Source organism: Caretta caretta, chromosome 8 (assembly GCF_965140235.1).
Source record: "Caretta caretta isolate rCarCar2 chromosome 8, rCarCar1.hap1, whole genome shotgun sequence".
NCBI lineage: Eukaryota > Metazoa > Chordata > Testudines > Cheloniidae > Caretta > Caretta caretta.
In genome coordinates this window covers 22,251,074-22,359,202 of record NC_134213.1, presented here as the reverse complement: position 1 = coordinate 22,359,202, position 108,129 = coordinate 22,251,074, and the positions used below count along the sequence as shown (strand labels likewise).

Below are 108,129 nucleotides of genomic sequence, written 5' to 3'. Positions count from 1 at the left end.
AGCCTTTGTTTAAGCTTGTTAGTATATGCATTGTGCTGTTAAAGCCATATAAAGAAAGAATGTCCTCTCTAGCTGTGTTCTGCTCCTTTAAGGAGCAGAGCGCAGCCCCACCCCACCACTGGAAGGGGGTGGGGCCTAGCCCCATGTCTTTCTGGTAGCCCGTACCCCCTAAAAATCTCTTGCCAGTGCTGCATACTAGAGCGTACAACCCTGCTTGCAGTCCTGATCAGGAATCAATGACCACGGTATCTAAACCCAACGCAGAGAATCAAAGCAAATAATATAATAATTCCAGAAAGGAACTCAATAAAGGGAACTCTGTACTCTGTGAGGCAGACAGCTGTGGAGGGTGGGGGTATGGGTCTAAAAATAGCCTTGCTCTGAACATTGTTGAGAAACTCAGTGAAGAAAATTGTTGGCCTAGGTGCAAAGACTGGTGGAGAAATGTCTCCTGCACAAAATTGCCATCACAGCTGGCAAGGACAAACTGAAGTGTCCTTTCACCCCAGGTGGTGGTCCCTCCTGGTCAGTATTCAGGCACATAGAGGGGGAGCTTGTCCTGATGCTGCCTGGGTTGTATTTGCTCTGGGGCTAAGTGGAGGATTTGCCAAAATGGGTTATGCTCCCCAGCCTGTATTTAGGAACTTACATAAGCGGCCTGCTATTGGAAGGTGCTGAGCATCCCACAGCTTCCAGTGAAGCCAAATGGTAGTTGCTGGGTGCTCAGCACCTCTGAAAGCAGATCACTTCTTTAGGTGTCTAAATATAGATTTAGGAGTCCAACATAGGTCCCTACTTTGGAAAGTCTCCAGAGCTGTCACCATGACACTGTTCACCAGCCCTGAAATTCATTTAAAGCCCCACTCTACAGGAACTCTTTGAAGATCTTGGTCTGAAAAGCGCCAGAGCAATGCAGCTTTCATCCTTTTAATCTATCAGATCCTGAAGCTAGAAAGGGGAGACCTGTGCATTGTAAGCACTGCTCATAGGAAGACATGGAACAGGGTTCTGTGCATCAAGGGTGAGATTGATTTGATGGTGATATTTACCTTACTGTGGCAATAATAATATGAGAATAACCCTTCCATTAGCTAGCACCTTCCATCCACAGCTCTTTACAAACGCTAATGAACAGAGGCTCACAACAGCCTTTTGAGGAGAGGAAAAAAAAAAAAATCAAACAGCATCTCTCAGGCCATGTTCTTTTGATCTCTGCAAGCAGCAGCTCTCAAATGGCAAGAAAAGCTTTGCAGTTCAGTGGAGAGGAGCAGATACTCAGGCCAGAGGTGACAGATGCATATATCACTCTAACTGAAGAGGCTCACCTTTCAAAGTGACCTGAGCTGCAGCTTTTCCTTCACAATTATTTGTCTGGAATTGGGTGTTCCAGTCTGGGGCCATCTCTGGGTCAAAATCCCCAAATCCTTACTCCAGGAAAACTCCCACTGAGCAATGTCAAGGGATTGGACCTCTCATGGACATCCAGGGGAGTGGCACATGCTCAGCACCTCTCAAGATGTGGCCTATCAGGAGTTGAGCCAGAGTGAGAACAGGGTAAACACAAAGTACAGTGCGAGTGAGGGCTCCTATGAACCGCTGATGTCTCAGACCAGTTGCCTGAACACTGACCTGCAGGGACTGGATGGAGTATGGATGAAAGGGCACTTAAATTAATCCTTGTCCTAGAGATAGGCAAGGGCCCAGCTGACACTACGGCACAAGTCTGCACAGCTCTGGGGTGGGTGCACTTTTTGCTATCCCCCCCCTTCAGGACAGCCTGTTATCCTCCAATTGGTCCTAGACAAAACAAGCAGCTGGTTCTCAGTCTGTAATCCTCATTGCCTAAGCCAACGGTCTCCAAAGTGGGGTGCGCACAAGACGATCAATTGGGGGGCGCAGCAGGAGGGGCGCCGCCAGAGCAAAAGGGCGGCATGGCAGGAGGAGCACCGCCCGAGGGGGGAAAAAAAAAAAAAAAAAAGAGGGCGGGGGGCAGCCCTGAGTCCTCCGGCCCGTGGAGGAGCAGGGGCAGCCGCACAGCCAGCGGCCAGAAAGAAGCTGCACTTTCCCCCTCAAAGCCGGCCGGAGAGAAGCGCCGCTTTGAAGGGGAAAGCGCCGCTTCTCTCCGGCCTCTGGCTGCGTGGCTGCCCCTGCTCCTCCCGAGTCCTCGGGCCCGTGCTCTCAGGGCCACAATCTGAAAGGGGCTTTAGAGCTTCAGGCCAGGGCCCCCTTAGCCCAGGGCCCTGAAGCCCCTACGGTCTGGGTGGCCCTGCCTGCTGTGGGGGTGGGGAGCTCCCAGAATCGTGGCCATGGGGGTGGTGCTGCGCTGGGCAGAGCCCCCTGCACCAAACAGTAGCTGCCTCAGGTAAGTGCTCTGCACCTCCTGCCTGCCCCCCTGAGCCTCCTCCCGCACCCCCACCCTGAACGCCCTCCCACACCCTAACTCCCTTCCAGACCCCGCACCCCCACCCTGAGCGCCCGCTGTATCACAAAGTGTTAAACCAAGATTTTCAAAAATAATAACGCATATCCAATCACATTGCTCTCACTAAAAATAATAATAAATTTTTTTAGTGAGAGCAAAAAGGTTTTGTGTACCGTTAATAAAATAAAAATTTTAAAAATATTGTTTATTTCATCTTTATCTCATCGTTTTTTAATTTCTATTTTTTGTGTATGTTTTATAATTTACACAATATATTAGTACATGTACATAATTTATACATAAATAAATATACATAAATTGGGGGTGCTCAATAGTTTTTTACTGATAGGGGTGCGCAATCAAAAAAGTTTGGAGACCACTGGCCTAAGCGTAGTCTGTAGAATACAAACCACTTACAGCCTGGTTGCTTTTGTTTTCCTCTATGGTACCAAAGACATTTACAGCAAAAAGCCTGAGATTTCCTTGCCTCCTCTAAAGTGCCACAAGCACAGGAAATGTATTTAAGGCTTGACTCTGCGCTGGCAGCTAGCTTCCTCTTTGGAGACAGAAGTAGGCTGGGTAAGCAGAAAGTCAAAGCAGTTCAGTGGTGCAATAGGAGAACCCTGTGACTCTAGCTGCCCTGGGAATCCACAGGCTGGCAGGGAAGTGTGAGACATAAACTGATGTTTTCTGGACTCACAACTGATTATAAAACACTCAACCCAATCATATAGATTGAAAACACACTGGGCCAGATTCTTACTTTTTGTAAAGGGATAAAACTCCACTGAGTCAATGGAGCTGTGCCCATTTACACCAACAGTGCATCTGGCCTAGCATCTTGAACCAACAACTTGTATCTAAGCTGTTGCCACAGAAATACAGATATGCTGGGCATGAGCTAGAGGACATGCATGTGGCACAGGAAACGAGCACTGGCTCCATTCTGCATTATCTACAGATGCACCGTAAAGAGCCGGCTAGCTCATTACTGGGCTTCATTACCATAGTCCAACATCCAGCTAGCGGAGGGATCCATAATCATTAAAACAGGTGCCAGAAGTGGGTGGCAGCAACCTAGGAGCAGGCTGAGAAGGGAAAAGCTGGACAGCAGTTAGTCTAGGAGTTGGGGCTCTGGAGGGCCGGAAAGCTGAGCCACCATTAACCCAGTTGCAACAGGAAGACATGGTACTGCAACCCCCAGGTAGAAGGCCAATGCGAAGGGGTCACACTGACTCCTGGATACCTGTATGCCCATGTGCTGGACTGCCCCTCTGGGCTAAACTGGGAACGGGGATTTATCTTGTAACCATTAAAATAAGCATGCCCAGGGTGCAGCAGTTATTTCTGGCAGTACTAGGAAAGGAATCAATCTTCAGTTGTATAAAGTGTGCAAGGGTTTTGGGGAACCCACTAAGAGTTAGAGCCTGAAGCCCTTGTGTTTGGAGTGCCTACACACCTTGCCTCTGAGCTTGTGGTACACCCAGCACACGACTAACACTCAGGGTAGAGTGGTACTCACAGCTGTAGCCTGCTGCGGACTCGGTTGAGGCCTTGGTCCTTTTCCTGAGACGGACAGGAGAGGGCAGCATATTGAATCACCAAGGCTGTGCAACTGGGCCCCATGGAATTCCCTCCCTTCTGAAGGTACAGATATTTCGGTCGGCCAGTTACCTCCCGAGTTCTATCCCCTTTGGATTTTACATTTGTCACTGGCTTTTTTGCCTTGAGAAGCTACTTATGGGGCCAAAGTGACATTGGATCTGGTCTCACAATCTTCCTAGCATCCAGGAGCAGTTAATGTGCAAAGCCAAGAGCTCCCATTACAACAGCCGCAGGAATGCCCCCTGAGGCACTGCTCTAATAATCCAGAGATCTGCATTCTAGCCCTTGTTCTGCTAGAAACTCGCTGTGTGACCTTGGACAAGTCTCTCTGTGCCCCACTGTGACAGGGGGCTCTACTTGCTTCCTAGTCATTCTGTGGGTTAGCTCGGTCAAGCCAACACCCTTTCCAGCAATTATACCCTGTCAATTTCTCCTCTGCAGCCTGTCTTTCACTACAGCACTGCAGCATCCTCTTCATCACTCAGCCCTCCGACCATGTCACTATTGTACTTACCCCTTGTGGGATGTATATGGAGGAAATGTATCAAGGTTCCTGCTCTGCAGTAGCCTCAGGCAGTCTTCCACTTCACTGCCTCACAGTGCCACTCCCGCAGAGACTGGTAGGGGAACCCAGGCCCACCCTCTACTTTGGGTTCCAGCTCAGGGGCCCTCTACACAGCAGCCAAGATCCATTTCCTGCACCTTACTGCCTTTCCCTGAGCGGTTTCCAAACCGTCTGGCCCTCCCCACACCTCTGTGTTTGCCAGTCTCTTCCCTCCCTCCCCCGGGAGTAACTTTAGGCAACTCATCTCTGCAGCATGCTCTTCCCCCCCACAATCACTCCTCCCTTTTGCCAGGGAGTGATCACAAACTTCTCCCTGCTCCCCTTTTTGCTTCCAATTTCCTGTCCTTTGTATAAACCTCACCTGTCCCTCACAGGTGAGTTTCTCTCTAACTAGCTGCCTCCAGCCTAAAGCTTCCTCATTTGCAGCCTAATTAGCTGATTGGCCCACCTGGTCCTACTCAGCTCTTGCAGGGGCAGTGTGGGGAGCACACCCCACCACACTCATACTGCCACCAACCCCAAGGGTTCAAAAATCACAAGATTAGCTTAAAAATCATGTGATTTCAAAACCCAATACATTTGGGGTTCTTTTTATTTGGCTTCTGGTGTTTGCACTTTTAAGGGTCACATTTTCCAACTTTTCTCTGCAACCACTAGGGCTAGAAATTAATTTAGAAAAAGCTGAGATTCTCATGCAATGCAGTAGCAACACTCCATTGAATTTCCTTATTCATACATACCCCACAGGGCTGTTATGAGGTTTGACTCACAAATATTTGTAAAGTCCTTTTGAGATCCTCAGATGGAAGGCACAGGGTGAAATTCACCCCTTTGTGAAGGACTTAAGTGCAGTATACCCCTTGTGCTGTCTGTCTGCCTCAGGTGAATTACACTGTGGAGAGATTTCAGAGTAGCAGCCGTGTTATTCTGTATCCGCAAGAAGAACATGAGTCCTTGTGGCACCTCAGAGACTAACAAATTTATTAGAACATAAGCTTTTGTGGGCTACAGCCCACTTCATCAGATGCATAGAATGAACATATAGTAAGAAGATATATATATATATATATATATATATATATATATATATATATATATATACATACAGAAATTATGGCCTTTCTGCACACTTACCCATTGTGCACATTCCTGAATGTTGTAAACAGGCCCTATTGGGTGCTCACATACGCACTGCACTGTCCTTTGAAAATTTGGCCCTTTAATTTTTAATTCTTCAGTAGGATGTGACTTAAAGCAACTTGTTAGGATATAGATATTCAGGCCTGTCTGCAAAGGCCTGTGCTTTAAGAATTTAGGTGTATTCTTATCACTTGGCTAGTTCCAGAGGTATAAAAGAAAGAATCAAAACCACTGTCTGCCAGTGTAAGGGCCTTCTCTTACTGTGACAGTTTGTGGCCCTGTGCTTAGGCTCAGGCCTTTGGCTAAGCAGCAGAGGCAGCCATAAGCTGGGAAGCGAACAGTCACATCCTCACATTCCAAACTAGTCACATTGAAATAAAGTGCTATTGGGCTGTTAGGCACTATCAGGACAGGATTGTATTCCTATCACCTCCAGAGAAAGGGAAGTGCCTACAAAATGTAAAAGGAAACTTAGTTTGATAGCATCCTATCTGGCAAGAACTCACTTATCAATAGCTGGGATGTGAAATCCTCACTTCTGTGTTGTCTTGTCATTGTAGTTCCCACTTTGCTATTGTTTGTCTGTATAATCTCTGTCTGGTTCTGTGATTGTTCCTGTCTGCTGTATAATTAATTTTGCTGGGTGTAAACTAATTAAGGTGGTGGGATATAATTGGTTACATAATCATGTTACAATATGTTAGGATTGGTTAGTTAAATTTCAGGAAAATGATTGGTTAAGGTATAGCTAAGCAGAACTCAAGTTTTACTATATAATCTGTAGTCAATGAGGAAGTGACTGGGTGTGGGAAATGGGAGCAGGGAATGGGGGTAAGAAAATTGGAATCATGTTTTGCTAAAGGGGGAAATGGGAACAGGGAATGGGAGTAAGGAAGTTGGAATCATGTTTGGCTAAGGGTAGGAATGGGAACAGGGACACAGGTGTAAGGCTCTGTGGTGTCAGAGCTGGGAAGGAGGATACTAAGGAAGGAAACTGCAATCATGCTTGCTGGAAGTTCACCCCAATAAACATCGAATTGTTTGCACCTTTGGACTTTGGATATTGTTGCTCTCTGTTCATGCGAGAAGGACCAGGGAAGTAAGTGGGTGAAGGAATAAGCCCCCTAACACAACTAACTCCAGCTCTTCTGAAAACAGAGACCTCAATATTTTATTAATAGTGATATGCAACATGAGGATTTTTCTCTTCCGCATTTGGAGACTTTTCCTGATTATACAAGAGCACTAATTTCACTTTCAGCTTTCTCCTCACTACGACTCTTCTTGGTTTTGAACTAAGGAGCGATCAGGAGTTAGAGAGATGTTGTTCCTGCAGCTTTTCTCTGCCTTGATTTTCTACAGCCAAGTCCAAGGAGTGACTCCTTACTCACTGCAGAACTGTATGGTCCATGAACAGTGGAGCAAAATGATAAAGGTGCTGTGCTATCATCAGAACTTGCCTCGAGTCCCAAGTCATCTTCCCTGGAATGTAAACAACTTAGATCTGTCTGAGAATCAGATTGCAAGCCTGAGGCAGAGCGACTTCAGCAAACTGAGTCTGTTGCAAGTCTTGAATGTTTCTCAGAACCAAATTCATCTAATTGAAGAAGGCACTTTTACTCACACAAGCAGCCTAAAGATCTTGAACCTCACTTCAAACCAGCTGAGAGTTCTTTCCAGCTCTATGTTTGATGGGCTGGGGAACCTTACAGTCTTGCTACTTAGGGAAAATAATATTGACAGGATTGAGGCATCTGCCTTTGCCCACCTGATGAAGTTAAAGGTAATTGATTTATCATCAAACAAGTTACATTCTCTGAATGCTTTGGATGTTGTGTTTAAGGTAAAATCTTTGGAAGAGCTGCACATAAGAGAGAACAATATAACAAATTTCACTACCAAAGATATTGTTAATGTGCCCATGTGGCTTCGTGAACTGGATGCATCCCATAACCCAGTCTCTTTCATTGATGTTGCAACTGATGCTTTGTATAGACTTCTTTCACTGGATTTATCTTTCTCTGGCACCCATAACCACATTACATGGATTATACAAGACCCTTGTTTCCTGAAAGGGTTAAAGAGATTATATTTAGGAGGAATATTTATGACACCACTAGACATTGGCTGTGGTCCAAAAACTGAATTGCTCTTTGCTAGAGGAGATCCACCTAAATGAGTTGAACTTGACTGATTCTGACAATATCATAGAAAAAGTATGCCTCTGGCACCGAAATGTCAAGACTCTTCACTTACAAGGCAATAAATTTGAAAGCATTAAAGGAATTGTCTTTGAAAACTGCACTCATTTATGGCATTTGGATCTGACACACAGCAGGTTTAAAGTGGTGCTGTGTATATCTTTTCAGCCCCTGAATTCTTTACAGAGTCTTTCCCTGGCAAACAATGAGTTCGCTGCAGTACCAAATGCAACTTCGAATATAACGTCTCTGAAAAGTCTGGATCTCGGCTTTAACCAAATTAGGAAAATTGTCCCAAATGACTTTGCCAATCTAAAGAACCTGGAGCACCTCAATCTAACTGGAAACAGAATCACTAAGATCAGCTCAGATTTGTTTTCGGATCTACACAATTTGTTGGAATTAAATATCGGAATGAACCTCCTTTTGGAAATCTCACAACCTTTTTCAGATAGTTTAGGGAAGCTGGAAAAAATGGAACTAACAGGAAATAAGATGAGCTCCATCAAGAAAGAAACTTTTAGGAATCTGACTTCTCTGCAGTTTCTCAGCCTGCTGGACAACCAAATTAGCACAATAGAACCCGGAGCCTTTGAAGGTCTGAGCCACCTTCAGACACTGCTTCTTGCCACAAATAAGATCACCAAGCAAACCTTCCAGAAAGGCATCTTCCAGGGAGTAAACTCATTGGTTGATCTTCAGCTTTTTGAAAATTACATCCCCTATGAGACATCTGGAGAACTTGACAACCCTCCCTTCATTCTCCTGAAGTCCTTAAAATACCTCTCTGAACAGCCAACATCGGAATGGGCTTCTGAATTTCCCATCTAACTTCTTGCAAGGGTTGGAATCAATAGTGAGAATCCATGCTGGCAACTTGCCCGTCACTAATTTGGATCCAGCCACCTTTAGTTACACCCCTATGCTTGAAGAACTGGATTTGAGCAACAATCCTATCAGTCCCATTAGCCCAGCTCTGTTCCAGCCTGTACCGAAGCTGAGAGAGCTACATCTCAATAAAATAGGGCTGCAGTCCCTTGATTTTGTTCTCCAAGTAAACTTTTCTAAGCTAGTCATACTCAGAGTGTCTGGAAACAAACTAAATGTAATTGAACTTAAGCGCATAAGGGCTTTATCTTACCTTACTTTTTTGGATCTTAGACAAAATCCTTTCACTTGTTCTTGTGATAACCAAATGTTCCTCAATTGGTCTCTTCATGACTTAAAAACTCAGATGATCTATTTCTACCAGTACACCTGTGCTTTCCCACTTGCCAATAAGGGAAGGAAACTGTGGGCCTTTCACACCTCCTCCTGCACAGTCGACCATGAGTTTATTCTGTTTGTTACGAATACAACCACAATTATTTTACTGATGATAGCCTGCATCTTTTTTCCCTGGAGGTGGCAGGGGATTTATGCTTACCACCTGCTCCTTGCCAATATTCATGACAAGAGCTACTAAAGGATGAGGCAACATAAAAAATACGAGTATGACGCTTTTGTCTCCTACAACACGCATGACCAGGAGTGGGTGATTAATGAGCTCCTTCCCACACTGGAAGACAAATACCACTGGAGGCTATGTCTGCACCACCGTGACTTTGAACCAGGGAAGTGCATCCTGAAGAACATTGTGGAGAACATCTATGCCAGCAGGAAGACCATTTGTGTCATAACCCACCATTACCTGGAAAGTGAGTGGTGCTCTAAGGAGATGCAGGTGGCCAGCTTTCGCCTCTTTGATGAACACATGGATGCCCTCGTCCTAATTTTCGTGGAACACATCCCCAGTGATAGTCTATCACCCTACCACAGAATGAGAAAGCTGGTGAAAAAGAAAACATACCTCACGTGGCCCCGGGAGGAGAAGGAGATTCCGCTGTTTTGGCATAAACTCAACATGGCCTTGAAGACAAGTTAGGGGAAAGAGGATGAAGATCCTATTTTGTCTTCTGGTCTCCATCTGGAATGATCCCAAACACAGTGGCCTGCAGTGACTCTCTCTGTCTGCTTATGACATTTCTGATGGGCCCATCTCTGCGATTTCTAGATATCAGCCTGGAAATTGAAGACATTTGTGTCCAGTATTTGAAAATATCTGGCTTCCCCTCACTGAAGGGGACTATGACAGTGGCACTTGCATTACAAAGAGATCAGTCCTAAAACCACCTGCACATTGCCAAGCCATGGTTGAGGCTTATAGACTGGGCTAGTGACCGTATGTGAGTGAAGCTTGTTTGATACTATGTGTTCTTGTACCTGTTCTGTGGCTAAACAGAAGCCTTGAGTCTGCGGGCCATCAAGCTTAATTTGATGAAATTTGTTAATTGGGTTTTAATGTGCTTTAAAAATGTAAGAGAGAAAGAAAAAGAAAGAAAGAAAGAAAGAAGAGCTCAGTAGCAAAGCTAAGTAATTGTGAACCAAAGAGAGCAAACCTGGGGTAGAAAAGAATGATGGAAACAACCTTTGCAAACCCAAAATGAAAACTTAACAAAATTATGAATGCCTTCCTGTCTGCAGCTGTTTGGCACAGTGAACATCTGACCTTTATTGTGAAACTATTTTAAAACAATATGCAAATCACCTTTAAGAAAAGGTAAGGTGCAAACTTTCATTTTCAAACTCCCTGAAATTATGTAAATCCAGCTTCGAGGCAATTAAAGAGAACAACTGCATTGAGAAAAAGCTCTACTATGAACTTTTAATTATCTTTACATTTGTTAAAGTCTAATGTTTAGATTAATTTCTACATTTCATTTTTTAATGTTTAAGAACTTTAAATGTTTAGGTTAATTTCTAGATTTCATCTTTAGAACAAGAGATTGATTACCAGTGTCAATCTGGACAGGGAGCAGATATCCACACTAAGTCCTGTTCTATACACTGTTTATACTGGTAGAACCATGTTGGCTGGTTTGTAATTTTTAATGAAATAATTATACTGGTACAACCCCGAGAGTGGATGCAGTTATAACAGTGTAAAAGTGCTTGTACCACTATTGCTTATTGTGCTTCCCATTCAGGAATACCAGGATATATATACAAGGATATACCAATATAGCACTGTTTTATAGATATATGGCTGTGTCCACATTAGAGGGATTGTACCGCTTTAGTTACAGTGGTGTCATTAAAATGGTACAACTTTTGTGTGTACATAAGACCTAAGGCTTAAATGCAGGAAAGCATTTAAGCACATGCTTAACTTTAAGCAAGTGTTCAGATACTATGGTGATTAGCGAGATCAGAGAACCAATATAGAATAGAAGCATGTGAGTAGTCCCACTGAACTAAAGCTGGATTTTTCAACAAAACGGTTTCCTTGGAAAATGCCAATTTGTTTGTTGAACTTGAAATATTTCACAAAAACATGAACCACACACGGGCAGGGCTCTATCAGAAATCCACCAGCTCTGGGGCCTGCAGCTCTGAGCAGTCTCACTATGCGGACTGCCCTATGGCTTCAAGGTCTCTGCTCCGGACCCAAGAGCCTGAAAGGCTTTGGGGGCTCTCAAGGCTTCCAGGCTCCCAGCCACAGAACTGGAAGACTGAGCGCCCCGGCTCCTCAGCAGCCTGATGGGGAGTCAGGATCCTAGAAGTTCTGGGAACCACAGTTGAGCCAGAAGCTCAGGCTCAATTTCACTTAGAAGTTTTTTAAACAACATGTTTTGATTATTTCAAACTGATTTTTTTTTCCAGATTTTCCCTTTTGCAGGGAATTTCGAAATTCTATTTACATTTCTAAACAGAACTTTATTTTTTATTTTGGAATTTCCCACAGAATGAAAATTCCGACTTTCAACCAGCTCTAGTCTTAATGGCTTTGCTAGATTGGGCCCTTACTTCCTACTCGGGCATAAGCAAATGGATTGAGAGGGATTCTCTGTTGTTACAAGAAGACACCCTGTGATAAATGAAGGGGTAGGGTAGCTCCCTTTTATGGACACCCACCCAGCCAGTAGCTATAAAATCCCTCACAGTAGCTATTCTCTAATTGCTCTACCTGTAAAGGGTTAAAGAGTCTCTCTATTATGCATAGGTAAAAGGAAGTGAGTGGGCACCTGGCCAAAAGAGTCAATGGGAAGGCTAGAACTTTTTAAAATTGAAACAAGACTCCCCTTTGTCTCTCTGTTATTGTTCTCCTGGGGAGAGGCAAACAAAACAGAGCTCTGCTGTAAGAGTTTGGGCCAGGTATGAAAAAACCATCAGTATCATACCTAGAAACTACTCATTTAAAACCCGAGATATGTAAGTAGATCAGGAAATGTCTAGGAAGACGCAATTAGGTTTATTCCTTGTGTTTCTTTATGGCTTGTGGACTCCTCTATGCTAAACCCAGGTCCTTTTGTTTTGCTTGTAACCTTTAAACTGGACCTCAAGAAAGCTATTCTAGATGCTTAATCCTTGTAGTTTTTTTTTTTAAATCTAGCAAATGCCTAAATTCCCAGGTGTATTGTTTTTATTAATAAAATTTACTTTTTTAAAAAACAGAATTTTTTTTTGTGTCTTAAGAGGTTTGTGCACATGTTGTTTAATTATCTGGTGACCACAGCTGATTTCTTCTTCTTTTTTTTTCTCTTTCTCAGCCCTTCCCAGCAGGGGTGTGTGTGTGTGAAAGGGCTTGAGGGTACCCCACAGGAAGGAATTCCCAAGTGTGCCTTCCTGAGTTCTCAAAGGGGTTCTGCACTTGGGTGATGGCAGTATCTACGAGTCCAAGGTCAGAGAAAAGCTGTAACCTTGGGAGTTTAATACAAGCCTGGAGTGGCCACTATTAATTGTTGGAATCCTTGCAGGCCTCCACCTTCTGCACTCGAAGCGCCAGAGTGGGGAATTAGCCTTGACACACCTAGACAGACAGTGTGAGTTAACTGGATGGTTTTGGTAGTCTAATTTGGTGATATACAGTAGTGTAGTCTTTGTGGATATCCTCGCTATAGCTCAGCATTTAAGAATCACTACAGGATGTTTTAAATGAGCACATTCTGTTGCATTTTGCTGAGCATATTTAGTAGCTGCTGTCTTAATTTTTTAGTATATGTTAGAAGGGAATTTTTTAATAAAACAAGGTGGATGATACAGTGTTTATGAAAAGATGAACGAATAACACTCTGGGTCACATCCACCACTGCAGTGACTTCCGTGGAGCTGTTCCCATACTCTGATACTTGGCTCTTGGCCTTAGTGATCTGTTGTGACAGTGAGCTCCACAGATTACTATGGGTTGTGTAAAACGATTTTCTTGTATTAGTTTTAAGTTTGCTGCCTTTTCCTTCCATTGAACATCACTTTGTTTTTATATTGAGAGGGCAACAAATTTGCCTTCTCTATTCCAGTCCTTATTTTGATGCTCCCTGTTCTTTGTTTCCTCTCAAAAATAGTCCCAGAGTTGTCAATTTATTTTCTTACGGAAGCCTCTCCAGGCATCTAGTTACTACTCCCTGCCTCTGAACCCGCTCTATTTCTGCCATATCTTTTTTAAGATGGGCTGATCAGAACTAACACGCTATTCCAGCCAGGGGAAGGTGTACCCTGGATTTATCCAATAGCATTAGAATATCTCTAGCAGTATTTCCTGTCCCCTTCCTTATGCACCCTGACACTTTCTTTTTTACTGCCATTTCACACTGGCAGAGGCTTTCATTGAGCTCTCCAGACCTTTTTCCTGGTTAGAATTAGGGTCTGATTCTTCCACCTTTACTCATGCTGAATGGCTCCTCACACCATGAATAGGATCACTAGAAACCGCCATCACAGTGGCACCAGTTGACACCTTTGCTGACAGTCTCAGCAGACAGCCCAGTGACTGAATGGGCCACAGATACTTAACTCCCCTTACTCTAGCAAGGATCTGTTGTATTAATCTCCAGGTCAGGGTTGGGGCACATGGATCAGAAGCAGAATTTGGCCCATTGAATGTAACAGCCACTGTATGGGGGCGATTGCTGAACTTTACATCCTGTCAATAACTTCAGCAGCCCTATATTCTGGGTGTCTGAGCCCTGCTAGTGGCTATCAGAGCAATAATGCTACCTCTGGTTATGTCCCGGTGTCTTGCCCTTGGCTGATGTGTGTCTGATTTGGCCCCTAGCAGCGCAAGATTCTTGTCTACAGCAGCAGCCCAAAAAGCTGTGAGCAGCTCTAAAAATAGACCAGTAAATGGCCTACTCTCTGCTGTAAAAAGCCCCCAGCTGAAGGTCATAGAAAAGCTACAGACCTGGCCACCCTGCTCAGAAGGGCGCCCTTGGAAGTTGTGCCCTTGTCTCAATGACATGCTCTGGACATAACAGCATGGGCAGTTGGGAAAGCACTGAGATGCTGAGGCAGAATGGGTGTCCTGAAATGAATATCCCAGTGAGTCTGCAAAACCATTCATCCAGATCTAATCTGATGCATAAATATTGTAGCAGTGCCAATAACACAGTGCCGTCTCTAATGCAGAAGCACGTAGATGTTAGCCATGTTACTGTTCTTGTATTAACAACCTTTCCTAACTGCATCAAATAGGCTCTACGGCCCATGATTGGGTCTCTGCAACCTGATATTTAACCCACCAGTCAGATGGAGAGGCAGTGTTATTTAATAACTAGATCAAGGTACTTGAAGTCTGGTGATCTGAGATTTATACCCAACTTTGCCAATGACTTCCTGTGTGACTTTGGGCAAATCACATAAGGCTTAGGCTCCCTTTGTGCCTTTGAAAATCTTTCCCCTCAAATGCTGGGGCCCACAGGTTCTGTGAAATGAGGTACTTTTCTACTTCATAAAGTTGTTGTAGAGTTAAATTCATGAAAAGTCATAATGTGATTGGAGATCCTCAAATGGCAGGAGCAATACAAGGACAAAAGGGCAGATCCTGATCTCATTTACATCAGTGTAAACCTTGAGTAATTCACTGGACTTGCATCAGGTTTACGCTGACATACCTGAGATCAGATTCTGTCTCAAAGTCTTTGTAATCGTTATGCTATTGGTGAAGTGCTCCACCCTAGCTCTGATGTTAAAACAGTAGTCTAGCAAAATTGAATCTAGACTCTCCTCTCTGACACTGGGTCCCAGCCCCTATTGCCAACAGCAGCAAGAGTGAATCCCAGTAGGGGGCTCAGAAGTTAAACACCCCATTATCAGCACTCACAGGCCACCCATGAGGAGATGTGCTTGACACTCTGACCTTTCAGATCACTGCATGGTGTAGCTTGTCAATGAAAGGCTTCCCCCCTAATGCTGTTTGGCAAGAGCAGGGGATATCCCTGCTGCCCAGAAGGAGGATCTGTTCCCTCTCTCTCTCTGACTTCACAGTGACAGATTCACCAGCACTACTGCAAGTATGCTGCTAGATCTGTACTGTATAGAACAGCTGTTTCATTATGGTGTGCACAGCCCCCCTCCCTACCCTGGGATCAAATTAAAAGCTTTGAGGACATTCAGTTGCATAGAAAGAACAACTGAAGTGTGAGCAGTGCTGGGATCAAGGTGATATTGAGCTAATTGTATGAGAATGGTTCTCAACAAAGCAGGAAGTTCAGTGTATCTAATGGAGAGAGAAGAAAGGGGATTTATTCCTTTTGCTTTATCTGGTGATACAGATGTAAACATCTCTTCCTTGCTTCATTGCCCCTCACAAAACAATGAAATACAGGAGACTTAGAGCATCTCAGAGCTTTAAACAGAGAAAATATTAAAGGGCTGAGGCTAAAAAGTGTGGTGTATTGAAAAGTGTGTTAAAATTATAAATTTTTACATTCTCAGTAGTTTACCTTACCGGTGCTGCTTGCTGGCAAGGGTACTCTGTAGGGAAGCGTGCAGTAGTAGCCAGTCTGCAAAGATCCAGCCTAGAGCAAGGTGGGGTGACTTGCAGAAGGTGGGGTGACTGCTTAAATTGCAGAAAGAGAAGTTTAGGTTGGACATTAGGAAAAACTTCCTGTCAGGGTAGTTGAGCACTGGAATAAATTGCCTAGGAAGGTTGTGGAATCTCCATCCCTGGAGGTTTTTAAGACCAGGTTGGACAAACACCTGTCAGGGATGGTCTAGATAATACTTAGTCCTGCCTTGAGTGCAGGCGATTGGACTAGAAGACCTCTCGAGGTCCCTTCCAGTCCTACACTTCTAGGGTTCCATCCGATTGATTTGTCTCAGGCAATTTTTTTATCGTATTTTGTTGATGAGGGTGTGTAGGCTGATAGTTTCCAGTTTTATGTTTGAATTAAGCAATTACTTTTTTTCTCTCAGTTTTTTGCAAAACCACCTTTGAAGCTGGGAATGCAGGCTTCTTTTGCTGATCAGACTTGTCCATCTTCCTCTGACACACAGTACAAATCACCTTGCAACTCACATTTACAATGCCGCTAATGCTCCCTGTGGTTTCAAAAAGAAATCCAAAGCCAGAAGTTTTCATCAATTCATTTTCTTTCTGATACTGACAGGCTGTGCAAATGTTATTAACATTTGTGTAACTCGCGATTTTTCTCAAAGTTGCAGAGTGAGAACATGGATGTAGAGGCTGTGGCTGCATTTCTGAAAGGCCTGGATGGATTTTTGATTCATAGCTCTGTAAACTAAAGACCAGACTCCACAGTATAGGCCATGTTGAGGGGTGAAAGTGAGCTGGTATGGGCCGATACGGCGTACCGTTAAGATGCCGGTACCAGCCCATACACAGCCCATCTTAAAGCGCTGCTGTGGCAGTGCCTTAACGTTGCTGCCCCTTCCCCGATCCGTCGGGGCCCTTCCGGAAGGGACCCTAGCGGCAGGGCTGCCGATGGGGGAGGCAAAAAGGGCAACGACGTTAAAGCGCTGCTTGCCCCTTTTGCCCCCCCGGGCGACCGACGGGGGCTGTCAAGTTTCCTTCCCCACTCTGAACTCTAGGGTACAGATGTGGGGACCTGTATGAAAGACCCCCTAAGCTTATTCTTACCAGCTTAGGTTAAAAGCTGCCACCACCAAAGTGTTACACAAAGAATAACAGGGGAAGTGCCCACTTGGAAACATCTCCCCCCAAAAATATCCCCCTCAAGCACTTCAACCCCTTTCCTAGAGAAGGCTTGATAAAAATCCTCACCAATTTGCATAGGTGAACACAGACCCAAACCCTTGGATCTTAAGAACAATGAAAAAACAATCAGGTTCCTAAAAGAAGAATTTTAATAGAAGAAAAAGTAAAAGAATCACCTCTGTAAAATCAGGATGGTAAATACCTTACAGGGTAATCAGATTCAAAACATAGAGAATCCCTCTAGGCAAAACCTTAAGTTACAAAAAGACAAAAACAGGAATATACATTCCATTCAGCACAACTTATTTTATCAGCCATTTAAACAAAACAGAATCTAACGCATACCTAACTAGATTGCTTCCTAACTCTTTACAGGAGTTCTGACCTGCATTCCTGCTCTGATCCCGGCAAAAGCATCACACAGACAGAGAGAGCCTTTGTTTCCCCCCCGCACCTCCAGCTTTGAAAGTAACTTGTATCCTCATTGGTCATTTTGATCAGGTGCCAGCGAGGTTATCCTAGCTTCTTAATCCTTTACAGCTGAAAGGGTTTTTCCTCTGGCCAGGAGGAATTTAAAGGTGTTTACCCTTCTCTTTATATTTATGACAGGGGGGCAAAAGGGCAGCTGCCCCAGGGCTGGCAATTTAAAAGGGCTCGGAGCTCCCGGGCATGGCTGCTGCTACTGCAGCAGCGGCCGGATATCTAGGCCCTTTTAAATCACTACCGGAGCCCCGGCCAGCGGGGTCCAGGCAGAGTAGATGGGCTGGCTGGGGGAGGCTGACCTGCAGCCCTGCCCCTTTTGCCAGAGGCCCCACCCCTTCCGGGGGCCGGAGCCGGCCCCCGTACTGGTAAGAATTTATGATTACTTTCACCCCTGGCCATGTTTAGCCATGGAAAAGCTGGAAAGAGACTATTTCTCCTATTGGGCATGACAGCTGGAAAGATGCATTTTCAAGAGTGTTCATCTTCCTCTGAGGTATCGGATATTGGTCACTACTAGAGGTAGGATTCCAGAGTAGATGGATCTATGGGTCTAATCCAGTATGGCAGAAGGTAGGGTACCATACTAGATGTACCTGTGGATCTGATCTTACATGGCAAGGGGCAGAATACCAGCTTAGGCCTCTGAGTCTGATACATTGTGCCAGAGCTGGATACAGGACTGTATGGACCTGTGGATCTGATCTGATATGGGTAAGGCGTGGGATACCTGAATGGATAGCTCTATGTCCTTACTAATCCCATTCACTTAATGTGTTGAACTCCTGCCCATCCAGAAATTAATTTCTCTTTCTTGTTCTTGAGAAAAATATTACCTTCTTGCTATTGCAGAAAGATACATACACAAGTACAGCTCATAAACTGCCACGACCCAAATCTGAAAACTGGCATTTAAAATGTGGACAGAACAGTAGTAGAAACAGGAAATGAGCTGAGGTCATTTCAGTATCATACATCTAGACTTGGAAGAATTATATATTTTTAAAAATAATTTTGATGGCTAATATTGATTTTTTAAGCATTTTTTCCAATTTGTATCAATTTAAATCTTCAGTTGTGCAAAATTATGGGATTTAAACATTTTTTTATTATTATCAATTTCCATTTTCACAGCTGTAGGAAAGTTGGGGGGAATCAGAAAGTAATTGTTTAAGACAGTAGACATTGAGATTTAAAAGGTTAAAGCTTTGTAACTGTTAAAAACCAACTGTCAGAATCACATGTGAAAATACACAATATAAATATCCGTAAATCAAATTCTAATAAGTTCTCAGGCAGCATTTTTCTTCCTTTGCCTATTTGTACATTTCAGTTGTTATCTATGGAAATATTTTTGCGTGTGTGTGTGTGTGTGTGTGTGTGTGTGTGTGTGCGCGCGCGCGCGCGCAGAGAAATTGACATTCCCTGATAAAAGTTGAATCCTTCCAAGCCTACATACATTCTGCGATGTTCCTTGAGCCTCATGCACGAGTGACATGGTGGAATTGTCCCTGTGATCTTGTGTGCACATGTGCATGGAAAGCGTATGTGTGTGCATGTGTATGTTTAAATAGTGGGCAATGCATATGTTTGTGTGTGTATGGAATCAAAAGGAGATGACTGTATTGATGTTAATGCCTTTGCTAACTAGAAGCATAGACAGATAAACAGATCTATTTTCTTTCTGTCCAGACAGCCAAAACTCCCATTCAGGTTTCATCATATCCCATCTTCGCTATTGTGGCCTCCCTAAGACCCATATCACAGTACAAATTGCAGCTGTTAAGATCATCTTCTTTGTTTTGACCAAGTCCCTTTGAATCTCCTCACTGGCTCCCTTGGTTTCATGGCATCAAGTTTAACCTTCTTGTCCTCACCTTCAAGGCCTTTCAGAGCTCTACTCACCAAATGTATCTGCTCTTGTCTCTTCTTGCATGACTCTTCCTCCATTCCAGCATGTTCGTCAGCTTCTCGCACACATCTCTGTGCCTTCTTCCTGGCTGCCCTCTATGCCCAGAACATCCTTCCTGAACTGATCCTCTTTCAAATCTTTCAAAACCTCTCTCTGCTGTGATGCCTGTAAGAAGTTAGCTTGAGGGACAGATGGGGATAACTGGCATTTACCTTATATATTTAAAATTATCAAGAGAAAAAATAACAAATGTCTATATGTATATTATAAATTGTGTATGTTTCATCATATCCCCCTATCCAAGTATGATACTTGTCTTCTTAGATTGTAAGCTCTTCAGGGCAGACACAGTGGTCTTCATGGGATTCCAATCCTGATTGGAGTCTCTGGGTGCCACTGTAATATAAATATTCAGGGGTGCTGGAACAATTTTTATAGTGAGGGTGCTGAGAGCCATTGAACCAAACTGTAAACTCTATGTATAATGGAAACCACTTCAACCAGGGGCTGTGGCAGCGCCCCTCAGTACCCAAGTTCCAGCACCTATGTAAGTGTTAGTTTTAAACAGTAATAATAACAGTAACTTTTCAGCCATCAGATGGCAGCATTGCACAATTTTGCAGATCTAGAGCAGAGAGGTCAGTAGCACTCAGATACACCCATATATGGTCTATTTATCAGACAACCTGTTTTTCCAGCTCTTCCAAATAAATGTGACTCAAGCCAAACAACTTCCCAACTGCTCAAATCCCTTCAAGAGCAGCTATTAAAAATCCTGTAGAGCTTTAAGTGCTTCTCAGTCCTCCTGAGCTGTTTGCAGATCATGATCAACAGTAACAGCACTGGCAATAGGGGACACAAAGCTCCTTATTTAGAAATGAGTTGAGGGAGTTGTTCTGAGACATCTCAAGTGCCCTTGAAAGTCCAGTTCCCTCCTCCTGTGATATGTATCCGTACTCCTTGGTACAAGATCAATATTCACTTTCAGTGAGAGACCAGTGCAGATATTCTTACTTATGCAAAGAATCAATTACAGAATTTACATGGGAATGAGTTTTGGGTTGACTTTAACTTTGGGTATTTCTTACTGATTCTAAAGTATGTGGATTAGTCCAGAATGTGATCAGTGTTGGTTAAGATCAGTTTTATTTTCATTGCAGGGAGAGATGGGACCAAAGCAAAACTCAGATCCAAATACCCTGAAGCACAAGAAAGTTTGGAGGTGAACTTTGCAGTTCAGGATCATTGCTAACTGCAAGCTTCATCCCCTACTTGGACTTCTCATTCCTCTTGGTTTCCTGCTTTGCAGCCACCTTATAGATAACAAGGGGAGACCAAATGAATTTAGGCAAGTCTCAGAGTTATCACATAGTCACAGCCAATACTTAGGGCTTGTTGACAGAGTGTTCTTCTACCACAATAACTAAACCAATATACAACTCCTAGTGTGATTGCAGATATATCAGGGGAATAAGCTTTACCGGTATAAGCACCTTTATACTGGTATAATTGCATACACACTAGGGGTTGTACCACTTTAACCATATCAGTATAAAGTCACAGTCCTAATCAAAGTGGTTAAATCGATACATAAACTGTGTGTAGACAAGGCCTTAAATTAGGCTCCTTATCATTCATAAGCATGTGGTTAGCAACCCCACCAGCTGAGCTGAAAGGGAGCTTCTGTGGCTGATCCAGTTAGCAAGAGACATGCCATGTTGGCATCTAATGTATGCTGCTCTTATAATTTGGCTGCATTTCTCTAGGTACTTTCTCAACAGGGCTGGAGGCCTAAATCTTCTCCCAAATTTAGTCTTGCGCGATGGAGCCCATCCTGACAGTGAGTAATAATGAGTCACAAGGAATTCTCAGTTTCATGCTCTTGCAAAAGAATAATGCAGAGAATGGATCGAGAGGACAAAGAAGGAAAGAACATTTAAAAAGGCAGAAAGAAACAGCAGACCCAGAATATATCTGGCTGACACAAAGCAGCTGGTTAAAGAACTCCCGGCAGAAATTTGCAAGGCATCTCCAGGAATTAGTGCTACACACTTTACAATCCAAAAAGACTCGTAGCTGAACCAAGGTTACGAGGTAAATCAAATCATGTCAGACCTACCAAAGAAGGATGATAAAACAGAGGTTGTGTATGCACAAAAGCACAAGACAGCTCCACTCCATTCTTAATTCACCCCTATTGTGCTTCTGGGCCTGAGATACTGCAGCAAGAATCTCAGAATAGCAGGGGGACCTTAGGTGCCACATGTTACTCTGAATTTATTTTTCTATACAATGAAGTCAAGCACTTAACATTAATGTACCAAAGGTTTTCGGATTTGATTTGCGATCTGATAAGTTGTCAGCAGAGCTTGGATACAATCCACTTTGGGCAATACTCAGAGCTGATGTAAAAGGTGATGTGAATTACAGGTCATGTGTGTACTGGTTAGAAAGATGGTGTAATTGACACACTGAAGATCAAGAAGGGGGTATGTAGCAGGAAAATTGACTAAGAGGATGGGTACAAAAATCAGATCTATGAATACTCCATTTAAGCATAATGTAACATTACTGCTGCTTTCCTCAATGTGACCACAAAGCATTAATTATTATTTATAATGCACCTAAGTCAGGTACCTGCTCCAAAGAGGTTCTAGAGGAGATCCATCCACTTATAAAAAGGGCCAAATGTAAGCTGTTGCAACTCCTTTGACTTCAGTGGGAGTGGACCCATTTACACCTGGTCTGACTTTTAGGCCCTTTATATCTTCAAAGTATTCTTCACCTAGGGTCCTCTCAGCCACTTTACAAAGAGCCAACCAACCAGCAATATTTAGCAGATTGGTTTGTGAAATGGACAAAAAGAAGCTGTGCACGTGCAGCCAACTTCTCAGAAGTGGCCACTGATTTTGGATACCTCTGGTTTTGGGTGCCCAAGTGTTGCAATGCCAGCTTTCATGACATTGGTTTTTCTTCTAAAGCCCCAGCACCCAGAGTCACGTGATTAATTGAAGATCTCAGCTTACATTTAAAAAATTGTCTCTATCCTTCATGTCTGCAGAGCCAACTTGAAAATATTAACCTTAGAGGCTCAAAAAACAGATGCCAAACAAAAAAGAACTCAAAATTTAGACTTTTTAAAATCTCATCATTTTTAAGCCAAGCTCGTGATTTTTCTGTGGCTTGACTCATGATTTTTGAATACTCAGCATGAGGAATACTGCCAGCTAGAGACATTGTGGCCCCAATTTTCCAGTGCTGAGTGCTGAGTACCAATTGAGAAGCTCCCCCTAACTGCACTGAATGCTGTAACAGATGCTGAAGATCTCTGAAAATCAGGCTCCAGCTGTCACCAAAAACGGAAGCACCCATAATCAGATGGCCCCCTCTGAGAGTGACTGATTTCTAAGACTACTAGCCCAGGACCATGGCTCTGCTTTCCCCCAAACAAGGCTGGCTGCCAGAAACAGGCTGCAAAGCCCCACGTGCCCCTGCCTGGCCCCATTCCCACAAAGTTGGCCACGTCAAGTGACAGAGACCCCTTGTGATTTTGAAAGGCCACTGGCCCTTTAAGGCTGAAGGGGGGGGGACAGGTGAGGGAGGACGGGCAAGCATGCACCCTTTCCTTTTCACCCTTCCGCCTGGTTTCCGAATAGGGTTGTGCGCATGTGCACTTGCGGAAACTGACGCTGCGTGAAGAGCCGAGCTGCTCACTGAATTTGAGTCAACGCCGTCTACGCATGCGCGCTGGCTCAACGTCCTCGCCTGCCCTCTTAGCTTGCACTTGCGCGTTTTGTGTCCTGTCGAACATGCGCAGTAGCTGCCCCGCCCCGTTCCCAGAGTGCCCTGCGCGGTGAAGAAGCGGCGGCCGCAGAGTGGAGGCATTTTGTGTCCGTGATAGCAGCCGCGCGATATACAAGATGGCGGCGGCTGCTGAGTGAAGTACCAGCGGTGGCGGCCGGGATCCGGCGGTGCCAGCTGCGCTCGGACACCCAGAGCCTCCCGGTGCCACTCCCGTATCTCTGGAGCGGGCAGAGAGTGTAGTGGCGCCCGGCCGGGGAGTAGGGCAGAGCCGCGGAGGAGGACGCCCGCCGCAGGGGCCCGGCCTAAGCTGAGCGGCGGGGACCAGATTCCTCCTCCGCTGCCGCCTCCTCCCAGGCGGCGTAGAGCCTCCCCAGGCCCGTTGTTCCAGCGTAGGGCCCCCACCTCACTTCCCCTCAGCGCCGGGAGGGCCGCGAGCCGCCCCTCACCATGGCGAGCAGCAGCGGCTCCAAGGCCGAGTTCATCGTCGGGGGTAAATACAAGCTGGTGCGGAAGATCGGGTCGGGCTCGTTCGGGGACATCTATCTGGCCATCAACATCACCAACGGGGAGGTAAGGGCGCCACGTAGCCCCGCAGGGAGCCCCGGGACTCATCCCTTGAGGGAGTCCCCGCCCCAGTGACCCTCCTCGAGCCGGGGTCTTGTCAGCACAGGGAGCCCAGGCCCCTGTGGTTGGCTTCACCAAGAGATTGGGCGACCCGCGTACCCGCTGCGGTGGTTAGGCCGCTACCAGAGAGAGAGGCTGGCCGGCCCTTCACAGGAGAAATTTACCGGATGATAGCACATCGATTCGGGGGATCTCCACTTACCCTGGGGATGGGTGGTAGAGTTAGGAACCTCCCCCCGAAAAAAAAATGGGGGTATGTACCTTGCCATCAGCAGCGCAGGGGGCCATCTTCCCTTCCCCCAGTCATCTTTTCTGCTTGGAGGGGGCACACACTTACCTGGCACTCAACATATGGTGAGACACACAGAAGGACACCCCCCTCACACACCCCACTCTTCGGTTTTCTTCTTTTTTCTCTCTCCATCCCACATTTTTCTGAGCCACGAAGAAACAATTCCCATCTCGATTAGTCGTATGGATCTGAAGACTAAACATTTCTAGTCCAATTTCCCTTTCAGGATGGATATTTATGCACAGATCAGCACCGTGTGGATTTTATTTGCAGAGCCTGCTGCTTCTCCATATTATGGATATTGAGCTAGTGTTGTGAGCACTAGAAAATTTTCCCATATTCCCAAAATTTACTGCAGCAGAGCTCTGAGTGGGAGTGGAGTGCTGTGTCCTCCTAAACCCCTGTACTTGGTGGATGCTCTGATCCCTGTTCCCTCTCACTGCAGGAAGTGGCTGTGAAGTTGGAGTCTCAGAAGGCCAGGCATCCCCAGTTGCTGTACGAGAGCAAATTGTACAAGATTCTGCAAGGGGGAGTTGGCATCCCACACATAAGGTAAGAGTCAAACAAGCTGTGGGACACCAGTATGGGCTCTTGTCCAGTGCGTCAGTTTGTGATGGGGCTCCATGGTTACAGAAGCGGTGAGTGTTTTTACTCAGGATTGATTTAGGAGGTGGAAAAGTGTGTATCCGGTAGAATTAGCAGGATCTCTCCAACCCAGCCTTCCCCATTCCCCCTTACTGCCCTGTAGATTTCAGCCCTTTATGCAGCAATCCCTGAGAAGGGGGAATTCCTGAAGGATTTGTGTTTGGGAGTGTAGGCTGGCTTCCGGGGAGGCAGCATTGGAAATGGCTGCTCTCTTTTGTTGTGTTTTTGTTCCAACATGTCTTCCTTCTCTGCTTAGAAAATGGCGGATGGACGTGACTAACCCTTCCCCCATCTTCTGTTGGGACACGGGACATGCTCTGGCATGTACCTCTCCCTTCCATCACATTTGTGTGTCTGGAAGGCTCAGGCCTGCAGAGAACCTCCAGGGGGAATGAAATGGCAGCCCCTTTCTGTTGCCCACAACAGATGCGTCACTGAGCCCTCTAGAGATACAGTGCCAAGATTATTCCTCCCCCTTCCATTTGCTTGTTATGCGGTCTCGGTGTTTCATGCTAGTTGTGAAAACATGTTTTAATACATCAGGGGAGGCTTAGTCAGAACTATTTTTAAATTTTCTTAGTAGTGAAGCATACTTGAGAATTGGATTAATTTACTAAGACTGGTAGGTCAGCCAGGTGAGCAAGAATAAAGCAAAAGCTGGTGGGTTCCCCTTACTTCAGTATAGAGATGAATGGAAATGTAACTATCTTTATACAAAAACTTTTTATAAAAAGTTGTCACTTTTCAAGAGCCTTCATTAGAAGCTTATTGCATTTAAAATTCTGTGAATTGTGTTTAACATCTGTTGTGTGGTGAGTGTGAAGAAAATCAAAGCTATGTTGTTGGAGTCAGTGGCTACATAAACAAAACTTAGGGGATTGCAAAGGATAGGGTATTAGTAATAGTTAGGATTGGAAGGATTAGATTTTTATGGTAAATCTTGATAAACATCAATTTCACAGTGTACACACAAACCAAGGAAAAAATATTTCCATCAATAATAGAAATTTACAAATAGACAAAGTAAGAAAAATGCTTCTTGAGAATGTAATTTGATTTAAAGATATTTACGTTGTATATTTTGAGGTGATGTTTTAATGATTTTGAAGCTTTAACTTTTTGAATCTCAGCATCTGCTCTCATTAAATTATTATTGTCTGATCTCCCAAAATTTCCCGCAACTGTTAAAATTTGATAAATATAGAAAATGTTTAAATTCAATATTAGCCATCAGTTGTAAAAAAATGAAAATTGAACTCTGACAAGCCTAGCTAAAGTACACGCTTTGTACCTATTCTTTTCCTTGTTTTATAATACATAATGGGTATAACCCAAGAGATTTTGTAGGACATTGTGACTGGCCGCTGTTATTGTAGGACATGTTTTGTAAATCTTATCGAATACTAATTAGTTTAATGCTTTCCTTCATTTAAAATAAGGACATTTGTGTGTGCCCCCAGTTATGAGCAGTAATATCTCCTGCACATATGCCATAACTATATTGCCGTAGGCTGTGTTGTCCTATATATTTAAACCCTTTGTAAAATCAGTATAGTCTTATGTAAGGATAGAGCAAATATACCTGGATGAAGCAAAAAACCTCTAGCTAGAAGTGTGAAATCAGAGCTGCACAGATTACGCAGTTTCAATATCCTTTTCAGTTTTAAAAATGAAAGCCTTCCATTGAAGAAATACGTGACATTGTTTATTGAAATGCCACTACTGAAATAGTTGAACATTAAAATGATAACTTGGAAAAACTGCCAAAGTGAACAGGTACTTAATATTTCACTACCAGTCTGAAAAAACAGGTGTTTTTAGGTAAATGTAAATTGTTATTCTTTAAGTGAAAAACATACCTGTTATGCTACCAACAAATCCTTAATTTAGTATTCTTTCCATGTAGCAGAAGTGAATTACAGTTCAAAGAGATGTCTTCAGGCTTGATCAGTAATAAACAATTTATTACTGTTTTTTACAAGCTGAGATGCTGAAAGTCTACTTAAATAAGATTCTTGTATAAAACTTACCTACTGTTTGAAAATAACAAGATTGATATCACTGAAAGAAAAAACTTGTTTTTAATATTTTTAGTTTTTTCTTTGTGCATTTGACAGTATTTTATATATCCCATTTCACTTTGTATATAGTCAGCAATTTCATCTTTGTTTGTTTTAAATGTGTTTTTTCCACACAACAATAGGGGAATGAACTCCTGTTTTAAAGAACAGGAAATGATGGATAATACCACAAAAAATTGATTGGGAGATTTGGCAACTGATATGGTATCTGAAACTACTCAACTCACTACTTTTTTTAAACTGAGGAAAGTTCAGGTTGAGTAATCCCTTAGATTATGTGACTGAAACAATCTCTGGTCAATTTCACTTTCAGGTTCTCACAGCCCTAGTCCTACCATAGGGTGTTCTGCAAAATGCTACTTTCAGAACATCTGCCCTCATTCGAAATTCTTCCACAGCACTTCTGCTGGGTTTAAATCTTGCGTGGGGGGATGTATTTTAGCCACACACTTCTACTTTTGGCTGGCATCCTGCTCGATGATATCTGGTGACAGTTGCAGTGAGAAAACCTAAAATAAAGTGCTTCTTATTTTGCGTTTTCTACTTTAACATCAGAGAAGGGCAATAACAATTTGTTCAAGAAAGTTCTTGTCCACAAACATGAAGATGATGGAATTTGATTCAGGCCAAATACTTGTTTCTGTGAATGAAGATGAATAACCTGACTTACAACATGGAATGTGTCACTAGAACACCCATCAAGGATATGTACATTGTACAAAGAATTAATTTGTGACTTTGATCCTGGTGATGTCCATAGAGTGTGCATATTGTGCTTGATTTACCAGTATGTCTCTTTAGATGCATGTGATCTGGTACGCTTTAAATACACTCTTGTCTGGAAAATGTTTGACTTTTATATTTAGTTTAGTTTTCGGTTAAATATTCTGACAGTACACCACATCAGCACTATGGCAGAATGTGTGTATCTGAACAGTTGGAATAGAATTGAGTTGTGCTCTGCTGGAGGAGAATGTTAAGGAAAATTTAATCCTTTTTTTTTTCTTCATAAGTCAGGCAAGCTTTAAAACTGTTATAAAACCTTACAGCTGCACTCTATTAAAGTAGTCATAGCAGGAGGCATTGTGATCCAGTGGATAGGGCACTTGACAGGGAATCGAGAGCTCATTCCTGGCTTTGCCACTGGCTTGTCGTATAACCTTGGAAATGTCACTTTATCGTTCTGTACTTCAGTTTCCCCATCTGTAAAACCGAGGTAATACTTTACAAAAGAATGCAAGATTACATTTGACAAACTGGGGAAAAGCCAGAGGAGTGCTACAGAAACAATTAAAGTTTTAGAAAACATGACCTATGAGATAACATTGGGGAAAAAAATGGGGATGTTACATCTGGAGAAGAGAAGATTGGGGCTGGGGGACATAAGTCTTCAAGAATGTAGAAGGTTGTTGCAAAGAGGAGGGGGATAAATTGTTCTCCTTACACACTGAGGACAGGGCAAGAAATGATGATGAGCTTAAATTGCAGCAAGGGAGATTTAGATTAGACGTTAGGAAAAGCTTCCTAACTGTAAGGGTAGTCAAGCACTAGAACAAATTATGTAGGGAGGTTGTGGAATCTCCGGCAGTTGGAGACTTTTAAGAACAGATTAGTCAAACATATCAGGAATGGTCTAGATCGGGGTGGGCAGACTATGGCCTGGGGACCACATCTGGCCCTTCAGACGTTTTAATCCGGCCCTTGAGCTCCTGCCAGGGAGCAGGATCCAGGGCTTGCCCCGCTCCATGCGTGCTGTGGCTCCGTGCGCCTCCCGGAAGCAGCAACATGTCCGCCCTCCGTCTCCTACGCATGGGGCAGACAGGGGGCTCTGCATGTTGCTCCCACCCCAAGCGCCAGCCCCGCAGCTCCCATTGGCTGGCAACCGCAGTCAATGGGAGCTGCAGGGGTGGCGCTTGTGGACGGAACAGCGTGCCGAGCCGCTTGGCCACGCCTCCACAAAGGAGACAGAGGGGAGATGTACCGCTGCTTCTGGGAGCTCCTTGTGGTAAGCGCTGCTCGGAGCCTGTACCCCGACCCCCTCCATCATCCCTTCCCTAGCCCTGATTTCCTTCCGAACCTCTCAGTCCCACTGTCGTGGACCCCAGAGCCTGCACCCCCAGCCAGAGCCCTCACTCCACTACCTGCACTCCAACCCTCCCGCACCCTGAATTCCTCATTTCTGGTCCCACCCCAGGGCCCGCACCCCAATCCCAATTTTGTGAGCATTCGTGGCTCGCTATACAATTTCCATGCCCAAATGTGGCCCTCGGGCCAAAAAAGTTTGCCCACCCGGTCTAGATAATACTTGGTCCTGCCTCAGTGCAGCAGCCTGGACTAGATAACCTATCGAGGTCCCTTCCAGTCCTGTGTTTCTATGAATCAGTGTTGAGACCTGTGTATAAAAAACACTAGATAAGACCTTTGTTATGCTTATACAAGAAATAAAATGGTACGTCTGAGTTACTAAAGTAAAGATTATGCAGGCTAGCTTCTGAAAAACATGTTGGGCCTTCTTAGGCCTAGCCTACAGTAGAAAATTCGGTTGATTTAACTGTGTCCATTGGGGTGAAAAATCCACACCCTGGAGCGGCATTGTTAAGCCAACCTATGTGCCTGTGTAGACAGCTAGGTTGATGGAAAAATTCTTCTTTTGACCTACCTACCACCTGGGGTGGTGGACTACTTTTATTGACAGGAGAACCCTTCCTGTTGCCTTAGGTGATGTTACACTGAAGTGCTACGCTTAAGTGTAGATATACCCTACATATATCAAAGCAGTAAACACGGAAGTGCAGTTATTAATACTTTTGCAATAAGAGGAAGTCTCTGTTTAATATTCAGCTCTCTTGCACCTTAGATGCAAGTGCAGAAACATGCTTAGATACATCCAGTAAAACCAAGATGACTAGACTTGGTCTTCCAGATATGTTAAGATAAATTAGCAAAAAAAAAAAACCCTTACATGCATTCATAATGTATAAAGAAGCAAAAGGGCAAAATCCAATTTTAAAATACATTTTTGAATGTCACCTCAGAGCTGAGAAAGCTGACGGTACATGAATCCTCAGCCATCACTGTAAACAGGTCAGGTTGGAGACTTTGCAATCCTTATGTTTAAGATAAAAAAACACAGTCAGATTTGGGCAGGAAAGGTTTTGCTTTATGGTGTAAAAGAAATCTTGAAAAAAGGGCACAGCTGTTATTCTATACTCCCACCATGCAGACCCCTTCAAATATTAAGAAGAATTTGAAACTAGTTCAGAGTACAAGGAACTATATAAATGCACTAGTAGTTAAACAGTGTAATGTGTGTTATTTACATTTATTGTGCAACATGAATTTCATTTTTGGTTGACAGAACTTGAATCAAGGTTACACTTCTTTAACTGATTTTGTGCCCTAAAGCAGCTCTGATGGACTGAATGAAATGAAAAGGCCACATTCTTCTGGCAGGTTTATCCAGATGGTTCTAGGGCATTGTCAGTCTGCTTCTTGTACTGGCAATCATTTTCATCTGTTACTTTCTTGTTTAATTGATCACATTAATTTGGGGTATTTGAGTTTGTACCAGATGCCTTGGTTCTGGCTGGCTGTATATTTGGCTGGTGGCTTGTTCTGAACTTTTTTTTGTATTAATTTATTGTAACTTAAATGTCTTTCAAGATGCACCCTCTACATATTTTTAAATAGGTTTTCTTTGGGTAGAGATTTTTCTTGAGGATTAGTTGTTCAGATGAATTGACAGGATCTGGCTGTATTTGGAATGGATGATGTATCTGCTCCTTGGTTACAGCCAATCATGTGTAACATATTAAATATTGCATTTATTTATTGAGGGCAGAACTAAGGCTGTGGCTACATGAGGAAGCCATTGCTCTTGTGTAGACAAGGCATAATAACACACATGGATAGGTGATAATTAATGGCACTGAAAATATACCATTGGTTCTTTGAATTCCAAGACTACTGAAAAAATATGTATTGTGTATATCATAGCTTTCCTTCCACCCAGCTTAATGTTCAAACCTGTTTTATATTCTACAGGTGTTGAGGCATGTTTATGCCAATTTTCATATTCCTTATTGCAGGGGGAGTGGAAGGAGAAGGTTGAAGCTTCTTACTGCTTCCCATCATCTTCATGGAAAGCAAATTCTAGAAGACTGTTATGATTAACCTTATTCTCCTGATATGACCTACCAGGTTCAGAGAAGTTTGCACTATGTTCTCACTGTAGGAGTCTTAATACCCCACTAAGCATATGAAGCTGACTAAAGTGACATTTTAATTTAGTCGTAAGTAGAATCGCACCATTGTATGGAGCTATTCAAATTTAACATTTAGCATGGGTCCTTCCTAACTCATAAAATGAGTAAAACCTACTCTGGCATTAAGCCTTAAGAGTGCAATATGTGCAGTTAGATGTGTAGTGATGTAAAGGACATTGGAAATGTATTAATTTAAAACCATTCAAATTTATAAATAGTATAGCTTATGATAAAGCACCCTTCTAACAGGGTGTCCTGAAACATCTTAAAAATGTTCAAGGGTCTTTTGGCTTTAGCGTTCACTAGTATCTCCCATAATAATGGACTATTCAGGGAAACGGTGAAACTGAGTTACATAAAGTGCTGTCAAATGCACAAAGTAAATTGAAAAAAGTTACTTAATAGTAATCCTAGAGTTTTATTAATAATAGTAGATGCATAATTTTCAGACATCTTTTCAAGTGAATGTCCCTTTAAGCAGTGTTTTATACAAGTTAAATATTTTAATCAGTGAGGATGCATTCTCAGCTTGGAACTGCTTATTTGAAATCATAAGACAGGGCTTGAAAAACAGACCTGCTAGCCAGATACTAATATGAGACATGGAGAGGGCACAACTGTAACTTCCACTGGCAGCGCTCTGGTGAGAAAAGTCCATTTTTGTGAGCTGCTGGAACGAGGTAGGGTCCTGTCAATGGATTCTGTTTCATATTTGTAGGCGTGTATGACTCCCCTGTCACTTTTTTTCCCTTCCAGCAGCTGATGCTTTTCTTTTTGTGGCAGAGCCTTTTGGCTGACAAGGAGGGTAATCTCTTCTATTGAATAGGGATAGCTTCAGTCTTTTTTTAGATCTTCTCTTATACTTGGTTCTGTCTGCCTCTGCTCACACTTTTATCTAGCAGAAGCAGATACCAAGGTAGCGAACAGTTTTGTCAGTTTCAATATATGTGGCATCCTGTATGCAGTAATTAAACTGACCAGTTTTGTCAGTTTTCATCCTGCTTGGGAAAGCTGAGCGGCACTAGAGCAATATAAAGACTTGGGATGAAAGCACTCCATGGGTTTCTCCTTATATTGGAGGATTACCTTTGCAACCAAAAAGGCAGGAAGGCTTAATTTCTGTAGAAACATACATAGAAACAATTTACCAGATGTAGATTTTCTGCCTTAAGCAGTTAGTAAAATAGCAAGTCAATCACTTAGAAGTGCATATGCAGCATGGAGAATTCTAGTCAATTTAAACCATCAGGTTGCATGGTATTTATGGGAATGAGTTGCACTAGCATACTTCAAATATTTGAAGTGTGTCTTAGCTGTACAAAACAGTCACAATATTTTATTTATAGTAACTCTTTAACTTTCCTATAGAAAGTGTTTAGTTGCCACTTCTTAATTTAGTACTTGGGTGGCCTAATTTATAACTAATGTTAGTTGCCACAGTGAGTGATATCTGCTAAATATTTCACTTGACTGTACCAGTTATCCCATATTATGTTAATTGCATTTGTATTTCTGACTTAGTTGGTCAACAATTAACAATTGTTTTTCCAGCTTTATGGAAGAGAACATACAAGTCAATATGGAGAAGCTAACACATAGGTAAATTGTAAAATACTTAGGCAGTTCAGTCTCAAACGTCTCATGGTGACGGGCTCTATTTTTCTTATATACACTCTATGCATTACATTATTGCTGCCTCTGGAGAGGTTGAATTAGCAAGTGTAAAGAATCCAAACTTTTGGTACATTGGCATACTTGTTTGCTGTGAAATTTTCCTCCCTCTTTAATAGTTGAGAAGTGACTGCCATAATGAAACTGTATATTTGAAACGGAGAGATGTTAAGGAACCAGTTGCTTGGTGCCAGTCAGAATAATTGTAGGCTAAAGCAGTATAGGATACTGACAAAACATAAGGAACCAAGACAAATAAATGTGTGTAATGTCCTGGTAGAGGTATGAAATCCATATGCCTAAGTTGTGCTGGGTGTCAATAAGTTATCACTGATATTTTCAAGTAGTCCGTTTCATTAGATGTAGTCTGAGATAAAAAGCATTTGAGTAAACAAGATCTAAAGCTGTAGTGATATGTTTGAACTTTAGTTTATAACAGCTTTGTTTGCATTTCCTCATGCACTCAAATGCACAGTTGTGCTTCTTGTGTCTAAGACTGCTAACATGGCTACTTTCTGCTTCAGTTTTATTGTGTTTAGTAACATGATGTACTTCATAACTGTCACTAAGAATGCCTTTGAGATTGCTTTGAGATTATTCCTTTGAGTCCTTTATGCCAGTGTTTGAGTTTTAAGTTTGTGCCCCAGTTAAGGGCAGATCTGTATGTTTGAGAACTCTTAGATGGGTATTTATCTGAAGATGTAATGGCTTTTTCTGCTCCTTGAAGTTATGTGAATGCTGTTTATACTTGCCTAATGATTTGGAATTTAGCTCTTAACTGCTATTTTGTGGAACGGTGGAAGTGGTACAACATGGTCTGAAATCAGGCCTAGAATTTCACTGGCTGTTTGGCTAACATAAAAACAAGTGGTTTCATCTACTTCTGCTCCTACACGTGGCTTTCTTCCTTCTCCCGCTGTTAAATACTCTAGTGGGTCCTTCCTCACACAAGATTGAATGTACAGTCTACTTTAGGAGGTAACATTTGACCATAAAATTACTGCTTTGATAATTGAACAGAATTGCTTTTTGTTAGTAAACTTGCTATTGTGACATCTGGTTTCTCAAGATGTTCTAAATATTAATTTGTCACTGGCCATATTCTTGTAACATGTATTCACTAACACCAGGGTTTCGAAAATGAAAAGTTCCAAAATGTATGTTATAGCTAGGGCCCTACCAAATTCACTGCTGTGAAAAACACGTCACTGACTCTGAAATCTGGTCTCTTGTATGTTTTTACCCTATACTATACAGAATTCATGAGAGAAACCAGCGTTTCTCAAACTGGGGGTCCCGACCCAAAAGGAGGTTGTGGGGGGCGGGTGTCATAAGGTTATTGTAAGGGGGTTGCAGCATTGCCACCCTTACTTCTGTGCTGCCTTCAGAGCTGGCTTGCCGGAGGGACGGGCTCAGCTCTGAAAGCAGTGCAGAAGTAAGTAGGGTGACCAGATAGCAAGTGTGAAAAATCAGGCAGGGTGGGGGTAATAGGAGCCCATATAAGACAGCCCTAAATATTGGGACATCTGGTCACCCTAGAAGTAAGGGTGGCAACCTAACCATCAGAGGAGTAAAGTTTTGGAATAGCTTTCCAAGGGAAGCAGTGGGGGCAAAAGATCTATCTGGCTTTAAGATTAAACTTGATAAGTTTATGGAGGAGATGGTATGATGGGATAACATGGTTTTGGTAATTAAATAATCATGGTAAATAGGCCTAATGGCCTGTGATGTGATGTTAGATGGGGTGGGATCTGAGTTACTCAAGAAAGAATTTTCTGTAGTATCTGGCTGGTGAATCTTGCCCATATGCTCAGGGTTTAGCTGATCGCCATATTTGGGGTCGGGAAGGAATTTTCCTCCAGGGCAGATTGGAAGAGGCCCTGGAGGTTTTTTTGCCCTCCTCTGTAGTATGGGGCACGGGTCACTTGCTGGAGGATTCTCTGCTTCTTGAAGTCTTTAAACCACAATTTGAGGACTTCAATAGCTCAGACATGGGTGAGAGGTTTTCGCAGGAGTGGGTGGGTGACATTCTGTGGCCTGCATTGTGCAGGAGGTCAGACTAGATGATCATAATGGTCCCTTCTGACCTTAGTAGCTATGAATACTGTGACCCCCTTACAATAACCTTGCAACCCCCCAGCTCCTCCTCCTCCCCCCCCATTTTGGGTCAGGACTCCTACAGTTACAACACTTAAAATCTGAAATTTCACAATATCTGAAATCATGAAATTAACAATTTTTAAAATGCCATCACTGTGAAATTGACCAAAATGGACCATGAATTTGGTAGGGCCCTAGTTGTAGCCAACTTAAAAGCAGTTGCTGTTTAAAGGATGATGCCTTGGTGGAACTAAGTATAGTAATTGTGTACCTACCACTGTGGTATCAACACTTTCATTTGCTTTCCTCAAGGTTAGTCATTAAAGAAATAAAAACCATGGGTTTGCTGAGTAAGCACTAAGGTGAATCATGTGACTTGGCATAATGCCTGCTTGCCCATCTGGGAGCTGCAAACCAAATAGTTTCTCACACCACAGTATCACATGACTGAATTCCCCAGCATAGTGACACAGACATTGAAACACAGGAGGTTACAAACAAGTTTTCCAATTCTGCCTATGTATGTTACACTGCTTTACTATAGTAAAAATGTGCTAATGCACATATATGGCTGGAAGGTTTGTATATTTTTGCAAGTCTTTGATGCCATGTAAGGTTTTTTAATTTGAAAGTTTCTCTTTAATCAGTACCTTTGAATAGTTCATTTTAATGAATATGAAATTTTCAGCCCATTGGAAAGTAGGGAAGTGTGCAGGGATGCATACAGTTGTAAATCTGACTACTGCCCCAGCTCTGCAGCCTTAAAACTCTCAAGGCTACCTCAATTTCTGATCTCCCAGATTTCTTATCCCTATAAACAAGGTGTACTTTACTAACTTGAGTGCAGCCTATATCTAGGGTTGGCAGAATTTGATTTTTCTTTTTTGATTATTTTGACTGATAATATCAATATTTGTGTTTAAGTGTTTTAGATTTTTATCAATTTAAATTTTTCAGTTGTGGAAAGCTGTTTGTGGAACAAGACAATGGGGAGGTCAGACAGTAATTGTTTAGTAACAGTAGACGTTGATTCAAAAAGTTAAAGCTTTATAACTGTTAAAATGCAAATTGTCAGCATCACATCAAAATATACAATGTAAATATCCTTAAAGCAAACTAAGTTCTCAAGCATCATTTTTCTTTCTTTGCCTATCTGTAAATTTTGATTATCATTGATGAACATATATTTTCATTAGTTTGTGTGTGTATGGTGAAATCACCATTTATTGACACTTACTGATTAAAAATCTGATCATTCGAAGACTACCAGTAAATCCGTAGCCATGTCCTGAAGTAACATGACTGTTTAGCTAAACGTTGTGAGTATATTTTCCAAGGGTTTGCTTGTGAGAGCCAAGTTTCTGCATTCTTTACTATTAGTTTCCAATAGTAGCAGCTACCAAACAAACCTTGAATGGACAAGATGTAGCCTCACTTCTTAATCCAGTTTTTCCTGGAAACATTACAGGAAAATGAAGTTGTTGATTTGCAGTGTTTAGCAAAGCCAAACACTGAATATTTCAGATCTTCTTTACCAAACCTTTCAAATTAACTGGTTATGTGAATCAATAGGAATTATTTCTGCCTTCTTACAATTTAAGAAATGAAAGTGGTGGTGAAATACTACCGCATTTTCCAACATAAATTCCTTTTAGAAAGTTGTTGCAGAACTAGCTTTGCTTTAGACCAGGGAGACTAAATATTAAAAGCCTGTTAAGAACCCTTGATAAATACTGAAATCATTTATTTTAGAATCGGTTATGAGGACAGGGTTTCTTTCTGTGTTTTAAAAAATCCCCAAACAAAATCTGCCTCGTGTATTCTAGAATGCCTGCATATAACCCATAAAGGACATAATCCACCCAAAACATAGTTTGTTTTGGTGGGAGGGAGAATAGGTTGAGATTTTAGCAAAAATCTAAAACTGGACTGTAGTCTGGGTGAATGATCCTAGTCCACTTCTTGATAACTGTCTATTTAAAAACAAAATCTATGCCTTGTTAGAAAAAAATCCTACATCTTCCAACAATTCATGGACCTCACTGAGATATACCTGCACGTTTTGGATGGGGTCAGTTACCTTTTTATTTTTGATAGCAGGAATCGAGCATATTGCTTCCTTGCTTTGTATAATCCTTAATTTAACTTAAATAAAAACATGGCTGAAATTAGCATTCAGTTTCTACATTTGAGGTAAACCTAAGCACTTAGTGAAACATGTTTGGGCAGAAGCGAGGTGGAGCTGTCCTAGTGAATCATCTATTTGCTCATACAATGTATGAGGGTTGGATGGAGGGATTGAAATGCTTTTCGAAGCAACTTCTCTGGAAAGTCTGCCCAAACGCTTGATACCTCTAAATATACATCCCAAAACACACTGACCTCTTATTTCTTATGTTGAATTAAGCAGCTTTTTTAGTTCTAAACTAGTTCATCAGCTCCATTGTTAATGTGCTCATTTCCTGTGTTAAGTTTTAAATAATAGAAATGTGGGGTTGGAAGGGATCTTGAGAGGTCATCTAATACAGCCCTCCTGCGCTGAGTCAGGGCCAAGAACACCTATATCCGAGATGTTTTTAAATCACATCCCACCTTAGCATTGTTTTTCCTGGACTTGTCCCTCCCTACCCCCTAAAATTTGCTTTTGAATGAGAGGCAAGCATCAGGATGCAATGCCACAGTACCCCCCTACATTTACTATAATTACTGAACTATTAGAAGGTTTGTCACACCCCTTAAAAGTTGGACCCCCTCCCCAGGTTGAGATGATCGGTCCTAGACCATCTCTGATACGTTTGTCTAACCTGTGCTTAAAAACCTACAGTGATGAGATTTGTTTAAAAACACTTGGATTACAGGATGATGCATATATTTTCAGTATGCTTCACTGCTATTTGACATAAAAGGAATGTGGACTCTGAAATTGTGGGTGCTATTCCAGATTCTGAAGGGAATATTCACAAGTGGCTTCAGACCCTTCTGTCCTGACCTCTCCAGCCTGTTTGTGTCTAGTCTCTGCCCCCTTAGCTCCTCATCCCTCTGCATTCCAGTCAAGTTGTTCCCCCTTCTCCTTCTTAGGTCCCAGCAGGGGAAGTATGAGAAACTCAGTTCCCAATGCATGTTGTGACAGTGGCTCTTGCCAGGTGGAAGGAGCAATAGCAGGAAAGTCTGTTCTACCCCTGCAGCATGCCCATTAGAGAGAGAATCTTTGGAGAATGTAGCTGCCAAACCAGGTGCTGAGACTTTCAGAAGCTCATAACTTGGTCAAATTTCAGTTGCTTATAACTTTACCAAAATGTAACTGTTTGGGTTGAAAATGGTCTTACAATGGACAGTGTTGGGTAACCTTGTCTATTTTAGACTGTGCAGGTAACAATACTTATAATGCAAACAAAATATAGTACTTTTTGGAAGGGAAACTGGAACCTAAAAGCTTCTTACAGTGGTCTTGACTGTTTTATGTGTTCTGTCAAAGGCAAAAACTGACTCACTACTTCAAAAACTAGTAGATTAGCATCTATAGGGCATTGCATAACTACTGTATAGTGCTGGCTATGGTGTTGTCTGGGTTTCTTCTGGTCCTACTTTCTGTCCTGAAGTAGGTGAAAAAATTTGACATCAAGAACTCTACTTAAAGTTTAGAAAGTGGACCCGTCCAAGAGTTCCAGTAAAGAATTTAAGGTCTAATGCAGGGGTCGGCAACCTATGGCACGCGTGCCAATTTTTAATGGCACGCTGCTGCCTGCCAGGTCCCAGCTGCTGGCCCCACTCAGCCCGCTGCCGAACCCAGGCCAGCAGCTGGCTGAGCTGGGCTGGTGACCAGGATCCTGGCAGGAAGCAGCGTGCCATTAAAAATCCTGCCCGCCCCGGCCTGCTCTTCTCCGCCCCCCTGCGGGGGCAGGGTGAAGAAGCTTGGTTCTGCCGGCTGCAGGGCAGGCAAAGTCCCCCCCTCTTCCATTGGTGTGCTGGGTTCCTGCCCCTCCTCCTCTCCCTCCCTGCCGCTGATCAGCTGATGGCCCTTGTGAGGGAGAGGGAGAAGCAGAGCTGGGAGCCGCAGTGGCAGTGTGCTTGCTGCTCCGGGGAGGAGGTGGAGAAGAGGTGGCAACGTGGTCTTGGGGAAGGGGGGGTGGAATCAGGACATATCCCCTCCAGCCCCTGCCATGAGCTGCTCTGAGCAGAGGGCTGGGAGCACCCCCAGGACCCTAGCCCACACCCCCAGCCCTCTGCCCTGACCCCTAAGCACCCCGACCCCTGCCCTGACTCCTGCAGCCCCCACACATACCCAGCCCCTCCCACACCCCATGCCCTGACTCTTGCACCCTCCACATTCCCACCACCACCCCAAGCACCAAACGGGAGCTCCTGCAAACCTCCCCCCCCACACACACACACACACACACAAACACATTCCCACCTGCACCCCTAGCACCAAATGAGAGCTGCCCTGCTAAGCACTCCACACCCAACCCTCCTGCCCCAACCTTGAGCCCCCTCCCTCATTCTAGCTCATGGCCAGACCCTACACCCCAACCCCCAGCCTGCTCCTTTACCCCCAGCCCTGTGCTCAGTGCACTCCCACCCACAGCTCAGTGCAGAAAGAGAGGAAGAGAATGGGCTAGAACCAGGGAGAAGGTAGTACCCACTCTATGTAGGCAGGGCCAGGATCCCAGACCAGCAGCGGGCTGAGTGGGGCCGGCAGCCAGGACCCTGGCTGGCAGGAGCCGGCGGACGGAACCCCAGACTGGCAGCGGGCTGAGCCGCTCAGCCCACTGCCGGTCTGGGGTCCCAGCCCCGCTCAACCTGCTGCCGGTCTGGGGTTCCGTCCACCGGCTCCTGCCAGCCAGGGTCTTGGCTGCAGGCCCCACTCAGTCTGCTGCTGGCCTAGGGGAACCCCAGGTTGGCAGCGGGCTGAGCGGGCCAGCAGCATAAGATCTACATTTTAATTTAATTTTAAATGAAGCTTCTTAAACGTTTTGAAAACCTTGTTTACTTTACCTATGGCAATAGTTTAGTTATATAATATATAGACTTATAGAGAGAGAGACCTTCTAAAAAAACATTTAAAATGTATTACTGGCACGTGAAACCTTAAATTTAAGTGAATACATGAAGACTGCACACCACTTCTGAAAGGTTGCTGACCCCTGGTCTAATGGCTAATTGAGCTTTTTACTATATCTTCATAAGACCATCATGAATAACTGGTTCAGAAGCTTCTATGCCAAAGAACAGATGGACTCAGAGTGCCTGAAATTGTTGTACAACTAAAGGATTCTTTGAAAAGTAATTTCAAGTTTCATTATAAGACAAGATAGTTGGTCCCAAGCCAAACTGATCTCTCCTTCATGTCAGTCCAGTTGTTCACTGCTCAGGAGTGCCTTTGCTCTGCTTTAAACTTTATGGTGTAGATGTGTCTAGGTAACATGCCAAATTTGAGTGATTTGCCTAGGTAATATAGGTGGTTCATTACTATTAGGATGCCAGCTTGTATAGGCTCTTAGTGGTTGGCATACTCAGTAATTTCTACATTGAACCCAATAGCCTGTAGTTGATCTAGAGCTTACCTTCCATACATCCAGTATTGACGTAGACCTGTGTTCATTGTGAATCAACCACATCCTGTAGTAAAGTATTCCAGTGGCTAATTACTTCCATTATAACAAATTTGTGCCTTATATCACAACTCATTTTTTTTTTGTTGTAAAGTCAACGTCCAACCATTAGATTTCTTTATGAAGTCTCTAGACCAAGGGTTCTTAAACTTCATTTCACCACGACTCACTTCTGACAAAAATTGCTACATGACCCCAGGTCGGGGAACTGAAGCCGAAGCCTAGGCCCTGCTGCCCTGGGCAGGGGGGCCAGGACCAAAGCCAGAGCTCCACTGCTCTTGAGGGAGGGCAGGGGGTGTCAATGGCCAATCCCTTCAGCCCCAGGCAGGCGGCATGTAACTTGAAGCTACCCCCACACACACTCGGGGCTGGAGTGCTTGAACTTCAGCCCTGGGCCCCAGCAAGACTAATGCCAATCCTTGGCAACCCCATTAAAACGGGGTCTTGACCCACTTTGTGATCCCGACCCACAGTTTGAAAACTGCTGCTCTAGACTAAAGAGCCTCTTACATCTTCTCCCTGTGTATGTATTTTAAGAATGTGATCAGTTTGTCTTTCAACCTTCTGTTCCATAAACTATAAGTTACACTTCCAGCCTCACTGTATGGCATGTTTTTCTGATGTTGAATCATTCTTGTGGCTCCTGTCTAAGTCCTTTCAAAGTGTTGACACCTGCCTGGTAGTGGTCTCATCAGTGTCATATACAGTGCCTCCTTAATCCTCCTATTCATGTTGGCCCTCTTTAGCTGTAGCATCACACTGGTAGCCTGTATTCAGTTGGTTACCTACCACAACCCCTAAAGTCCTCTTCAGACTCTGCTTCCCAGGATATAGCCCCCAGCCTGTTAGCATGGCCTGAACTTGGTTCCTAGATGTAGGACCATGCATTTGGCTGTACTGAAACACATGATCTGGGTTGATGGAGTCAATATTGATGAGGACAGATCAATCTGTGATAACTTACTTTCCTAGAGTCCTCTCCTTAAGTGGGTATTTGCTACGGGAGTTGTACAGACATATGGTAGTTGGGGCTTAAGTCAGAACTTGATCTAGTACTCTGTTCACCTACCTTTATTTTGGGGGGTATTTATTACTAATGCTATGGCAAGGGCCATATTAGTCAGATCCCAGAAAAGTTAATCTTATTTTCTTCGCTTTGTATAACTGAAGTTTCCAGTGTCTGACTGTATGTCCATTGAAAGACCTAGGTACAGAGTTCCAGTAGTCAAGGCTGAAGGTCCCAAAAGTACGATTACTGTAGCTAGGTCCATCTTTGAGAAGATGAGGTGCAACCTCTGGCTAGTCAATGGCAGAGGGTTTTTGTCATGACCATTTTGTCAAGCAGTAATGAGCAAGGAGGACATATGTGCTGTAAACTGCTGAATCCTGATAAGAACTTTTTAAAGCATGTCCCTTTTCCTGACTTTCATCCAACCAATTATCTTGGTTAGGCAGAGGAATTATTTGGAGAGGTGCTATTTGAACTGGAGAGAAAGCAGTGGTGGTTGTCACTCCTTCTTTCCTCTCTTCCGTTCCCCTCAAAAAGATGTTATCCCTGATGGAAGGGAAGTATTAAGATTTGTGGGACTTCGCAGTTGAGCACTCTCAATGTAGATGAGCCCATTGCCATACTGAGCATTCTGAAGGGAAGAATTGGAATTATTTTTAAGTGCTCCCATCAACCACTATTATATCTGGTAGGATAATAGTATGCAATGGCGTGAAATACCATAGACACATTAGCAGGAATACTGTGGATGCGAAGAGATCTTCCCTTGGTGCTGAAAGGATAGATATGCTTTTTGTAAGTCGTTCCTTACTATTTCTCGATGTCCTTGCTCAGAATTGTGAGATTAGACACTCTGGTGGCTTGCAAGATCTGCCTGGTCCAGAGTAAAGTAATTTAGTATTCTATTTTAACAGTGCCTTTAGATATCTGCTTTTGGAATTTTAAACTCCTACTTTTAGTAAAATCTTAGTTTTGTCTTAAGTATAGCAAGGATCTCTCGCTAGATTTTCTATCAGCTTCTTCTACTAGAACAGAATGTATCTACTGGGTGCTCAAATGCTGGAAAGATGGCTGCCAATAAAAACCTGGATGAATGTGTAGTGAGGGAGTCTAACTTCCTTGCCCTGTTGTTATCTAGTGAAAAAAAGTCATAGCTTGAAAAAAACTGTACAACTCTCCTCTGGAAAGACTGCTTATATGTGAACTTTCTCTGGGGTGAAACTGGAAACAACAAGAAGCAACACCGGAAATGAGGTGATACCTTTGAAAGGTGCCAGTCCAAACATGGTTTGAACCTTACCGTTCATACAGCTACCTCTGCTTTGCTCTGTCATTTTTAATTTGGTACACTGGTATTTTTCAAATGTTCTTCTGTCAGAAAGTGGCAGACATCGAGTTGAAGACTAAGAGGGATGGGAGAGTTGCAGGTGGAAACTTGACACTCCTTTGTTTGAAGTGAAAATTGAAGGCACACCTTATTAAAATACAAACAAAACCTTTTTGCTCAATGTCCTATGAAAGTTGAGTGCTTTTCCAGAAAGTAGGGTGACTCAGTAAGTTGCTATAGAGCTTTCTGTTGCTGCTTGCTTTACAAAAAGGTATTCTATTTAATAATAATCAATAATAATAAAAAAATTAAACTATTCAGCTTGTAAAGGCCAACTGCCAGTGGGTTGTTTTTAGTCAGTGCTTTTGGTGGTTAATAAGAGAATGGGAGTTAACATCGTTAAAGGCCAGCATTTTGAATTGCTTTCTGGAAATCAATGGCAGGAAGAACAAAATGGGGCTGATCCAATTAAGACCTAAACAAAATGAATATTATAAAAGAAGTGCATCATTGCCACTAATCTACATCAAAGTAAATTACTGTCCCAAAAAAACTCCATATCTAATGGTAGCCAGGGCTTGCTTATAAATACTGAACATTTTGTAAAACAGTCTAGTTAATTGCATTTATGCATCAACAATATCAATTGTTATTTTGAAGTGGGAAAACATAGTACTACTTGGCATCTTCTAAAATTTAAATATTAACTGGCTACCTCACTGTTAAACTAACAATCTGTAGTATTATCTTAAACAGAATAACTTAAACATCTCTGTGTCATTGCAGGTGGTATGGTCAAGAGAAAGACTATAATGTTCTAGTTATGGATCTTCTGGGACCCAGCCTTGAAGACCTCTTCAACTTCTGTTCCCGCAGGTTCACAATGAAAACAGTACTTATGTTAGCAGACCAGGTATGTGAAACTTAAATTTGCGTTGTAAGGAAAATGAAGCAAATAATGTTCCTTTTAAGTATGTCAGAATGTGTGCAACCCGGTACTCTGTATACTCAAGTGACTATTTGACTCGCATAGAAGCAAAAAATAGGAACAGTGTTCGTGGCAGTTTTGTGGTATAGCAGAGCATAAGATTAGCATTGTAGAGAACTCAGAATGTAACACAAATATTAGTATTCTCATGCTAGTGTTAATGCTTTATAAAGTCATGCTCTTAATTTTATTTTACTTACATCACAGATGTCAAGTACTGGTAATGGTAAAAAGCAATCCTCAGCATTTTGGGTTAATTTGATTAAATGAAGCACTCCAATAGGCTTCAGCCAAGCATGTTGTTGGCAGGCTGTATATAGACTTCTCCGTCGAGCTCTGCCACTGCACGTCAGTGTGTACCTGTTACATCCTTGATATCCTGACTTCTAGTCTTCTCAAATTTGAATGGTTTTGGGATGTCTGCTGTCCTTTAGTGACAAACATGGGGATGCCAAACTTCTATCTCTTAATTCAAATCTCTAGAGTTGAGTTTACATATTTAGTGGTGAGTGCCTTAGAAATGCCTTATCTTCGCTTGCTTCTCTATTTAGGCGTGAAATATTCCATCATAGAATCTAGGGCTTGGTCTACACTTAAAAATTAGAACCATCTAGCTAAGTCACTCAGGGCTGTGAAAAATTTCATGCCCTGAGTGCCAGGGTTAGATGGACCTAAATATAGGTGAGTTTAAAACTTGTATTGAAAATTATCCAAGATTATCCAACTGATGTTAGTAGTAACTGTCACTTTGCCAAATGGTCATGAAATCCCAGGCTGTCAGCCAAGGAAGGGTAGAGCATTTCTGAGTGGAGATAGGTGTCAACTGTCCTTGTTCTCAGCTGCTTTTAGTCACTGATGCTCACTTCAGAGGGAGAACCACTCTTGGCTGCTGTGGTAGTAGCATCTTTAAATGTTGTAAAACAAAAGGTTATTCTCAAAGAATCAAAACCTGAGTATCTGTGGGACAATAGGAATGCCTTCAAACGCACTGCTGGATAGGAACTTTAGTACAGTAAGTTTAAAGGTGGCCACTGGGACAGAGTCCACTAGGATTGCTACTAGCTTAGAGAGATGCTACGGTATTGACACTTGTAATTCACTAAGGCCTGGTCTACGCTTAATCAATATAGCTTTCGCACTCGTGGGTGTGAAAAAATCCACATGCCTGAGCATCATAGCTATGCCAAACTAACCCTCTAGGGTAGGTGCATCCAGGTTGATGGAAGAACGCTTCCATTGACTTAGCTCCCATTGCTTGGGAGGTGGTCCGACAGTGACAGGAAAAACACCTTCCATTGCTATATGGGGTTATGCCAGCATAGTGATGGTGTTGTAGCTATACCACAATAGTCCCCATAATGTAGACCTTCCTAATGCTATAATATTATTGTCCAGCAAATTAAGATAACCAGAATAGCTAAAAGGCATATGTGGAGTAACCAACTGTTAATGAGTTAGTTCCTAGTCGGACAATATCAGGAAAAGATTCTAAAACAGTCCTGTAGTAAACAAAGTAACTTTAGTTAGTTTGGTTTTTTTAAATTCGTGAATAAATCAGTTGTGAAACAGTTGGAGGCTTTTACACTGAAGACCTGTAGTATTGGTCAAGTGATGACAGACCAGTGATTATTTTCATCAAACTGTTTGTCGCGTCACTTGACAAATCTATTTTGTGATTATTTGTTAAAATGTACTTGGTTAAATACTCAATTTATAATTAATTCATTAGTAAGGAAAATGAACTTGAACTAAACCACTGGACTTTTTTCTAATATCTTTGATCTTTAGCTTTCTCTTTCTAATGTTAAATTCTGATTATTTTTTTTCTTATTTACAGATGATCAGTAGAATTGAATATGTGCACACAAAGAATTTTATACACAGAGACATTAAACCAGATAACTTCCTAATGGGTATCGGGCGTCACTGTAATAAGGTTAGTCTAATGCTCTTTGCATGTAAGAACAAGGAGGGTAATGCCTCTAAGAATGGTACTGATAAACTTCAGATTTTGAAAAAAGCTATTCAGCTTGCGATAACTGTTTGTCATTGCTGAAACAGATATGCCAAAGAGACTAAATCAGTTTAATTCTTTGATGCCAGGTGGTGGGATTTCCTTACGTGTATTGCTAAATGCAGTAGCATGAACATGTGGGCCTTTGACCCACCCCACAAGGAGGATTTAATGACAGGATTGTTTTTAAACATAAAAATCTGAAGTGTAAACTAATTTGATTACCTAAACATTTTCTGTCCAACTATGGTGTTTCATTATTCAAAGTTAGTGAATATCCGAATAGCATAATTTTTTTCCGTAATGTTAAAATCAAGTCTTAACTCTTGGCTCCAGGACTGATATCTTGATGCAAAATGTATTTGCACCAGTGTAGGAGCTCCTGACCTACCTGTCACCAAGGTGTTAAAGTTTGCAATGATTGGTAATGAAACCTTCAATCTTCAGGATTATGCATACAAAAATAACTGTCAGCCTATATAGATGGTAGCATTGTTGACTTAAACTGTGTTTGTAACTGAATTTCTGCAAACCTTTCAAGTTGGAGAAGTACTAAAATGTAGATTAGTTGAATGCTTAAAGATCACACACCAAAACTGACCTTACTGGATCTTAAATACTTTAAGTTAAATTGGGAGGACTTCTAGTTGCTAACTTTAAACTTGGGGGGGTAGGGGGGTTAACTTAGCCAGACATGCATGCTTCCAGTTGGAAACTTTGCATAGAGAAATACTGTTTTCAGTGACTAGTTCTGTTGAGTGAAATGTTTCATTCTCAATTGTTTATGTTGAGCTCGGGCAGACAGGCAGCATTGGCAATGCAGTAAGCATGCTATTTAATAGAAATTTTTAACTTCAGGACAAACGTACATAATTAAGCTTTTTATTGGAAGCAAGATTCCCACTTATGTTCTTTATATGCTATCTGAGGATGTTTACTATCTTTGGGCACTATTAGCTATAAAATGTTTACCTTTGTTTGCCTGTATGAATGCCAACTTGAAGCCATTAACATTAGAAACAAAATTGGTTGCTAACATGAGAAACATCAGAGTTCTGTCTGAAGGGGTGCAGTGCACAATGAACATTTAGATTAACTGTTTTTGTTGGAAAATCTTTTTGTAACAGTCCAATTGAAAGGTAAAGTCTTCATGTAATCCTGTTGCTGTTAAACCTTGCTCATTCCCAAGTTTCATACTTTTACTCTATAGAGCTCTATTTTTCTCTGCTATAAAGCAGTCAGGTTCTTTAATTCTCTGGCAAGACCTGGCAATATAATTATAAAAAATTAAAATAGCTTGTTTTAATTTTTTTTTACTAGTTTCAGTCTCTGATTTCCAACTTCTTTCGTTTTTGGCCGTTTTCCCACACTTTTGCACAGTCATGCTGGGTTGGCATTGTAGCTCCTTGTTTTACCTTGATATGGAATAATGGCCTAGAAAATACTGCTGTGCTCGTTTTATTAGATGAGCATGTTAGTCACATCAGCTGAGTGGAAAACCTAAATTGTCTGCAGACCATGAATTTTTAGTCAATGCCACTTGCTATTTGTGTTAGGGAGCCACACAATGAAATAGTGGCAAACACTCTTTGTTGCGGGCATGAGTTTTATTAAATAGTCTTTGATGTAAGAATGTAAAATTGTTGCTTTACCTAAGCCAAATTGAAAAGGGACATTTTGTTTCAGTTTTGGACTAATGGCTGCTCCATTTTAGAAACATTTGCTTCCAGATATAATACACTGTTTTGTTCCTTTTCTTTGTAGCTAAGTGCAGCTACGTATTTAATAGTTTTGTACGTACTCCTTGAGGACATGCCAGTCACAAAAAGACTAGGGTACCATGGTAATCTTGTTCCAGTAGCTTCCTGTCAATTATAAACAATATATTTTTTTTAAATGTAGTCACAATTTAAATTTGTGATCAATTTTTAAATTATTCTCAATTTGATATTTGGGAGTAATTTGTTCCTACCTTAAAAGGTAAACTTTCAGCTCTGCTAGAAATTAGCCCTGCATGCTTATGAAAGTAAACTTTAAGGTGACTAAATGCCTTCTACCTCTTCCTTACTGAAGATTTACTTTTTCTTAATGTCTTTTGGGGAAGGGCAGTTTGTGGTACCAAAGAATGCTTTTTGTAAGCAAAGCTTCAATTTCCTTTTTTGATAGAGCCAAATGTCACCATTGCTATCCCTGTTTAAGGCAGTGCCATTATGGAGTGGCTCGTATTCAAAAATTATCTTGCCACATTTTTCAAAATTCTCTTTAAAAAAAAAAAATTAACTATTTTGGAAAACTACAGTGCTTGGTGGAAGAAGGATGGCATTTGGCTACCCTGTTCTTTCTCTAACGCCTCGGTGTTGCCTGTCTGCGCCGGCCATTGTTGCAATGTAAGCAATACTGTTTGATGCACTGCCACCCTCTATTGTTTGTTCAGTGTTTAGAATCTCCAGTGGGGAAGAGGAAAAGAAGCATGACTGTTAGTACTTCTCAGGACCCATCTTTCTCAGGATTAAACCAGGTCTGAAACTGTCTCCTATTCCAACCTCAACCCCAAATTCATGTGCTTTATTTATTTTTTTGTTTTGTTTTTTGTTTCTGGACAATGTAGACCTTGCAAAAGCACCTCTTATGTTGGCATTATTCAGACATACTTGGCAAACATGTAACATTTCTAAGATGTTTCCCTGTGGCACTTGTCTAAACTGTAAAGTGTTTTCTGTAAACTTAAATGTGAAATGGGTTATATGTACATGCCTCATAGTCAAATGCAGAAATTAGTTTTTAGTTTGGTATATAAAACTTTAGTGCAATTCGTTGCATGTCCTGATGTGTCTAGGTTACCCCTTCAAAGTGGTAGCAACGTAGCAGCCAGACTTGCTGCATAGGGCTGTACACATGCCCACTAAGCAGGGTGCATGCTGTGTATCTGAATGCATTCAGATATGGGGAAATCCTGTTGATCACCTCAGTCAGTCTCCCTTCCCATGCAGTTCTTGCTTGGTAAATCCATTTCAAATGGTGGTGTGAGGTCACTCATGACTTAAGACTGTGCTCATAAAATGAGGCTACCCTGATAAACCTGTCTCTTGGATAATCCCGTTGCCTGTTGCTTTCAAATCTTAAGTGTAGGGTTCCTTGCTGCTAGGAGAGAGGACATGGTTGGAAAGGGAAAGCAAGTCTTGTGCCTATTTCTAACCATGCAGTTGAAACTAAATGGAAATTGATCAGAAAGCAACTCCTGGGTTGGTAAGGCGTACTATTCTGGTATGTGGCTTGCGGAAGCAGTAGTCTTCACTGCTTGTAGTTGTTCTGTAGTACATATGCTGCACCTCACTGACAGATATTAGGAATCTAGTTCTGAAAACATGTCAGTCAAGGCAATCTTTATTCTACATCTGCAGCTGCCCTGCCCTTCTACCTCAAATCAAATCAAGGTGCTATTGAACTTGTTTCTATGATGGCTCTTCTGTTAGTGCTGACTGGCATCTGATGGAAGAGTCTGTCCCTGTTAAAATTGGGTCAGAGGGTGTTCTGAAGAGATCCCAGCCTCCTACACTGAGAGATACTCCTTTACTCCATTGAACCCATAGTAGTCTAGAAGGGAGGTGGCTGAACTTGCTGTCCCACTCCTGGAGACTAGGTTAAATTCCTGAGGGGGGGAAAAGTTAGTGGAATATAACAGATTCCAGTTACTTGATCAGTGTAAAACAGGACTATACATCACTGGATTAGGTCATTTTTAAATAATTGCTGTCTGTAAATTTTAAATATGAGTAGGGAACAACAGCCGTATCAGCCCAATATGCATTTAAGCAGGTCTATAAGAGTTGTAGCAGGAAGCATGGAGTATCACAAAATTCCTGCAACTAAGTGTGGGTTTTTTGTTTTGTTTTTGTTGTTGTTGTTTTTTTTTTTTGTTTTGCTTGTTCTTTTTTTAAGAAGCAGCAGCAGGTAGGCTTTAAAATGCCATGTGGAACAAAACTCCAGGAAAAAATACAGAATTTGCCTAAAGAACTATAAAGACTGTTGCTGTGTGTGGCTATACCTTTTATTGTGATCAATATCATGAGGCTGTGTTTCTTCCTGCACTTGCGATTAATGGCAGACCCCAAGGATTACAAAAGTGCCTGTCATATCAGCTGAGACTTTGAAGTATTTCCAGTACTTTGTAAATTCCTTGTGTAGTTTAAATGTTCTGACTAAGTGAATGTATGTAGTCACTGAGGAATAAAATACTTATTTTATTTGAGACATAAAATACTTGTATTTGTTGCTGGAAGGGGGCACTCTAACAAACAGCTTTTGTGATCAAAGCATCATATTGGTGGTTGTCATGTGATCACAAAGCTTTAAACTTTGAACAGTGGATGGGAGCCGTCTTTCTGTGTGGAGGCCAGCTATAAATTTACATCAGCACTTAGTTTTTCCTATGTCAAAGGTAGGTAGCACTTGTAGCATGCTAATACAAGTGTAACCTTACAGCATCTACTTTAGGACTTATTAAATTGTCCCAGTAGTTCTAAGAATTTGAGATTTCTGCTCAGCCTGTGGGGTGTTGTCTCTACCAGTAGTTGTGTTGTGTGCTTAAGAATAGAGATTTTTTTGAGACTGGCAGTGGCTTCATCTGGTGGAACATGAAATAACAGCAACCCAAATTACTGGAAGAAATTTCAGTAAGGCAAAGCTTTCCCTCAAGAGAAAAGGAAGAAAAAATTTCCATGCAGATTTGTGTGAAAGCAAGTTCTTAAGATCATGGTCTTAAATATAAAACAAGTATAAATTATGTCAGAATGTCCCCAAGTTGTTCAGCATTAAACATTACCCCTTATCCCTGCCAACTTAACGCATGTCTTCAGGCTGCTAAAGAGTACTCTGAATTTGATGATTGCTCTCCAGAAGAAACTATAGTTAACAAATCAGCCAGCCAGCCACCCTAGAGTGAAGCTTCTTCGCACAGTAGAATTGTTGATTTAATTTGTGTTACCACCCTAGATGTACCAAAGGCAGCCCTCTCTCCTTACACTAGGGTAAAACTATCCTTCAGTCTTTTCCTTCCCACTTGTTGAGTGAATTTAAGAGCCATGTCCTCTATCTTAGTTACCTGGAATAATCTTTTGAACTTAAGACCCTGAATGTGGTTCTCTTGCGAATTATATAGGAGTCGCAAAAGCCCCCTTAATAGCCTGACACTCAGCCACTTCAATCCTTTGTCATATGTATGGACTGAGACCCCAATCTTCTGTTGGCCTCTGGATCTAATCTATGGCAGTGGGGTGTCACATGTTATCAGGCTGAAACTTGAAGGTTCAGCTAAAAAATTATCTGAGTATCTTAAAGGAAAGAAAGGAACAGATTTAATTGTTCAGCACTGAGACAGAAGAGTAATATTCCAGATCTATAACTGAAAACACTTTTTTTACATACCTCAGTCTCATTCTTCGCTGCCAAATTCTGCCTGAAGTTTTGCCACAAAAAAATACAATAACTGTTACCACACTAACTGGAATCCAGTTAAACATACTTCCTATTTAAGTTTGATAGTTAGGGAGGTTTAGTTGACATGGGCTCTGTAGAAATAAATCTTAATCTGATCCTTTTACTAGGCTAGAGCTGCTTGGCTATGTGAATATAGTCAGCTGGATTTAATAAAAGCATCTCATGCTTCTGTGGTACTTAGCTTGCTGACTTCTAATCAGTAGCTTAAAAATATGGGTGTATGGCTGAAAGCAATATATCTCATTGCTATTGAAGTTGGCCTTTTATGCTATGCAAAATGATCTTTGACTATTAAAATGCACAAATGCTAGCACATCAAAACAATTGAAGGGTTTAAGTTGCTGAGCTGCCATTAAGTGAATATCTAAATGTATGTAGTGCAAAATTGCTTCAGATAAAAACATTTTTGCGATGCATATAGCCATACCATATTTTCATTTCCCTTCCTAACTAATAATCACATCACAGATCTTGAGTAAGGGCTTGCCTATACTGCCCCACAGTTTGCACTACAGGGGTGTGAATAGCCATGCGTGTCAGGGTGCTCTTCTGTGACGCCTCCGTGTGGCCACTGCTGACACCAACTAAAAGGTTCTTAGTGTGCATTAATGTAATCCTCTTCGAAGAGAACTACATGAATGCAAAGTAAGAACCTTTTAGTTCACACCCACAGCATCTGTACAAGGGAGTTACAGTGTGCACTGTCCACTCCCCTATAGTCCAAACTGTAGGACAGTGTAGACATAACCTTAGTATAATACAGATTAGAACAGTAGTAAAGTATGTTTAAGACTAAACCTTTGAGTTGAGTAGCACAATCTAGTCCCTCCCACCTGGAAAAGGAAAGGCTTAAAAAAACTGAATATTAAAACGTCGAGTTTGCTTGTTAGAGCAAGTAAGACTTACTGTAGTGTTACTTTGCTTCCTTTAAACTATTGCCTCTGGTTTAACTACAGACCTAATGAAACAAAGTACATATTGGGTGGGGTTTCCACATACTTGTATCTGGAAGAAATAACCTACTTTCATTTCTCTTTTAAGTTATTCCTTATTGACTTTGGTTTGGCCAAAAAGTACCGGGACAACAGGACAAGGCAACACATACCATACAGAGAAGACAAAAATCTCACTGGCACAGCTCGATATGCCAGTATCAATGCACATCTTGGCATTGAGCAGAGGTGAGTTCAAGGGGATTACTGCAGTGCTCCTGAAGGCTATGGCTGACCTCATTCATAAGACTCAGAAGTCTCTAAACTACTTTCGCTCAAATGTGTGAACACATCCCTTGGCAAATATTTACCTTTCTGCCTGCTTCTGCCAGAGTATGAAAGCTAATTAAGTGCTTTATTTTCTTCCTTGAAGAGTGAGTCTTGCAGGCTGAAGAGACACTTGTGCTGAATAAAATTTCAAAGCACAAATTTTTTTCATTGTGCTGGCATTTGTTGTTGTCACTTTGAAAGGTCTTGAAAGATCCACTTCCATAGCCCAGTTTTTTGTTTCAGTAATGGGAAAAACTCTTAACTGGCTTCAGGGGCCTTTTTATACTGACTTTCAGTGCTGGTATTTTTACTTTGTCTTCCCCCAGTCATTAATTGTTAGGTTATGAGGATCACGGTACCCCTGCTTTCCTCCTCTGTTCTAGTCTTTTGCATACTTGGCTGTGGTTCTAGTAGAATCCCTGTCCCTAGAAGGGTGAGAGCAAGCCACCTTCTCCAAAGCAAATATTGAAATTCATTAATCAAAAGGGTGGATTCGCACCACCTCGAGCCAGAGTGCATCACTTGCTCTGTGTGCGTGAGCTCCACTCCTCCAGAAATCAAGTGGAGAGAGTGCTCACTCCTCTAACTGTTCAGAAGAACACACAGAATTCAGACAGTGTTTACTACTAAAAGAATGAAACAAATCTTGCTTAAACGATGTAAAAAAAATACTTCACTCCTGTTATAACAGACATCAAATCTCTTTTGATCCCTCGCTTAAATTTCAGTGTTAAAACCTCTATTTAAATTTTTTAAAATCTTTTTCCCTCAGATTATCGCAGTTTGCTTTTTACCTCCACCCACAACAAAGTACATTTTACCTGCTCCTGCTGTTATTTCAGTGGGTCCTGCGGGATCCCAGTCCTGCTGCAGGACTTAGTTTAGAGCCATAATAGGTCATATCCTGAAGTAGTTAGCCTTTCCTGAATTTTTGCTCCCTGTGGTCTGTTGTCAGAGCTTGAACGTTATTAAAACATAGCTTGAGCAGCTATTTTTATCTCATCAGTTGTAACAAAACTTATAACTGACTATTCAGAGCATGTGGGAAGGGCTTAGTACCATAGACTTTAGGAAAGGTCCATATGTTTCCATATTGACCTCCTTCCTCTATGGCTTTTTTTTGTGTAGCAGTGGTCATGAATAGCAATTTAAATATGGTGGTTCTTCTCAGACAATTTTCTAACATCTTAGACATGTGGGGCAAATAGAGAATGTGGGCATTAGAACTTCTGATGTGAACACATGCTCTTAACGCAGGTTTTGATACATTGCATCCCAAGTAGATTTGGATAAGCCAGGATCTGAAGGTAGAGGCAGTAATCATAAAAAGGACTATGCATTCTTTGCGGCTATTTTTAGTAGTTTGTCTGGCAGCTCTCCCATCCTCTATTTTGGTATTTGGAATTCTAGTTTAATGGTAAACTTTCTTTTACCCCTCTCTAAGAATTACTAAAACATTCAGACTAAGCCAGTAGTGAGGTCACTAAGTGATCCTCTGCTGTAAATCATGTGAAGGTGGAGGAGACCTGAAACTTGACAGCAGAACCCTTCATCAGTTACAGTACTAAATTGAGACTACTGCAGGGTTTGCTCTGTCAAGTGTAGTGACAGCTGTTACTGAAGTAACATAAATACCTAGTATAACAGAAGGTGATATCATCTCATCCTTTACAAGCCAGATATCCTGGAGTCCACTTACATGCGTTTGGATTCTAATGAAGCCTTTATTAGGAAATGTCAGTACAAGACTGTCAATTCCAGGCTTCATACTGTACTGCTATGGCATTGAAAAATCCATTTAAAACAAATTACAGAGAAGGTGCATGCTGCCCCCTCACTGCCTGGGCTCAGAGAAAACTCCCCCAGAGTCCTACTGCCACCACCCCCATATAAGCTCTTAAGCACATCATGTCTATGCATGAGGTCACTGGGCTTTGCTAGTGCTTATTTTAAAATGGAAAAAACAAATGATTTCAGAACCAGCACATTTTGCACACTGTGGTCTAGGAAACTGCACAGACTGACTGCTGTCACCCTCATTTTTTTCCATCCTACCTTGTAAGTACATTCACGGAGTATTCTCTCAGGTAGTAAGCTCTGCAGGGCAGGGTTGTCTTACATGCACATGTGGATTCTTTTGGAATCTACTTATGTAGATGCTCCTTCACTACAGTCTCATTAAATAAATCCCCCCTCCCCCCCCAAAAAAAAGCTTTCTCTCATCTCCCCTCTCCCTTTAACCCCTAGTGGGCGGAAGGAGGGAACCCATTTCCATCTAGCTTACCTGCAGAATAACAGCCTGGCAGGAGGTGTGTTTGATGAACTGGGGTTTGTGGGTAGACACACAACTAGTTGGTTCAGACTATGTTAAATAGGCAGCATCAGCAGGCTGGCATATAGAAGGGCAGAGGCCTTCCCTGCCATTGCAGAGAGGACATTGCCAAGAAGGAAGACTGGTGGAGTAGATACCTCCTCACTGCAGTGGATTGCACCTGTCTTTAAATACTCTCACAGAAGAATGATTCAGGAAAATGTTATCTGTGGAGCATGTTTGGTGTGATACGGTCTGAGGCGGCTTACTGGTGCTGGAGCATGTCTAGTGGAAACAATGTTTCAGCAGCAGGCTCTTAATACAGTCTGCAAATAGCACTGGAGCTTCCTCTTACATTTTTTTCCCCCTTTTTTGATGGTTTAAAAGTGTGTTTTAAATATAGGAGTCACATCTGCTCCCTGTCTAAATATGGTGATATAACTGAACATCAGAATCTACAGTAAGCCCCATAATAAAAGCAGAGTTCAAGGAAAAACTGTTTTAAGTAGGTCAAAGATGTAAATAAGGAAGACTATAGAAGTCTCTTAAAATAGCACTAATTCAAATCAGTTTCCTGCCCGAGTTACTTAAGGTGTGTGTACACTCCAGAGACTATACTGGCATAGCTCTGTTGGAAAGGAGTATTAGGGATTTTGTCCCCACATGACCATAATTAGGTCGATGGAAGCATTCTTCTGTTGACATCACTGGCTGTTATGTCGTCATAGCTACGTCAGTCTCGTGTGGATTTTACAGACTCCTGATTTAGGTTTGTTGACCTGAATATCAAGTGTTGACTGGGCCTTAAAAGGAGTTAATGCATCTGTGGTTATCAAATTTTTCACTTTGGCTTTCTGGAGTTCCATGGGAACAAATTTTCATAGATGTGCAGCTGTTTAGTCACAACTGCAACTAATGTCAATAGGAGCTGAATGGGAAAGTCGCTTTCCTTGCTTTGAAAAACTACGTAACATTGGAGCCTTCAGACTGATTGTTACATGTTTTCCCTAAATTTCAGTATCTCTAAAATGACTTGTAGAGAAACATAGCTTAATCCCAGATTTTTCTCCGTTTTGCTCATTGATTCCTTGTGTCATTGTTAGAAATAGTTTGAACAAACATGAGACTGTTTCTAGTTTAAGGATTCTTATGAACACTAAATGGTGCAATCTTAATGTTCTGATAACATTTGCAGTTTTTAAGATTGTCTTTTTTTCTCTACAGTCGTCGAGATGATATGGAGTCTCTAGGCTATGTATTGATGTATTTTAACAGAACCAGCCTGCCTTGGCAAGGATTAAAGGTAGGCCATGCAGTCTGCAGTCTTACTGTAGACTCTAAACATGTAAGAGCTGGTAATGGATGCTCTTGACTACTAGCCTGCATAAAATGATCTGTGCAGTTCTAACTCAGAGCTCTTTTCCAAGTTTAGTTTTACTGGATGTGACAGGAGAAGGCCTCTGCTTTTTCTCATGCAGTATGCAAAATGTGTGTATTGTTTCACTTTTTAAATTTATGCTAAACAGTGGCTTACATCAGCCTTGCAAAAGTACTCTTCCTATCCAAGGCTGAGGTCATTTTGGAAAGGGAGACCTAGATATAAAAGATTATTTTAATAGTCTCAGTAACTATGTAGGATATGAAAGTATAACTTTAAAAAGAGAATTTAAGTCTCGTTTGTGGGTTAGCTGAATGGCTATCTTAATTGAAACATACGCAAAGCTTAACTCAGGTGTGCATTTGCATTACCCTATGTCAGAACATGAGGTCATCATGTAAAAGCATGGTGAATTTGTGATTTGAATAGTGTAGACTTATTCTTTACTGTATTTTAGTTTTCTTTCCCATATGGGAATTGTGCTGTTCAGGGGGCGTTATAGCTGCACAACCAGTAAGTTTTTAAACAGGCAATCTGATGGTAAAATGCTAGAACTTTCCAGCTGCAATCTAATGTAATGGTTTCTCACTAAAAAGTAGAGGCAGCAGTTGAATGGAGTTCAGAAATTGGAATTAATGGAACTTTTGCAAATGGATATTCAAGTAGGGTCTGAGTGGACAAAAGCAGCAGCTAGAAAGACACGAGTTGTGCCATGTGATGGAAGCCTTAGACTGCAATAAATGGTATTAAACTGTGTCCAAATCTTAATACCAGATTGACCTTCATTCCCTGTGCAATAAGTATGTGGGACTTGGAGATTTCACATAAAAAAAACTTCTGGTTGACAAAGGGCTTTCCCTGTCAGTTTGATTTTTATTTTTTGCTACTGTCCTTGTTAATCCAGTGTTGCACAACATCTTTTTATATTGTGACCCACATGTTCCACAGGCTGCAACAAAGAAGCAAAAGTATGAAAAGATTAGTGAAAAGAAGATGTCCACTCCTGTTGAGGTTTTGTGTAAGGTAAGAGTAAATGGAAATAATTTTATTTCACCGCATGACATCATTCCTTAGAGACTCAAAGGACATGTCCAGTGCGTTGGACACACGGTCAAAGCACTTTAAATAAACTGCATTCTCTATTCACTTGAATTCTCCTGCTAGCCATTGCTACTTGAACAGCAGGTGCAGCTGGCAATCTAACAAGATCCTTAATTTGCAAATATAAATAAGGCAGGCATAGCCTCGGTTTGGGGGGTCTGAACAATATAAATCTTCACTTTTGCCAATTCTTCTTGCTCTCACCATGTAAACACTCAGTCAGGTTTATCTGGGTTGAGTGTCGTCCAAATTCTTCTCAAAGTATTTCATTGAGATACAAATAGAATACTTGCATCACGGGAAAGATTGGATGAGATGAAGCTACAGAGGTCTCTCATCCAGTGCTGTGAGGGAACACTCAGCAGCCTGTGTTTCCTAATAGTCTCCTATACCTGTTGAGTAGAAGAAGCAATAGAATGGACCCCTGTGGAATCCCACTTGAGAGGCCTGACTGCAGAAAAACAATTATCCAATACTGTCATCTGGGATTTCAAAGGACCAACTCACTGTACCCTCTCCAGGGCTGCAGATGTCAGCACCTCATGGCATCAAAAGCAAAGGCATAGATGCCTGCTTTTTACCCATTTCCAGGGTAAGGTTATGTTGTTGGTTAGGTGTCCTCCAAGAGTCCCTTGGGTCTAACTCTGCAATCCTGCAAATCACCGTATAGTGAATGTTGGAAAAGTAGTTCTACTTCCTACAGATGACAAATTTTACAAGTATCTGCCACTGAATTCTCCCTCCTCTTGCTTTTTTTCTTACAACACTAAAGCATTAGTTTATGCAAATAACTATTTTATTATTAAGAATAGGGCGTTTAAGCAGCACTTATTATGCAGAAATTCACATTATGATGCCAGTTCTCAAAGTAGACTTTTTCATGATTAGGTCCCAAGGAGCATTAAGCAGTAGCTTCTGTTACTTAGAATACCCCCAAAATAGCCTGTACAAGTAACTGAGTTTTCTGAAGAACTGTAACCACTTCTGTTGGGGCAAAGGATTTTTAAGAACTAAGCATAACTAGAATAAAAGGGGAAAGGTATAAAAGAATAAAGCATTTGGTATATTTTCAGTTTTAATTAAATGCTGCTGTTTGTATATATCTTTATTTTTACGTTGCATACATCATATTAAGGTCCTGTGAATTAAGACAGGAAAAGGAATATATTCTTGGGTGTCTAGTGATCTGATGAGCATCCTGAGCAAAATGGGGCCAAAACAGAGACTTAAGTTATTGCCTTCTCCTAAGACCCAAATCCATTTTTAAACTCTGCCTTTAAACATTGGCTATGGCTTTTTGATTTCTGAATCCTTACAAATGGCTCCTCATTGCGGGTCATAGTTTGACTAATGCTGTTGCTTACAGGGATTTCCTGCAGAATTTGCCATGTACCTGAACTACTGTCGTGGCCTTCGCTTTGAAGAGGCACCGGATTACATGTATCTGAGGCAATTATTCCGTATTCTTTTCAGGTCAGTCTAAAAATATAGCATAATTTAGAAATCTAATCGGATCAGCATTCAAATGAACAATAACTGCTTCATGAATCTTCTTTAGAGATTTTTTTTTCTTTTTAAATTCCTGGAATGGGGAAACTTCTAAGTTTACTTCAAGAAATCATTTAAAATTAGAAACAGCATGCAAACTACAACTTTAGAAAACCAGGAAATGTGGCACAATATGAAACTGGCTGTGAAGGAAGAGGATCTTTTCTATTTGATCTGTTCCGCCCTGGCGATGACGTAGATCAGTGACTTTGATTCCTCTTCATCCTCAACCCCCAAAATGGCTGAAATTGTCCAACATCCCACCATCTCCAGCAACTCTCAGTGGCAAGAGGATTATGGGATTTGGATCACGAGAAGAAGCGATGGGAAGCTTTTGGGTGCGGTGAGGATTGGGGCTACATATAGATCTGCTGGTGGTGTCCTGGAAGTTTATTTGAGGGAATGGTGTTTTAAAACCCATTAATACTTTTTACACTGTAAAGAAGCAAACAAGAACATAAGACCAACTGTTTTCTCTATAAAGTGCCTTTAAATAATGGAAGTTGGTGTTGACCCTCTATAATCTGAGCCCTTTGGAATTTTATAAATTCATGTAGGATGATTTGTAGCACCAGAAATCTCTCCTATAAGACAATATAAAGGAAGAATCATGACTCCAGTGCAGGCAGGAGGAGAAGCTGGGCTGTGCAGAAGTACTTCTACAGATGCAGATATCTGTGTGAATGAGGGAAGCAGATATTACCAAATGGCTTTGACTTACTCCAAGGATTCCTTTCAGTTAGTAATATTTAGCATTTGTACACTGCTCTTCATTGTTTTTTGTAAAGTGCTTTGAAGATTAACTTCTAGCTTCATTTCTCAGCAGACTGGCTTGAAATTCACAGTAAGGTAGTCACGTTGCAGTAAGTGTTTCCCTGTCTTCTAGGACCCTGAACCACCAATATGACTACACATTCGACTGGACAATGTTAAAGCAGAAAGCAGCACAGCAAGCCGCCTCTTCCAGTGGGCAGGGGCAGCAGGCCCAAACCCCCACAGGCAAGCAAACTGACAAATCCAAGAGTAACATGAAAGGTTAGTAGCCAAGAACCAAGTGACGTTACAGGAAAAAATTAAACACTAAATTGGACAATGCCAGTGATTTAAGTGTTAGATCAAGGAGGTGGTTTAAAAACACACATTTGGCTGTTTGTTTAAAAAAAAAAAAAAAAGACGTCCTTGGAGAATTTGACTACTAACTTTAAACCAAAATGTCCTTGTTCTTCATATCATTTCTTTTGGGGATGTTGGGTCATTTTAACCACTGCATCTTTTGCTCCCGCATTAACCCCTTTTCCAAAACAAGAAAATGACTTGGTGTTGGGAATGTGATAAGTGATACAATCCAAAATCCTAGACCTAACACTTTACAGCGATAGTCCTCATTAACTAGGGCCAGTATCTGGAGACTTTGGGTTCTGCTCTGTTCCAGCTATAGGAGTGTTGTGGGTTTTTCTCCACTCTGCATCTGTCCAGCAGTGAAAATGGAAAACTGTGAATGATATGGTTTCATCACTTGGCTTCCTCTAATGTTAATACATACTGCATTCAGCCTCACTTGGCCCAAAGTCCAGGGAAAGGACCAATAAGCCTGGAATGTCTTGCTCAAATTTAGGTATAATCTTGAACTGCTGTTGTACTTCAAGGTTTTATCCCAGAAAGTCACAATTTTCCATCTTTTCATTTCAAAGTGGCTGGACATTCTTGGTTTTTAGACTTCTTGGTATAAAACGTAAGTTTTTAGATGATAATGATTTTGCGGGGAAATGTTGTGAAATGTTCAGATGCAATTGCTGTCCAAAACTTCTTTTTGAGACTAAACATGCTTCGGTTTGAACACTGTTGAATTCTTCTGGAAAAGCCCTAGGGACTACTTTGAATATGTTTTCTAGCTGCTTTTAAAACTCAGCTATTTGAGCAAGGAAATGATTTCAATCTTACCTTCACAATGCATATGCTGTATTAGATTATATTTCATTGATGCAGTAACAGTTACTACTATAGCAGGTCCTTGTGCCAAGCATGGCTGAAATAAGAGAAACCTTGGATAATGCCTGGTTAGAATTTAACCTACAGTGAATCTCTAGGTGTGAAGTCAGTAAACTAGCAGGTTAAGTTTTAAGACTAATAATGCAGGGAAGTGTTGTGAAATCCACTGCACAATTCTGACTTCCAGCATTCTCTTACTGGTAGACCATTCTGGGATATTAAAACTTGCTTTTGAGGTCAGTGCTGCACTTGGCAAGCCAATCAGTTGAAGGCCTACTTAACCACTGTCAAGTATTCCAGCAAGAATAGTCTGATGTAGCTGGCATCCTACCTTTTTGATTGCAGCAAAACCATGATGCCACAAGTTAGCTAGCCAACTTGAGCGTATTGGTTGCTCACTCTACTACATGCTAATGCCACCTGTTTGCGGGGGGTGGGGGGGAGGGTTGGAAGGTGAAAATTGAGCATCTTGACTGGTTAGAACCTTATAGAACAAATACTCTGTGTGTATTTTTCTTTTATTTGTATACCAGGCCATCAATGTACATGGCTGTTTATAAAGTACATTAAACAAATTTAAGACATAGTCCCTACCCAGAAGAGCTTACAGTCTACTCTAAACTGACCAAACGTAAGAAATTAACTCTGGAGTTGGGGAGGGAGTCATTAAACTTCCTTCCCCAACACAAAGAGAAGCTACACAGCCATTAAACCTCTCCCAAAACAAAAGCTGTAGCTCACGAAAGCTCATGCTCAAATAAATTGGTTAGTCTCTAAGGTGCCACAAGTACTCCTTTTCTTTTTTTAAAGAAAAGAATCTCCGCTATTAACCCCCCCACACACACCTTTCCTTACTTCAACAAAGCAAACAGCAACATTAAATGCCCATGTAAATAAACTTCCACTAGTTCCCTCTCAACAAAGATCTCCTTTATAATGCCCACACAGTTAATCCCAACCAAACCTTGCCAATAATCTGAAAAGTCCTGTGCTAATGAGTGGATTCTAATATCACATCTCAGTAAAGGCCTCTCCCTTCCTGCTGTTCCTCCTCCTGCTGCTGCCACCTATGAATCCATTGTGTTTGCTGTAGGGAGGAAGAGCTGTCTCTCCCTTTCATCTGATCTGGAATTCTGTAAAGGTCCCGGGAGGGAGAGGGCAGCATGCCCAAAAATGTTTTGTTTCGCTGGATTCTTCCGGAACAGCAGCAGATAGAGAATAAATTGGCTACTGGTTGGTTGAAATACAACAGATACTTCATAATCTGGAAAGCATTCCAGAAGTAGGAAGACATTAACAGTGACATAAATAATGCAGAGTTGGGGAAAGCCAGAATCGTTTGTATGGAAACTTCTTTTTTACTAGACATTAACATGGAAAAAACGTTAAAGCAAAGTGCAAGTTCTGTTCTCCTGAGTATGACACGTAGATAGAATGGAGAAACTCTGATGAATTCTCATGATGTGTCCAGCTACTAGCAAAACTATTGCAGTCAAACAGCAAGAAAGGGAAAACTGGTCTGCATCAAAATTTTTCTTCTGTGCACTCCAACTTTGTCTTTGGCAGCATCAAGAAGCATGCAGGGATATTTTCTGTTAAGAGTCATATGGGTGAAAGTGAAGCTAATTCAACTTCTTAGTCTTCTGATAAGTATTTTGATACTCCACCTGCTTCAACATTGAAAACTCCTACTCCTGGAAAGTATTCAGATGTTCATAATCGTTTTTAAGAGGCTTTTGGATAAAATGTGCCATGATCAGAAAAAACCTAACTTGACTACATTTGGTAGAGGTGTTCATGCCGGCAATATACCATTTCATACCATCAAAAATCCTTATATGCTAGAATTTTTTCATAACTTGCATCCTATTTACAAAGTACCAAGTAGGATACAGTTTATAGGGAGTCTTCTGAATGCCAAAGCAGACAATGTGAAAAAATTGGTGTATTTACTGTGCAAGTTCCTCACGTGTCTCTAGTATTTGATGGATGGGGCTATAGTCAGAGTGCTCCATCAACTTCATGATAACTCCACAGTGCTTTACTCATTTCAGTGCACAACTGAGAATCACCACACAGCCCAATATATTGTTGACCAGTGTAATAATGTAATCAATGAATTGGCTCCAGGGAAGGTTATTTTGGTTGTACCAACAACATGGCTAATATGAAACCTGCTTGGGCTTTAATAAATGTGTCCACACCTTCTTTGTTTATGTGCTGTCCATATGATGCAGTTTTTCATTGGCGAGATCTGACAATTTCTCATCATGTGTCAAAAGTGAAAAGCATTTTCAAGTTTTTGAAAAAACAGCCATTCTTCAGTTATTGAGTACAGGACTCAGTATCATCCACACAGAGTAAGCATAGTCATACTCGATGGGCATCTTCTATTAAATGTTTCCAAGATCTTCAAATATTCAAGAAGGTCATTCAATACACAGCTGTTGGAAAAAGGGGTGGCCAAGTGCTGCCCCTGAGTACTCTGCGCTGACAGTCTCAATATCTTGAATATAAAGCTCAAAGTTCATTTCACTGTTTGTACCCTATAGCTCAGTCCATTCAGACTACGGAAAATTATAGTTAAACATTAATGGTAAGAATGAGTTGCTGATGGATAAATTTTTTGAGAATACTGAACACAACCCACTTACAAAAGCTGAAGAGGAAAGGTAATAGACAAAACAGTATCATGGAAAAGCCAAGTGATCACATAATGCTGCCTACCTTCTTGATCCACATTTCTAGAGCCAAGACCTTTCTGGTGACACATTCAGTTCAGTTTGTGACCTCTTAGTGACTGTTGCAAATCTTAAAGCATATACAAATGTGCAAACAGTTCCGACGGTACAACTGCATGTGCGGAACAAAACTTGTCAGTTTGGGGAATCCTCATCCATTCAGAAACCAGAAATAGACTGAAGACCGCCAGTGCTGGGAAGCTGGTGACCATGTGTCACAATTTAATATTAGAGAAGAAAATGGCAGATTAAGAGTTGACTCAGTATTCATCGGATGAAGAAGAAAGCGATAATGATGAATTTGGTGGCAGGAATAGGTGAAGTAGTTGAAGCTGAAGAAAAAGATAAATGAAAAGCCAGGTGCTTGAAGAGTTGGCCTGCTACTCACTAGCATATGTGCATTTAAAAAAATCACTTTTTACATATGCTATTTGTTTTCTGTTTAATTTTTCTTTTATAACTTTTCAGTCTTGTACTGTTGTATGCAGTGGTGTTGTAGCCCTGTTGGTCCCAAGATATTAGAGGAACAAAGGTGAGTGACGTATTATTTATTATTGGACCAACTTCTGTTGAGGAGAGACCAGCTTACACAGAGGTTTTCTTGCATAACATTCACATTGCTAAAAAGGTAGTAATTCTATTTATTAGAATGTTTTCATTGTGCTTCACATTTTTCTAAGTTAAATAACTTTTGTTTCGTAATTAGGCACAAGTGTTTAAAGCTAAGCCTATTGAAGACCATAAAGTGTTAACTTTTTGTTGTTACTATTCTGATAAATTAGTGGTTTTCCATACTTGCCATTTTTTTTAATAATGTTTGACCAAGTCACCTGGCCAATTATTTTGGACTGATTGAATGCTCAACCCTTACTGCAGTTGATGCAGTTTCTTAAAGCTTGATTTGCAAGTTGAATCTTCACTGAGGGAAACAGCGAAGGAAAGAATCTTTGACAGTTATTCATGTCACTTGTTTCAGTAAACAGCTGCAAAAGAACTGTTCTGTGGTTCTCCTTGCTAAATGGGTGAGTGAATTTTTTTTTGAAAAAATACAAAAATAGGATTTTTAGGTTTTAAATTTTTAAACAATTTTCTCTTTAAAAATAAACCTGTTTTAAAATGAAGTTTGAATTTACTCCAAAATATGTTAATGCTTAAACTTGCTGTAATCTCTTAACACTTAAATAAAAAATACATATGCCGAATCCATGAGCCTCTCTCAAAAACTTTGAGTTAAAGGATGCTTTTCTATATAAAATATTTTCCCCGATTCTAACTTTTGAGCTTTATAAATGACGTAATAGGTCATGTACTGTAATAGCTTGATCCTGTGGTAGACCCACAGGCTGTACTGCTTGGTGCAAGAGCCTGGCAGTCATCAGAAATGTTGGACCAGGCCTCGAACTTCAGGAGATATCCTGTATCTCATCAGGATCATCCACTGAGCCCACCTTGTGGTCTCCTCCTCCTCCTGTTTTATATCTTGGATTGTGAATTCTTTCGTTTGGCTAGGGCTGGGGCGGGGTAGAGGAGTTTTGTAACCAGGGAGAAAGAGCAGAAGGGTGCAACACTGGAGTGAAAACAGGACACTGGGGAAAAGGGATAACATTCTTCAGAGTGCAGCCTCTAGCGCAGTGTTTTTCAAATGCAGCCATTGTAGCCACATGCAGCTACCGGAGCTTTTCTTGTGGCCACAGCCTCCTGGGCCGTGATGGGGACAGTGGGGAGGGAAGGAGTGGCAAAGTAGCGGCCCCTCCCTGTTGCTCCTGGATGCACCGCCTTGGTATTGGTTGGAGGGCTGCCAGTAGGGGTTGGATCCTGCCCCCCTCCGGTGACACCTGGGGCACAACGCTGGAGGAGCAGGCAGCCAGTGAGTTCCTCACCTTCCCAGGGGCAGTGGGGCTCAGGCTTTGGGCTTCAGCCCTGGGGAGGCAGGGCCTAAGGCTCTGGCCATGTTTCGGCCTCCGGCTGTGCAGCAGCAGGCACCAGGCTCCAGCCCCACGGCTTTGGGCTCCATCCCAGACCCCATCCCCTGTCCGTTTCAGGATCTGGACACACGATTTCAGGCTCCATCCTACAAATATTTTAGGGAAAAAATATGAGTAGCCACCAGCAAAAGTTGGTGGCCTCATAGCGCGGCCACCAAAACATTTATCCTGGGAACTCCTTCTCTGTTCATTTCAACACTTGGGAATAGAGGAGGAAAGAGACTGCAAGTCATATTTACAAAACAAACAAAAATTGTACCTCCTGGGTATAAAAGGAACATCATATGCTAAATGTAAGCAGCACAACAGAGATGCAAGGTCTGGTTGTCAGAATGAAGCATGATGCAAAATGCTCTTCAGAAGGCAGTGATTTTGAAGATGATGTGGACATATCTGAACAATCTGGATTATCTGGTTAGTAAACTTATTTTTCCACCATTCTTATGGACTGCCTACCATGTCTTACTATGTTAGTGAATGATAACTTAGCTTATTGTCACACACCAGTGTTTTGGGTAGATTATTTACTTACCAACTTCAAAGTTTTTGTGTTCACAATATAATTGGTATATTAATTTGTTGTGGGAATATTTATCGATTCCATTTTTACTGTTACTGGTGGACTTCTGAAATGACTTTTTTATTGCGCAGTATAATCAAACAAAAGTAGAGTTTGATTAGGCATTTATGAATTTTTAACATTTAAAGGGGTTTTTATTTTCACGCTGTCTGGTATGTTTCTAGAAATGAGGGTTTTTCAATAGAATTGGATAATTCTCATGACTTTTTTCCAATAAAACTAGGTTCGGAATAAATTATTTAAACAGTGGAACAAACAGGTCCAGTAGGATGCGTGTTTCATGTTTTATATATACTTTATTATAAGCAACACTGAGTAATACTTAATTAGTGACGTTTACCATTTTGTTTCAGGGTCCATCTTAGACAATAAGGGTTTATGAACATCTGTCTGCAGTGTTTACAACTTCAGAGTCATCATCTGCCGGTACCACTAGATTGCCGCAACTAAATATGCGTCAGACAGTAAATTACCTGAATCAAGAAAAGACTTTCTTCATTATCCAGTAAAACCATGGATGCGTTAGTAATCAGGATCAGCCCATTCCAACCAGACTCCTTTGGTGACAAGATTGCTTGGTTCATTTATGCAACAAATTCTCCCTTTCGTCTTGTTCAGAGCAAACATTTCATTGATGTGGCGCAGTCGTTATGATGAGGCTACACACTACTGGCAGAGCAGACCATGCTGGAAAGTTACTGGACACAGAGTGTGAGAATGAAATTGAACACTGTGTGCAAAAAAAATTTACGGGAAATTTCATTAATCTGAGTCTTGATGAGTGGAGCAACGTACACAATGATCCAATAATCTGTGCTTGTGTGACAACAGAAGATGGGGTTGTCTATCTTACAAGAACAATTGATACATCAGGAAATATCCACGTAGCAGAATACTTATCAGTAGCAGTAAAAGCTATAACAAGTTGAACAAAAATTAAAGTGTGTAGCATCATAGACAATGCTGCAAATGTAGCAAAGATGAGAAGATATCCAGAAGAAAATAATGAAGGGACCCTAAAACTTATAACTTGGGGTTGCAGTGCTCATTTGATTAATCTTTTAGCCGAAGTTCACCTCCAGGAATAAATGAAAATGTTGAAATTTCAAAATAATTCCCTAACAACCACTTCAGCTTTGCTGAAGAGAGGAGGAGGATCCAAACCAATTCTCACCCAATATGTACAATGGGATTAGTAGTTGACTTTTGAGGTATTTATTAAGAACTGACCTGTTTTGATGACTATTTGTGAAGCAAATTGTTGGCAAAATAGATGGAACTATCACAGCTGAAGTAGTCAACATCAGACTGAAGAGAAATGTAGAATACATGCTGCATATACTGAAACCACTCTCTGTAGCCTTGGATAAACTGCAGAAAGATTGCTGTATTGCTGATGCTGTTGAAATTTAGAAAGGAACATCAGGAGACATTGAGGAAAGGAAATAATGAACAACAAATTTTAAATTGCAGGCAGTAAGGAAGCAGATGGATCAATCATTTACTCAATCTCCTTTTCTTGTCAATATTGTCAATGCAAAGTACCAGGGTAGATGCTTTAACTGCTGAAGGTGCTACTATACTACTGGCATCTAATAATCACTCATCAGTCATGCCAACCACAATAAATTTCAGGGCTGGAGGTAAACCATTCAAGCCATACACGTTTGCTAATGATTTAAACAGTCATACCACTGAACTGGTGGCTGTCACTAGTTAAGCACCTGGAACCAGAGTTTTTTGAAGTGCTAAACCTGCTTTTGACAGCAGTAGCCTCTTCTGCAGGCACAGTGAATATTTGCTTTATTTGAACTAATTCAAATTTGAGAAATCAATTAGGAGTCGAAAAAGCAGGAAAGCTAGTCCCTCTTCTAGTCTATGAATAAAAACGAAGGGAAGGGATGAAATCTAAAGGTTTGAAGGAGGGCCTAAGAAATGTAGGAGACTCTCTCATGTTCAAGAGACTTATGCGAAAAGGAACTTCAGCCTGGGCAAATGTGCCAAAGTGAAAGTAACAGGAGCTGACCTGAAATTTAATCACTGCTAAACGCAGTTAATCCCTCTGTTTCCTAAATCATTTAGTTGTAAATGTGAAATATGTTTTGATAAGCAAAGTTTTGTTGAATAAAAATGCTGTTTTCTGTGTTTAAATTCCAGCTGCTGTCCTAATGCAGCATGATTCAAATTATGGGCAAAAGTTAATTATCCAGTAAATAATTATACATTTTCAGTATGCTAGAAAACAGTGAATGATATTGCTTAATCTGAAACTATTAAACTAAAATTGCTTAAATAAATGTGTGTATATGTATTAGGACTGTTGATTAATGGCAATTAACTCAAATTAATTGCACTGTTAAACAATAGAATACCAATTGAAATTTATTAAATATTTTGGATGTTTTTGTACATTCTCATATATATCGTATTGTGTTGTAATCAAAATCAGTGCATATTTTGATTACAAATATTTGCACTTTAAAAATGATAAACAAAAATAGTATTTTTCAGTTCACCTCATACAAGTACGGTAGTGCAGCCTTTGTTGTGAAAGTGCAACTTACAAATGTAGATTTTTGGTTTTTTACATAACTGCACTCAAACAAAACAATGTAAAACTTCAGAGCCCACAAGTCCACTCAGTCCTACTTCTTGTTCAGCCAACCGCTAAGACAAACTGGTTTGTTTACATTTACGGGAGATAATGCTGCTCTCTTATTTAGTGTCACCAGAAAGTGAGAACAAGCTTTTACATGACACTTTTGTACCCGGCATTGCAAGGTATTTACGTGCCAGATAAGCTAAACATTCGTATGCCCCTTCATGCTTTGGCCAACGTTCCAGAGGACATGCTTCCATACTGATGACACTTGTTTTAATTAAATTTGGCACAGTTCCCCCCCGAGGAGTTCAATGTCCCCTGCTCTGTTTTACCCACATTCTGCCATATTTCATGTTATAGCAGTCTCGGATGATGACCCAGCACATGTTCATTTTAAGAACACTTTCAGAACAGATTTCAGAAAACACAAGTTACCAATATGAGATTTCTAAAATAGCTACAGCTCTGGACCCAAGGTTTAAGAATCTGAAGTGTCTTCCAAAATCTGAGGGGCAAGGTTTGGAGCATGCTTTCAGAAGTCTTAAAAGAGCAACACTTCAATGCAGAAACTACAGAACCTGAACCACCAAAAAAGAAAATCAACTTTCTGCTTGTGGCATCTGACTCAAATAATGAAAATGAATGTTGGTCTGCACTGCTTTGGATTGTTATCGAGCAGGACCTGTCATCAGCATGGACACATCCTCTGGAATGGTGGTTGAAGCATGAAGGTACATACGAATCTTTAGCGCACCTGGCATGTAAATATTTTGCAACACCAGCTACAAAAGTGCCATGAGAACGCCTGTTCTCACTTTCAGGTGATGTAAACAAGAAGCGGGCAGCATTATCTCCTGCAGATGTTAATAGACTTATTTATCTGACCAATTGGCTGAACAAGAAGTAGGACTGAGTGGACTTGCAGGCTCTAAAATTTTTTTTTTAAATGCAGGTTTTTTTGTACATAGTCCTACATCTGTAAGTTCAACTTTCAAGATCGAGATCACACTACAGTACTTCTGTTAGGTGAATTGAAAAATACTATTTTGATATTTTACAGTGCAAATACTTCTAATCAAAAATAAATATAAGCTCTGTACACTTTGTATTCTGTGTTGTAATTGAAATTAATATATTAGAAAATGTAGAAAACATCCAAAAATATTTAAATAAATGGTATTCTATTGTTTAACAGTGCGATTAATCATGATTAATTAATTGTTAGCTTGTGATGGTCAGTCCTAGGGCTATAAAGTAAAACCGTAGTCAGCTAACTGGTGGGTAGGGAAAAGTAGTTAAGAGGGAAGCCGGGAAACCACCTCATCTGAAAGCCACTTACACTGCTCTATGCAGAGAAAGGTAGTAGACCGCAGGGTCTCAACAAACTGTTGGGACATGCTTTTGTGGGAAGACATTGTGGGGAGGGATAGCTCAGTGGTTTGAGCATTGGTCTGCTAAACCCAGGGTTGAGAGTTTAATCTTTGAGGGGGCCATTTGGGATCTGGGGCAAAAATTGGGGATTGGTCCTGCTTTGAGTAGGGGGTTGGACCAGATGACCTCCTGAGGTCCCTTCCAACCCTGGTATTCTATGATTGTCCCAATTCTCCCATTTCATCCAAGGACTGGACAGTTACCAGAACCAAGAAATGGATCCTCTTTGTGTGGTGGGAGCACCTACTCTGTAATCTTTTCTTCTTCTTGCTCCCTCCCCAGTAGTTTCTCTAACACTTCTTGTATGTTCAGGATTGCTAGAGGAAAGCATTAAGGAGGTTCATGGATTCCACAGCATGAGACCTGTCTCTTGTGTCTTCTGTGGTGGGGATGTTCCCATCTGCTTCCTCACTTTGTTAATCCCACAGTCCTCCATCAGCAATACAGAGGAGAGGCAGCATGAGGGCTGGTTCGTTACAGTACCAGGACGCTGTATCCTGGATAAATGCTGCTGTGCTCGTTTGTCAGAGCACTGCATCCACTCTGGGCTTTCCTCCAGGAAGTGGAGGCAAAAATTATCTGAAAAAAACAGCTTTTAAACCTGAAAGCATCTCTTGTCAATTAAAATATTACAAACTGGTAGAACGTCTGACGTTAAAGCCTAAGAAGGCCAAGAAATGGCAACAGTATTTTCCCTTGGTGTTTAATGTTGGTAGTACTTGTATCCAAAACACGGCATGCTGTTCATAGATCATGGCAGTACCTAAGACCTAATTGAGCAAATTCTGATATTAGGCAAAAGTGGCAGTGTAAAAATGTGCTTTTGTTTCCTTTCATATTTTCCCAGATTCAAATAAAACTTGTTCTGTTATTTAGTGAGATGTTTTCTAGCTAGTAACACCAGAAATGCAAAAAAAACCTGCTCAAATTCGCGTCTTATCATCCCCAGTAATCTGCAATTTGATCTTTGATGGGGGTTTTTCATGACACGGAAGACCCCAGCTCATCATGCCATAGCTGTATGGACTCCGCAGTGCTGATCACTATAAACTGGCTGCTTTTTTCAGAGATGAGACTCAAGCATACACAGCAAATCTACTGAATGTGTCATTTTTAGATTGCTTTCCTTACCGTAAACTCACAAACTAGTGAATCTAGTTCTGGTCACATGGTTCCTGAAAGGCTATTAGCATTTAGGAAGATTCCCAAACTTACGCTCTGACTCCTCCCCTCTCTCATTTTAAAAGACATGTACTACTGATTGTCCTTAGTGCAGCTTGACAACTGGAAACAAAGAACTGTTGTCACAAGACTAGCCAATTTGGTGGTCCACAGGCCACAGTTTGGTCACTGATGTAGAGTATCCTGCCTTGCTTAACAGTAATACAGAACACAGGAGATTCATGTGATTGTTGCATTTTGTTTCCTTTTGTTTCATCCACTATCTCCCATAAATCATTTCTTTATATCATGCTGTTCGTGTTATCTTGTACATTGAGTATCTGTGATGGAGAGTTGATAAAAGCTCTAAAGATGTTTGATTTCCTGAGCATAAGAACTTCCAAAATGCAGTGAACCTATAACAGTGGTAGGTGTGCAGTAATAGAGGCACCTGAACAAATGATACGGCAAAATGGCACTAGTGTTGGATGGTATTGTGACCAGAATGCAGGGGGGAAGTGTACATACCAGATTGTGGTTGCCAGTCTTATCAGCGTGACATCCCAAAGTACAGCCCCAGTATCTGTGTAACCAGTGCTGAGACTGTAGGAAGCGTTTGTCAACTTGACTAAGGCTTATCACAACAGAAGGACACGGCCACACAGCAAAAATGCAGACTGCCCAACGGTAGTTTTTCCTGCAGCTTTTAATGAGGGTGCTTAAAAGAAGGTGGTGTAAATGCTGAGCGTTTTAAATGCTTTTCAAATTAGGTGCAGTGTACTTCACATTCTGATAGGCTGGTAGAATAGTCTGAAGCTGGGTAATGATTTGGGACAAGCATGTCAGATGGGCCTTTATCTTTCAACTAAAAACATACAGCTGCAGTCATTTGTATAAGGCATATTAAAGATGAGTTGCAAAGAAGAAAAGAATCTTTGACTCTAATCCGTTTTGGCTTCTTTAATTGAAGTTCAGTTTTCTTTACAGATCATAAAGTGTTTTTTGCTTGTTTCCATTAGAAATCTAAGTGCTGTGTATTCTGGAAGGCTCTCTGACTACAGAACTAGTGAAATGGTGACATCACAAGAGCTAAAAGCTGAGCCGTTAAAGGAAAGAGATTTTTTTTAATCGCTGGTTTTAAAATTCTTTTTTAAAATCTGTTCAATGATTGACTCTGGTTAAAGAAAATTTGCTAGTTTCAGCATTCTAGTCCCTTCAGTAAGTCATTAGTGTTCAGACTTCCCTCCAAAAAAAGTCAGGCATTTCTAAGTTCAAAAACAAAAATAAACAACCTTTCAGGCTTTTATCCCTCATGAAATAGCAATGGCCGCAAGTCCAATTTTAAAATACTGGTCACCTTTAAAGGTTTTGGGGAATCAAAATGACCTCATGGGGGTGATTTGATTGAAGATTTCTTGTGTGGTAAATGATCTAATGGCTGCATCTGTTTGAGAACAGAATTTCAGTTTTCCAGTAACTGCTCTCAAATGAATTGGGGGGGGGGGGAAACTATCAGATGGCCAGAGACATTCATAAACAAAATGCACCTTGATTTGTGAACATCTCACTACAACACTTCAGTCTACGGTGTTCCTTAAAGTCTGGGGCCTGCCTACAATTCTTAAACCTGAGCATTTCCAGTCGCACCATTATAAGTAGACAACTACAAAGGGCTTAAATGGAGCCCTGAGGGATCTGTAAAAGTAACTGGTGCCCAGCCAAAGCAGTGGCTCCCTCCAAACACATCACAATGTGCCTTTTTAAAATAAGGATCTGAAGCAAACCAGCTGATAGTTGTTTCATGGAGTGAAAAGGCATTTTAAAGTATTTCTGCACAGTTCCAAAACGGTTCTAATCCGGCTGGCCCCAAAGAACGGGATCAAATCTGCTTCCTGCCACTTGATGCTCCTCCGAGAGACTGTCATCAGGTGACCGGTGGGGACATTCTGCAAAATACATACACACACACACACACACACACACACACACACACACACACACACACACACACACACACACACACACACACACACACACACACAGCATTACAGACAAGTAGAAAACAACTCTGTGAAATTACACCCTGCTTCCTAGTGGCAAGAACACATCTTGTTCTTAAATTCTATGGCTGGCTGCCAAACTGAATGGCCATTTGAAGGACTTTGCATCTAGTTAGTGCATATGTGTACTGTTGCTATAAATTTATAAGCATGCGATGTTGGTTCGGAACAGTGATCAGTCAAACCACGTTTAGCTTTAGAAATGGAAAGCAGGGACCATACCGTTCTAAAATGGAACAACATTTTCTCTGTAAATGACCATAATTATTTGTGTTTAACCCTGCCATCCCGGAGGCTGTTCCGTTTTTCTTTTCAAATATCAGTAAGTTGCCTTTGTTTATCTTACAGGTTTCTGAGCATGAAGAGAGGAACAAACAAAGCAGAGCAGATCGGAGCAGGACTTGTCACTCCCCAAATCCTAGAAATTTTAGTTCATACGTACACTTGCCAGTGGTTGTGGGCAACCATTTACTTGGTGTAAAGAACTTAATTTCAGTATAAACTGGCTCTGGGCAGCGCTGGTGATGCTGCACTTTGAGTTGTAGCAGCAGCTGTAATTGTGAATTACTGAGATAGTGAAACATGGTGTCCAGTTTTCTATTGCATTTTTTCAAGTGGAAAAGTTAACTAAATGGTTGACACAAAATGGTGGAGAAAATTGTGCATATGCCAATTTTTGTTACCTTTTTACTTTGAACTACACTGCTTATGAGATCTCATTGTTTTGGAAGAATGGCATGAACAGTCTTCAGCAACAGTTGTGATAATTGTAAATGCTCACAACTGTGCACTCTTTCTGGTTATTCCTCCCTGGGTTTTGAAAGTTGTACACTTAAAACATTCTTAAAATTGTTGGCTTCTATGTGCAACATACCAAGCCAGCTGACATGGTAGTAACCAAAGATTCCAGTTTTTAAGCGTATGAAAGACTCTGCCTGCTTACCTGTGCTAGAAATAACAGCATCTAAAGTGAAGACTTAAGAGAAACTTAGCGACTACTAGATAATCTTTAGGACTCTGCATTAACTCTATAATGTTCTTGGTATAAAAGGAAAAACAGCATATTTGTCACAGAAATTTAGTTAACATCTTACAACTCAACCTGTATGTAAGTTGCTTAGATAAATGTAATCACTGTAAACATCTATATGATCTGGGATTTTGTTTTTATTTTGAAACGGGAGCTTTTTTGTTTACAAGTTCATTAAAAACTAAAAACTTTCTGTAAGGAAATTTTTTTTTAAATTTGCCTTGTTAATTCAGTCTAAAGAAATCAACACCACCCCAGTTCTTTTTAAACAGGCAATTTCAAGGCCATTTGTTAAGCAAAAAGTCATTTTTCTTTCTAAATCATTTTAGATTTAGTATTGTAATTCTTCCTCACTTTCGTTTTTAATTTTTTTTTCTTGAGGGGAAAGGGCAGTCTTGCAATTTTTTATAACCTGCTGCATTGATACCCAGCCCTCTATAATAAGAGATTGGCATCTTTTGAAGACCCCAGTATTGGCAGCCCACAAGTGTTGCCGTTGTCTTGCATTGGCTGAACTGACTTGTGGTGATTAGTTTTGAAAATTTAGAATGGAAGTGTTTGGAGGGTTTTAAACCAAGGCATTTTCTTTCAAGTTCTTGTGAAGTGGATATAATCAAATTAACTCTTGTTCTTGGACAGCCTCACACTGTGCAGTGTTCACATTGGTTACTGCCCTGGGCTTTCCTCCTCACTCTTACTTTAGCCCAGCTGAAAGAAAAGTACTTTTATTGCTGGTAATTCTTTAACAGTGTAATTTATTCCTTTATAGCATGTCAGAATAAATTAAAAAAATCTGAAAATGCTGCCAGATGCCTATTGTGTAAATGGTGTTTTTACGTTAGCATTTTTAGACTGTTTCCATGCATATAGCAAAGTTTTTTGGCCAGGGGGCATATTTTTCTTGTTGGAAAAAATCTTTTAATTTGAAAAACTCTATTCCAAGTCTGCAATATATCCTGTGCACTCTTACTAAAGAGACTGAGATCGCAATTATAACAGACTACTGCTGTTCCAAAAAGTGGGCAACCTAATGGGGGGTGGCAGGCGGGTGGGCTTGTATTCTAGTTTTCCTGATAAGATGTTAAATTCATATCCGGAGAAACCTGTGTCTTGTGAGTTGGCAACTATATTAATAAACACCACTTCAATAGTTAACATGGGTAAATATCTGTTTGGATGGGCGAGGGGTTTGAAAGTGTTGAAGACCTCAAATATATCAAAATATACTTTCAGTGCTTCTGTCTATGTATATGAAGGGCTTCATTTTTCTTTTGTAACTTTGCCTTTGAGTAAAGACAGTTTCTTGCAGCCGGGGGGGAGGATGCTTAAGAGAGCTATTTTCCAGAGTGAATGGGGAACTGATTTCTTTCATGTATTTTTGGGGGAGTCTGCTGGGGTAGTGGTGAGGTTCTAGGTGGCATTCCTCTACTTCATATTTTGCCAAAGGAAACTTGAAATTCTAAGCATTTGACAAATCCCAGTCTCAGTAATGGAAACAGCCATATTTCAAAGGCACCTGTTGCCATAGCATCTAGGTACATAATTTACAACTAGGCACAAACCAGAGTATCCTGAGGTATATCTAAACTGAATGGAAAGTCCCACTTCTGTAAGACACACTGGTACAAGTGGAAGACGCTGATCTGAAATGTAAGCTCCTCCTGGACAGCTGTAACTTTTCCAGAAAGGATTAGTTGATCTGAACTTCATAGGCCACCAATGCTATTTCCTTGCATAAATGTAGCTCCCCAAAATTGTGGGGAGATGCCATCACAGCCACTGTCGGCTACTGTTTTGGGAAGATACGACAGTTGTGGGGGGGGAGATTCCTGTGTAGCTATAATCTTCTGTTTACAAATGAGTATGTAATGGATTATTAATGGGGGGGGGTGGATTCAGCAGTTGTGTAGCACTATAAGTGAAATCCATTCCTAGCTGCCTGCCTTGTTCACCTATCAGGAAAACCTGGATTTGGTGGAGTCAAGAGATTCTGTTAATCTACAAAAGTCATAGAATTGTGCTACTTCCATGTGCAGGAAAGGATGGAAGCTAATTGATACTATTTAATACGTGTATATGGTTCTTGTTTGATGTGAAAACATGAGTCTAGCATGGGAGATGCTGTCATATGCACATCAGACAGTATGGCATTGTTTTGGAAGGCACTTCCCACTTCTGCAGCCATCAGGCTGAACAACAAAGAGAATCTCTTCCAAAGAGGGTGAACACCAGCTGAATGTTGGATGGCTGTATACTGTGCAATACATACTGTAACCAAGATGTAAAACTGAAGTCAAAGTACTAAACTCTGTGAATCTGGGCTAATGGCTTTCAGTTGCAGCTCTGCCAGATACATCACATGGGTGGTTCCCTTACTAATATCCAGTGCCCTAAAGGGCAAAGCAAAATATTTTGCAACAGATTTCCAAGCAATAACATACCTATGATGGTCATATATATGGCACAGACTAAGACCCCATCCCATGCGAACTTGCCTCCTAGTGAGAACCAGAGTTCCTGACAATTGAACATAATACAATAAAACAGGTTTTAAGCAATTTTGTAACTGTTTAAATCACCAAGAGTGTACTGTCACTTTGATGCTATTTTTAAAGTGTAGGCACATTACCAAGTTTGTAGGGCATCGAAGTTCCATGCACTTTTCTGTTCATGTTAGAACAAGCGCTCTGCTTACTTCACTGGGTATTAGCAGTGGGGGTCCTCGTAAGAGATTCTAGGTTTTAACTGGGACGTGCAGGTTCGTTTTAAAGAACGGAGCCTGCCAAATGGTTACCAAACACATTGAAAGCCTGTTCAATGTATAATCTTGATGTACGCAATCTTTAACAAAGTTTATTCTCTTGAGGTGTCTGAGGGTTCATTCTGGTTTTTATTAAACTTTTGTACCTAAATTCAGTTGTTGAAGAGATGTATCTATTCTGTTCTACCATTGTAAGTGTGCACTTCTGAAAGGTTCCCTGAACTTGCATGTGGCTTTGTGGATTGTACACCTTCTGAAGTGGGAATTTTGCACCAAGGAATCTTCGATGTCTAGTTCAAAACTTACATCTAGTGAGCTTTTCACATGGGATTTTAATTTCCCTTGACACTGTTCTCCAATTTAGAAGATGTTGCTGAGCCAGCCTGCTTCCTCAGCTCCATCTGCTCCTTACTTAGAGTGAAGCTATCATGCTGAATTCATTAACAGCCTGGTGTCGTAAATGCAAGTTTACAAGCACCGCAGACTCCAGCAGAAAGGTGAAGTTGAGCTGTGAGGAAGAGCTCTTAACTGCTGCAAGCACAAATGTCTCCCATAATTGTAATGGGGCAAGCAAGGGACTATAGAAAACCACCTTTCTAGGACAGCTCCCTTCATGGCTTGCACCAGTGTGCGACAGTATATCTTTAAAGTTCCATTGTCTAGGAATAAACCAATGGGCCTTTGGTGCAAATCCTGTATGCAGTGAAGTCTCTTTGGGCTGGTGAACAAGAGGTGTAAGGCTGTCCAGTGCACGGCCTTGAGGACTACTTTGATGGACACCTTTCCAGACTACACACGTGAAGCTGCTTTGTCCCAAGTTGTGAAGAGAAAGCTATCCCCTTAACACACAATCTATCTCAAAGAAATTGGGTCTTTTGAAAAGAGTCTTGCAGGTCCCAAACATATTATATTCAGCTGAGTTTGAGGCATTAAAGTTTTTATATACGAAAGCTTTGGTCTAGTTGACTCATTGAATGCATGCGTCGTCGAGCATGTGCAAAGAAACTGTTCACAAGTGCACCATACATAGTCTGACTGCCACCACTAGCCAGGGCTGGATTCGGATAGCTAGGAGTAATTTGTGGAGAAGAGATGAACTCCAGGGGAAGTAGGTAAATTAGAATCAAGCTTTCACAAACTCTAATTATACAGCTAGATTATTGTTCAAAGTCTAAGTACTTTGTATTACTCATGGAAAGCTTTCATGTTTTGCTTCCTGAAGGTACTTGACCAAATTTTCAGTAAATATTTGATCTTTGTGTTTTATTTTTTTCCCCCCTGCCTCTACTGTGACCCAATCGCTTCTCTCCTGGGTTTATCAGTCTGAAATATTAATTCTAAATTTCCCATTTGGGGGGTTGAATGGGGGAAGCTGCTTGTATGTCAGTGAATCTTGGTTCTCTGCGGTGTCATGCAGAATATCAGTATTCATAGCTAAGAAGAGGAAAAGTCTCAAGTTTTTTAAACTAACAAAAGTGGGGCAACATTTTGAATGGAACTAGTACATATTTCAGAGGATGGGGTGGGCATCCTGAATTTAAGAACATACAAGGTAGAGCTTGCCAACTTACCTAAATTTAGCCACCTTTTGTTTAGTGGCAGAGTTTTGAACAATTTTTTTAAAAGTACAATGAAAACAGCAATTCAGGATGTAAAGAAACACCTGATCAGAAAACGGATTCCTCTTCTTCTCCCCCCTCCCCATTCTTTTAAAAAAAAAATCACCTTTTGACATAATGCCTGGACTGGCTCATAAGCTTCCCTGCTGTTAGGGAAGTTCCTTTCTCCATGCACCTGTGTAATGACCTACTCCTGGAGAGAGGCTTTTCCTCTGTATAAACAGCATTATGTAAAGCAGTGGTTTTCAAACCCGGGTATATGTACCCCTAGGGCTACTTGAGAAAAATCCTGCCTTCCCACAATTCCCTGGGTGTGCCTAGAAGGCCAGACATTTTCCCACCGTTTGCTGGAAAAGACTCACAGACTGGCTCTGCTTATGGCAGTGCTATGAACCGTGGGATATCCCGGACTAACTTCTAGCGCCTCATGCAGGTGCGTGCAGCATCTGTGTGGAGCCAGTAACTTGTATGACAGTTCTACACAGCAGCAGAGAAAAGCTCAAACTGGAAAATACCAGAGGGGAGGAACACAGTCTAGGTTCCTTCTAACTTGGTTACTGGAAGCAATTAAGCTCAGATTTCCATGCTGAACTCATTTCTTTTTTTTGGTGGCAGTTGCTCCTGCAGGAGCAGTTGGTATTTTAGAAGGACCACTTCCAAGGCTATGCTGCTGTTGTGTCATGACATGTAAAAAGGCAAGCCCTGCTGATTAATATGTATAATAAGCATTTCTAGTATTTAGGGCCATTACAAAATCTAGAGTACTCCTCAATAATCCTTCAGGAGAAAGAGCCAGTTCTTCCTTATGTGACTCAGTTGTTTGCCAATTTATGTCTCAAATTGCAGTGGTGCTAGTAGATAACACCTGAAATTCACACTGAGTCACATCCTGGAAATATACCCCTCCCTGAGTCCCTCCTCAGGGGGTTGCAGTTTAGCCCTAATCAATGTACTTTTCGCTCTTCTAGGTGCACTAAACTGGAATATTTTTAATAGATGTGCTACAGGCACTCCAGTGCGGCACTGCCCAACACTTATCCATGTTTTACATAAGTTTATAGGGCTCAGTTCCAATGAGCCCATCTGGCTTGTGATAATGGCTTTGTGGCTAGCATTAATCTGGTAGCAAGCCCCATAAACTGATTACGCCATTTTCATAAATCATTCTGTTGAATGAACTTTCTCCATGCTGACAACTCTTTAAATTGTATCTTATCTGACTGTTCCTGTACCTCTTGATAACACTCAGAGCCTCTCCGGTCAGCAGGCACATGTAGAGGGTATTATAGGGGCCTCAGCATAATAACGTGCTCCCCGCAATTCAGAGAGAGACTTGCTTTTCTTCTCGTGTGTCATGTCCTTGGGAAAAGATCTTTGCATGTGCCCAGAAGGCAAAGTGAAGCCTGAGAATGCAGTATCTCTAACCCTGCTCAGGCATGGTTTGTTCATGTGTCATGCAGCAAAACCTCAGCTCTTACATGTTACACAAAATTCCCCCCCCCCCCATAGCAAATGATCTTGTTAAGGATGTCCAAACGTGGTTTGTCCCATGCACCTCTTTCCCCCTTTTTTTGTGCTTGCATGTTCTCCCTGTGATGCCTCCAGTAATTGCTTTATGTGGAAGAAGTACCCTTAGGAAGAGCACAGTTAGCTGGGTCTTTTAAAATGTAATTTATCAGCTGGGACCAAGGAGAGGCCGCCCCGGGGGGCTGGCCAGCTCTTTGTGGACCAATACCAGCCATCAGTTTGGATGTTTGACGGCACAAGGCAATGCCCGAGTCTTCCAACACCTTTCTGCCATCACGATACGTTCCTTTAACTGGTGGGTGTGTTTTAAATTTAAAAAAAAAATAAATGCGTTCAGTTCAACAAAAGCCAGGGTCCATCGCATGAGCAGCTGCCTGCTTCTGTTGCACTCTGGCTGCCAGAGACTAAGGAAGTCCGAATTTAAGGCCAGATGGCCCCAATCAAATCACCTGGTCAGGGTGGGGTTAAAGGCCACTGCTGTTGGTTTCCTCTCTCCCTGTTGGGCTGCTGGTCAGTGCCAGGGTGCGGTGAGCTCTAGAAGAGGGGCCGGCACAGACTGTCTCTGGCCTGCCTCGTTACCTTTAAAAGGGGGCAGCTCGTGAAAATAGCGCACCACAGCCTTCGCCTCCTTGGCGTTTGCTAGGAAACAGGTAAACAGAAGGGATAACTGGAGGGGGGTTGCAGTTTTCCTTTAACTGGTGCCCAGCTGTTGCACCTTATTCCTCCATTACCTCTCCTGGCTACGGTGGGGGAAGGCGCTGGGGGGAGAAATGAAGTCACTGGGCCTATGGCCCTTCATTCTGTTCCAGCTGAGCATGTCAGAATTCAAATTGCCCTGCCAATGTGTAAGTGCAATCTAGTATTAACTGTATTCCAGAGAGGCTTTGGGTGAGCATGGAGACTTCATTACCTGCAGGGACTCAAAGGAGGTCAGAGTCAAAGCAGGCAGAGGCGTGTGGAGAGAGACTTGGTTGTCTAGCTCATTTTGCCAACATTAAAATCACTTCTAACATTGGAGGAGGACATCCTTGATACTGATGAACTCCGCAGGTCAGAGCCGGAGTCCTTCATGTAGGCAGCAGCTGCTTGGCCCTGTTCTCCAGATTTGCAGTATGTAAGCCGAGGCATTTGGCCTCCTGGGCCAGAGCCTTCTCTGAATCCTAGGAGTACTTCTGGGGGTCTAGCGCTGCTTCCATGGAGCATTTCTTCCGTTTATTGCAAATAACCAAATTGCAACAGGTTTCCTGATAGACTGCACGCGAACTGTCTCTCTGAAGGGAAAAACGTGGCTGTCACGGCGTGCCCAGCTCTTCCCTCTCCAAAGAGCAGTTGGTTCTTTGGAGCAAGTTGACACCTCCTGGGTTGTGTTGGAGCTGAAGCATATTGAGTTGCAGCAGAGCTCAGCTTTCCTTTCAGTTAGATGTTGGCAGTCCTTGCTTTTGGCGGGAGATCATGGAACTGGAGTGAGGAAACGAACACATACCCGGCTAATGGCAGGGAGGGATCCCGCTCCTCCTGCAGAGTGACATTCACCAGCTGCTGCTGTTTGTTTCGTGTGTCTGGGACCATAGTCCCAAGGGAGAATGCAGAGCACTTGGGATCCATTTGGAAAGAGCAAGGGGGGGAAATACTAAACACATGTGAACTCTTTCCAGGAAAGAACTGTGTGTGTTACCTACATCGGTTTCTAGAAGGGCACAGATATATGCAGGAAGAACTTCCATCAGCTGACACCATATGGACACTGCCGTCTGCACTGCTGTAAGTGTGAACTAGAGCCAAAGCTCTGATCTCAGTCCAGCCTTTATTGCTGGGATACAGGACCTTGGCAGAGGTCCTCCCGCAGTTGCAGTCACAGAGGAAGCGGTTCCACTTCATGGAAGCAGGAGATGCTGATCCTCATGGCAACGCTTTCCAACAGCCCTACATAAAATCACTGTCCAATGGCTGAGGAGGAGGAGGGTGTCTACCAAGGGTGTCAAATAGGATGCAGTAACTGATGTAGAGGAGACTGGCTATCTCCTCTAGCTACTTATCAGGGGCTGGTTGATGCTGGAAACTTACGCTGTCCTACTTACAGCCACACACCTGGGAGACATAGTTAAGCCGACCTAACCACCGGTGTCAAGAGCGCTAGGTCAATGGAAGAATTCTTCCACTGACCTTGCTACTGCCTCTCGGGGAGTACAGTGACCGGAGAACCTGTAGTGACTGTCTAATACTGCAGTGCTGTGGGGGCAGAGCTGTAGTGTTTTAAGTGTACACACAGCCTAGGTTAAAAAAATAATAGCCTGAATTGGAGACAAGCTCTTGATTTCCCCTCTTCTCCCCCGGCCCCCAATAATCTGACCAGCTCCAAGCAAAATTATGTCCAGCTATTGTCCTCCATTCCAGTCTGCCCTTTGGGTGGGGCTGAGATGATCACGGTGACAGTGTGGGCTCAGTGCCCTATGCACCTGAGGGCAGAGAGCTACCTGGGCTTCTGTACAGTCCTCTGCATTGCTTCTCTAGCACTGTGCAACTGGAGCCAAACGCTGCATCAGTCAAAATGTTCCACTGGGCAAATGGAAAAGCCTCTGTCTCAAAAACTGTCATTGTAAAAGGAGGCTTCAGCTGTTCACGTGTGCATCTCAATCAGCTGCTGCCTGTCTTTGCCTGTGCTCTAACAGTCTGCCTACGTTCTTCCCTAACGGGAGTGGTTATGAGTAGCCAACGACCTTCTGTGCCAGTAAACTTCTTACAAGGCACCGTCGGGAGCAGTTTAAGGAGGGCTTTTCAAAAATGCCCTGCCCTCGTCTACTCCTAGGTTTGGACTGATGTAGCTGTTAGCTATGGGTAGGTTCTTACAGCTGTAGTTAGTTAGTCCAATGGTGTCTTATACCAGCTCCATGCATGGGCAGGGGCGTGAGCTGTACGGTTATAAAGCACCTTTACTCCAGTATAACTGTGTCCATTTCAGGGGGTTGTGCTGTTTGAACTACAGCGCTAGTTGAAGTGATATGTTTGTGGGCAGACAAGGCCAAAGGGAGAAAGGAGTACAAGTCCCACTGCTTCGTGCTATTAACTCACGAGGTGCTTCTGAAAATCCTATGCTTAGTTCATAGTAGGCAAGTGTCTGTCAGTCATCGATTCTGATGCTTCAGCCAGGGCTGTAAGTAGAAGAATGTGCTGTTTTATTTTCCCCATAAACAGCTCCACTCCACCAGCCTCTGTCATTTGCTCTGATTCCAATTTCCCAGCCGTCCCCCTGCTGTTATTAAAGGTGACACCCCCCTCAGCCTGTGCTTTACAGCCGGGAGAGGGAGAATGGACGAGTGGGTTATTTATGGCCTACCTTGCGTACAGCCAATGGGATAGCACCTAGTGCAGAGTTTGGCGCAAACCAAAGTGGCGCATTCTGCTGTCTCCATTACAGAACTGTCATTGGAAGGCAGTTGGCTCAGGGCGGGCAGCGCATTCTGACTGCCTGACCACGGCTGCAGTGTGCCCCGCCTGCCCTTTGGCCTCCCAGCACCGGCACGGCCCCATTCAGCAGGAGCTCTGCTCCTGTTTGAGGCCATCCTGTGGCGTAATTGCATTTCCTCAACATTACCGAGAAAAGAAGACGACACCGCCTAAGGTTGTGTCTTTGCTGGAAAAACCAGGCTGTTTAACACCATAACAAACACAGTGAAAATCCTAGTGTAGATAAGGTAGTCTAGTTTTAACACACTGGCTGGGGCCATCACCTGGCTTTAAAGCTAGTGTTAAATGCTGCTAGCATCTACACAAGCATGGTAGTATGTGGCACGCGTTACAAACTCATCTCTCTTTCCTAGTGAAGACAAGGTCTAAGGCTTTCATCTCATGTTCTCCTTCCATCGTCACTATGCTCACCATAGCTCACCAGTGAAGAAGGCTTTATTCCTGCTCCAGCTTCCATGGTCTACCATAGGCCAGCCCTCGCCAGGGCAGCTAGGTGAAAGGATTAGCTGTGCTCCATCTGATCAGAGCAACTCAGCTGGGTGACTGCGCAGCCCCCGTATAAGACACCATGTTAGGATGTGGTGGCTGTGACAAAGTGGGACTGTTCTTAATGTTTCCTCTGAATAGTGTGGGGGTGCCTCAGTTTCCCCTAAGCAGTTCTTAAGTATCTAGGGGGTGGAGTAAGGGTGTATGATCATTGCAGAGCCCTAGAGGGCATGTGTGTGCAGGAGTCTGGACACAGAGAATGGCCGACACCCTGTTTCCTGGCAACTGATGGCCTGGGCCCTTCCCCCCCTGCAAGGTGAGAGCTGAAGGGTTGGAGAACAAAGGAATCATGTGACCACCTGGCCCGGGAAAGGAACAAAGCCCAGAGGAGGAGGGGCTGGAGGGGGTTTTCAGTTTGGGGCTGGCTGGGACATGGAGTGAAGTGCAGACGTGGTTGTCTGGCTCACTGCCCCCCAAAATGGACCCAGCTGAGGGGTCCCGTTCTCTGCACCTGCAAGCTCTGTTTTAGACCATGTTCCTGTCATCTAATAAACCTTCTGTTTTACTGGCTGGCTGAGAGTCACGTCTGACTGCGAAGTTGGGGTGCAGGACCCTCTGGCTTCCCCAGGAGCCCCGCCTGAGCGGACTCGCTGGGGGGAAGCGCACGGAGGGGCAGAGGATGCTGAATGCTCCGAGGTCAGACCCAGGAAGGTGGAAGCTGTGTGAGCTGCGTGTCCTGAAGACAGGCTGCTCACAGAAAGGCGACTGCCCCAGAGTCCTGACTGGCTTCATGGGGAGCAGTTCCAGAGCATCGCCCAGGGACTCCGTGACAGTGGCAGAATCCTCCTAGAATCCTCCCGTCTCCCCCCTTCCACAAAGAGAACTGCCTCCAACTGGACTCCCCGCGTCTCCCCTTACCCCACCGCGCTGCAGTTCAGCCTTTCTGTGCCCCAGTTCCCGCCAAAAAAGCCCCCATAGTGCTGCTAAACCAAACTGCAGCCTCCCTCCTCTCAAATCCTCTGGTGCCCTCCCATCTTGCTACTCCGCTCCTAAACGTGGCATCCTGTTGTTATCCCGCCAGAGGGCGCTGAGCCTGGTGTAATATTTAACAGTGAACTGGGCAATTGATTTAATAATGCTGGTTGTACTGAGCTTTGTGAACATGCTGGATTCAAAGATGCGGGGTATGTCTACAGGGTAGTGCACTGTAAACCCAGCCTGGTGGACTCGGGTGTCCACACTGGATTGTAAACCTGAGCTTACAATTGCTGGATCCGGGTCTCAGAGTCATGCTAATGTGTCTATACTGCACTACGCAGCCCTTCTGCCTTGGGTCTGCTGCTTGAGTTGTGTCCACTTGGCAAAATAACAGGGCAAGTTGGGCTCTGACCCATCCCCCTAGCAAGGTCCTAGGATCTGGGTCCTGAATGTTTGCTGACCTGAGTCAGACTGGCCTGTGTGTGGAGGGAAAGAGGGCTTGGGCTCAAACCTGGATCAGAGCCCGGGCTTAGTGTGCAGTGTAGACATACCCCAGGTGGCTCTATTGCTTCTAGCCCCAGCTGTTAAAGTGGAAGAACTGTAATCGGCTAACATCAATCAATAGACTTCTCAAGGAGTGCAAATGGAGCATGCCTGATGCTGGATCACCCTGGTCACTGGCAGTAGCTAGAACTTGTATCTTTCTGGATAACTCATGACATTCATGTTGTGGTGGTTGGTCTGTTCCCACTCCAAAGCCTGGTCAGGGAGGAAGGATTATTTTGTGATGTTGGCACAGCCCTGGGTTGGGAGTCAGGTCGTTTGGGCTCTAACACCTGCTCTGTCACTGACTTGCTAAGTGAGCTGAGAAAACCACTTGTGACGAAAACAAGAGGCACTTCCTTATCTCCCAGGGGTAGTAATTCATGTGTGCAAAGGGAAGTGTCTCTGTGCTTTATGCCAAGTTAATTACTCTGCCTGCTCCAGGTGCTCAGAGTCCTAGCTCAAGTGAGCGTTGAGGGGACCGGGAGGGGAGGTTGTCAAGATCAACAGGCCCTGAACTCTCCTGACCTCTCCTTAAAGGTCTTCTAGGCCATAGTGCTGGGTCTAGGAATATGCCAGCAACACTGCTGTCCTGATCCTGTGATGGGCCTTCATAAAAACAAGGACACTACCAGCTGGTTATATCCCTACCCGAAACCTGTGGGCTGGCTTGCTCTGTGCACTCCTGATGCCACAAGCTATTGGCCTTGAAGATGCATTTGAACACATTCTCCTTGAGATGAAGTAAGATTTATAACAGAGGGACAATGGCATCAATCTATTGCCCTAGGGCTAAGGGTGCAATCTGAAGCCAGAGCAGTAGATTCTGGCCCCAGTACAATGAATTGTCCTAGTTTAAATTGCTAATCTTTGATGAAAGGCAAACAGAACTCATGCCAGTGCCAATGATGGTTTTGCATAAGTATCGGGGGTGGAGAGGGGTGATTTCCTCAGGAAAGGGACTCCAGTGGAGCTGAGGCAGTAGAGATTAGGCATTCCAACAGGTAAGAGCATGATTTTCCAAAACATTCAGTTAGCCTAACTCTCTGCTCCCATGTGAAGCCAAAGGCAAACTGATCAGCCAGCACCAAGTGCTTCTGAAAATCCCCTCCTCTAGCAATGAGGATTTTTAATCATTTCACCCCCTTTTTGCCCCTATGTCCTCCAAAGCATTGAGTTGTTAATTACACACAGGCCCGAAGTTTCTCTAGTTCTCATATCCCGTGTTGTCTTTTGCAGCCATAGTGATATAAATACGAGCTGCAGCCATTCTAAACCGAGGTGTTTAGTCTGAGCACATAGGACGCTTTGCTAACGCTGCAGGAAGTTGGACAATAGAGTCCTGAACTAATTGTGTCCAGTTTTCTGCAGAGTTTCAGGAAGGCATAGCCCCAAAATAGTTATTAGCAGAAGAGAAATGGCAATAAGAGTACGTCGCGAGGGTGGGGCTGGGGGGTGAGATGGAGAATGTGTTGCTTGCACAGAAAGGGTCATCATAGGACACTTTTGAAACCAATTGTTGAGAGAAAGAAATAGCAATGCTGTCTAAGTTCCTTTCATGAAAGCTTCTGTGCCCCACTCCCTCCTCCAGCCCCACTCCACACACCTCTGGTGCTGACCTCCAGCCCCTGTCCTTGCACGCAGGAGTGTGACTGGCTTCCTTGGGTGACAAGGGAAAGAAGGGGCCATGTTGAAATATTGAGTCAAATTTACAGCTGCAGCATAGGAGTCTACTGTCCAGTCCAGGCATTCAGACGCCATGGTGAAGAGCATGGGCGTCATGGTCTCGTATGGCCACCTCCTGCTGTGGACGATGCAGTAGGCCCAGAACACCCTACTCTCTGTAATGAGACCCAGGAGCCTCCAGTTACCCTGCTCCTTCTAATGCCCCAGGAGTGACGGTCATCTGTCTGCTCAGGGGCTGCTGTTGGAACTCAAGAGCCAGGATTGAGTTTCTAGCTGTTTTCTTAGCCATCCAGTGTAGAGCATGGGGGTAGGGAGAGGAAGGGGAGTCCTGCCACATGTCATCTCCCTTGTCCATCATTCAGACTTGCCTCCTGAGCTTTGCCCTCCTGCCTGCACCCTGCAGTCCCTCCTGTAGTTCCTCGCTGCAGGTGCCTACCTACGTTAACAGAATGACTGGTTTCAGGTTTAAGCCACGTTGTCTGTGGGTCTGGTAGGAACCTGTCAAACCTCTCTAGCAATGGAAGCCCAAGGGACTTGGTGTCAGAGGGGCGGGCCCTCCTGCTGCAGTCTGTGCTAGCAGTTGTGTGTTTGAATCGAGAGGCCGGTGTTCCCTACTTTAAATGCTGACAGTGCTTCTGGGGAGGAAATTGTTAAAGGGGACCGGGGGACTGGATCAAACCAAGACCAGCGCCAGGAGGGAGAGCTCTTCGTCTCTGTGTTGCTGCTCTGAGTCCAGCCACAGGCCCGTAGCATCTGTCTGAGATGCAGAATGGCTGCCACGGTCCTGCCAGAGCTTTCAGCCCCGTTCCTACTGGATGTGGGTGTCTGCAGCAAGTTCTGCCGATCCACAGAGCCTGGGGGACTCGTCCATCAGGGCATGGTGCAAGGGCCTGCCTTATTTACTCACATGTCTTACAGCCATGGTGGAGTTGACTGAACTCTCCTTGAGGGCCAGAGCAGTCTCCTTTGATTGCTAACCAGCTTTGCACTGCACTGGACCCATCAGCATGGGAGCATGGCACCAGCTCTTCACCAGCATAAGGCATGACCTACGGGGTGGGACTCTGATCAGTTGGGCCCAGGGTGCCTGATGCCAGGGTGAGGGGAGTACCTTGGAAATCCCCAAATAATTGGGCCCCATCCTGCAACCCAGTGGAAAGGCCAATCCTGGAGCAGAGACCACACCAGCCTTCTCACCACTGCACAGACCCAGGGGTCTCGCCAGGCTCTGGGTAGAGCAAACAGACTCCATGGTGCTGAGTGAAGCCAAGGGCTGGAGTGAGGAGAAGCGCACCGGGGATCAGTATTGAGGTGCTGTGGTAAATTGGCGGGGAGAGCTCAGAAGTGGAATAACGGGGCGGAACTGGAGGGGTAGGCAGCTTGTCAGGGCTGTGTGGAAGAAGAAATCTCAAACTAACATCCTTAGTTTCACGCAGGCTAAACAAGCCCATGGGGCTGGAGTGTTGCCTTTCACACTCCACAAGCCCCTGGGCCCTTTCCCTGCAGAAGGGGATGAGCAGTGCAGTGTGGGGTGCAGCTGGTTAACAGACTGAGGAACCCCTTGGGCATGCTCTCAATCCAGGTGCAGCAGCTGGAGCAGCAGGAAGGCAAACAGGCCTTACCCCGCTCAGGCGGTAATCCTCTGCAGGATTGTGTGCGCTTAGCTTTTCACTCTGTCCCCTGGCAACAGCAGGTGAGCGAGAGCAGCCCGGCTGAAGCGGATCCTTTAGACAAGAGCTGGTATTGGCCCAAATACAAACTGATCCCTCCACCCCCTTCCTGTCAGGACTGATTTCAGCTGCGATTGCTGAATTATTTACATAGCCTCCCTGCGACTAGCCAGCCCTGATGGGCCAGGCTCCCGGGAAAGGGCTGGGGCGAAGGCGAAGTTCAGCAGCAGGCCAGGTTACTGCGATGGTGATGCCCCAGCCAGCCAGGAAGCAGCTCGGTCCCCATCACAGGCAGGGGCTGGGAACAGAATCACAGGGAAAAGCTAGAGGGGCAGAACTCCTGCTGCCCTGACGCATTGCAAGCTGAGATTTGAGCTGGGACGGGGAGGGGGTTCTCTTTGGAGCAGAGTCAGCTGGCTAGGGCGAGCCCCTTGTTCCCTGGGTGGAGCCCCCCAGCAATGACAATGTTGTATTTTTCCTCATTCCTGCGGCCAGCCCTTTGTGCTAGGGGTTGTACGCTCACAGAATGGTAAGATGGCTCCTGTGCCGGAGAGCTTTGTCCCCTGTAAGCAAGTCCGCCATCTCTCTCCTGCATCTCCTGTCAGGGCAGGCAGGGGCAATGCTGTGGCCCATTCCAGCAGGAGTATTCTCTCTTCCATGGTGATCCTCTAGCAAAGATATAGCTGGGGAGTATGTAGCAGACTCCTAATTCAAAAGGCACAGGGGGAGAGGGGAAACGTGCTTCTTTCTGTGTCCTCTCCTACGTAGCTGTTGTTATGCTGGTTAAGTCCCGCAGTTTGAAGTGGTAGAAGAGAGCCTGACAGCCCTGGCTTCTTAATTCATCAGGGAACTCTCTTCCTGTCCTGTCACTGCAGTCCCTTTGGTTTGCAGCCCCTCATGTTCCCAGGCAGCTACCACAGCCTGGCAATGGCTGCAGACCAGCAAAGGACGCCGTGTGTGTTGGGGGGACCTGTCTACTGAAAAGCCACTGGACTGTGCAGAGTAAAGTCCAGCTCTGCAGGCTGGCGAGGGTCAACCTCCCTTCTGCTCTAGCTGCAGGAGCTCCTGCCCAGGCTATAGGGTAGGAGTGGGCACTTAACCCCTACCAGCAGGTGCTCCTGCACCTGCAGCCAAAGCTGCTAAGTCTGCTTCACTTGTGTTTTATGGGTGTAATAAAGCCCCACCAGCTTTTGAATGGCTCAAAAGAAGAAGAAAGGAGCTAATTAGAGGGCACTACCCTCCTTTCCCGGGTATTTCCCGCCACCAGCCTGGGGCACAGAGGTCAAAGTGCAGGCTGCTTTGGTATCCGCCCCAACGGCCAGAATTCAATTGCTGATCTCAGGGGAGAGCAGGAAAGGGCGTGACTGGCATTTGCCTGCTTGCCCTAGCCCTGCCCTAGGCTCTCTGTGACCCTCCCACCCCTTCCTCTCTGCTAGTTTGGCCAACCTCCAGGCCCCCTTTAGCTCCTGGGCCTGTGCATGACCCAGCTTGCCCTGCAACCACACCTCAGGCTCTTCCTAGAATGCCTGCAAGAAGAGAACAGCCCTCTCTCCCCACCAGGTCCTTCTCAGGGCCTCCCGGTGTGCCCCTTCTCCCTCTGTTGGTGTGTGAGCTCCTGGGGACAGCTAATTTCCTGCCTGGTTCAGGGCTGTGCTTGCCACCCGCACTCAGCACCATGAGGCGCAGGCCCAAGTGGGGGTGGAAGATCAGAGCTGGGCTCTATTCCTGGCCCTGCCATGAACGGAGGGCTTTCCCCCCACCTAATGGGGTGCAGGGGATGGATGTCTTTGCTGCTGCAGCCTCTCGCCTCCAGAGGACTCTCTGGTTGCCATATGCCAGGGCTTGTGTTTTGTCTGCACTTAGCTCACTTTCTGATGCACTGGCCCCTTATCTCACTCCTGGTGCTTGCACAGCAGGCTGCGGTGCCCTGGGTGGGGCGGGGAGCAGCAGCCCCACCTCTCTGCTTTGCAGCACTGCTGTGGCCCATGGCCCAGCCCAGCCCAGCCCCAGCCAAGCAGGTTTTGAGCTGCTCTGCTCATCAGCATGGGCAGGGATGCCAGCTCCGCTCTGGGCCAGGAAGGTTGCTGACGATGGAGCTTTCAAGCCCTGCTTTTGGCTGACAGTCTGGGCATGTCTGGGCCGTGGCTCCCTCTCCAGGGCAGGGCTTGGCCTGGCCCTCCTTTCTTCCTGTGCCATCCTGCCCGAGAGCTTCGGGCTCCCATTTGTCTGCCGGCAGAGGAAGCTTTATCCCCTCTATTAAAAAGGAGCAGAGAGCTGGGTCAGAAAGCCCCACACTGCCAGTGCCACCAGCAAGGGTGTCTGAGCGTAGCTGACGCTGCTGGCTCACAGGCCCGGGGGGCAGTGGGACAGGGCAGGGATGGGACGAGTAGGGTGTTAGGGCCATGGGTGCGGGTGGGGACACTGGCATAGCTAGGTTGGCAGGGGGCACTGGAATGGCAGGCTAGACTTCATACCAATAGCGCCAACATTTCCAGACCCTCGGGTCTCGCTGCTCTCTTGTGCTGGGGTCGGCAGCTCCTCCTGAAAAGTGACAGCCCCTCGCCTCGCAGTGCCCATTTCAGGGGGGCAGGAGTATGACCTCTGCTCCTCTGCTGTCTTCCCACGGGCACCACAACCCCAGTGTACCCAGCCCCAGGCGCGCCCCTTCTGCTGCACCCTGGCCCCTTGGGCCTTTCCTGTGTGGTCCCCTCTGCCGAGTTTGCTTTCTCTGTGCTCGGCTGTGCCCGAGCTGCATAACGCAGCTGTTATCACGCACACGAGGCAGGCCTGGAAAACGCACTCGGGCGCTTCGGTGTTTACATGAATCTCCTGAAGTGCTGACTCAGGCAGGCGGGGAGCGGGAGAGCTGTGCTGCGCTGTAGTAACTCCCCTGCTGTTGCGTTTGTGCTGTGATGGGTGAAGGGCAGACAGCGGGAATGTGTGCCTGGCCGGGGAAGGGCACCCAGCACCCCCTTCATCCCCCGCTTCTCAGGCTTGTCCTTCCTAATCACTCATACTGCATCTGCACTGCCGTCCCTCCAGCAGCCCCTGCCAGGCGCTCTGGGCATGGCCTCTGGTCCACGCGATGCCCAGGGGATCGCTCTGAAGGTGAGCCTGCTTTGGGGTGACCCAGCTGGTTCTTTGTCCGCAGACGGAGGGAGAGAGACTATGAATCCAGCTCCTTCAAATATTTGTCTGCCCCATCAGCCAAGAGTTAGGCAAGTGGGTGCAGAGGCCTTCAATAAGCTGGCAGGAGAGCAGCTGTTGAATGGTTAGCAGGAAATGCTATTGTGACCACCGTGTGGGATTTAATGCCTCAGGAGGCCAGCTGGGCAAATGCTCAGACTTTGCAGCTCAGGGTGTCCTGACATTTGCCAGTGTCATGCTTCAAGGTGCAAACTGATCCCCCAGGAGTCAGGAAGGAAACGTCCCCATGTATGCCATCCAGGTTGCACAGTATTGCACCATGGCCTGGGTCTTCACTTGCCTCTGAAGTAGCTGGTGCTAGCAGTGCAGGCAGGGCACTGGCTGGGTCAATGGTCTCATCTAATACAGCACAAAGCAGCATAACTCATCGGTGGGTCTGTGCCTCCTGCACGGCAGAAGCTGGGCCCCCACGGCTCTGTCCCTTGTGGGTGGGGGGCTCAGGGTGCACTCTCTCGGGCAGGACTGGTTTGCTCCTGGTGACAGCTGGGTGCCCCGGGAATCACCTACAGAGAAGGCACTGGGGTGGGTCCTGGCTGGCAGAGGCCTGTGCAGGGGATTCCCGTGAGGCAACCAAGGGGCTTTGGTTCATCTTCCTCTCTCTCTGCCATCCTTTCCTGTGCCGGGGAGCAAGCGTGCTCCTACATGTGGGTCTGCTGGGGGTGACTGGGCCAGAATCAGAGTGCAACAGAGGCTAATTACAGCCACAGTGCCCTTCACCCATTAGCAACCATAATTAGCAGCTGTGCTGCTTCCCCTTACAACATGGCAGTGAGGGGGGCCCCGGGGGTAGGCTGGGGACAAGCTCCTTGTTCCTGAGCAGTGCCTGAGGACAGAGGAGTGCACTAGCCGCACCCTGAAGAGGGTGTTGGGCCAGGCCTCCTTTGAGCTGACAAGCTGGGGCTTGAGCCAACCTGCTACCTCTCCCCTGGGGATCCAGGGCCACGTGGCTGCCCCGCCCAGGTTCAGCGTTGCCTGAAACGGCCATAAGTCACACATGGAAATGAGACCGACCAAGGCCTCTCTGAGCCAGCCCTGCTCGGTCACTGCAGGAGTATCTGCTCCAGTGCATTGGCAGCAGTTGTATCATGCTCCAGGAACGGTGTGAGCCCACTGCTGTGCCGTAGAATCCATGGACCGAACGCCCTGCCCCCATCACACCGGGCACGCACTGGCTCCCTTTTGGGAAGTCATGGCAGAGAGGCCAAGGACTGAGTGAGCCAGAAGAGTCCCTCCAGCTCAATGGTATGACTCATGCTGAAGGTGTTTAGGCTCCCGGGCTCTCAGCCAGCTCCTCCCATGAGCAGGAACTCCAGGAAATCCTGGTCTACAAATACTGAGCACAAATGAGATGGGGGGTGGGAGGGGAGCTCTGCCTCTAGCTATAGATGTGCTTATTTGTTCTAATTAGGAGGTCTGCAAAAGCATGTGTGCTGAGCAGGTGGCTGTCCCCAGCTCAGGGCTAGAAGACGAGCAGACCCGTGGCCCCGTGCTCCAAAGCACAGCCCCCGGGGCGTGCAGGGGTTGGCACTTGGAGCAGGCAGGTGGGTCTTGCTGCACAGGAGCTCGGAGCTGGAGCAGCCATGAGGACTTGGGCTGGCCCAGTGCCTTCCTGATCCCCACCAGGCCGAACAGTGAACCATCCACTTCAAAACAGCACATGACCCTGACTCCGGGTGAAGCTAGAGCTGTTGTATTGGCATGTTGCCCAGTGGGGGTGGGGGGGGGCGTGAAATGGGGAGCTGAGGGTGCTTCCTGGGCCACTGCACAGAGAGGCTGAGCTGTATGTAAAGGTAACTCATGGGTGAGTGAGAGTTTCAGGGCCCCCTCTGGGCCGATCCATGGACTATCTGGGTTGGTGACGTCCCACAGCTATAACGCTTTAGCTTCGTGCTTTTAGCTCAGGAGGTCCGTGGTTCAGTGACGGCATGTCAGCTAAGATGGCAGCCAACAAGTAAGCACAAGGCGGGTGCTGCTCATACGGGAGCCTGTCTGTATCTGCGGAAGGTGACTGTCGGACAGAGCTGGGGCGGACGCTGCTGAGGTGAAGGTGCTGTGTGACTGGGCCTGGAGGGGGCAGAGTCTGTGCTATTCTTGGTGAAAGCAGAAGGCAGAGGTTAAACCCCAGGGACTGTGGGTTCTGTTTTCAGGCCCTATTCCTGGCCCTGCAGACTTCAGGGCAGACTTCCTGGGGGACCTTGGGCAAAGCTCTTACTCACTCTGTACCTCAGTTTCCCCATCCACAAAGTGAGGAGCAGGGGAGTGTGTGTGTCCAACCCACAGAGCTCCTGGCTGGAGCTGAGCCCTGGGGCTGCCTGAGAGATGGACTCCAGAGGTATGTGCAGGGCTCGGCCATGTACACTCTCCTGGCACCGACCCAGCCGCAGAACCATGGCTCTGCTCCCCTCTGGCAGCTCGAGCAGCTGATGATGGGTGGATTCACCAACACAAGTTGCTCTCTTAGGATATGACTCCTTCCCCTTCCCGTTGGCACCAGATAAAAGCACGGAGGCCTCAGCTCCTGCCCATGGAGTGATGCAGCATGTGAGAGGCAGCCTCTCTCAGGCCCTGGAGGCCAAAGCAGGACAAGGGGGATTAGTTTTAAGCTGATTTCTGCCACCTGTTAGGGAAGCGCTGACACTGAGGAGATGCTTCACATCACTCCGCAGTCTCCCCCGCTGCTGGCAAGTCACGTGGTGCCTGCATGCGCCTGGGATAGGGGTGGAATTAACATGGCACTGTCAGAGCAGAGAGGGAGTGTGGGAGGTGAAGGGAGTCCCAGCAGGGCCCCTCTGCCTCCCCGGACAGACCGGATGGCCCCGTCCAAGCACGGATCTCCCCCGTTACAAAAAAGCCTGGCTGGCGGGAGGCAGGTTTTGGAGAAGGGCAAAGTGAAGGCCAGAGGGAAGCGGCCCCTTTTCATCAGAACCCAGTTCATCTCTCTGGTACGGCGCTACCCACCAAACTCTGAACCACTCGTCACCCTGGGGTGGGAGCCCCCTGCCTCAACCTGCTAGCTGATGGGCTTTCCTCAAGACACTATGGGACACCCAGCATCAAGCCCAGAGCTGTGGGAAGTTGAGTGAGGGGCAATCTTCCTCCTGCTGTTGAACGGGGTGGCACAGGGAACAGCTGCCCCCTTTCCATTAGCGAATCGGATGGTGGGGGGATGAGCGAGAACATATTAATTCCTGCCATGCCATCATCCTCCTCCCTACAGCCCCAAATGGGACAATCAGATCTCTCCGTCACACATGCACACAGGTCTGATTAGAAACTGATTGTCCCCACAGGCTGTGCAAATAACAGCTCCAACACCTTTTCTTTGACAGCTGTCTCCGTGCTTGCCTCATGCAGCCAAGGGCATAGCCGGAAAGCTCCTTCCTGCACCCTGGGGCCCTGACTCCTGCCCCTCTCCATCGGGGCCACGTGCACTGTGCTGCTGCAGGTGCCGGCCGGTGGAACTCAGGAGGCCCTCTCTGCATGTACTCCCCAGCCACTGCTGTGGCACCCGAACACCCCTCCCACCTGCCTGGGGGCTGCTGGAGGAAATAGCAGCCTTATGCCAAGGGCCTTGGGATCATCCACTGGGGATGGGCAGAAAACTCCCATTGAACAATGGGAACAAACCCGACGATTTGTTTTGATTTCTTGCCATGAAGAATTAATCAAAGGATTCCTGCTCAGCTCGGAGTCCCTCTGGTAAGTTGCTCTTTGATCTTCTCACTCTACAATCTGCTCTTCAACCCCCGGCCCATTTCCGGGACCCCTTGCAGCCTGAGTATTGCTGTAAGCACAGCTTATCACAAGTGTTGCCGGGAGGATTTTCATCTCTGCCAGTATCCCCTGGAGTATAAACCTTCATTAAATGTATCCCCTGGAGCAAGTTCTAGCCCATAAGTATATTTGAAGGTATCATCATTATTTATTGCTTACAATTTTTTTTCCAATTAGGCAGAATTTCTGCAATACCCATAACTGGACAATATGTATAATATCCAGCTATAGGCTGGATAATAGATCCATTATCCAACAGGAGCTTCTCCTCCATTGCTCTCCTAGAGTTCACCCTCTCTCTTGTCCTTTCTGTTCCCGATGTGTTTTGTCCTTGTCACCTCTCCTCACAAGGGCTAGGCCACTGTCAGGGCCTCTTTTCTCTTGGGCAATGTGGATTTCTTTGGAAATGTGCATGGAGAGAAACAGACAAGCTCCTCCTAGAGCAGATGTCTCCTATACCCGCCAAATCACATCTTAACAAGGTGCCACAAGGAAGAGCATCAGCTGTGACCATTTGCACAGGCTGCTACATTGGCTAGCTTCCATTTCAGAGGTCATCCTTAGGCAAGCAATTCCTGAATCACCCACATTTTGCACAGGAACAGGTTTTGCGGCTATCCTGGGTCTGCGTAACAGCATAAATACCAAACGGGGAGACCTAGATGCTATGCCAAACCCAGCTTCCGTGCAGCCAGTGTCCCACAAAAACCTACCCTTGTGTGCTCTGTTGGCATCCCCTCTTGCCACTGCTCTGATGCCCAGAATGCAGCCTTCAATTCCTAACCAGGAGGAACTGTTCTCCCCATTATGATTCAACACCAGCTGCAAAAAGCCAGCAGGCCAGCCCATAAAACAGGCATGGCCTCATTCTGGAAGCCTGGCCATGACTCATCTTGCAGAACTGGTAGATATATGCTGAGTCACCACCATCCTAGCCCCTGAATGGCATGTTCAGAGAGCAGCCTCCAGCCAGCAGAAGGCTGGTAGCTGGGGCAGTAGCTGACATGTTAAGAATTTGCATTCTCATATGGTTTCCCTTTTGTGTGTGTGTGTAAGAATTCACAGCAGCCGAGTCACTGTAATGACAGCAACTTTTCAGGAAACTTGGGGCACAGAGACCAAAATCTGGCCAACAAGGGGAGGTTCTGTGAGGTATCAGATCTAAGGAGTTTTCATATGGATCTATGGATTCAAGCTGGATCTGGGATGCCTCAGGAAATCCAGATGGTTTCTAGAAATCACAGAAGCTTCACTTTGCCATGTGAGGGGAGCACGATCCATAAATGAGACCCCACCTCCCCCACCCCCGAAGCCCACCTGTCTTGGCAAAATTGCCAGAAGGAGGTGGGACTTCTTTCTGGCTGGTTCTTAGCACAGATTTCATGAGGTTTCCCTCTGGCTCTCATGGGCCACCCCAGCTCGTGCTGCTGAGCAGGGCTGGGCTAAGCTATGGCAGCATCTGGGAGGGAGACCTTCAAAGGAGCACGTAGGTGGGGTTGGAAGTGGTGAGGGTGACTGGGGAGGTGGCTCCCTTTCTTCTGCATCAGTACTGAAGTAACACCCCAGTGCATCGTGTGTCAGTGAGTGCTAGGCTGGTGGGGCAGCTTTGGGGCAAGGGGATGTAAGGCAGATCCTGCTGACCGAGGCTAGAAAAGATCCCACGGCATGGCCTGTGAGAGCAGCAATATAAGGCCTGGTGCCCTAGGCAGAAGGGAATTGCCTCTCTGAAGCCCCCAGCAGTTTCAGCTGGATACGGTGTTGTTTTCCTAGCCAGTTAGGTTCTGTTTGGTGCTGAAGAGCTGATGTCTTTCACCCAGCTGGTGATGGTTCACATGGTCCGTTTCCTGGAACTTTGTTAATGTATGAAGTGGGCTTTACAGAAGCTGCTGTGGAGAGGCAAAGTATTACGATGATCCTGATGGAAGAACCACCAGGAGTTTCATAGGCGCTTACCACCATGTTGTTAACTTTTGTAATTTTATCAAATGTCTCACGCTACTCGGTGCTTTTCTTAAAGCCCCAGCTCCTGGAGTCAGGGGATCACATGAGGACCTCAGCTTTCATTTAAAAATATGGCAAGTTTCTCACCCTCATTATTGCAAAGAAAAGCATGAAAACTGGAGAGCCCTAAAGGCTCAAACTCACAAAGCCAAATAAAAAGAACCCCAAGTGGTATTCGTTTTTTAAAACTCTCCTGATTTATTCAATGCTTGAGATTGACAATACTGTTATCATTTTGTTATCATATGTTTCAGTTTACTGCCTATCTTAGATACTTATACAGCCCACATCACCATAGGGCATGAGCCCCTCACAGTTTCTATGTATTTATCCACCCAACACCTCTGGGAGGTAGGGCAGTGCTATTATCCCACATAGAAGCTGAGTAACTTGCCCAAGGTCACAACAAAGGGAAGGGACCGTGGGTTTCTAAGTCAAAGGCCAGCCCCCTAACCCCTGGACCATTTGTTATAGGGGATCCTGCTGCAGCAGGTCTGTCTGATAGCCCCACCACACCTGCAAACACTGCTGGTAGCTGTTTGATTTGTTCTCCTGGCTCTTCTGCCCCAGCTTCCTTTTCCAGGTCTCAGTGGGTCCATGACCCGCCTGTTGAGGGTCAGGAGGGGGTGCGACCCTCGAAGTGCATTACTAGGATGATTTGCTGAGTAGGGGGAAGTCCGGCAAACAGGGGAATTAGAAGAGGGCATTTCACTCTAGTGCTGCCTTCAGGGGAGTTGTGGGTCCTTCCTTTGCAGTTAGGAGTAGAAGCAGCCTTGCCCTAAGGCCTTCAACCATGTCTCAGATGGACCCTGCAGCCAGGGTTTGCCATCTCCCCGGAGACGGCCTCTGGCTGTTGACAAAATCCCAGCTGTTGCAAACAAATAGGGAGCCCAGGCTGGGACGTCCCAAAGCACTTATCTGAGGATTGGTAGGATGCATAAAAGTGAAAGCTAACAGCTCCTGTTAGGCCTAGATGTGGGCAGCTTGTACTGTCCCACGCCTGGCTCCCCCCCAAAGTGCCCTCCATCTTGGTGTGACTGGCAGTGTCAGCTCAAAATGGATGGAGGCAAACGTCCACCAGAGACGGTGTTGAGACTCCACCAAATTCAACTCATGGGTGACTGGAGGCAAAACCAGAGCTCAGAGCTGATCTGGACTTTCCCACAGTCTGCGGGTGTTTGAATCAGGGGTTTGGGGCCATCTCTACTTGTGACCAGACCCAAATGGGAAGCCTCCTGCATTAATCCACTCTGCTAACCTGTCATCACCTGCTGAGGATCAATGAGCATCTAAAGAGGCACCTTGCTGCCACATCCATCCCACTGAAGCAGGATCTAACTGAATAGCCTTCGGGAGGGCTCTGGGGAGGGGCAAGCTGCAGAAGCACTCCCTTTCCCCGTCAGGGTTTGTACTAGAGTAGTTCCACTGTCTCCGACCCTTGTGATTTTATTGAGAGTCTCATGTTATTTGGTGTTTTTCTTGCAGCCACCGGTTCCTGGAATTATGTGATTATGTGGGAATCTCAGCTTTAAAAAAAAAAGAAAAGGAAGTTTCTATCCTTCGTGGCTGGGGAGAAAAGCTGGAAAATGTGACCCAAGTGCAGTCTAACAGTTCAGAACCAGAAGGCAAAGAAAAGAAAAATACCCCCTACGTATTTTTTCTAAACCAGTCTCATGATTTCTGGGGGCCTGGCTCCTGTTCTTCCAATGCTTGGGGTTGGCAATAGAGCGATCCCCGGTGTCCAAAGCCCCTTCTGTGCAGCCCAGGGGCTCTCTGTACAGGTGAACACTTACACCAGTACTGAAGGCATTTCTTTGCCTTCTCTAATATAAACACATAGCAACAGGTATATTTAACAACACCAACAAACCTTTCAGAGCAAGACACTCCATGCCACACACATCTCCCTTCAGGGAGAGGCAGAGAGAACAAACAACACGGGACAGATGTGCGGTCGTGTTGCTCAGATGCTACAGTGATAAGCACGGTATAATAACCTCTGGAGAATAGCTTAAAAGGCCCTGCATGGGCTCAGACACCAAATACTCCTCCCCCACCTCCAGGAAAACAATCAGCTGGAAAGACCCCAGGTTGGGATGACTGGGACTAAGGCTGGAGGGGCTGGGCTGCCAGTAGGATGAAGTCAGTGTCTTCACTGCCCCTTTGAAATGCGCTCCGGGGTGATACAGGGAATCAGCCCTGCTGGTGCAGCCACCTGTGGACCTGCTGTTGCTCTGGGGCTTAGGAGGAGGCAGCTGGCTCCATCTAGCTACAGCCATTGTCTGCTTGCAGTGCAGCATCCCTGGAAGGTTTCATTAACTCTGCAAAGTCTCTAAGGTGGCAGCAGCTGGGCTGGAACCAGTGGGGAACTGGATCCTGGAAGAGGGATGCACGGACCTCGGGAAGGAGCTGCAGCCATTAAAGCAAAGGCTGAGGTAGCTGCAGGGCCAACATTTAAGGATGCGAGCATCAGGCTTGCAGCATCCAGCCTGGCTAGAATCACAGATTCAAACCCCAGTTGTGGCCTCTAAGCCCTTCACCCTTCTGAGGGACAGGAGTCCCTTGTGGATCACTGTGTTGTGTCAGTCAGATCTGACCTTGGCCCCTAAGCTCCTGTCTCCTTGACATGGACAGGAAAGCTCCCATGGCACTTCTTGTAAGGGCAGGAGTTTGACTAGCGTCCTGGCCCAAAGCTTAGCCTCCCACCACGAGAGGAAGGAGGATTTTGTGACTAAAGCAGGGACTGGAAGGCAAGAGACAATTTCATTGTGTTGGTCACATAGGCGCCCTCTCTGTCTCAGTTTCCCCATCAGCAAAAGGATCTATGCTCCTTCCCTCCCTCCAAGGGCTGCTGGGAGGCTATATTAACTAGGTTTTATAAAGCAGGTTGTGAGCCTGAGATGGAAGGTGCGGTGGAAGCACAAAATGTCATGATCTAGTATTGCCTGCAGGACGTCTGGTTTCCACCCTCCACCCCAGAGACAGCTGTATTTTAATGGTGCTATAATAATGTCAACAGTTTGAAATGTCTGGGGCATCCCACAGGGTGAAAGCTGCTTTTCAAATGGAAACATCCCTTTATTCTATTCAAGGGGCCTAGATGGAGGCAGCTGTTTTACTAGCAGGGCTCAGGACCTGCTGCGGAATTGTGAGGTCCCTGGCCCTAACCCTCCATTGTTCAGTTCCCACGGGTGCAGAGGAGGGTGGGCAAGGCTGCCTTGGCGGAGAAGGCAGCGGCATAGCGCTACACCAGCTGGGACTCTCTTTATGCCATGCGTAGGCCTGGTGACCGTTTCCACGATTTGTAGGCCTAGGATGGCGTCACAGGGCCTTAGTGCTGCGGAGACACCTGGCCTAGGGCCTGCACCCTTTCAAAGGAGCTGGTCAGAAGGTTTTGACAAAACAGGTTTTTTTGGGGGTGGGGGGTTGCTGAAAATGCTGACGAGGCTAAACCAAAACTTTGTGGTAAGGGGCATTTGGAACGTCCCAACTCAAAAAAACCCCGTGGAAAGCAAGTTTTGCAATTGTCAAAACAACCCATTGAGACGTTTTAAAAATGCGGTCTGTTTCTCTGGCTCCGGATGCCTTCCACTTTGAAGTGGAACAATGTATACCAAAAAAAAGGTTTAAAATGGTTGAAATTGACGCCAACCTTTTGGATTAGCCCGAACTGACATTTCCCCCCAGGTTTTCGGCTTGTGAACATTTTCAGGAGTGCTACTTTTGGCCCAGTTCTGGGACGGGAACATTTTTTTGAAATCGCGAGCATTCTCCCAGGATGGAAACCCTCTCCCAGCCAGCCCCGCTCCAAGGAGAGCGCATTTCATCTCAGCAAGTGCAGCTTTGTGTTTGGGGCTGGGGCCAGGGGAGATGGAGCCCAACGCAGGCCCAGGGGTGGCCTCTCCGGGACTCGTTTGTGCATGTTGCTTGGGGGGTGGGAGCCCATACTGGTCACTGGGTTTCCCAGCCCAGCCCCTTTCAGCAGCAGGGTTCATCTTCAGGATGAAGTGGATCAAATGCAAAAGCTCAGAGTTTGGTACCCGCTCAGCCAGCAGCAGGTGAGCAGAGCAGGCAGTCAGTGGGTCCTCCTGCGGTGGGGAGGGTGGCGGGTGCAGTTTATGGGGGCCTTTCGGCGCACAGGAGTCTTTGGGGGCCCTGTGTTAATATACGGTCTCTGTGTGGGCCGATCCTGCCGATCCCACCCTTGCCCTGTCTCAAGGCACCCGGGTCTCTGCCAACCTACAAGCTGACAGTTTCCCAGACTCCATATCACAGCCATTCCCACCCGTGGCACCAGCATTCTGCCACCTCCATCAGGACACGAGTAGGGCAGGATGTTGGGGGGCAGGGCCATTTCGCCACACCACAGCATGGCAGCAGATTCCTAATTCACCTGGCAGATGTGTAGGTGCTGCTCCCCTGGTCCCTAGAGTTGGCACGGAGGCACATGCTGCTTGCCCCCCTCTCAGGGAGGGGTGTGCTAGGGGCGGGCCGGGCTTCAGCCCTGCTGCTGACTCCAGCTCCTTCTGGATGCAATGGGGCAGCCCCACAATTCTCATCAAGGCAGCTTTTCTAGTCTGTACTCCCACTCCCAGCCCTATTGGAAACTTTTCTCTGGGACTGGGAGCCCGCTGGGGTCAGGGGAGCTATGGTAGCAGGGATGGGTCTGGCTGTGCAGGGGGCTGTGACCATGTCTTTGTGTGTATCTGGGGCAGCTCTGAGCACACTGATGGCGCTTACAGTGACACAGCCAGCGTGTGAGAGGAGCTAACTCTCCGCTCTCCCCGTGGGTGGCTCCGGTGAGACACAGGCGTCAGTGAGGTGAGACAGAGAATGACACCAGGCTGTGTCTGGTACCTGCAACACAGAGAGGAGCGGGACGGAGAGAGCCAGCAAGGCGGTGGGGGAGGCAGGGCTGGCGACTTCTGCCAAGAAAAGGTGCAGGCTGCAGGAGTTTGTTCCCCTGCCCTGTCCTGTGCCCTCCTGGGGTGTGTCCTGCCTGCGCTGGGCAAAGCTGAGTCAGCAGCCAAGAGACTTTGATCTCTGCTAACCTTGGGATGGCTGACGTGTGCGCCTGCCTACTGGAGGTTCAGGGTTGTTCTACTCTGTGTCTGTGTGTGTGTGTGAGACAGAGAGAGAGAGAGAGAGAGAGAGAGAAAGAGGAGGCATTAGTGTGAGCATGTGATGTGCGCAGATCCCTTGTGTGTGGTATTGGGAGGGTATCCGTGTGCGGGTTCACGGCTGTGTTGCTGTGAGTGTCTGTGAGGGGCAGCTGCTGTCAGTGGGAGCCTTTGGAAGCCGTGTGAGACGTGACTGGAGCCTTATACTGATGGGAGCTGGGGATTGGTGCCAGTTGGTTGGGTTTTGGGTGGACTCCCGGGAACTGGCCACAGAAGCTGGAGGAAATGCTTTGCCCACCAGCTGTAGCAGGCGGCTATGAGTCAGTGAGAAAGTCCTAGCAGCAAGAGATGGGCCCAGACCCTCCCTCACTGCCCCTTGTGACAGGCAAGAGCCTGAGAGAGCCAGGCAGTCAGGGCTTGAATGAGCAGGGCAGAAAACAAACCGCTGCGGGGTGGAGAAGGCCTGTCCCTTGGCATGGTGTGTCTGGGCTGAGGTGGGTGTGTGGGGAACAGAGCCTGGGGAAGCCCGAGAGACCACTAGCTAACTCCTGCAGAACAAATCCCAGTGTCCTTCCTCCTGCTTCAGGCCTTGCTTAGGCAAAGGCCCCTCTTGACCCCAGCACGTAACCAATATTTGGGGCTTCGAGGGTTGTTTCTGTTAGGAGAAGAAACTGATCATGGAGTCAGGTATCTGTGATGCAGTCCTGTTTATTTTCAAAGAATGCACAATGTCCTGTTTCTGCGAACACAGGAGCAATCAAGCAGCAGGAGGACGTTTCTCTGCTCTCAGTTTCAAGCCTCTTTCAGCCAGCACTCTGCCCAAAAGCTCTCTTGCTCTCATATTTCCTCAGGGCCACACTTGAGTGCTTGTTCTGTCTCCTTGGCTTTCAGCTGCTTCTCTATCAGGTTCTCTGGTGTTTCTGCTGCTTCTCCCACACCTCTCCCGTCCCACACACACAGTTGCAATCAAATCAGTCCTCCACCCATGTGGGGACTATGTTTTTTATCAGACTCCTAGGAAGCCTCTTGGACTGCATGGTCCAACCACCACTCAGGCTTGTATGTATTCTGGTCCTTGGCTGGTGGTGTTCCTTTGCTTCAGCTGTCACTCTGCAATGGAGCACTTAATCATTCCCTCTTTCAGTCTGAATGGAAGGCAGTTCTCACACTCACCCTTGACCCCAGAGCCCACATTCAGGCTCCAATTCATCCCCGGGCCTGAAATGAGCCCAGCACAGGGACTGTGTTTTGCACCATCTTTGTGCCTCCCTTAAGCTGTGGGTGAAGGGAGCCATCTCAGGCCCTGGAGCTGGTTAGAGCAGCCTTTGGGGATGCCCAACCCATGTCTGGCTGCCCACAGTCTCTGTGGGCCTCTGCAGTAGCTAAGCCCCGGTCTACACTTAAACTTGAGCTTGACCCAACTATATTGCTCAGGGGTGCGAGCGGTTACATTGACCTAACGCTGGTATAGACATAGCTGGGTGGATGGAAGAGTCCTTCCATCAACCTAGCTACTGCTCCTCTGGGAGGTGGATTAATTACAGCAACAGAAAAGCCCCTTTCTGTCAATGCTGGTGGTGTCTACACAACAGCTGTAGAGCCTGTCGTGCAGACATGCCCTATGACAAGCAGGGACGATGTCCTGCTCAGAGCCCTTTATGCAAGGCTGTTCGCCATCATGCGCCCTAAGCAGCAGGCTCCTGAGCCACCATCGGGGCCATTCCCCAAAGGTCCCTATACTTTATGCCACGGCCTGTGTCAAGTGACCGCGCTCTATCGCTCTCAAACTCCCCCCCCTCGCCCCCCAGACACAGCCCCAATAGCCACCCATGCCTCCAGTCCTTGCCCAGCCACCCCCAGCCCCTCGCTCTGCAGCTTCCCAGGCAAGCCAGTGGTGCACGGTGGCTGAGATTCAGGGCTATTCTTAGCCTCTCTGTCACTTGTATCCCCTGACAGACAGTAACAGGAACTGAGCTCCTCCCATTCTGCTTCCCTTCAGCTGCCTCCCAGGTCACAACAATGATCAGATCTGCTCTGGCTCCCTGAGCCAGGAAGGGCCATTGAATGGGGAATTTTGCGCTGTGGGGCAGGCAGGTGCTGGGAGCACTGAGAGGCATGGGCACTGGGTTGCGCTGGGCGGGCACACCAAGGGGCCTGCACGCACCATGTATTCCTGGGGGTGGAAGCGTGGAGGGGCCCACTGCCACGAGGCAGGAAGCACCGAGGGCTGCTTCCTCAGTGACAGCCCGGCAGGGGTCACCCAGATAGCCCACACTCCTTCTCCGTGCTGTGAGCCCTGCAGAGCTAACTCTTTATGTGCCTCCTAGGACCGGGGCCCGCTGGTGAAGGAAACCTGCCAGGCAGTGCCCAGAGCAGCTGGCAGCGCTCACGGAGAGGGCAGGTTCCCCTCCCCTGAGTGGGGCCGGCAGCTGGCTGGGATCCGCTTGGCAGTGACAGCTGATACGGTTCTCACGGTGCACCCCATCCCAGCCAAACCCCGGCCGGCTCCAGAGCAGTGCAGACCCCCGCTGGTCGCCCTGCAGCAGCCTGGAAGCGGGAGAGGGGAGGCACTGACCACCATTAGGTGGAGCAAATGCGCCATGGGCAAGGCCCGGCACCTGGGCCCTGGGAATCAGCGCAGCAGGCAGCTGGCATGGGGCGATGCGATGCGTGGCCCAGAGGGCTGCGCTAAGGAAGCATTTCCTGGCCATGAATCACCTGGAGATGATCCCTGGGAACGCCCCTCCCCAGTGAGTCAGGCATCAGCCCCCTGGGGCTTGAGGAGATGGAGGAGCCCAGTACAGTCTTGCCGCTGCCCTCTGGTGGGGAAAGGCAGGCAGCATGAGTCACGAGGCCTCCTGCAGCTCCCATGGCCAGCTGGGGTGGATGTGGGTGGCAGGGCTACTTGCTCCAGACAGCACTGGGACCCCCTTCCCACACACTAACCCAGAACCTCTCTGCTCCCCCCAGCGTGGGGCCCAGCCAGAGAAACGCAAGGTGGGGGGCCTGGCTGGAGAACTCAGGCACTTGGGGTGCCCCAAAAGTCCTGCCCCCTTAACATCTTCCTGGGGTAATGTCGGTTTGAGCTTCAAGGGGTCATGGCCTGGAGCCAAGACCGTGGACTAGGCAAGGGCCTGGGCACTGTGGGTAAGAGACATTGTGGGGCTGGTTTTTGACAGCAAACAGGGACATGAAGAGTTTTGTTTTAATAATAGTCAGCTAGGTCCTATCCAATCAGCGCAGCATCCGTTTAGCTATCTACCCACCCTTCGGCACTGCTAGGTTTAGTCCGGCCCAATGTTCTTCTTCCAGGCGGAAAGAGCCAGCTGGCAAGGCCTATGCCTGTGTGAGAGACCCCAGGGCTCAGCTGCCAGTGCTTGTTGCCTGATGCTGGCAGGGAGTCTGGCTCGGCTCGGCTCTGAGAAAGCTGGCAGCAGGGAGCCCTCTGTGACCATTTCCGGTACAACTTGGGGGAAGGGGGAGCTCTCTATGCCCTGCACCCTTCACATCTGGGACTGTCCCAAGGAAATTCCCTTTGTGGCCCCTGGCGCCTCAGTGCTGAGCCATGCAGGCGGAGCTGGGCTGGGCTCCCTGCCTGTTTCACCCATAGCTGGGCGGGAAGGGGTGGGGGCTAGTGACATAGACGTGTTGCTTGCAGCTGCTCTGCGTCAGTGCGATGCCTCACCCCAGCCTGCTCCCGCAAACAGCTCTGGGCTCCACAGCAGCTACTCCACCCCCCACCCTACAGTGCGACACAGCCCAGGGCTGAGGGGGAAGAGATTTGCTGTGTGTTACTCCAGTACAGTGCAGAGTCTACCTCTCCGGCTGCCAGGTAACAGCCGCACCAGGCCGCAGGGGTCAAGGAGCCAAGGGGAGCTTGAGGCCGGGGGCTCAGGAAGAGCATAGCGAGCTGGGTGGGGTGCAGCCGAGGCTGGCATCACAGAGCTTCAAAGGTGTGGATGGGAAGCCAGGGACCGGGGGATTCAGCCAGCACAAGAGAAGGATCCTTGGGTAGCTATTTGGGGGGGCTCTGGAGTGTTGGGGTGGCAGGAAAGCGAGATCCCAATGGGCTTGGCAGACTGGAACATGGGTCTGCTCCGGTCACTCCTTCACCTGAACTGAAATGGCTCAGATTGACCTTTCCATGCACCCATTCCTGAGAGCTGCTGGTGCCTGAGCCCTTTCCCCTTGGCAGGAACAGGCCTGGGCTGTGTCCCCCTCCTTGTCCCACTCTCCAGCATGCCTCTCCCTCCCTTCCCGTCTCCAGAGCAAGTTCAGCTCAGACCAGTGGCTGCTTTTCACACAGGGTCCTGCCTTCACCCAGGCTCCCAGATATGCCCGGTGTAGCCAGGTGAGTAGCCCAAAGGACGTGAGGGCCTGGGACCCCCTGGGATCTGACAGAGAGAGAGGGCCTGTGCAGGAGTGGTGGGGAGGGAGATGCTGATGATGATTGGCTCCTCCTCCCAGAGCTGCAAAGCCGGTTGTTGTGCTGACATTCAGGGGGGTCATTCGAGCAGCACCTGGTGGCTTTTCCTCATTAGAGGGAGAACATGGGTGCTGGGGAACTGACTGTTCAAGGGCAACTGGTTTTTTTCAGCTGGAGCTCCCAGTCAGAAAGCACCTTTGGTACGTGTTTCACATGCACCAGCATATTTGCATGCAATGAGGCCCCTCAAGCCGGACCTGCAGCCCACCCCCTCCCCAAGGCTAGTCACATCCTGAGCTCCCCACAAAACTATGCTAATCTCCTAGGCCTGATCCCACACCCTGCTATTCCCATCCTGGGTCACCCCACTCTGCTACTGCCCCTCAATCCTGAACCATAGGAAGCCTTGCTTGGCGAATGCTGGGCTATGAGCCTGACTTGC

At 44.8% G+C, this 108,129-nt stretch overlaps 1 protein-coding gene and 1 pseudogene across 4 annotated transcripts; both read left to right on the top strand.

Moving 5' to 3' along the window:
• Positions 1 to 7,053: 7,053 nt before the first annotated feature.
• On the top strand, positions 7,054 to 9,908 carry LOC125641218 (uncharacterized; annotated as a pseudogene).
• A 13,246-nt stretch (positions 9,909 to 23,154) lies between these two features.
• CSNK1A1 (casein kinase 1 alpha 1) lies at positions 23,155 to 78,135 on the top strand. Of its 4 annotated transcripts, none has more exons than XM_048859621.2 (11): positions 23,156 to 23,691; positions 24,483 to 24,589; positions 43,534 to 43,660; positions 45,573 to 45,671; positions 48,184 to 48,267; positions 52,287 to 52,426; positions 56,043 to 56,121; positions 57,145 to 57,219; positions 58,664 to 58,770; positions 59,732 to 59,844; positions 73,743 to 78,135. In XM_048859621.2, the coding sequence occupies exons 1-11, from the start codon at positions 23,569 to 23,571 to the stop codon at positions 73,748 to 73,750; spliced, it is 1,062 nt and encodes a 353-aa protein (XP_048715578.1). In that variant the 5' UTR covers positions 23,156 to 23,568; the 3' UTR covers positions 73,751 to 78,135. The 4 variants fall into 4 exon arrangements, with proteins under 4 accessions (XP_048715576.1, XP_048715578.1, XP_048715575.1 ...); XM_048859618.2 differs by having other exon boundaries at positions 59,732 to 59,880; XM_048859619.2 differs by lacking the exon at positions 73,743 to 78,135 and having other exon boundaries at positions 23,155 to 23,691; positions 59,732 to 59,885.
• Positions 78,136 to 108,129: the final 29,994 nt, after the last annotated feature.

Coding starts and splice junctions, on each gene's coding strand:
- CSNK1A1 (XM_048859618.2), top strand. CDS start 23,569: ATGGCGAGCAGCAGCGGCTCCAAGGCCGAGTTCATCGTCGGGGGTAAA. Junction 24,590..43,533: donor GTTGGCATCCCACACATAAG/GTAAGAGTCAAA, acceptor GTGTCATTGCAG/GTGGTATGGTCAAGAGAAAG. Junction 58,771..59,731: donor TTATTCCGTATTCTTTTCAG/GTCAGTCTAAAA, acceptor CCTGTCTTCTAG/GACCCTGAACCACCAATATG.